Genomic DNA, 123,013 nt, shown 5'->3' on the forward strand with positions numbered 1-123,013 from the left:
TCCCCTTCCTAAAGCCTTGTTAACCACCACTGTACTTTCTTCTCTAGTGATAAGAGTTTCTTTCCAGTGGCTTTATAAATCAAAATCTAAATTTCTTGATGTAGGCTTAGATAGTGGTTCTCAGTGTGTGGTTTCTGGACCAGCAGTGTGAGTGTCAGCACCACGGGGAACTTGTTAGAAATGGAGTTCTCAGACTCCATCCTAGATCTTCTGGAATCAGGAACACTCAGAGTGGGACTTGGCAGTCTGCCGAGCCTGAGAACGTCTGGCCTATGAAGTCTGGTGTGATCTGACTTGCTCATTGAATTACCCCTGTAAGCCTTTCCTCGTGCTCCCTCTGAGTGACCCTCCTCTTGCACAGCCTTTAGAGTTCTGCCTGCTGGGCACTCTTCTCCCAGACCTTAGCTGGGCTTGTGCTCCGTTCCATTCAGGTGGCTGCACGTCGCTCAGGAGCCCTCTCTGCATACATAGTGTGGAGAGCAGGGCTTTGGTGCAGGGTACTTTATTTTTGCCCCTGCAGATTCACTTTTCCCTCCCTTGCCTTGTGTTGCAGAAGAGTGACTTCTATAAACTGCATCGGTTCCTCCCTTACCATCTGGCTTCTCCTTGGGTTTGCGCGGTGGGGAGTGTAGGAGGACAGGAGAGCGAGGCAGCCAGGTTGGGTGTTGATTCCCCTGGCTCCTCCCTGTCCCTCTCCACATACCTCTTTCTCTGTCTTTTAATTTTGTTCTGAACACTGAACAGTGTCAGCTATTTAAGCAAGAATTATGTCTTTGTTAGAGCCTAGAGTGTGTAATAGATAATCTATAAATATAGAATGAATGAAAAGATTATTGAAACAGAAGTAGAATGACTAGCAGGGTATAAGCTGAGGAAAGGAGAGAACACACTCTGATTTTAGAGTATACAGCTTTGCTGTACCCTAGGTCACTTAGCAGTGCCAAAAAAAAAAAAAAAAAAAAAGCCCTAACTAGTGATGGTGCCACATTAGGTACTGTGTAGTCAAGTTATGGAAGTCCCTGCCTGTGTGCTGTCAGCGAAGGGCCTTGACGGTGGTTGCGAACTCAGGCTAGGGGGGAATCAGGCTCTGGTTTGAATGTTGGCTTTGCTGTTTAATAGCTATGTTACTAGGCAAGTTAATTAATAGTTAATCTCTTTGTTCTTCAGTGTTCTCATCAGTAAAATGCAACACTGTCTATAGGATTTAGCACATACTGCTTGTTTGTTATGTATCAGGCATGTTTCTATTCTAGGTGCCAGAGACACAGCACTGAGAGAAGAAACCCTTGGCTTTTTTTTTTGTGTGTGTGGGTATGGGGATGGAACCCAGGGCCATTCTATCTCTGAGCTACACTCCCAGCCCTATTTTTTATTCTCTATTTTGAAACAGGATCTCATTGAATTGCAAAGAGCCTCACTAAGTAGCTGAGGCTGTCTGCGAACCACGATCCTCCTGTCTCAGCCTCCTGAATGCTGGGATTACAAGCATGCGCCACCACGCCTGGCTCATTACAGGCGTGTGCCACCACGCCTGGCTCACATATTGCATGTTTGTTACCTATCAGGCATGGTTCTAGGTACCAGAGACACAGCACTGAGCAAAGAAACCCTTGACTTTTCTATGCACTTTACCTCCTAGTTAGAGGAGTCAGATTATAAAAATGAGTTGAGTGACTATAATATATGGTATATTTGTGACTATGTCTAGTAGAGAAACATAGTCTCAGCTGAGTGAGCTAGAGAGAGAGAGAGAGAGAGAGAGAGAGAGAGTGTGTGTGTGTGTGTGTAAGAGAGAGAGGGAGGGGTGTGTGTGTGTGTGTGTGTGTGTGTGTTTGGTGTTGGAATTTTAGGTTGGGTACTCAGGGGAGACTTAACTGAGAGAATGACAGTTGTTTAAAGGCATGAGGAAATGAGGATGTGAGCTGTGTGGCATCCAGGGACACGCACTCCAAACAGGAACAGCAGGTAGAGCGCTTGAGGTGGGTGGGTGACTGGCCAGGACACTGGTAGAGGGTTGCGGAGTTGGAGGAGATGAGGTTGTGGGCACATCGCATGATCCTGTGGGACCTTGTAGGCTGTTGTCACAGTGTTGGCTTTTACCCTGGCACGTAGCAGACTTACTACATGGTAGCTACTAAGGATCTTAAGGACTCTCATTTTGAAAGGGAGGCTGTTTCCAAAAGGTGACCTTACTTCCCTAAGACATCTAATTATGAACAAGTCTGGGCTTCAAATCACATCGGCCTGCAAATCCACAGTAATGTCACAGTGCTGCCCAGCATTAAGGACTCTAGTGCCATGACTAAAATCCCTGCAGAGTGATTATCATATAGGAAAGAAGAAATGGGGTCAGCTCCTGTACTTACTGTTCATGCCAGCACCAGTACAATGGGAGAGCATCCTTTCGTAGGAACACAGGTATCCTCATTCTTATTTGCAGTTATGTCTTAAAATGAGTGAAGCTATTGGGTTTTCAAAAAGTAAAAGGCTAGTTTGGGTTATTGTGATTAATGTTCTTAGTGTTTTTTGCTATAAGGACAGCTTGAGAGAAGAACAAACAGAAAAACAGAGTGGTACTCTAGGAACTTCTCATTTCAGTACCCAAGGAGATTACTTCTCTGACTCTTTTTTTTTTTTTTTTTTTTTTTTTTTTGGTGGTACTAGGGATGGAACCCAGGGGCATTCTACCTCCGAGCCCTAGTTTTGTTTTGTTTTGTTTTTTTAATTTCAAAACAGGGTCTTTCCTGAGTTCTAGAGCCTCACTAAGTAGCTGAGGCTGTCTGCAAACCAAGATCCTCCTGTCAGCCTACTGAGTGGTGGGATTACAAGCATGTATCACCATGCCCAGCTTCTTTTTCTTTATTTATAAAGAGAAAATAATACCTGCTATGTTTATATCTGAGAGTTGGTATAGGTTTGTGAGATGTGTGTCTAGACTGGTTCTGAAAGATGAAGTATATGAAGATAAGGGGCAATTATGTTACACAGTAGCCTTTTCTTTGTTGATATGGCATGTGCTTAGTAAATGTACTGTTTGTCCAGTATTTCTGTAATTTTTAATTTTTTGTTTTGTGTGTGTGATACTAGGGATGGAACCCAGAGGCTTTCTGCCTCCAGGCTACATTCCTGGGCCTATTCTGTGTCTATTTTTTTTGGAAACAGTCTCACTAAGTTGCTGAGAGCCTCACTAAGTAGCTGAGGCTGGTTTCAAACCTGCATGATCCTCCTGTCTCAGCCTCCCAAGTACTGAAGCCTGGCATATTTCTGTAATTTAATAAAAATCTTAAAGTTTCATATTTACAGTGAAAAGTTAGTATTTTTGAAGTGATAAGCTTCAAAGAAAGTTTTGGTGTGGGTAGAGAGTATGGAGAAGTGCTGTTTAATACTACAGTGTAATACATTTGTCCCCATTAAGTATGTCATATATATTGGCCGGAGCAGCAGCAGGGTAGAATTCTGAGAGCTTAGTTAATCTTTATTTTTTCAAGGGAGGTTGCCACGGCTTTATGATTTTTCTGTTACATTATTGAGTGTTGCCTTGTTAGCTAAGCTGAGGCCTTAGGACTATGTATCTTTATGAATACAGTTATCAGAGTATAAAAAACCTGAGATAATTGGTTTGAATGCTTCTCAGCTCATAATGGGAAAGAAACCCCACAGCTTTTTTTTCTTTCATGTTTCTTCTTGGGAGGCTGAGATGGGAGAATTGCAGATTTGAGGCAAGCCTCAGCAACTTAGACCCTGTTTCAAAATAAAAAAATAAAATTGGGCTGGGGAATGGATAGCTCAGAGGTAGAATGCCCCTGGGTTCAGTACCCAGTACCGTACACATACACTCAAAAATGATTTTGAATAGGTAATTCATGTACATGATATAAAGATTAGATGTCCTCTGAATTCTCATTTCCTACCCCCTCTTTCAGAAGCAGCATATACCATATATATATATATATATATATATATATATATATATATGCTGAGTTACACCCCTTACCCTATTTTTTATTCTTTATTTTGAAACAGAATCTCACTAAGTTGCAGAGGGCCTCACTAAGTAGCTGAGGCTGTCCGTGAACCCGATCCTCCTGTCTCAGCCTCCTGAATGCTAGGATTATAAGTGTGTGCTACCACACCTGGCTCACATACTATATTTTTTAGGCATCCTTCCATGATATTTTCTAACCACCCCTGAAAGGATTGGTGGAAATGTTTATTTGTAATATGAATCTGGTGCACACCCAAACTAAGTATTGGGAAACAAATAGTATAAATAAAACTGGTGGAAAAAGTTTTGATGTGAACTTTTGTGTGAGCTGGTTTGACTATACCTTGGGTTCTTAGGGGCTCTGCAGCACTGCCCAGAAATAGGCAGGGTTCCAGTTGGCTGGTATGCCCAGTCCCCCTACCTCTCTGGCCAGAGGCAGCCAGACTGCCGTGTTGCACATTTGGACTTCCACCTGAGGTTTGTTTGGAGAAAGGAATCTAAAGTGAGTACTAGAACCCATGTGGATGGTAATGGTGACTTCTGTGTCTCTGTTTTCAGATGTTTTTGACGGTGTACCTCAGTAACAATGAGCAGCACTTCACAGAAGTTCCAGTCACTCCAGAGACAACCTGCCGGGACGTGGTGGATCTGTGCAAAGAGCCCGGAGAGGGCGATTGCCATTTGGCTGAAGTGTGGTGTGGCTCTGGTATGAGACCCAACCTTGTGCTTTAGTTTTACTGTCTTCTGTACTTCTGATTTCTAGGAGTGGCACTGTGTGAATATTCACATTTACCAACAGAAAAACTATGTCCAGTAGGATGTAGTGTTCTCCATCCAGCTTTGTTGTAGCCTGTGGTATTTTTGCTGTTTTCTTTTTCTGCAGCGAATGAAGGCATTGCAGTATAAAATTAACAGTTCATAGGACAAGTGGCTGATGTACCGGGTGGAAGCTTCCCAGGTGTTCTAGTCAAATGTATGGTGTTCAAAAGTTGTATTCTTTTTCTTTTTTTTTTTTTTTTTTTTTTTTTTTTCTGTGTGTGTTACTGGGGATTGAACCCAGGGGCATTCTGTTTCCGAGTTATAACTTCGTCCCTTTTTATTTTTTGTTTTTGTAACGGTCTTGCAAGGTCGCTGATAGTCTCACTAAATCTGCTGAGACTGTATCTCAAACCTGCAATCTTCCTGCCTCAGCCTCCCAAGTACTGGGATTACAGGTGTGCATCACCACATTCGATTTAAGTTATATTTTTTTGTGTTAAAGCTTTACTTAGATATTTGAGGCATCCTAATTTTCTTGCTCTCCATTTCAGTTTTTGTAGATTTCTAGGGAAAGCTGTTCAGTGCTGAGAACTCTAGAGCAGGAGGCAGTGGTGGTCTCAGGCATTTTATAAGCCTTGATATCCCTCCCTCAAGATAGTCTTTTGGATCTCTAAGATGTGGTAGCCTTCTTTCTTATGGCCTTACAGGAGTCCGTAAATGGGGCGTAATTTTTAATCTCTGCCTTGTTCTTACACAGCGTGGCTCAACCCCACTGTTTTCTTTTCCTCCTCTGGAGAGAGACAGATATCCTTAGAGCAGGCTGCACACCTAACTGATTGGGCACATTTTGTGATATGCTGTAACTCCAGCCATGCCCTCACTTCTCACAAGGAAGGATATTTTTATTCATCTCTGGTTGGCTTTCCCACCGTTGGATGTTCTAGGTCTTCTGCCTTCTTTTGAATACTTACTTTCCCCTTTACTTAGGAGCCAGATAGGCTATTTGCGTAAAGACACCCAAGTGATCGCTTCAAAATCATGGACTAGGGGCTGGGGATGTGGCTCAGTGGAAGACTGTTTACCTAGTGACCAGGAAGCTCTGGGTTTGATCCCCAGCAGTGCCCCCCCCCCAAAAAAAAATAATTACATTTTTCTGCCTAAAAGTCCTCAGTGGCTTCTCTTCCACCAGGATAAAATCCAAATTCTTCATCTAGTGTGTAAAGCCTGTGGATTTGTTGTCTTTGCTGTCATCCCATGCCATTTCCCTCTCTGCCCCTCCTGTGACTGCAGATTTCCTTTGGAAATGCCACTCTTTCCCACGTGCCAGCCACTGGTACTAGGCGCCAAGTGCCTGTATTGCTTTTCCTCCACATTTTGCCATCTCTGGTTCTTTCTGGTAATTCAGATTTCAGCTAAAATGTTACCTCCTCAGAGAAGCTTTTTATCAGTACCCCACTTAAACTAGCCATGAAGTTAGTTCTCCATTATAGCATCCTGATTTAATTTCAAGGATATTTATCCTTTCCCATTTCTTTACTATCCACTCAGAGACTTTGTGTGTATTTATTGGTTCATGTCCTCAGTTCCAGTAGCCCCAAATACCTTGCTTTATATTTTACTGAAATTATTGGAGCCATGCACTGTGAGCTTTTTGAATCTTCTTTCTCTATACTTTAGATTCTCTCTCAATGCATACCTGTCTTTTCTTTTCATCTTAGGAGAAGAAGTGTTCTCTCTCTTTGCCAGAGTTTATTCTCTTCCTTGAAACTCTCAATTCCACCGCTTCCTTTCTTCTCTGGTATCTTGCCCAGTAACCCTTACTTATGAGATAATGATGTGTAAAGGTTCTTCTCGCCCCCACCCCCCAGTACTGGGGATGGAACCCAGGGGCATTCATTCTACCTCCAAGCTACACCCCAGCCCTATATTTTGTTCTTTACTTTTTAGTCCTTTTTTTCATTTTTTGAAACAGGATCTTACTGAGTTGTGAAGGGCCTCACTAAGTAGCTGAGACTGTCCAGAGTTCTTGATCCTCTTGTCTCCGCCTCCAGAATGCTGGGATTACAAACCTGCACTACCACGCCCGGCCCTTTTGTTCTTTATTTTGAAACAGTTCTCACTGAGTTGCAAAGGGCCTCACTAAGTAGCTGAGGGTGTCTGTGAACCACAATCCTCCTGTCTCAGCTTCCCAAATGCTGGGATCAAAAGCATGTGCCACCATGCTTGGCAAAGGTTCTTCTTTCTTTTATTTTTTTAATTAAACAAAAATTTTAGGGGGCTGCTCACCATGCTAGGAAAGTGCCCTACCACTGAGCTATAGCCCCAGCCCTGCCTTAGTGAGGTTCTGTTTCAAAATAAAAAATAAAATTTGGCTAGGGACGTAGCTCAGAGTTACAGTATCTCTGAGTTCAATCCCTAGTACTGTAAACAACAACAAAACAAAAACACCTGGATGTGCTCTTATTCATAAAAAAAAAAGGAAAAAAAACAACCTTTTTTTTTTTTTTGGGCCATATTGGGGATTGAACCCAGAGGCATTCTACCTCCAAGCTACACTCACAGCCCTATTTTTTATTATTATTTTTTATTTTGAAACAGGGTTTTACTAAGTTGTAGTGGGCATCACTAAGTAGCTGAGGATGACCTCAAAACTGCAATCCTCCTGTTGCAGCCTCCCAAGTACTGGGATTACAAGCATGCGCCCGACTCCCCTTTCCTTTTTTTTCAGTGATACTGGGGATGGAACCCAGGGTCATTCTACCTCTGAGCTACATCCAGGCCCAATTTTATTATTTTATTTTGAAAAAGGTCCAAGTTGCAGAGGACCTCATCAAGTTGCGGAGGCTCTCCTCGAACCTGCAACTATCTCAGCCTCCCAAGTACTGGGATTATGATTGTGTGCCACCACACCTGGTCAAGAAAAAGAAAAAAGAAATATGTTTCTTCCCCCAAGCCTACCTCTTGATTTCTTTTTTTTTTTTTTTTTTTTTTTGGCGGGTCTGGCGATGGAACCCAGGGACATTCTGCCTCTGAGCTACGCCCTCTGCCCTATTTTTTTTTTTTTTTCTTTATTTTGAAACAGGGTCTCATTGAGTTGCAGAGGGTCTCACTAAGTAGCTGAGGCTGTCCGCGAACCGTGATCCTCCGTTCTCAGCCTCCCAAATGCTGGGATTACAAGCGTGCGCCACCACAACCGGCTCCCTTTTGATTTCTTGATGTAATCACTTTTGATTTTAGTAGATAACCTTTTAGACCTTTTTTTCTATATTTAAAAGTAACTATAGAAATAATTTTGTATGTTTCTATTTTTATTTAAGTATATGCATTTATACTAATATCCTAGTTTTTTATTTTACCTTATATCATAGCTTGTAAATCTTTTCATATTAGTATGTGTAAATCTACATCATTTAAAAAATATGTAGCCGGGCGTAGTGGCTCACGCTTGTAATCCCAGCGCTTGGGAGGCTGAGACAGAAGGATTGCACAGGTTCGAAGCCAGCCTCAGCTACTTAGTGAGGCTCTCAGCAACTTAGTGAGATCCTGTTTCCAAATAAAGTATAATATAGGTCTGGGAGTATAGCCTGGAGGTAGAAAAATCCCTGGGTTCCACCCCCAGTACTACAAAAAAAAAAAAAAAAAGAAAAAGAAAAGAAAAAAAGGATATCTGACATTTAAACATTGTTTATAAAATTATAGTGTAGAAATAGCTTAGCAGCTATAATTTTAAAAATAAGACCTAAAATTTTATTTTGTATATTTGGGGAATCATATAATATTAGAATTGGGAAGTACTCTTTGGTCTGATTACTAAAACTTTTGAAACTCACAAGAAGTTGATTGTCATGCCTGTGAGAGTAAGTAGCCCACTGGGTTAGACTAGAGCCCAGATCACTTCTCTTTCTGTCACCCCACCCTGGCTTGATACTAATTATATGCGTGGAAACTTCATTTTACTAAAAATGCCTTTAATGAAAGAAAAAAAATTGTCTAAGATGCTAAGTAGCTGGGTGTGGTGGTACACACTTGTAATTCCAGTACTTGAGAGGCTAAGACCTGAGAATCATAGTTTCAAGGCCAGCCTCAGCAACTGAGACTCTTGTTTCAAAATAAAAAATAAAAAAGGCTGAGGGTATAGCTCAGAGGTAGAATGCTTCTGGGTTCAGTCAGTCCCCAGTACCAAAAAAAAAAAAAAAAAAGAAAGAAAGAAAGAAAGAAAAAGAAAAGGAAGGAAAGAAAAGGATGTTAAGGGCTGAGAATGGTGATGCACACCTGTAATCTCAGTATTTTTGAGGCTGATTCAGGAGGATCATAGGTTCAAAGATACCTCAGCAATGAAGCAAGATTCTTAGCAACCTAGTATTTTCAAAACAAAATAAAAATGGGGCTGGGGTGTAACTTAAAGGTAGAGAGTCCCTGAGTTCAATCCATAGTACAAAAAAAAAAAAATGCTAAGTATTTCTTTCTTTTTTCCAGTACTGGGGATGGAACCCAGGGCATTCTACCTCTGAGCTATACCTCCAGCCCTATTTTTTATTCTTTATTTTGAAACAGAGTTTCACTGACTTGCAAAGGGCCTCACTAAGTAGCTGAGGGTGTCTGTGAACCACAATCCTCCTGTCTCAGCCTCCCAAATGCTGGGAATATGCATGTGCCACCACACCCGGCGGATGCTAAGTATTTCTACATCCATAATGTATAATTTGCATCAACAATAGATCCTCCTGTCTCAGCCTCCCAAATGCTGGGAATAATAATGCGCCACCACACATGGTGGGTGCTAAATACATCCATATGCATATCAACAATATATGTTATGTTTTATGTCTCTTTTACCTGCAAAGAGGTTATTTCTTATTTCTTTTAGAACGTCCAGTTGCTGATAATGAACAGATGTTTGATGTTCTTCAAAGATTTGGAAGTCAGAGGAATGAAGTTCGTTTCTTCCTTCGTCATGAACGCCCCCCTAGCAGAGATGTGGGTAGGTTGTATTCTGTGAATTATAGCAAGATGTTGGAGCCTTGGTTTTCCACATTGGAGTAGTTGGGGAAGAGATGGCTGGTGATAGCCAGGTAATTTGAAAGGTGAAAGAAAGATTAGAAAGTTGAAACAGTGGGCACAGATCACCCTTTAAGACTTGTCAGTGGGGGAGAGAAAAGACTATCGTTTTGTCTGAAGATGAGAGAAATGTGTGCTACTGGGGATTGAACCCAAGGGCATTCTACCTCTGAGCTATATTCCCACCCAGAACTATTTTATTTTTTATTTTGAAACAGTATCTTGCTAAGTTGCTAAAGCTGGCCTGGAACCTCCCATCCTCCTGTATCAGCTTCCCTAATGCTGAGATTACAGGTGTGTGCCACCATGCCCAGCATGAAAATGGAAGCTTCGCCATAGTTTTTTAGATGAAGGAACCATGTTAAGAGAGCAGAGGTTGAAGCTCTGAGAGAGATGGAATGCCTGGTGGGACAAGATCCCTGAGAAGGTGCTTCCATAGCCCTCCTGGAAAGACTCCTCTTATACAAGAGGTGGGATGTGTGTATATACAGCTAAATTTTTACATTTGTGGGAACAAGTGGAGAAATTTCTTACCTGTAAACATGTTTTCTCTGAGGATGAAGGTAAAATCTTCTGACTGAGAGGATTATAGAAGTGGAGTGGCAGGTTGAGCTCTGGAGAAGAGGAGAGAGTGTGCTTACTAGGAAAGCCAGGTTGCTGGAGGCACTGAGGCAGCTGAGATGAGAGACCTGGAGACCTGCGTGGCTTGTCTCCAGTCGTGCTCTGCAGCCAGTGGGCTGTGGGAAGACAGTTGAATTGACCCAAAGTTGGGCTTTTGCCAGACAGACTTGGTGAAGGTCGTGGAACAAGAAGATATTGGCTAGATGAGTTATGAGCTGGGTGAGCAAGAGGTGAAGATAGGAGGAGGTGGTAGGAAAAGAGACAGGGTACAGACTGCAAGTCTCAAGTACATTAATGAACTGGTGTAGTGAGAGGGACTGAGACAGGTAGATTGAAAGAAATTGTGGTCCAAAAGTAGGATGCTTAAATTCAACATTTTAGAGATAGAGCATTCCTAGATGAAGTGGTCTCAGGTTGGATCCTGAAATGAGCCCGAATTACAGTGGGGACACTTGGCTGCAGAACCAAGAGGCCAACTTTAGGGGAGTAACGTCGTCCAGAATGAAGGCAAGACTTGGAGCTGCAGAGACTGGGGAGTCAGGTGGTCCATCTTAGCGAATGCAGGTTGTGACCAGAGTATAGATGACATTAGGGGGAGGTGGAAGGTCATACATTTGGTGGAGTCAGGTGGACTAGAAGCAGCAGTAGATGTTGAGAATGCAGCCAGCCATTCCTGTGAACCTGCAGGGTCTTATAGAATACAGGAGCAGCTTCTGAAATGTGTGAGGCAGCACTGTTCTCAGTGGGAAGCCTCAGGTTGAAGCAGGATTACCGTGTGTTTCTTTTCTTTCTTTCTTTCTTTCTTTCTTTTTTTTTTTTTTTTTGGTGGTACTGGGGTTCCTGGAAGTCCTTCTATCTCCGGGCTACACTCCCAGACCTATTTTTACATTTTTATTTGGAAACAGGGTCTCCTAAGCCAGCGCGCGTGGCTGGCTTCGAACCTGCGCGATCCTCCTGTCTCTGCCTCCCAAGCGCGGGGATTACAAGCGTGCGCCACCACGCCCGGCCCTTACCATGTGTTTCTAAAAATGTTGGAGTTTAAAATGCAGAGAGAAGAGCAATTTTCTGCAAGGATGTAGGTAACAGCTGTTAATTAGTGGATGTTATAAATCCTCTTTTACTGTTAACTTGTTTTTATGTAGGTGTTTATAAGGACCCTGACTAATATTATGAATGTTTAGAGGGGTATAGAGCTGACTCTTTTGGGCCTCTTTTTTGCAGATGAGAAGTGCTGGCACGTAGGGGTTAGGTGGCTTGTCAGAGGCCACACACCTAGAGTAGAGCCAGATGTGGAACCCGAGACACCCAGCCAGGCTGGCTTCTGTGCCTTTCAGTATCACTGGTGTCTCTAATTTTAAGTGTGCATGTATTTTTTTTCCTAAGCCTTCTTTTTTATACTTCTAATTTTGAATATATATTTGTTCTTTATCTACATTATTTTATATATATCCCTTTCTAATTAATAAGTTGACTTTTTCCTACTCATTGTTCAGTTCAAATATCTTGCTGTGTTACTGAGTAAATTATTAAATAGTCTCCCAGTAGTACAATATGCAGTTTCAATGTGTCTGTAACGTGAGAAATACGATCTGAAGATAAAGGAAATGTTTTCACATTGCTGAAAAACACCAGTGCTGCACAGTGTTTAGACTGGGATAACACAGGATTGCTTTTCAGTCTCCTGGAGGGAGGTGTCAATTTACCCTGTTAGTCCAGGCCTCTAGACTAAGAATTAGGAAGCTGTTACCCTTTTTCCAATTTAACTCAGACTTAACGATGGAGATTATGAATGAAATACGTAAGTCTCTTGCTTTTTTCTTAGATGATATGTTAAAGAGAAATTAAGTACTCTCAAAGGCAGTAAAGAAAGCAATTATTTTTAAATGATAGAAGGGTTTTTTTTGGCTTAAGTATTATGAGAGATTACATGAACCATATAGTAGAGAATTAAGCAGTATCTTTAAAATCTTAACACATTAGTTATGTGTAAATATGATACCTGGCGCTGAAAATAGATATTGTTAATTTATTTATTGACAGAGGATTTGTGCTAAGCTTCCTATTAGGTATAATTGACATTTGTTCAAAGAAATTAAAATTTGCTAGGAGATAATTTTTCTAAGTTCTGAGAATTACAGGTATCACTTAATGTGTGTGTGTGTGTGTGTGTGTGTGTGTGTGTGTGTGTGTACAGTCTTTTTTTGTGGTACTGAGGATTGAATCCAAGGGCATTGTACCTCTGAGCTATACCCCTAGCCCTATTTTGTATTTTTTATTTTGAAACTGGTTCTAAGTTGTAGAGGGTCTCACTAAGTAGCTAAGGCTGGCCATGAACCTGTGATCCTTCTCTCTCAGCTTCCCAAGTACTGGGATTGCAAACATACACTGCCATGCCCAGTTCAGTGTAATATATTTGAAGGTTATCTTTGTTGGTATTATTTATTATAATCAATTAGTTTAATACTTCTTTTATAATACACTAAGTGATACTGAGAAACTCATATATTTCAGCTTGAAAAATTCTTCCTAGCAGAAAAAGCAAGCTGAACATGATGGTGCATGCCTGTAATCCTAGTACTTGGTAGACTGTGACAGGAGGTCGTAGGTTCACAGCCAGCCTCAGCAACTTAGCGAGACCCTGTTTCAAAAGTATGCCTGGGAGTATAGCTCAGAGGTAGAATGCCTCTGAGTTCAATTCCCAGTGCCACACTAGAGGTGGGGTGGGGGGGAGCAGAATGCTTTGTATGTTTCACTTAGTGCAAGAAAAATAGAAAAATCTCATTTGTTATAAATTACCATAAAATGCACTCAGTAAACCAAATAATTAAAATATTGCTTGTCCTGTTCTTAGTTGCTTCTTTTTCTTGTAAGTTACAGACATTGGTAATGAGAAGGGATTGATTTCATTTTCAGTTATTTCTTTCAGTGGAGCTCTTTTTTATTTCAGTACTGAGTAGCTAAATAACAAACTAGAAAGAGCAGCTATAAACAAGTAGCATCAAGTACCCACGGTCAGAAGCACATTAATGTTTTCAATTTTCCCACCTCTGTTATGTGAACCAGGAAGCTTTCCTAATGAATAGGTGGCACATGATATTCCTTAGTGCTTCCTAGACACTGTTCCACACAACTGGTTTTCTTACAAAGTCTCCATTGCTGTTAGAAAATATTTTGTCTTAAAGCCAGGCGTGGTGGCACATGCTTGTAATCCCAGCATTTGGGAGGCTGAGACTAGAAGATCACGGTTCAAAGACAGCCTGAGCTACTTAGTGAGGCCCTTTGCAACTCAGTGAGACCCTGTTTCAAAATAAAGAATAAAAAATAGGATGAGGAGGGGGTGTAGCTCAGAGGTAGAATGCCCCTAGTGCAAAAAAAAAAAAGATAGAAAATATTTTAAGTATACATTCAACTTAAGTATTAAACAGCAATCCCAACACAACTAACAAATGAAATGATAACTTACAATGTTGTTAATGCAATTTTTGAATTTTGTGTTTAGTGAGTGGACCAAGGTCTCAGGATCTAAATCTAAAAAGAAACGGTGTGAAAGTTCCTGGTGAACATCGAAGAAAGGAGAATGGCGTAAGTTATTTTAAACTTAATTCAATATGTCTATTGTAAAAAGTTAGATACTAAATATACCATAAATTTATAACAAAATTAATGTAGCACAAGTTCAAGAAAATATTTGGGTTTTTTTGGGGGTGATTTTATTTGTTGCTATAATCACTTTTAGAAAAGTAGAGGCTGTATGTGAATGTTCTTGCTATTGCATATGAATTTAAGCAAGTGTCTTGGTATACCTTAAAGACATTTCTTTTCAGAACTCAGAATTTTTTATAGTATTAGAGTTTAGCTAAAGTTTGTCTTTCTTCACTATGCAGCAAATTTATGTTTGAATACAGATGATTTAAACTACCATTTTCTCTCACTCTGCTTTTTCTAGGATTCTTCCATTTTTTATTCTTTGGTCTTATAGTTATTGTACAGTGACAAAAGGATATAGTGATGGAATCAAAGATGACAATAATAGGCTTAGCCATTAGCAGGATTTTTTAGTTCATCTTGACACAATGTATTTTTCTTTCCCACTGAGGTTTAATTTTTTTAAAAAAGAAAGCTTTATGAAACTATAGTTCACATACAATAAAATCCACATATTTAAAGTATACAATTTGACATGAAAGGCCCTGGATTCAATCCCCAGTACTCTTTCCAGAAAAGCATAATTTGACAAGTTTTGACCTATGTATATACTTGTTAAACCATTGCTGTAATGATGTAATGATGATAAAGTATCTATCACTCTCTGTGTTCTTTTGCGGTTCATCTCTCTCACCTCCTTAGGAAATCATTTAAAGAATCAGCTTTTTGTCACTACAAATTAATTAATTGCATTTTCCAAATCTTAAAAGAACTGCATTATCCAATATGCACACTTTTTTGGTCTGTTTTTACTCAATATAATTGAAGTTTTACCCATGAGCTATATCCCTAGCCCTGTTTTACTTTTAATTTTAAAACGAAAGTAGCTGAGGTGGCTGTGAACCTGTGCTCTTCTGTCTTAGCTTCCCAAGTCTGGGACTCCAGGTGTGTGGCACCGGGCCCAGTTTAGAGCTAGTGTATTTTTAGATGATGTTCTGATGACTGTATTCTTAGTTGTTGCCAGTATGCCAGTACTGAGTCATCACTAAACACCTTATTTATTTATTTATTTATTTATTTATTTATTTATTTATTTATTTTTGCAGTACTAGGGATTGAACTCAGGGGCAGTCGACCTCCAAGATACACCCAACCCCTAAGCCCTATTTTATTCTTTATTTTGAAACAGAATCTCACTAAATTGTGGAGGGCCTCAGTGAGTATTTGAGGCTGGCCATGAACCTACAATCCTCCAGTCTCACCCTCCCAAGTACTGGAATTACAAGTGTATGCAACCACGCATGGCCATATTAAACACTTTAGCAAGCTTTAATACCAAATACTACTATCCTAATATAAATTAACTGTGGAACAAAGTCATTCTAAATTTTTTCACTTATTTCCCTGACTATTGAAGCTATTTAAAATTTACAATGTAAAATATAAGCTATTGGTCTGTATATGAGTATGTTTTACATCTTAAGTTAATATAGTAAATCTTAATGTAAAAATGAATGGTCTCAAAAGAGCAGATGGGAAATCTTAGTAAGACTTAAAAGCTCATCTCCCAAAAATTTCGGAGGTGACTCTCTCTTACAGACTCTGCCCTTGTGTGTGTGTTGGGGGTGGTGGTGGTTGTTCTTGTTAAAATAAACCTCCATATTTCTATTAAAAAAATAATAGCTAAATAATTGTTATGAATTGTTATTTTTGTTTGTTTTTTGCAGTACTGGGGATTAAACCCAGAGGCATTCATTCTACCTCCAGGCTACACCCCTAGCCCTATTTTTTATTCTTTATTTTTTGAAACAGGATCTCACTGAGTTGCAAAGGGCCTCACTAAGTAGATTAGGCTAAACAGGAACCACGATCCTCCTGTCTCAGCCTCCGGAATGCTGGAATTACAAGCGTGTGCCACCACACCCAGCATGAATTGTTCTAATGAAGCTTACAAATAGACCTTTGAAGGAGGACTCTGTTCATTTTGCAGTAAGTTGGATTTTGTGTGTTTGTGTTTTTCTTGTAGGTTAACAGTCCTAGGATGGATCTGACTCTTGCTGAGCTTCAGGAAATGGCATCTCGCCAGCAGCAGCAGATTGAGGCACAGCAACAAATGCTAGCTACCAAGGTAATGTCTTGTTCTCAAAGACCTAATAAGTCACCATTGTTAAAGTATGTGTAAAGCTCTTACAGCCCCAGGCGTTCCCAAATTCATTTGGCTTACTGCCCTTCTTTCCGGAAAATTACTAGTCAGTGCTCCTCCCCCCAAATCTACCTTCTTAAAACAAAACAAAACAAAACAAAACAGAAAGATGCAGTGACCAGTTGACATTCTTTTACTTATCTGTATTTTGTTCCAGTGGTATTGCCTACTTTGGGAACCTGTGGACTAACTAACCTCCTTCTATAAAGGAGTTGATATTATCAGATCCACAGTCATCTGCCATGTGATTTTTCTGCTCTGTTTGCATTTTGAAGGAATCCTTGTGTCATCCTTGTTCAAGATCTTACTAATCCCTGATTTTGATCACAATTTAACCATCTTATAGTGGGTTTCAGTAACATAGGAAAGTCATAAAGAGCCCTTCACCTTGCTACTAGGATCTGCCTTGAGTTACAGCTGGAAATGTTATAGAATACATTTCTAACCTCAGTATCCTTATTTTGAAATAATTTTCATATTATATATGTTTAGGTATATTGATCTGAGAAATTTACCTTTGACTATAGTCAGTGTGACTTTGTTATTCAGTTTTAGTTAAAATATTTAATATAATAAAAATAAAAATTTAAATTGCACAGCTTCAGTTTTTCTAAAGATGTTATTTCTTTGGTTCTTTTCAGTTACCATTTAATTGAGTATATGCTATATAAGATTCTTTTAGGAGAGATTTACATTATTTCCTATTTCATTTAATACTCATTAGAGTAATAAGTAGTTATGATTAATCATCCCTACTTAATAGATGAAGAAAAAAAATTGTCCAAGGTCTCATAGGTAATACACGGCAGAACTGGGTTTGGATCTGAGTTTGTACCCACATCCTATTCATCTAACTATTCTGCCTCCCAGCTCCATATGAACTCCTTTTTTCTTTTCGTGTGTGTGTGGGGGGAGGGGGGTAAGGGGATGGAATCCCCATGCCTTCTACTTCCAGGCCGCTACACCCCAGACCTATTTTATTTCTTATTTGGAAACATGGTCTCGCTGAGTTGTTGAGGCTGACTTCAAACCTGCAATGCTCCAGTCTCAGCCTTTCAAGTACGGGGATTACAAGTGTGCTCCACCATGCCTGGCAAGCTCCTTCTTAAGATTGTAGGAGCCCTTTATAAAAACTAATTGAAGATCACTTCTTGTTTGCTGTATAAGAACCACTGGTTAAAAATAATATTTGTAGAGACTCTAGGGTTGCTTTAGGTGTGTCTGTCTTGCCCACATTTGCAGTGTGATTGTGATGCAGCATGTAGGAAATGTGTTGAGAGCAGGACAGTGTTACAGGTGCCCTGGACTCTGCTTTCTAGGGGTTGTGGTTAGGTTATTTTGAAGTTAGTGGCATTCCTATTTAAAACGATACACCTCATAATTGTTTTGTTTTTTCATCTTTAGGAACAGCGCTTAAAATTTTTGAAACAACAAGATCAGCGTCAACAGCAACAAGCTGCTGAACAGGAGAAGCTTAAGAGGCTGAAGGAAATAGCAGAAAATCAGGAAGCTAAACTAAAAAAAGTGAGAGCACTTAAAGGTCATGTGGAACAGAAGAGGCTAAGCAATGGGAAACTTGGTAAGATGTTCCCAATGGATTTGCATTAATACCAAAGGCCACACATTAAGCTGTTTTGCAGTAAGAAATAAAATTGGTGTAGGAGGTTTATATAAGATTATAGTAAGTAAGAATATGTCTTTGTAAATGATCTTAAAAAAGATTTTTTTGAAAAAGCATAATTCAGTATAGTATTGACATGTTACTTTCAAATGAATTCAGTATTAAATGTTCTAGACAAGGTTTTAAAATTACCTCTGGAAATGTAGTATTATTTTTTCTATAACTCTTGACTAAGAATGTCAAGAAGCTTAGGAATTTTATGTAATAACTCCATTTATTATATTTTAATTAAAACGTTAGTGATCCAATAGCTCCACCTACTGTTATAAAACTGAGAATACAATTTCTTTTGAAAGTTCATCATTTCCAAAATTTGAAGTTTAATGTTTAGTAACATTTGTTATATAAATAATGCAGAGTCTACAAATGATTGCGTTGAGAAAGAGCACAGACACTTAGAGATGTCTGTTGATTTTATTTGCTCTTTAAAGAAATAAATTGGTTAGAGGATATTCTGAAAGATGTCTCTAATTTTCATTAGAAAATTATTGTAAAGGCTGTTTGTGCGGGAAGTAGTCTTTTCTTACTTTGTTTTCAATTGTGGTTGCTGTTCTCGCTTTCTAGTGGAAGAAATTGAGCAGATGAACAGTTTGTTCCAGCAGAAGCAGAGGGAGCTGGTTCTAGCTGTGTCAAAAGTAGAAGAGCTTACGAGGCAGCTAGAGATGCTCAAGAACGGCAGGATTGAAGGCCACCACGACAGCCAGTCAGCGGTGGCCGAGCTCGACCGTCTCTACAAGGAACTGCAGGTACACTTAGCCGCTGCAAGATGCACTGCAAGACAGTTGGGCTTGGCGCCACACACTTACAAGCCCAGCACGTGGGAGGCTGAGACAGGAGGATTGTAGGTTTAAAGCCAGCCGTAGCAACTTAATGAGGTCCTGTTTACAAATAAGAAATAAAATCAGACTGAGGGTGTAGCTCAGAGGTAGAATGCCCTTGCATGTGCTGCATGCACTGTGTGTGTGTGTGTGTGTGTGTGTGTGTATATAAGAACTCCAAAACAGAGTTGTCTGGAGAAATGGCAGGAAGTGCTAGATTTCAGCTGCTTTTCCTTAAGATGGGGGAGGAGAGGCAACCTAACTCCCAAGAATCCAGAATAAACTTTATGCTACCTCAGACAGGAAACTTGAGGAGTAACCACAGTCAGTGGTCTAGCATAAATGTCACTTAATTTTAAAACAGGGGATGGGAAGTGTGGAGAGACTTTATATTTTTAGAAATTATATAATAGTTAACCATGTGATTACCTGTTGGAGGAATTTTTCTTCCTACTCCTTGGCTGTCTTTATTTTTCCTCTGTATTCAGTTAAGAAACAAATTGAATCAAGAACAGAGTGCCAAGTTGCAGCAACAGAGGGAGTGTTTGAATAAGCGCAATTCAGAAGTGGCAGTCATGGATAAGCGTGTTAATGAGCTGAGGGACCGGCTGTGGAAGAAGAAGGCGGCGCTACAGCAAAAAGAAAATCTCCCGGTGAGTGGACCGTTTGGGCATGGGCTGAGGGAGGAGGAGGGAAACAGACGAGGAACCCAGTGAGGTCAGATTTTTCAAGAGTAACGTCTTCAGAATCATTTTGTGGTGTGTCATCAGGAAAGAGATGTGGTACTCTTGGATCCTTAAAAGGTATCCCACTACTCTTTTACCTTTTATGTTACTACCTGTGTTTCTCTGCTTCCTTGCTAATATTTGTCATAAAGTGTGGGTGAGAGTTCACTGTAAACAGTTTTTGGTTTGTAATATTTTTTGTGGACTCTATGGCTAGACTGTGGTAAAAACTAGGAAAATTTCCCTGCTTTTTCTGAGTTTGATCATCCAATATAATACTACTACTGAAGAATTTGTGCTTTTTTTTTTCTTAAGGTTTCATCTGATGGAAATCTTCCTCAGCAAGCGGTGTCAGCCCCAAGCCGTGTGGCTGCAGTAGGCCCCTACATCCAATCTTCTACTATGCCACGGATGCCCTCAAGACCGGAGCTCCTTGTGAAGCCCGCCTTGCCAGATGGCTCATCTGTCATACAGTCTTCAGAGGGGCCAGTGAAAATCCATACACTGCCCAACATGCGATCTGCAACCACATCACAGACTAAAGGTAAAAACGAATCGTTCCAGGTTCTGCCGCAGTTCATATATTCACAGTTCATGTCTTTGTTCATGTTTAAGTCTTTTCCTAATGCAATGGTAAGGGGTATGTGTGTGTGTGTGTCTCCTAAGCAGTAAGATTCAGGAAATAAAATCTAAAAAATTATTTTAAAAAGTTTCTTCTTGTTACTAAGAAAAAAATTTTAATAATACCATGTATATAGAGCCAGGCATGGTGGTGCATGTTTGTAATCCCAGCATTTGGGAGGCTGAAACAGGAGGATCTGGGTTCACAAACAACCTCAGCTACTTAGTGAGGCCCTTTGCAACTCAGTGAGACCCTATTTCAAACTAAAGAATTAAAAAATAGGTCTGGGAGTGTAGCTCAGAGGTCGAATGCCTCTAGCATTAGTACTGGGTTCTACCCTAGTACCTAAAAGAAAAAAAAAAGTATATAAATGTTGGTGTCATCATTATAGAATGTGAGGTTGTGAATTTATTTTATTAATGAATAGTGTTAAAGATTCATATGTGCTTATACATGAGGAGAGAATTTGCCTGTTGATAGTCTTTAGAAGGTAAACATATTGGGAGAATAAAAGCAAAAGTAACAATACTCCTTGCATTAGTAATCTTTGTGTAGTCCTCAGATACATGGGGAGGTACAATCCCGAGTTTGTAATGAAAGGAGAAAATAAACAGAGTTGTAGGAAGAGTAAGATAAACACATTCGACTTTATTATTCAGCCTTCCAGAAGGAAAAAGTAATAGCCAAGTGTTGTCTCTTTGCTCTAACCATAATTACGTGCCAAGAGTAGCTAATTTAAAAATATTTGCTATTCACCATAATTACTGCTATGAAGCAACCATGTCATGTAGTTTGAATCTTATTGCAGAAAGATTTACATTTGCTTCTGTAAGAAGGGACAAAGCCCATGGCGTGTGAAATTTAAGTATCACCGGGCGTGGTGGCGCACGCTTATAATCCCCTTGCTTGGGAGGCGGAGACAGGAGTATGGCGCAGGTTCGAAGCCAGTCGCACTGGCTTAAGAGACCCTGTTTCCAAATAAAAATATAAAAATATAAAAATAGGTCTGGGAGTGTAGCCCATAGGTAGAAGGGTTTCTAGGAACCCCAGTACCACCAAAAAAAAAAAAAAAGGAAAAAGAAAAAGAAATTTAAATATCAATGTAGAAAAACCCTGAATTTACTGATTTATCATGGGTTAAAATTCATATTTTTGCTTTTATGTCGTGCATGAATTACTTAAGAAATTGTTTATAAGGTATATCTTAGATGCTTAGATTTGTTGGATTGGAAATAGTTGTCTAGGTAATGGTGATGTTTTCTTACACAGTGAAAAGAAATGGGTATTCACTGGTTCAAGATTATTTGCTATGAATAATTTTATTTGCTTGAGTAAGATGGGAATATCTTAAATTAGAAACAAAGTCTAATGTAGTATTTTCTTTTTTTTTTTTTATCCCCCTAGTACTGAGGCTGGAACCCAAAGGCATTCTGCCTTTGAGCTACATCCCCAGACCTATTTTTTATTCTTTATTTTGAAACAGGGTCTCACTGAGTCACAAAGGGCCTCACTAAGTAGCTGAGGCTGTCCGTGAACTGCAGTCCTCCTGTCTCAGCCTCCCAAATGCTGGGATTACAAGTATGTGCTACCACGCCCAGCTAATGCAGTACTTTCTGAACAAACTCACAGGGATGTTGTAAGCCTGGAATTTAAAACTGTTTTTAGCCGGGCATGGTTGCGAACGCTTGTAATCCCCACACTTGGGAGGCGGAGACAGGAGGATTTCTCAGGTTCCAAGCCAGCCACACTGGCTTAAGAGACCCTGTTTCCAAAAAAAAAAAAAAAAAAAAAAAAAGTATAAGAAATAGGTCTGCGTGTGTAGCCCGGAGGTAGAAGGGTTTCCAGGAACCCCAGTACCACCAAAAAACAAAATAAAACAAAACCTTTTTAGGGATTAAAGTCTGAACAGTAATGTGAATGTTGAAAGTGTCTTTCAAATGCTGAGTTATTTGTAGCTGCTTTTCTGCACTCTAGGCTCTAAAGTTCATCCAGCTGGCCCGGATTGGACCCCTTCAAATGCAGACCTCTTCTTAAGCCAAGGCTCTTCGGTACCTCAGAATGCTGGGAATGTCCTGGACCAAGGTGAGATTTGTTTGTGTTACTCTTGAACGTTATGTTTTAGTCATCTAAACGGTTCTGTATATTCTTTTCTAGATCATTTTCTATGTTATAGAACTAGGGACAATTAATAGTACTTAATAAACTTTCAGAATACCACCACCATTTAGCCGAGAAACTGGAATACTGTTATTGTAGTATTTGGATTATTCTTTTATCAATTTGCCTTAAAAATAAGAAAGCAAAGCCAGGCGTGGTGGCACATGCCTATCATTCCAGCACTTGGGAGGCTGAGACAGGAGGATTGCAAGTTCTAGGCCAGTCCCAGCAACTTAGCAAGACCTGTTTCAAAATAAAAAGCATTAGAAGTATATTTCATAGTCAAAACAGCCCTGGATTCAATCTTCAGGACCAGAAAAAAGTAGGAAAATACTTTGAAAATAGTTTGAATATCAGTGGGTTTTTTTGTTTTTCCTTTTTCTGTCCTCAGTTGATGATGGGGAGATTCCACTGAGGGAGAAAGAGAAGAAAGTACGTCCCTTTTCTATGTTTGACACAGTGGACCAGTGTGCTGCTCCATCCTCCTTTGGCACGCTGAGGAAAAACCAAAGCAGTGAGGATATCTTGCGGGATGCTCAGGTACTTAGGAACGTTCTGGCTTTTAAAATGTGATGGTAATTCTGTAATACATTACTTGCTTCTGGGTCATATTTTGTGTCTGTACAAAAAAAGGTATAAGTGCATTAAAGAGCACCATATTCATGTTGCTCAAGTATTTCATGTCTTCAAAATTTGGAGCTGAGGCTATGTCAAATTATTGGTTGGTGAATCTTTTATAACCCCTTTAGGATTTTAACCTTGGATAGCAGGTATTTGGCAAATGCTGTGAGTTATGTGTTGTTTAACCATGGATTGCATGAAGTTCTGATGGACAAGAATGGTTTTTACCCATCGGTGCCTTCTGTGAATATGAAAGTTGGCAGTTAAAAGCTTTTAGGAGGGCATTTAGGAATAGGAATAGGAAACAAGGGGCAGTCATATGAAAACAACTGTATTGCATTGCTGAAGTGTCCCATATGAGATCAAATTCAGAGATTTAAAACTTTTTTTTTTTGGCAGTACTGGAGATGGAACCCAGGGGCATTCTACATCTGAGCTATATCCCCAGTCCTATTTTTTAGTCCTTTTTATGTTTGAAACAGGGTCTTGTTGAGTTGCTAAGGGCATCACTAAGTAGTAGCTGAGGCTGTCCCCGAACTGTGATCCTCATCTCTGCCTCCCGAATGCTGAGATTACGAGTGTGTGCCACCATACCTGTCTGATTTAAAACTTTTATTATTTAAAAATGTAGAATTGAGCAAGGTGTGGTGGCACACGCTTATAATCCCAGCATTCGAGAGGCTCAGACAGGAGGATCCCAGTTCACGGACAGCCTCAGCTACTAAGTGAGGTTCTTCTCAACTCAGTGAGACCCTGTTTCAAAAAATAGAAAATAAAAATAGGGCTGGAGTGTAGCTTGAAGGTAGAATGCCCCTGGGTTCCATCCCTAGTACCGCAAAAAAAAAAAAAAAAAAAAAGTAGAGTTAATATTTTTATATGTATACTTTGTGAAAGTAGGTTATCTAGAAGGCCCTGTATACCCTGTTATACAGTATTTTACCTGGCTTTGTGTGTTTGTGTGTTACAGGCTGCAAATAAAAATGTGATTAAAGTACCACCTCCTGTTCCTACAAAACCCAAACAGATTAATTTGCCTTATTTTGGACAATCCAATCAATTACCTTCTGATGTTAAATCAGATGGAAATCCTCAGCAAATGTCAATGGCTATTTCATCCATGGGAAATAAATCCAAACCAGCTGGGCAGCAGCCAAGGGTGTTACTGTCTCCCGGTGTACCTTCAGTTGGTCAAGACCAAACCCTTTCTCCAGGATCAAAGCAAGAAAGTCCACCTGCTGCTGCAGTTCGGCCCTTTACTCCCCAGCCTTCCAAAGACACCCTTCTTCCAGCCTTCAGGAAACCCCAGACTGTGGCAGCAAGCTCAATATATTCCATGTATACACAGCATCAGGCTCCGGGAAAAAACTTCCAGCAGGCCGTGCAGAGTGCCTTGACCAAGACGCATCCCAGAGGCCCACACTTTGCAAGTGGTAAGGATCTCGGTCTCATTTTCACCCTCATAGCTGTTGTGTTTATGTCCTGTAGCAGAACCGCCTGCTAACAGCTGGCCTCTATTTTGACTGATGCCATTGTTCTGAGTCTTCATTGTGATTCTTGCTGTTAATTGGGAGTATAACAGAGTGCCTGCTATGTGTCAGCTACTGTATGTAGCAGATGTTGGAGATGATAGGTGAGCAGAATGCTGTCTCAGTTCTGAAGGAGCTCGCAGGTGAGTGGGAAACATGCACACAGAAGGCTTTGTCTTTACTGTGGCTTTGACTAGATGTTATTGGTGCACTGAGGGTGAGACAAATATCCTGTCTACATGGTTTGGTGGGGTTTTTTTGGGGGGAGGAGGAGTACTAGGGATTGAACCTGGGGCATTCTGTCTATGAGCTACACCTCTAGCTTTACTTTATTATTTTGAAACAGGGTCTCACTAAGTTGTGGAGGGTCTCAGTAAGTTGCTGAGTCTGGCTGTGAACCTGTGATCTTCCTGTCTCAGCCTCCCAAGTACTGAGATACAGGTGTATGCTACCACACCAGCTTGTCTGTATGTTTTTAAAAAAGCAATACTCTGCTGTAAATTGTTTTCATGAGGACAAAACCATTCATTAAATATAAAAATAATAAGAGTTGAGAGTGTAGATCAGTGGTAGAGTACTTGCCAACATGCACAAGGCCTTGGGTTCCATCTCCAGCACCAAAAAAGAAAATAAACATATAAATAAATGTTTGTATTTTACATATATAATCTGAACATTTGTTGAGCTCTTTTTTTGTTGTTGTTGAGCTCTTTCTAAATCATTAGATAGAATACAAGGTAAAAATAAAATTGACCATGTTTTAATTGATTGAAAATGACTTTCAAGTCTTGACCTAAGCATGTAATTGTGGCCTAAGATGTCACAACAGAAATTAGACAGCAAAGACTCAAAATATATGCTCTTATTCTTTTTTTTTTTTTTTTTTTTTTTTTTTCGGTACTGGGGATGGAACCCAGGGGCATTTTACCTTTAAGCCGCACCCTCAGCCCTATTTTTATTATTATTATTATTATTGTTATTTATTTTGTGTGGGGAACCATTAAGGTCTTCCCCTTATCTTTACTAAAAGTATACTTCTGACTGTCCTTCCGTCCAGAGTCAACAAGGTTTGGAGTCATGGAGGTTTCAAAGTAATTAAGACTATCTCAGAACTAATGAGGCTATTGTTCTGTCTGAGATTTGAATTTAATTCCTAGAGTTATATTATTTCATCCTCACTCCTCTCTTTGGAACCCGTACTTTTGCCGGCTGGCTCCGGCACTGACCTTGAGCCAGAGTCGGTCAGGGGGCCCGCAAGAGCCTAAGCCCCCCATGAAGTATGAATAGCATCTCCTTCTTAAAAAATTTTTTTGATTATTTGGATCAATATGTGTAATTGGAATTTTTATGTATAAACATTATAACTAAGACAGGTGTGTGATGGCTTGTGAGAGACTCAGTCAGCAAATAATTTTTTCCAAGGACAAAGTCTGGGCCAAAAGATTAAGTTCAAACTGACCTTAGTTTGAGCCAACATGTAAGATTAGGTTCAAGCTAGCCGGGTGTGAGCCAACATGTAAGATTAGGTTCAAGCTAGCCGGGTGTGGTGGCGCACACTTGTAATCTCCGCGCTTGGGAGGCTGAGACAGGAGGATCGCACGGGTTCGAAGCCAGCCTCAGCTACTTAGTGAGGCTTTCAGCATCTTAGTGAGACCCTGTTTCCAAATAAAAACATATTAACAAAAAAGGTCTGGGAGTATAGCCCGGAGATAGAAAGCCTCTGGGTTCCACCCCCAGTACCACCAAAAAGATTAGGTTCAAGCTGACCTTGTGATATAAGACAAAGCTTACTTTCTATGATTCATTAAAGTCTGGCACCCTGCCCTGAGAATCTTTCTCTCTCTGAACTTTCCTGCTCACGTGAATATATATATATATTTTTTCCCTCTGTGCTGCATGAAAAAAGGTATAAAGATTGCTGTAAGTTCTGAATAAACAGAGAAGTTTGAATCTGATTCTCGTGTGGCAGATCTTCTCTCACGACCTCGGTTCTTCTATCACCAGCACACGAACCCCGACTCTTGCTAGTGCTGGACCCCGGCAGTTTTGAAACAGGGTCTCACTAAGTTGCATGCAGAAGGCCTCACTAAGTAGCTGAGGCTGTCCGCAAACTGCGATCCTCCTGTCTCAGCCTCCCAAATGCTGGGATCACAAGCGTAATCCACCATAGCTGGCTTTCAGTTTTTAGATCTTTTGTAAAGAGTACTAATATAATTTGGGAATTATCTATTTTTTATAATCAGAATGTTAAAGGAGAATATCTTTGGTAAAGACAAGTGATTCTTAATTTTATTAGCCAAATGTGATTTCTCACATTGATTCACTTCTGAACAGTATGAAAAATGGAATAGTACATGGGTAGATTTGGTTTGGGTTACTGATTTTCAGGGATTCTAACTTTCACATTTTGATGTTTTATATTTGAATGTCACGATGACTGATTTCCCATAATGGTAGCATTTTCTTACTGATCTGTAAAATAATGGTACATGTTACAATTAATGTTTGTTTGTTTGTTTGGTTGGTTGGGGTTTTTTTTAGTGGTACCTGGGAGTGGAACCCAAGGGGCTTTTCTACCTCTGGGCTATACTCCCAGACCTATTTTTATATTCTATTTAGAAACAGGGTTTCACTAAGTAGCTGAGGCTGGCTTCGAACCTGTGCAATCCTCCTGTCTCAGCTTCCTAAGCGCTGGGATTACAAGTGTGTGCCACTACACCCAGCTTATTAATGGAGATTTTTATTCTGTAATAAGTTTATATACAAAGATGAAACCCTTGCTTGTTGTTTTGTTATTTTAAGAAATTAGTCGTGCTTGAAGGATATAATGTAGTAACTATGATATTAACAGAGGCTTTATTTATCATTAGCTCTTTGGCACTTGCAAGTTTCATTTAATAGTAACCAGGGTATGTTTTTTCTTTTTCCAATTAGTATATGGCAAGCCTGTGATTACTACTGTTCAAAACCCACAGCAGCACCCAGAGAACATTTACTCCAGTAGCCAGGGCAAACCTGGCAGTCCAGAACCTGAGACAGAGCCTGTTTCTTCAGTTCAAGAGAACCATGAGAATGAAAGAATTCCTCGACCACTCAGTCCAACCAAATTACTGCCTTTCTTATCTAATCCTTACCGGAATCAGAGTGATGCTGACTTAGAAGCCCTAAGAAAGAAACTGTCGAATGCACCCAGGCCACTCAAGAAGCGCAGCTCTATTACAGAGCCTGAGGGTCCTAATGGGCCAAATATCCAGAAACTTTTGTATCAGAGGACCACCATAGCTGCCATGGAGACCATCTCTGCCCCATCATACCCATCCAAGTCGTCCACCTTGGTGACTGCCAGTTCAGAAGGCCCCGCAGAGATCCCAAATCCATATTTACATGTGGAGCCAGAGAAGGAGGTGGTCTCTCTGGTTCCTGAGCCATTGTCCCCAGAGAATGTGGGGAGTGCCAGTACAGAGAACAGTGATATGCCATCTCCTTCTCCTGGTCTTGACCATGTGCCTGAAGGAGTTCCAGACAACAGTCCAAATCTCCAGAGTAATGTAGAGGAACCAAACTTGGAGGCTCCCCATCTGCTCGAAGTGTATCTGGAGGAGTACCCCCCATACCCACCTCCACCCTACCCGTCTGGAGAGCCTGAAGGTCCTGGAGAAGACTCTGTGAGCATGCGCCCACCTGAGGTCACTGGGCAGTTCTCTCTGCCTCCGGTGAGTAGGGACTCATCTCCATGTGGGAGACATTTTACTTGTGCTCTTCTGGTGGCCGTACTCTTCTTTTCTAGTTTACCTTTTATTTTACAATCCCTTAGTATAGAATATCTTAGAAGTGCTATTAAAATGCAATATATTGGGGCCGGGATGTAGCTCAGTGGCAAAGCGCCTGCTTTGCAGGTGTGGCACTCTGGGTTTGATCCCCGGTTCCAAAAAAGACCAAAAAAAAAAAAAAAAAAACCCTTTAAAAAATACAATATATTTAGTATAAAGGGTTTTTTTTTCTATTTCAGAAAAAAACATTTCTTTGTGAAGGAAACAGTTTTTATTATCTCTACAAAGGCCATATTTGCTGTTTCTCTTTTAGTCAGTATCTGTGTTAGCAAAGTAATACTGGGTAGACAAGACTACATTTGAACTTGATCACTAGCTTGGTTCTGTGAAATCTGGCAGACAGTATAATTTTGTTCATTGATGGGGTCACTCTTTTTCAAACTTTTCTAGCAGTGAAATTTACTTTTAATGAAAAGATAGGTGAAGTTTCAAACTTAATGCAGGATTGGAAAGGCTGGATGAAGTGGGGGCATGGATAGAATGGATACTCCTTTCTCTTTTCAGTGTTGTTTGAGAATCTGGCAAACACCTGGATCCCTGGGCTTCTTTATATTCTCACATCAAGTTACTCTAAACCTCTGTACTTCCAAATGTTAAGCTTCTGTTTGGGAGTTTTATCTTGCCAATTTGAAGTGGTTGAGAGAAACAATTACAGAATGTCTAAACTGTAGTACTTTCATAGTTTAATCGGAAGTCATTTCATTCCCATACACGTAGGAAAAATAGAAAGTTGACGTGACTTTAAAATGTGGTTAAAAGCAAAGTGAAGCCGGGCGTGTTGGCGCACGCTTTTAATCCCCATGCTTGGGAGGCTGAGACAGGAGGATCGCACAGGTTTGAGGCCAGCCTCAGGTACTGAGTGAGGCTCTCAGCAACTTAGTGAGATCCTGATTCCAAATAAAGTATAAAATAGACTGGGAGTATAGTATAGCCTGGAGATAGAAAAAGCCCTAGGTTTCATCCCCAGTACCACCCCCCACCCCCCAAAAAAAGGGCAAAGTAGCTTTTTTCTTCTTCTTCTGTTTTTTTTTTTTTTTCCTTTTTTTCTTCAGAACTGAGGATTGAACCCAGGGGTATTCTCCCTCCAAGCTACACCCCCAGACCTATTTTTTATTCTTTATTTTGAAATAGGGTCTCACTAAGTTGAAGGGGGTCTCAGTATGTAGCTGAGGCCCACTGCAAGCCTGTGATCCTTCTGTCTTAGCCTTCCAAGTACTGAGATTACAAGTGTGCACCACCAAGCCCAGCTTTTTTTTCTTTTTCAGTACTGTGAATTGAAACCAGGGTATTGTACCTCCGGGATATACCTCAGCCCTTTTTGTTTTGCAACAGGACTTCACTAAGTTGCTGAGGCAGGCCTTGAATCTGCAACCTCTTGTCTCTGTCTCAGCCTTCTGGTACTGGGATTACTAGTATGAACTAGCTGGCGAAATAGCATTTTAACCAGGTGTAGTGGTGCATACTTGTAATCCCAGTACTTAGGAGGCTGAGATAGGATCTTAGGCTTGAGGACAGGCTCAGCAAGTAGGAAGATGCTCATCAACCTAGGGAGACCCTGTTTCAAAATAAAGCTAAGAGGGCTGGGGGTTTAGCTCAGAAGTATAATGCTCTGGGCTCAATCCCTAGCACCAAAAAAGAAAAAAGAAAGAACGAAAGAAGGAAACAAAGGAAGAAAGAAAAGCATTTTAAAACAATTTTTAAAATGTATTTTATATTTTTGACCACTGATTATGTCTTTTAGCTATAATATTATTCAAAGATAACGATTATCCAAAGTTATATTACTATTTACTGGTTATAATAAACATTTGCTCAGCCAGGCATGGTGGCGCACGCTTGTAATCCCAGTACTTGGGAGACTAAGACAGAATGATCCAGGGTCGTGGCCAGCCTTGGTACTTAGTGAGTCCCTTTGCAACTCAGTAAGACCCTGTTTCAGAATAAAACGCTGGGCGTGGTGGCACACTCTTGTAATCCCAACATTCCGGAGGCTGAGACCAGAGGATCGCAGTTTGCTGACAGCCATAGCTACTTAGTGAGGCCCTCTGCAACATAGTGAGACCCTGTTTCAAATAAATAATAAAATATAGTGCTGAGGGTGGTGTAGCTTGAAGGGAGAATGCCCCTGGGGGTTCCATCCCTAGTACCGCAAAAAAAAAAAAAAAAATTACATTAGGTTATAACTGGGCGTGGTGGCGCATGCTTGTAATCCCAGCGCTTGGGAGGCTGAGACAGGGATCACATAGGTTCAAAGCCAGCCTCAGCAACTTAGTGAGACCTATTTCCAAATAAAGTATAAAAAATAGGTCTGGGAGTATACCCCGGAGGTAGAAAGGCCCCTGGTTTCCACCCCCAGTACCACCAGAAAAAAAGAAAGAGAGAGAGAAAGAAGAGAAAAGAAAGAAAGAAGGAAGGAAAGAAAGAAAGAAAGAACAAAAGAGAGAAAGAAAGGAAAGGGCTGGGGTGTAGATCAGAGGTAGAATGCCCCTGGATTCCATCCTTAGTACTGTAAAACAATCAAACACCATTTTCTTAAAAGTTTTATGTAGTAAACATTAGAAACTAGAAAAATTTAAGTCTTTTTTTTTTTTTTTTTAATGGGTTTGGGGATGACCCAGAGGCATTTATCCACTGAGCTACACCCCTTGCTCTATTTTTGTATTCTTTATTTTCAAGCAGTGTCTTACTAAGTTGCAGAGTGTTCATTAAGTAGCTGAGGCTGGCCACAAACCTGTGATCCTTCAGTCTTAGCCCCCAAGTCCTGGGATTACAAGCGTGTGTAGTCACGCCCGGCTAGTTTAAGACTTTTAAACAACTCTATGCATCCTAAATTTAAGACTCAGTTCTTTTCATTTGAGTTTTGAAGGTGAAAAATGCACATTTAAACCATATTGGCCCAAATTTAAAAATATAGTTGTCATTTTCCCTCCTTTTTTGTTGCTGTGTCAAAATAATTCACACTTTGGAGAAAAAAAGCAAGCCAGGGTTTGCAAAAGGATCATACTTTATTTTGAAGATTCTCTACTTTCTTTTTGGTGGTACTGGGAATTGAACCCAGTAGTATTCCACCTCCAAGTTATACCCCTAGCCCTTTTTGTTTTTTTATTTATCTATTGTTTTTGAAACGGTCTCACTAGGTTGCTGAAAGTCTTGCTACTTTGCTGAGGCTGTCCTTGAACCTGCAGTCCTTCTGTCTCAGCCTTCCAAGTACTAGGATTACAGGCATTAGCCACCAAGCCAGGCTTACTATTTTCTTCTCAGGAAAGTGACTCACCTTTGCTTCCTGGTTTAAATGAAATAGATGCCATATCTTGTATACACTTTAAAAGTGGTTAGCCAGGCTTTGGGGCACACACTTAAAATACCAGTACTTGGAAGGCTGAGACAGGAAGATCGCAGGTTTGAGGACAGCCTCAGCAAGTAGTGAGACTCATTAACCTAGGGAGACCCTGTTTCAAAATAAAATAAAATAGGGCTGAGAGCGTAGGTTGGAGGTAGAATATGCCTGAGTTCTACCTCCAGTGCTACAAAAAAAGTAGGTGGCTAATCGCTTGTACTATGTAACTTATGAAGATTAATAACACAGTCATAGAGACACTTCCTTTTTTAAAGAACATTTTATTTTTTATTATTAATTTTTTTTTTTTTTTTTGGTGGTACTGGGGGTGGAACCCAGAGGCTTTCTACCTCTGGGCTATACTCCCAGACCTATTTTATATATATTTTTTTGGAAACAGGGTCTCACTAAGTTGCTGAGAGCCTCACTAAGTAGCTGAGGCTGGCTTTAAACCTGCATGATCCTCCTGTCTCAGCCTCCCAAGCGCGGGGATTACAAGCATGCACCATCATGCCCGGCTTTATTATTAATTTTTTAGTGGTACTTGTGATGGAACCCAGGGGCATTCTCCTTCCAAGCTATACCCCCCGCCCTATTTTTCACTTTTTATTTTGAAACAGGGGCTCACTAAGTTGCGAAGGGCCTCACTAAATACCTGAGGCTGCCCGTGAACTGCGATCCTCCTGTCTCAACCTCCCAATTGCTGGGATTAAAGAACTACATTTTAGCTATTTTGTATTTGTGAGACACACTTTTTGCCACTTAATTTTTTTAAACTCAGTGCACTGTTTTCTGCATCTGAGATAAAATGAGAGAAATTACTATAATACTATGCCATATGTGTAATACACACATACATGCACACGCACACATACATACACACCACACCTTAGGAATCATTTCCACTTTTTTGGGTGGAATTAAGAAACTGATTTTATAGAATATTAGATCTGGATTTTAAAGATGCTTTGTATTGGGTCTGGGGATAGAACCCAGGGGCATTTGACCTCCGAGCTCCACCTCCTGCCCTATTTTTTATTATTTATTTTGAAACAGGGTCTCACTAAGTAGCTGAGGTTGTCCATGAACTGTGATCCTCCGGTCTCAGAATACTGGAATTAGAAGCACCACGCCTGGCTGCTTTTGTTTTTTAAGCCTGACTTATTAAAACATTTTATGACTGATGAGATTGAACCCATGGGGATTCTATCTCCAAGTTACACCTCTGGCAGTATTTTATTTACTTATTTATGTGGTGCTATGGATGAAACCCAGGGGCATTCTACCTCCAAGCTACACTCTCAGCCCCAATTTTTTTTTTTTTTAATTGAAACAGAGTCTCTGAGTTGCAAAAGGCATTACTAAGTGGCTGAGGCTGTCCTCGAACCGTGATCCTCCTGTCTCAGCCTCCCAAATGCTGGGATTACAAGCATGCACCACCATGTCCAGCTTATTTATTATTTTGACACAGGGTCTCACCGAGTTTTGGAGGGCCTCACTAAGTAGCAGAAGCTGGCCGCAAACCTGTGATCCTCCTGTCTCAGCCTCTCAGGTAGTGGGATTACAAGTGTGGGCTTCCATGCCTGGCCTGGTGGGAATTTTCTAATAATAATTACTAATAACCTTTGTTATTTAGCTTAATTATATGCTTTTGCCGAGGCATTGTGGTTTGGAATGGTTAAGAGGAAGGGCTCAGAGAATCCCTATTACCTGGATTTGAGCCTTAGCTCCCCTGCTGGCTGGCTGCGGGCTTCGGTTTTCTTTTTGTGTGGCATGGAGATAACCAAGTTTTTGTGAGGAGTAGATGAGTCATCATTTGTATATGCTAGCTAATATAATTCTGAGCTGTGCCGTTGCCCAGTCTAAGAGTATGGGGCTTCCTATAGGTTAGATAGGTAACTCAGAGACCCCTTTTAGCTTTTTGCTTATTTCCAAATGCACTTTCACTAGGTTTTATGACGCTCCAGTGCCTCCTACTTTGCTACATGGGTGTTCTCTTTGTGAAAAAGTATCAAGCTGCATATTTTGATTTATATACTTTCTCAAATAATGCTATACTTGAATAAAATCTGCTAAATGTATCTTTTTAAAGTTCCTTTCACTAACTCTGCTGAGCTCTTCCTCCCCTTTTGTTGTAGTTGGTCTCTTGTTTAATTTTTTTTTATGCACTGCATTTACTATTTTGCAGGGCAAAAGGACAAACTTGCGTAAAACTGGCTCAGAGAGGATTGCTCATGGGATGAGAGTGAAGTTCAACCCTCTTGCTTTACTCCTGGATTCATCTTTGGAGGGAGAGTTTGACCTTGTACAGAGAATTATTTATGAGGTATGGCTATAATTAGTACTTTCTTAAATATGACTTTACATTTTGTTTTAAACCTCAAGTAGAAAGGCACTGTAGGAAAATTGTACTTTTAAGTTTTCTTTTTGGGGACTGTATTTAGGAGAGGAACTTTTGAGCGTGCTCTAAAATAGGCTATGCTATTTTGATTATAAGTGTGATTATAAAATTTTGATAATGTAGAAGTGCAATTTTCACTTAGAGTCCTCTAGAGTACTTTTCTTTCTTGGGGAGATCATTATCCTTCTTTAAAAAATTACATATGTATGGATTTGTATTGTGCAGTATTAAATTACAGATGTGGTTCTTCTCAGAAGCCTACGACTTAAAATATTTTTAGTTGATTTTTTTTTTTTTTACTTTCCTTTTCATAGCAAGTTTAACTTCTGCTTAGAAAATAATTTGTGGTGGGAAGTAGGCAGGATGAATAAACAAAAACAACTATAAGGATATAATTTCTGTTGCTTCAATTTAAAAAAAAAAGCCTTTTTATAGTGAGGGCCTATTTAATGTGGCTCTGCTGTCTTATTTCTAGAATTGTTCTTGATACAGTTTTCTTGGTCCCTGTAGGTTGTAATTACTTTAAAAATGCCCCGAAGCCTGTTCTTTTCTCTTGACCCAGTGGCGGTTCGGGTGACAAGGCACTGGAGTGATACTTGCTCCTCTTCCTGATGTTACAGGTTGATGACCCCAGCCTGCCCAATGATGAAGGCATCACAGCCCTTCACAATGCCGTGTGTGCAGGGCATACAGAAATCGTTAAGTTCCTGGTGCAGTTTGGTGTAAATGTGAATGCTGCTGATAGTGATGGATGGTAAGATGTTCCTTAAACTCCAGCTGCACTTCAGTTGTGGGTGTTTTTATATAAGCAGTGTTGTGGGGTAGTATGTATCTTCAAGCTGCTTGTAATCAATCTGGAGAATGTGCTCTTTTAGAGGAATTAACAGGTCTTCACCAGCAGTCATCTCATTCCAATTCTGGAAGTAGATGGACTTTTTAAAAAGTTTAATTAAATAATAAAGTTTAATTAAAAATTAAATTTAAAGATAATTAAATAATGCCAAGTGGCATTATTTAATAATTTAATAATGGTGGCACATGCTAGTAATCCCAGCATTTGGGAGATGGAGACTGGAGTTTCGCAGACAGCCTCAACTAGTGAGGCCCTCTGCAACTTAGTAAGACCCTGTTTCGAAATAAATAACAAAATAAATAGGGAAGGGGGTGTAGCTCAGAGGTCTAATGCCCCTGGGTTTCATCCTTAGACCCAACAAAAAATAATAATAGTAATGAAGATAAATACGGAGAAGTGGTATGTAGTTAAATTAGCATGCTTAAACAAATTTGAGAAGTGCTGATTTAAGCAAGATCTTCCCAACCCTCTGAAACCTCTGAGGCTTTAAGAAGGAAGTATAATTTTGTGAAATTTCAATCAGTTTTTCACAGAACAATTTGTGGAACTAGTGTGCGCATAAAATATGGGAAATATAGGATATATATTGTTTGTAGGATAATGTAGGAAATGTTACTCTACATCAGATAAAAGGTCCTAATAAGGTATTGTTACCCCCTAATAACTGTAGTACAATAGATAGTAAATTGTATAATTTGTTTTTTAAAAAGAAGAAAAGAATTTTTAATATATATTTTTATTATTTTTTGTAATAATATATCACTTTGGAATACAAGACTTGAGAGGATATACAAGCATATATCATCCAATAAGCCCTCATCCAATCCTCATCCCATTCCCTTCCCCTCTTTCCATCCCATACTTAATTGGTGATTATCTTTGATATATTTGTTTATGCACCTCATGAGTTTTAAAGAGATCCCATCCTCTCCCATCCCCTCCCCTCTGATTGGTCACCTTAATTGCTTCTCAAAAGGGCCTTTTCTACGACTCCACCTCCTCCTGTTACCCCTTTCCTCCTAGTTCTTGCTAATTAGGGGAAGCATCTAGATTTTATTTTCTGTGCTGTTTCTCTGTGCATGCTACATTGCAAGTTCCAATCCCAAGAAGAAAAATTTAAATCATAAGAGTAGTTCACCTTTACTTGTAAGGGACACATTCCAAGACTCCTAATGGCTGCCTAGAATTGAGGATAGTTCTGAACTTTGTATATATTAGTTTTTCCTATACATAGATGCCTATGACAAAGTTTAATTTATATTGGGCACAGTGAGAGATTAACAACAAATGAGAGATTAATAACAAAATTGAATAGCTATAACAATATACTATAATACGTTTGCCAGCATCTCTATTTCTGTGCCTTGAGGCCATTATTAAGTAAGATGAGAGTTACTTGAACGCAAGCTCTGTGGTGTGGTGACAGATGATCCTGTCATTGAGCAGGCAGCTAAGTGACTGACAGGCAGGTAGCATATACAGGGTGGACACACCACACAAAGGGGGGATTCGCATCTCAAGCAGCGCAGATTAGCCAGTGCAAGATTTTATCCTACTGCTCAGAAACAGGCACAAATTAAAATTTAAGTATTATTTCTTTTTGGAATTTTCTATTTAATATTTTTGGGCTGCAGGTAATCTTGGGTAACTGAAATCATGAAAAGTAAAACTGGATAAGGAGGAACCACTATACATTCTTTTTGTGGATGGATAAAAAAAACTTGTGGATGAATACAAAAACTTCTACAAAAACTTATAAAAGATTTTAAAAAGTTATATTTACTGAAGTATTTTAATTTTCTAGACTGGTTTTCCTTTAATATAAGAAGTTATATACATCAATTCTCATATATACATATATAAATATACAGAGAATATATGTACAAATTTGAATTAGCTTCATATCATTCTACTGACTATATACTCATTTAGAGTGACTGTTTTCCTATTGTTAGGTATTAGATTGTTTTACAGGGTGTGTGTGTATGTGGTTGTTATAAACAATACTTGGAAGGTCATTTTGGTGGAATTTTTAAAAATTTATGTTTACAAAAGTAAAACGTAGCTAGGCATGGTTGCATATGCCTGGAATCCCCAAACTTGTGAGGCTGAGACAGAAAGCTTGCAGGTTTGGGGCTAAACTCAGCAACCTAACAAGGACCTCAGTAACGTAGTGAGCCCTGTGTCAAGATAAGAATAAAAATGGTCTGGGGTGTATATCAGAGGTAAAATGTCCCCGGATTCAATCCCCCAGTGACAGACAGACACACGCACGCGTGTGTGCGCACACCCATACACACACACACACAAACTAATGTAAAGAATGTAAGGGAGCCAGAAGCCATCTGTACCTCCACAATCTATAAGTAAACACCATTAATATCTTAATGTTTTTCTCTTCAGGCTCTTTTTGTTGTTTTGGTGTTGGTGCTGTGGATTGACCCCCTGTCCTTGTTAATGCTAAGTGCACACTCTACCTAGCTTTCCCAGCTCTTTTATATGCTTTGAAAAGTGTAAAGATCATATAATAATATATATGTAATATTTTAGCTAAAATTTTGATTTAGCACTGTAGCATAAGGAAACCAAATTCTTACTGCATTGTAATATATCTTCTTCTTTCCTAACACTAGGAGTTTAGATCCTTGTGGATATAATTCTTTTTTTGTTTTTGGTTGGTGGTACTGGTGTTAAAAATAGTGTAGTGAAAAATCTGTGGTAGCCAGTTGTGGTGGCACACACTTGTAATCCCAGTACTTGGAAGGCTGTGACAGGAGTATCACAGGTTTGAGGTTAGTTTCCACAACTTAGTGAGACTCTGGTTCAAACCGAAAAATAAAATAGGGCTGGGGGTGTAGCTCAGGTAGAATGCCCCTGGTTCAGTCACCAGTATCACAAAAATGTGATACCACACACACACACATCTGGAAATACTCACTGAACTGCTGGATTAGGTGATGGGACATACTTTTTTTCCTTATAAAACTCATGTACCCAAGGAAACTAAAATAGAAGAGAGGAAAGCCTAAAGAAACTAAATCTTATCATAGTTCAGAGCCCTATCAACATTTTCAAACTTATTTTTACTAATCATCAGGGTAACTTATAAAACATTTGAGATGCTGGGGAAGATTCTCTTTAATGGCATTGGTAAGTTTTTGCTAAAACACTTAAAATAGGTCAGACTATTATGTTTTATAGTTACTTTCTTAATCTGAATTGAGTTGACAAATAGTTTTTATTAAAATTTGAGTTTTTTAAAGTATTAAAATGGTTATCTTATGTACAAAGTATTAAAATGGTATCTTACGGCCGGGTGTGGTGGCACACGCTTGTAATCCCCGCGCTTGGGAGGCTGAGACAGGAGGATCACGCAGGTTCGAAGCCAGCCTCAGCTACTTAAGTGAGGCTCTCAGCAACTTAGTGAGACCCTGTTTCCAAATAAAATATAAAATAGGTCTGGGAGTACAGCCCGGAGGTAGAAAGCCTCTTGGTTCCACCCCCAGTACCACCAAAAAAAAAAAAAAAAAAAAAAAAAAAAGGTATCTTACGTACAATTCAAAATTGGTGATGATAAAAAAGTGATATTTTAAAGCACATGGTTTGCTTGAAGGCCTTGTGTGTGTGCGTGCGTGCGTGTGTGTGTGTGTGTGTGTGTGTTACTGAGAATTGAACCCAGGAGCAATCTGCCTCTGACTTACACCCCCAGCCCTATTTTTAGTTGGAATCTAGGTCTCATTAAGTTGATGAGGGCCTAAGTTGCTGACGCTGGCCATGAACCTGCAGTCCTTCTGTCTTAGCCTTCCATGTACTGGATTATAAGCATGTGCCACAATTAGCATGTGCTAATGCCTATAGTTTAAAAACTGGTAGGTCCTCTACTTTGGCAGAAATAACAAGGGTAAAGGAATCAAAGAATCATAGGCTGCAGGGTCATAGAGTGAAATTAATTTTATCCTGTTCTTTTCAGATTATTGTACACACTTCATTTCCTTGATTTTTCTTGCCCTTTGTTCATCTCCTAGCTCCAATGTGGTCCATTGTTCTATGATATTTTCCCTTGTGGATATTTTTTTTTTTTTTTTGGTTGGTGGTACTTGGGTTCCTGGAAACCCTTCTACCTCTGGGCTACATTCCCAGACCTATTTTATATTTTTATTTGGAAACAGGGTCTTGTAAGCCGGCTGAGGCTGGGTTTGATCCTCCTGTCTCTGCCTCCTAAGCGCGGGGATTACAAGCGTGCACCACCACGCCCAGCGGATATAATTCTTTGATGGCTTTGGTCATCTTTGTTGGACTGTTTTTTGTTTGTTTGTTTTGTTTTATTGCGGTACTGGGGATGGAACCGAGGGGCATTGTACCTCTGAGCTATACCCCTACCCCAGCCCTGTTTTAGTCTTTTTTTTTTTTTAAATGGTCTCACTGAGTTGCAAAGGGCCTCGCTAAGTAGCTGAGGCTGTCCACAAACGGCAATCCTCTGCTCTACGTCTCCCAAATGCTGGGATTACAAGTGTGCACCACCACGCTCCGCTGTGCTTTTTTTGTTGTTGTTTGTTTTTTTTTTTAACTCTTACCACAGCAGGTGGATTCAGTTAGGAAACACATTGATAGCCCTTGCTGTGTCTTACTTCACAGGACGCCACTACACTGCGCTGCCTCCTGTAACAATGTTCAGGTGTGTAAGTTTTTGGTGGAGTCAGGAGCGGCTGTGTTCGCCATGACCTACAGTGACATGCAGACTGCTGCAGATAAGTGTGAAGAGATGGAGGAAGGTTACACACAGTGCTCTCAGTTTCTCTATGGTATGTAGCCACTGGAATAACTATGTGAATTGCTGCATTCAATTACCCCTCTTGTCTCTTGGGTATAATTCAATACTCTCATTATTTGAAAAAATCTTTTGTGCTGTAGATAGTACTGGGTGCTGAGAATAGGACCGCTTAAATCACAAATAATATAGCTTCTGTGTGCACCCTCGAGACAGCTCCTGTCAAGCACACATCTTCAGCTACAAAAAACAGTGCAGCTTCTGGCCAGTACTATACTATTAAGGGCTTTAGTACTTAGGGAGTGGTGCTGTATCTTGGGAAATGATGGAGGAGAATCCCATTCTTCCAAGATGATCAAGAAAAATACAACATTGATACAAGGATCAAAGTGTCCCAAGTCTAATGCAAATCAAATGTGTCATTAAATAAAATTAAATAAAGGCAACACTTTGAGAGTGTGTGTGCGTTTCTGGGTATTGAGCCCAGGGGTGTTCTACCTCTGAGATATACCCGCAGGCCCTATTTATTTATTTATTTATTTATTTATTTATTTTTGCAGGTCTAGGGATGGAACCCAGGGGCACTTTACCTCCGATCTATACCCACAGCCCTTCCTTTCTTCCTTCCTTCCTTTCTTTCTGTCTTTCTTTCTCTTTTTTTCTTTCTTTTGTGTGGTACTGGGGGTGGAACCCAGGGGCTTTCTACCTCCAGGCTATACTCCCAGACCTATTTTATACTGTATTTGAAAACAGGGTCTCACTAAGTTGCTGAGAGCCTCACTAAGTAGCTGAGGCTGGCTTCGAACCTGTGCTTCGAACCTGTGCATATCCTCCTGATATGTCTTTTTGTTATGATTATAGGCGTGCAGGAGAAAATGGGCATAATGAATAAAGGAGTCATTTACGCACTTTGGGATTATGAGGCTCAGAATGACGATGAGCTGCCCATGAAAGAAGGCGACTGCATGACAATCATCCGCAGGGAAGACGAAGATGAGATTGAATGGTGGTGGGCACGCCTTAATGACAAGGAGGGATATGTTCCTCGCAACTTGCTTGGAGTGAGTTTTTATGTGTGTCAAAGAGGGGCTTTCAAAGCCGCCGTGTGTTGTGGATGTAGTACATACAGCTTTCTTGGCCTTTGCTAATAAGACATGTAATTTTAAATTTTTTGGAGTCTTAGATTTAGACTTAAAGCCATATTTTCTGTGATTCCTGTTATGTCAGAAGCATATTTATGTTTTCCAGAGAAAGTGAGATTAACATGTTTCAGCACTGAGTTGAACTCTTTCTTGATTCAGGTATTCCCTCACGTAGCTGCATGTGTGGGGGTGTGGGTATATGAAACCGAGAGAGAAATGATGGGGATAATTCAGAGAAAGGTAGAGTGCTGGCAAACTGCTGTTGGTCAGGAAGTAGGAGAAGCTTGAGGGAAGGAAGGGCATTGGTGTTATACCAATGTGGCATGGAGGTCACGGCGTTGGTTTGAACATTGCTCCAGACCCTTCTGCAGTACTTGTTATCTGGGTTAGCTGGTGTGGAAGGAAAACAGGAAGGGAGAGGGACGCCTCTCCTCAGACTGTTGTAAGGATCATGCAGGAATCTAGTAGAGAGCTTGGGAGATAGCTGGACAGACGAGCTTCCAGGCCACTGAAAGTGCTGCTTCTGGGGAGTTCTTGAAATGACTCTACTCTGGACCCAGCCGTCCGGATTCTGACTATGGGCCCTCTCCTGACTCTTCTTCCCCATGGCTGCTTGTCTATAAATACAGATGACTTGACATACCTGGACTGCAGCTTTTCTGAGGGCCACATTTATTATGAAATAAACATTACATAACCATGATGTAAATTATAAGGAAAAAGGGAAGTAGAAGAGTTGTTCTCCCCTAAGCACCTGATTTGCTTTTATGATCTTTAGTACCAGGGAAACCACGCTCTTGCGTGCAGCCACTTTGCCTTGTTAGCTGTTGCGAGCATCTTCACATTCTTCATTTCTTAACTGGGAAAGATGATATCGCTTGTTTGAGTTTAATTTTAATTTTCTTTAAACTGACAAATAACTATGTTTGTGATGTGTAACGTGGTCTTTAATATATATACTTAAATATTTAAAAATATATATTGTGGACTGGCTAAATCAAGTTAAGTAACATGCATTATCTCACACAGTTAACTTATTTTGTGGTGAGAATAAAATCTTTTTTTTTTTTTTTTTTTTTTTTTTTTTTTGGTGGTACTGGGGTTCCTGGAAGCCCTTCTACCTCCGGGCTACACTCCCAGACCTATTTTTACATTTTTATTTGGAAACAGGGTCTCCTAAGCCAGCGCGCAGGGCTGACTTCGAACCTGCGCGATCCTCCTGTTTCTGCCTCCCAAGTGCGGGGATTACAAGCGTGCGCCACCACGCCCGGCTAAAATCTTTTTTTAAAAGCAGTTTTCAAGTATACTATATGTTGTTGTTAACTGTAGTCACCGTGTTGTGTTACAGAGCTCTTGAATTTAATTTTCTAGCACGGAGGTCCTGTGTGGTGGTAGAATTTGTTCTCAAGTGAGAAGCAGTTAAGGACTCTTTGGTTGTGTCTTGTGCATGTAGCTTTCAGAAGGTCCTTGACTGGACTCAATTTTAATTTTATTTATAAATTTTAGATATACCTTTGGAAAATTTTTATGATTAGAAGTGTTTTCTACACAATTTTGTTGGTTTCTTTTGATGTTAAAAAAAGTGCATAGGTGTTGAACTTTTAGTCAAAGGCTCATCAGTGAGTCTAGAAAACTATATTGGCTATCTTTGTTCAGATAAAAATATTTCTTATATGACTGATCCACCAGTAAGATTTTTAGTTAGGGCCAAATGTGATTCATTCTTTCTAAGCAGACCTGTTTTTTTTTTTCTCTGTTGTCTTTGGGAGAAGGATTTTTGTTTAGTGTCAGTTGAATTACTAGTTTGACTTGCTCTGGGCTCCTAGACTAGAGCTTGCAGCCTTCACATTCTCTCAGCCCTTGTTTTAGAAAACACAAAACCACAGATTTCTACAACAAAACACTCCACCAAGCCTTCCTTATGTTTAGTCTGTGGCATTTTGTTCTTGATAGTCTTAGATCCTATCAGTGTTGCATTCACTGTGAGTAAAGATAAAGGGACTTTGATTGCTCTTCTTTCTTCCTTAGTAATGGAAGCTCCAGACGCTGGAGTGTGTCCACGTACTGCAAACCATCTTCGGGAGTTTGCCTTCCTGAGACTTATTTTGCAGTTCAGCAGACTGCATATGGAGTTAATGCCAAGAGCTGGCGTGGGTTTTTATGTTTCTGTGGTACTGTCACAGTTGATGGAGCCTTGAGTCTTTTATGGAGTGGCTGATGAGAACATTGCTAAGTGTGAATCTTTGTGGGCTCAGTCAGCGCCGCCTGCTTCACACAGCAGAGTCGTTTTCTTAGTTTGATTTCCTTCCTGTCATATTGTTCACCTCTCCCCAGTGTTTCTTGAAATTTTATGGTACAAATCTGTTTAATATGTGAATATTTCTAAACTCTCTTACAGCTCTACCCAAGAATTAAACCAAGACAAAGGAGCTTGGCCTGAAACTTTACAGAATTTTAGATAATGAAGAATCTCTTTTCTACAGGAAGAAATAATATAGTTGTCTTTGGAAATTTTTTCACAAAACTTATTTTAATCACAACATAACTTAAAAGCAATGAAGACTGTGCTCTAGAAGAAAATGAAGGATTGATGAACTCACAACTGGTGGAGGACACTTAAAATGAAGTGATAGAGTTATAAATAAGCGGACCATGTTGTGCTGGGCAGAGCTGCTCCATGAACACTCAGGAAGATATTCAGTGACAGTCCTGTTTTCTACAAGAAATAGGACCATTGTTGGGCTGTTGAGAAGTCAGCTTCCTGACCAGCTTAGTGGTGTTTTCCGCACTGCTCTGTACCAGTCCTGCCAGAAAGGACCAGCGTCATCATGGCACCATTTCTGATCCCCAGCACCAGCAGGCCTTGGCTTGTGTGGAGGCTCGAAGGTGTTGACACTTGTGTATCATCAGTGAAGAACTGCTAGTTGGTTGTCAGCGAGCAATAACCTTTATTATATGAGTTCTTAGGTTTGAAATATTGAAACTAAGCTACACTACCTAATCTAGATTAGATACAGAATTCTGTTTTTAGGCTGAATTTGAGTCTGTATTTATTGTCTTTTGTACCTGGAAATTAGGGACTTGCTATAGTTTTACCTATAATATTTGTCAAGAAAATAGCCGACTTTAAAAACAGTTGTAATAATATTAAATTTTTTGACTCTAACCTGTTTACTGCTTTTTATTTTTGATGTCATAAACACCCTCCCTTTTTTTTCTTCTCACTTGGGGATAGATTGAACCCAAGGCCTGGCACATGCTAGGCAAGTGCTCTACCACTGAGTTAACACCTGAGCCCTTTTTATTTATGTTTTTATTTTGAGGTAGAGTCCCGCTAAGTTTTCAGGCTGGCCTCAAACTTGCAGTCCTCTGTCTCCGCCTCTCAAGTGGCTGGGATTACAGGTGTGCATCGTTATGCCCCACTAAACAGCTTTGTTAAAGATCACGAGCCGTAGGGATCTCGTACCTGGCTGAAAAGCAACCAGCTGCTTAATGCAGGTATATGCACTGTAAGATTCTTTACCAGCCATGTGATGAAATGGAGAAAATATTGTTTTGCTTCCAGAAAACTGTGTGCACTTCATGAGTCTGGGTGCTCTTTAACATAGAACTGAATTTTTTTTCTGATCTTAGAGATCATGTTGATAGATGCCGATGTGTCTCTTTTACCTGGACCTCTAATAGGCTGTTTTAGTGTCCTCACTTGTTTCACATATTTATAGAGTTATGTACATTTTATTAATATGTTACCAAATTTGTGAATTGTTTTGGGACCCATTTTGCTTAGTGAAACTAATAGACACAAATGGAAAATTAGGTTCATTTTTTTCTAATAAATTTTTATGAGTAGCTCAGTTCTAACAAGGTAAGTGAAGCACATACATAAATATACCTTTAAGAGTGATAGAGAATGACAGCATGAACCAAATGCCTGAAAATAAGCATGAAATAAAAATTTAAAGATTCTCCCACTGCCCCCCACATTATCCTAGTCCAGTGGTTATTCCATCCACACTAACCTAGGTACTATTGAAGTGAGATTCTGAGATTTTCAGACTTAATCTTCTAACCTTAAAATAGGGCTATTAGCCAGGATTATCAAGGTAGGCCGTTGTAATCACAAGACCTCATGAGGAGCAGAAGAGGAAGACCAGAGCGCTGGGGCAGAGGGGGTCAGCAACAAGTACTGGGCCTGCCCCCGCCGGAAGATGGGGTCAGCCAGCAGGGAAACAGCCCAGTACTCACCCAGGGCTAGCTCCACCTTCCCGCCCCTCCCCTGTGGCCTGGGGCGGCGGGATGAATCCTCTCGTGTCTCAAAAGAAATGCATTGGTGGGACTGATATAGGACGTCCAGTGCACAGAACTGTGAGAGGGTGTTTTTCAGAGCCACTTGGTTTGTATTACATGTAACAGCAGCAACAGGAAACAAATACAGCAGGAATTCTAGAACTGGGCTACACTTGACTCATCTCAGATGACCTTGCCCAGCACTCTGGCCTCCCTGAGCCTTGTTGTCCTTAGGTTCCTTGTTTTGTATAGTTGAGTTTAATGCCCTTGTCTTTGCGTACTTCAGAGTTGTTGAGGGAAACCATACTAAGTACTAGACACAAAGGTACTTTAAAATCCAAGAATCACACAGATGTAGAAAGAAGAAAGAAGTGAAAAGTAGGAAACCATGAAGAACTCCATCTTATATACCTTAATCCCGAACTTAGAACACCATTTGTGTTTGGGTTTTTGTTGTTGTTGTTTTATTTTGTGGTACTGAGGATTGAGCCCAGGGGCTCTACCTCCAAGCTATCCTTCCAGTCCTTTTTTTTTTTTTTTTTCCTTCTACCTCTGGCCTACACTCCCAGACCTATTTTTATTTGGAAACAGGGTCTCTTAAAGCCAGCATGGCTGGCTTCAAACCTGTGCGGTCCTCCTGTCTCTGCCTCCCAAGCGCGGGGATAACACACACGTGCCACCGCCCGGCGTTCCAGTCCTGTTTTTAATTTTAATTTTTATTGTGAAACGGTTTCACTACGTTGGTGAGAGTCTTCCTACTTGAGGCTGTCCTTGAACCTGCGATCCTTCTGTCTCAGCCTCCTAGGTACTGAGATAACAAGCATGTGCCACCATGCCCAGATTAGAACACCATTTGTTTTGTCATTTAATCCAAAGTAGCCTTTGTGTGTGTGTGTGTGTGTGTGTGTGTGTGTGTGTGTGTGTGTGTGTGGTACTGGGGTTCTGGGAAACCCTTCTACCTCTGGGCTACACTCCTACACCTATTTTTTTAAAAATATTTTATTTGGAAACAGGGTCATCTAAGCCAGCGGGGCTGGCTTCCATCCTGCGCTATCCTCCTGTCTCCGCCTCCCAAGCACAGGGATTACAAGCGTGCGCCACCACGCCCAGCCCAAAGTATCCTTATATCAAAGTTTCTTGTAGAAATATTTCAAACTAGAAAAAGGGTATGAAGGGGTGAAAAAGACTAGGGGCACTATTAACCTGTGGGTATAATATTTCTCTGTAGTCTTAGCTAGGAATTATTTCTCTTTGTATAACGGAGAGCATACTGGTTGAGCAACTCAATGTTCTGTTTTGTTCTTGACAGTCTATATAAAGTATTGGCAGCGTTTTGAATGGCTGCATAATATTCCTATTATGTAATTCTGTCATTTATTGGGTATTGGAGATGTGGCGTAACATTTTTCATTTGAGTATCATAATGTCATGTTTTTTTTGTTTTTGTTTTTTTTTTGTTTGTTTTTTTTTTTTTTTTGTAGTACTGGGGTTCCTGGAAGCCCTTCTACCTCCAGGCTACACTCCCAGACCTATTTTTGCATTTTTTATTTGGAAACGGGGTCTCCTAAGCCAGCGCGCGCGGCTGGCTTCGAACCCGCGCGATCCTCCTGTCTCTGCCTCCCAAGCGCGGGGATTACAAGCGTGCGCCACCACACCCGGCTAATGTCATGTTTTTATGATAGCGGAATTTTTAGATTTTTGCAAAGTAGTGGGGAATAAAGCAGCTGGAGAGGGGCCATACTAAGGGTGAAGTATGTAAACTTCATTATGCAGATTCTAAATGTGGTGGACCACTGAGGAATTTTAGCTGAGGTGCCACATAAAAGGAATGCGTTAGCGAAAGGAGAAGGCAGCCAAGAGGGTGCAGATCATGAGGGAATATATATATATATATATATTTTTTTTTTTTTTTTTGCGGTTCGGGGATCGAACCCAGGGGCATTCGAACTCTGAGCTACACCCCCTGCCTTATTTTTTTTTCTTTATTTTGAAACCAGGTCTCACTGAGTTGCAGAGGGTCTCACTAAGTAGCTGAGGCTGTCCGCGAACCGCGGTCCTCTGGTCTCAGCCTCCCAAATGCTGGGATTACAAGCTTGCGCCACCACGCCCGGTGACCTATTGTACTAGTGTTGGGAAGAGGTTTTAAAATGTATTAATGTACTAGTATTGGGAAAGATTTCCAATTTTGAAAATATATTGTTCATACTAAAGAAAGCCAGGACTGGTAGGGAGAAGAGACTTGTAATTAACATTTCTAAAGAGAAGGAAGAAAGCCGAGCCAGGGAAGAGTTCTCTTTACATTTCTAAGCAAAGGGATGGGAAGAAATCACAGATCCCGGAGAAGCAATTTAACACATCTTGGGGATAGAACAAAGGTGGAGAGGTCTGTGTTTGTAGACAGGGCCGCCCCAAATCCGGCTGGAGATAGCAGAAAAACTGGGCTAGAGATAGGGCAGCATATCTACACATCAAAGGACCTGCCTCAGACTTGATCAGGATAAAAACACTCAGTACACTGGAGTTTTTTGGTATATTCATTCGAATTGCCCCCTTGTGCCCCTTTCTTGGGCACAGGGCTGTAACTATCTCCTGTATTTCTATCTTTTTAATAAACTTCTTTAAATCTTCAGCAATTGTCCAAGCTATGCATATTTATTCTTAGTTTAGGACAAGAATCCAGTTTTTTTCTGTTTTTGGTCGTTTGGGGTTTTGTTGTGGGTTGAGGGAAAGTGTGTCCGGGACCCTAGCAGGGGTTCCCGGGAACAGTTTCCCCACAACCATATTCTCCCAATCCTTAACACTATTTTATACTTTTTTATTTTTGGAAACAGGGTCTCTTAAGCCAGTGCATCTGGCTTTGAACCTGCACCATCCTTCTGTCTCCTCCTCCCAAGCGCGGGGATTACAAGCGTGTGCCACCACACCTGGCCTGGTAGGTGTTTATAGGGTTTGGCATTAGGAGGTGCTGGAGATCATAAGCAGCAATTTTAGAAGACTGAAAGGCGAAGGAATCAGTGAGAAACAGAACAGAAGTCAATGTGGGCAGCTGCGCTGGAAGCCTGGCTGGAGGGCGGGGAAGGGGCTGGGATGAGAAGGGAAGTCGGGTGTGTGCTTTGGGATGTGGTGAGCATGGACATTAAATGCTATGGGGAAAGACAAAGGGAGCAGTCCTCGCTGATGGAGGGGCTGAGCTGGCAATTCACAAGAGACCTGGAGGGTTAGGTTAGGATGAGCTTGTGCAGGGTCAGAGAGTGAAAGGGTTTACTTTACCTATTTTTCCCTCTAAAATAGGCATTGACAGATTTCACATTATATGGGGAAACCTAGGATGGTTGGGCCTTTCTCTTTTATTCAGTCTTTCTAAATCGGTTATGATAAGCACATCCTCCCTCCCTCCCACCCCCTCTCTCTTTTAGCTTTGACTTTTCTATCGCAACTAAAATAGTGAAGTTCGCTGGGTTGGTTCTCTAGGTTAAAGTGCAGCAGAGTCCTGGCCCCCAGCACACCTCACAGGTCTGAAACAACCTTGGCCGCTAGGTGGGGCCTGCAGGGGCTCTGCCCTCTGCCCCTGCCCCCCTCGCTCCAGTCAGAAGCCCCTCCCTCGCCCTCAGCATCTAAAGCAGAGTCCTCCTGGCTCTGGGGTCCTGTGTGCCAACTACTCTAGTGACCGTCCTAATCCCATGTCCTGAGGCCCTTCAGCCCTTAACCTCCTGCAGTCTTGAGACAGTCCATACTGCCACTTCTATGGAAATTTGTGCTGCTGAGCAGAAAAACTGCCCACCCCAGTGGACGGGATCACTCTGTGCCCATGATCTCTGTCCTCCCTGGGCCTACAAGATTTACAGGGCAAGCAGGAAAAACCTCAGCTCACTTCCACTGAGTTGGGGAAATCCATCACTAATCTTTTCAGGAAATAGCAGATGGCACTTACCTATTGAGTCATCTCACATCTCTCTCTCCGCGGGGACCAGCAGCAGCAGATCAGTGACTTGACCTGCTGGTTTGTATTAGTTACTGGGGATTGGACACAGGGGTGTTTTACTTCTAAGCTACACTCCAAACCCTATTTTTTTTTTTTTTACTTTAAAACAGGATCTAAGTTGCTGAGGCTGGCCCCGAACCTGCAATTCTCCTGTTTCAGCCTCCCAAACACTGGGATTACGGGCATGTGGCATCACACCTAGCCCACACATTAGTTATAGGTAAGATGCCTTCTCGTGGATTTATAGAAGTAGCACACCTTTTACAGTAGAAACAGGCCAAGCCGGGCATGCTGGCACATGCCTATAATCTCAGTATTTGGGAGGCTGAGACAGGAGGTCACAGATTTGAGGACAGTCTCAACAAGTAGTGAGACACATCAGCCTAGTGAGACACTTATTTCCAAATAAAATAGGAGCCGGGCGTGGTGGTGCACACTTGTGATCCCAGTACTTGGGAGGCTGAGATGGGAAGATCACGTAGGTTTGAAGCCAGCCTCAGCTACATAGTGAGGCTCTCAGCAACTCAGACCCTGTTTTCAAATAAAATATATGTTTGGGAGTGTAGGTCTACCTTTCAGAGGTAGAAAGCCTCTGGGTTCCATCTCCAGGACCACAAAAATAAATAAATAAAAAATAAAAATAAATAAAAGAGGGCTAGAGGTGTAGCTCAGAGGGAGAATGTCCCTGGGTTTGATCCTCAGTGCCACAAAAACAAAAAAGTAGAAGCAAGCTACAATTATGTATGTTCCATAAACCATCCCGCTGGGGCCACCCTCCAGGAAAAAAAAAAAAAGCCACGGCTGCATGGGGCAACTCTTTATTTAACAGTACACGTGGAAGGCGATAAGGCAACAAGTCAATGTTTTTATACTTTTGCTAGCATTTTCCAAGGTCAGGCCAGGAAACCTGCTTGTGTCATTTACACAAGCGCTCCTCAGCAATGTCCTCCCTAACTCTACACATGCACTAGTGGTGGTGACGTCCGTATGATTTTGAGATGACCAACATCTTGCTTTGCCCTTTATCATGACAAGTTTGCAAACTGCTGGATGCTTGGTTTTGGTGGACTGTTTCAGTTGATCACAAGGAGAATCCCTTCAGTATTTTTAAGACCAAATGCTTAAGGCCAGATATGCTCAACGTCTTGCGTTTAAGAACTATTGGCTGGTACCAGTCAGTATTATATAAAGCCTGTCTCTTGTTTGATCTGAATGGTGGCGGTATGCCTTCTCTCCTGGACTCTAGAGGCCTTGACGATACCACCTCGTGCTGCAACATGCTCCCTAGATTGCTCAAGGAAGATGACAGTCCCCGGGCTGCTGCTGGGTAGATTCTGCAGCTGCACTTTTAAAACTTGAGGTTGCTACACCTATTCCCATAAGAGCCTCATGGTCTTGGAGAGTCACTTAATGTTTACTCAGCTGTTAAATACCTCCCTGTATTTCTTCCTGATTTAATATTGCTATGAACAGGACAGTTTAAAAAGTATATTCTATTTACAGATGTAAAGCTTTCCTTGAGCTTACTGAGTGTTAAGCAACTCACTTGCATTTAGTATAATATTTGCATATCTTCTACTTTGATATGTGAAAGTTTTGCTATCTGAAATAGGCAGTATTATTTTCAGCTGTAATAATCAGTTTAGGTAAATGCCCCCCTTATTTCAAGGTCCAGATACAAAGTGTTTGTCTGGAAGTTTAGTCCTTGGATGATTTTCTTTCATGAGAAGTTTTCAGGCAGATTAGTTCAGTTATGACTTCAATCTTCAAAGTACTGAAAAACAGAGCCACTGTGGGAAGGAAAAAGAAAAGTTATTTCAGTGAACATTTTTTAAAAGTAAAGGCTGAGTACCTTGGGATTACTCTGGAAGATTGATTGTTAAACCAGAAAACTCACCAAGGGCTAAGATACCAGTGCACTAATTCACATTTTTTTCTAGCTAATTTCTTGAATCTAGCTCTTTACAGGCCTGTGTTATTGGAATCAGGTGGTCACTTCAGAGTTGACTGAACAGGAAAATCTAACAATGATAAACTAGCATTTTTACATCTCTGTATCAGGGCATCACAGAAGTTTTTAATGTGGGCACCCAGAAATAAGTGTTTTTCAACATGGGATCTATATTGGAGTGATAAAATGTTAAATCATATTCTGTTTGAATTGGTCTGGGATACTCCCAGTGATGTAACCTATAGCCAAAGTTGAAAATCATTGCCAACTAAAAGGTATTCTGGACATGGCCCCTCCTTGGCAAAGACTTCTAGAGCTGGGGATCTCTGGGAGCCTCTGAAAGGTGAATCAACTCCAGTGGATAAGGTCTTTCTTAGAAGAAACGAGGAAGGAGTGACTGAGTGGGCAGGCCAGTGTTGATGGGCAGTGAGGTTAAGACAGGTTGGAAAGGATATCCATCAAGAATGAGAAGGAGGCCAGAGTCTACAGAACCTGACGTAGGGCACATTTCATGTCACAACTGTGTTACTCTCCTTTAAAGAAACTGCAGCCCCAGGGTTGGGATATTTCCTAGGTAACGTAGTTTTAAGCAAGGTAGTGTTGCTTATAACAACTAAACTGTATTTTCAGTTGGATAAAACTATAATGCATAATAGAGTTGCTGGCTTCATCCAGAGTTCAGAATCCAAGGACAAGAGTTGCCAACCTCTTATACCTGTCCTCCTTACAACTCTGCTCCTCTGCCACCTGGGGACAGGCCTGATGGCTGTGCCATTCCCACCCAACAGTGGCCATCTCACCACACCTTTAGTGGCCTGTAGTGTACCAGGTTCTGTTCCCCTAAGTACAGGGAATTGTAGTCTGGAAAGATGTGATCATGGATTTGTGCCCTACCTGGCTTCTTTGAATGAGAGAACCTGTCATCAGGATGATGAGGACATTTTGCCCTTTGCTTTTTGTGAAACTGACACAGCAACTTAATTGGGATTGTTGACCATTTCAGAGGTAAACACTGCTGGAGTTTCAGATACATAAGTATACAATCATCCATGGCAAACCTATTTACTAGTGTTAGTTTTATTTTAAAGGGTGGGAGAAGTATTGATGGTCACAGTTGATGCAATCAGGACTGTAAGCTCATCAGTGCATAAATCCATTGTAACGGACTTATTGGGTGATAACCTAGGCAGGTGGGGTATGGCTGCAGGTCCTGGGCGTGTGGCCATAGGAACTGTGCTTGTGTCTTTGAAGCCTTTTGCTCTTTCTTGCTTCCGGCCTCCATGATGTGAGGCAGGAGACTTGCTCTCTTCCTCTTTCTGCCTCCCACTGCCATGCCCTAAGCTCTGCTGACATAACCAGCCTAACATGGACTGAACCCCAAAATCTCTAGAACTGTGAGCAAATAAGTCTTCCTTCCTCTAAGTTGTGCATTCGCTTTTTTGGAGTCACAGCAATGAGTTTGGAGTCACAGCAGTGAGAATGCTGACTAAAATAGTAATTTTCTTAGGAAGTATTTTTGTGCTGGGGATTGAACCCAGGGGCATTCTACCTCCTAGCTACACTCCCAGCCTGATTTTTTTTTTTAATACTTTATTTTGGTTTTTGTGTTTTGGGGGGAGCAGTACTGGGGTTGGAACCCGAGGGCATTCATTCTACCTCCGAGCTATACCCCAGCCCTATTTTTAATTCTTTACTTTGAAACAGGCTCTCATTGAGTTGCAAAGGGTTTCACTACATAGCTGAGGCTGTCTGCGAACCCGTATCCTCCTGTCTCAGTCTCCCAAGTACTGGGATTACAAGTGTGCGCCACCATGCCCAGCTTATTCTTTATTTTGAAACAGGGTCCCACTAAGTTGCGGAAGGCCTCATTAAGTAGCTGAGGCTATCCACGAACCTGGATCCTCCTGTTTCAGCCTCCCAAATGCTGGGATTGCAAGTGTGTGCCACCATGCCCGGCTCTCTTAGGAAGTTTTTTTTTTTTTTTTTTTTTTAGTGATTGTAGGTTTTTTTTAATTTAATTTAATTTATTTTTTTATTTTTTGGTGGTACTGGGGGTGGAACCCAGAGGCTTTCTACTTCTGGGCTATACTCCCAGACCTATTTTATATTTTATTTGGAAATGGGGTCTCACTAAGTTGCTGAGAGCCTCACTAAGTAGCTGAGGCTGGCTTTGAACCTGTGCGATCCTCCTGTCTCAGCCTCCCAAGTGCGGGGATTACAAGTGTGCGCCACCACGCCCGGCTTAAGACGTATTTTAAGTAGATCTGTTCTGAGAATGACAGGTCTGTCCCAAACCCAACTTAAATTTCCTCCAAAGTGTAGGCATGCTGATTAGCAGTTCCTTGTTCTAAGAGGGATCTGGCAGCCACCCTTTTCTTAGTTTAACCTGTACTATACTCAAATCAAAACTCATGCTAAGAGGGAGCCACGCATGTTTTCATGACTTTTTAACTCAAGAGTTAATAGGGATTTGAAAAACAACAGCAAGTAAAGGCACATTGTGGGATTTTAGAGCCACTTACAGGCCTATCCCCAAAAGACCGGAAAATGTTTAAAGTGAAACCTTACACTAAGAAACAGCCTGTTCTACCCCTGTCTTCCCCTAGTCCCCTCAGTAGTGGGTAGTTGGTATGAGATGCTTGCTGACTTACAGAGATAAGGTCAAGCTGTATCGTCCCAGTATTTTCAGGATCCAGCTGCTTAAATATCTCTGTGGAGGAGGAAAAGGAGATGTCATACATGAATGAGCTGAGAACAGAGATTGCATTAGCACCTTCCCCAACTGGGCAGCTGATTTCATAGATGGCCACAGCAATTATTTCTCCCCTCTTTCCCCAAATTAATAAAGAAGGAATTTCATTCTCAGTCCCTTGAGAGACATTTGTCTGGGTCAGGTGACTGCGCCATGGTGAGAGGTAGGCTGCCTCTCACCATGAACCCAGAGAACTGAAATGAGGCCTTCCCCAGCGTCCACGTACTGAATAGCGTTTCCAGTCGCACCAAACACCGAACAAAATTGTCAAAATCAATGATGAGCTGATCATCTGCAAAACGAGCGACGATGACCTGGTGCATTTGACAGGGAAGCTTGAAACCTGGAAAGAGCAAACAGGCACAAGACGATACCATTTAGCACTGTACATGAGTTTTGGAACTGATGTGACACTTTATAATTGCAATTGCTTTTGTCCCTAGGATGCGTTTGTTTTTTGTTTTGTTTTCTCTCTCTCTCTCTCTCTCTCTGTGTGTGTGTGTGTGTGTGTGTGTATTTCTGGGAATGGAACCTAAGTGCTCTACTACTGAGCCAAATTCCTGGCTGGAGACTTGTTTTATTTTGCAAAACCAGTACCTCCTGGGTTTTTTTCTCTCCACACTTTACTGTCACTCTGCCTGTTTCTTTACTGGTTGTAACCCTTTTCTGGCCTCTTCTTTTTCCATGGTCAGGCTGCTTCAAGCTATTGGTCATACTTCCTCATTATGTTTGTGTAGTTAGCTCTTAATTATCTGAGAGATCTGTTTCTTCTGAATGTAGGTGTCAGGAACTGTCTGTGGTAAGCTAATATTAAGTTTCCCTTTTTCCACAGCAAAGGATTTTTTTTTTCAGTGCTGGGGATTGAACCCAGGGGTGTTCTACCTCTGAGCTATACCCCCAGCCCTATTTTTAGTCTTTATTTTGAAACAGGGTCTCACTAAATTGTAGAGGACCTCACTAAGTAGCTGAGGCTGGCTGCAAAACTTGCGATCCTCTTGTCTCAGGCTCCTACTGAGATTGTAAGCATACACCACCACACCCAGCTCAGCAAAGGCATTTTTAAGGAGCCCCTGGCTGCCTCACATGAACACTGCATTTCCCAGCTTCTGAGACTTGCAGCCATCTGAGACTTGTGAGCCAGGTCTATCCAATAGAAGTGTGAGCAGAAGCATGGGTGTGCCTGTACAGGCAAGGAGCCCTTGTGCAAACCTGGTGGCAGCTTGTGGTTGTGGTGGCAAGTTGTCCTGGGTCCCTAATAGCTAGTGAAACAACATGGTAGGCGAAGCCTGGGGCCCTGACAGTAGAAGGCACCATCCCAGCCTTGGGCTGCTCTAAAGAAAGATCATTCCTGTTAAACCACTGATATTTGGGGTCTCTGCTGCAGCATTAAGTCCCAACTAATAGAATGAACGACCTCATGCTATTATATCTGTCCCCAAAACATGTGAGTTCCCTACTTCCGGGTCTGTTCCAAGTTTGTGTCCTATTTACTATTTATTGACATCTAGTTCTGCTAGGGACTTCCTGAAGCATTAAACTGCAACATTCTGCTTCTGCCTAACCCACTCTGCTCCAGAAAGAAGGGTGTGGTGGGGAGTGTATGAGAACTGGCTGTGTGCTCACCCTCCCAGGCTGCTCTAGAAACTAGGATTCAAGAAGTTGTCGGGAGCAGAGCCTCCAGGACACACTTAATTTGACCAGTTAGTCTTTAAGAGGAGAGAAGGAAACGGATGTGTTTGTATTAGAGCAGCACCTGCTTTGTGTCATAACTCATCAACCAAGCTTTATATTGTATAGAATAACTGTCCAACAATCTACAGACAGAGAAAATAAGAAAGGAGATACAGCTATGAGGTGTTACCTGCTTCTTCTAGTGCTTTCCTCATCTCATAGGAATTCATGGTACCAGACCTGTCAACGTCGATTTCCCGGTAAATTTTCTGAAACATGTAAAATTGTCATTAAAAACCATGACCCGGGGCAAACTGGTGGCAGTCCCCATTCAGTTCATACCACAGAGTATGTACTGACCACAGAGTAAGCACTGAGAGGGGACGAAGTTCCTCCAACTTCATGCCTCTAGTTTGGCCTTGCTAGGATCACCCATGTTACCTTGAATAGCTAATGCTGTTGTCCCTTTCTGTGAGCTGGTTTGTAAATATCAAGTCAACTAGCCAACTCCCAGGAGCCCTTGTTATTGTCTCTTGTAAGGATTTTTTTTTTTTTTTTTTTTTTTTGCGGTACTGGGGATGAAACCCAGAGACATTCTATCTCTGAGCTACACTCCCAGCCCTATTTTTTATTCTTTATTTTGAAACTAGCTCTCACCCAGTTGCAAAGGGCCTCACTAAGTAGTTGAGGCTAGCCGTGAACCACAATTCTCCTGTCTCAGCCTTCTAAATGCTGGGATTACAAGTGTGTGCCACCATGCTTGGCTGTCTCTTGTAATTTTGAACTTAAGATGTCACAGATCTTAACTATACAGGGCCGCATAGCCTTTTTAGAAAACTCTTGATGGTGCCTTTTAGCTGACCCCTTTCCCAGTCTAATCAGGTAAAGGCAGGATAGACTTCTTAACTTGCAAAGTCCTTGTTTGTTTCTGCATTTTCCCAGCTCAATCTGGGCTCCATTTTGGATAAGGTCCCCAATCCCCTTGGGAATGTTCCTCTACCATCCAAAGGAGTTGCTACAACTTAGAGAATATGCCTAGGATGCTCCCCGACACAGACCCGCCTCCCGCCCCAGGGCCCTCTTGGGATCTTACTTGGTATCTCTGGATCTTTGTCCAGAGGATGTAGAACTCCTTCAGCCCCAGCTTGCCGCTCCCATCTGACTGCCCTCTGTCAAGGAAAACTCCTGAGTCTGGTCATTCAGACAGTGTCTCCTGGTTTGCCCTCTCATCCGACTCTTCTGGCCATCACAGCACGTGCACAGGATGTTTGGCAGAAGGAGCTTTCTGCATTTTACCTTACCAAACCTCCATTAAAGGGTTGGAGAATGGGCAAGATAGAGACCTGAGGCTCCTGCTGTTTCTGGTTGCTGTTTTAACCTGGGGGTGCTATGGGACCCCAGATCCTGCTAAAAATGAGCCATAAGTGATGGGTTCAGATGGCTGGGCCCTTGCCATCTCTCGAGTGTCCTTTGGAGCACTTCTAGGAGGCCCTGCGAGGGGATCTGCACAGCGAGTGCGCACCAGGAGCCCCCTGGGTGAAACGTCACAGACCGTGGCCTCAGGAACAAGGGGCAGCTGTGGTTAGTCTGAGACAGGAGGGCGGCCTGGAAGGAATGCTCATGAGGGTGGGCCCTTGTCTCCAGATCTAGCATAGAGTCTTAACCGAGAAAACAAATTCCTATCAGAAACACTGTGGTTAGGGAATACTTTCCTAGGTGAAGTAGTGGGGGCACTGTCACTCAGGAAACAAACCCAGGCTACCCCGGGCAGAGTGGTGGGGCGCTGTCAGGAATTCCCAGCAGCCCGAGGGACAGCTGGCTGACTGTGGTCTGGAGAGGAAGCATCTCACTTTCCTTTAGTTGAGGAGTCACATTTCCCCAGGAGGGGAGTTCAGGACTAAGGCTGTCCCACAGCATCCGTACAGCCATTCTGAGGGAGGAAGAAGGCAATTGGAGCCTTTCTAGAGTGATTTTGTGATTTTTTTTTTTTTTTTGTAGTGGTACTGGGGATTGAACCAATTGGCACTGTACCTACATGCCACACCTCAAGCCCTATTTTTTCTTTTTTGGAGGTCTGGGGATGGAACCCAGGGACATTCAACCTCCAAGATACACCCCCTGCCCTATTTTTTTATTCTTTATTTTGAAACAGGGTCTCACTAAGTTGCGGAGGGTCTCACTAAGTAGCCGAGGCTATCCATGAACTGCGATCCTCAGGTCTCAGCCTCCCAAATGCTGGGAATACAAGCGTGTGCCACCACGCCCGGCTTCATTTCTTTTAAAATTGTGAAACAGAATCTCACTAAGTTGCCACGACTGGCCTCAAACTTGCAATATTCCCGACTCAGCCTTCCAAGTACTGGGATTACAGGTGTGCACTGCCCAGGCCAGTTTGGAGTGAGGTTTTAAATGCCCAGTCTGTTCTCTGTTAAAGGATACATCTAGCATGTCCACCATGATTTTGCAGGTCTCTATGCTGAAGCCATCCGACTTGATATCTTGGCCTAAAAGACAAAGCGAGTGTGACAGGAAAATCTTCTGCCCAACTGGACTTTCCAAGGTTCTGGACATGTCATTTTTGTCTCTGCCCTCCACAAAGCCACTTAGATTGTTTTAAATAGCCACACGTATCGACTCGGAGAGTGCAGAGGGTTTTACACTTGTCTGCAGACTTCTCTTGAGTATTTGCTGTGGATAAGTGGAATTTCAATAAGTGCTTTTTTATTTTTATTTAGCTGTTTGTTTTGAGATGGGGTCTTGTTGTGTTGGCCAGACTGGCCCAGACTGAACTCCTGGACTCAAGTGACCCACCTCAGCCTCTCAAGTAGCTGGGGCCACAGGTGCGCCCGCCATGCCCAGCTCAGGTGCTTTTGAAATACACAAGTAGAAGAAGCATAAATGGTGGGTCCTCTCGGTGCTCAGGGGCTGGGAAACCACCTGTGGCTGCTGGGCAAGGACGAAGATACAGCCCAGAGCACGCGTGGGCTCGGCCTGGGCTGTGGCCTGTGAGGGGAAGAGGGTTCCTCCAGCTGTCCACCTGTAGGCATTTATGCAGGTCTGTGTCTTCAGCTGACTGAGAAGCCTGCGGACCGTCCAGGGGCTACTGTGTCCCACTGGGGGAATTCTATCTCAGTGACCATCAGGTGGTACGAAAGCCTTGTCCCAAATGTGACTCTAGCTTCTCACATACTTTATGAAGAGCCTTTGGGTTAGGTCCTTGTAAAATGGTCAAACATAGCCTGTCTCGAAGCTGCCGCTCTGAGCACCAGGCCCTTCTTGGCTGTGGGCCCCAGGCTTGGGCAGAGGCTGGAGCCACCAGGCAGGCTGGGGGAGGGGCCTGAGTCAGAGGCAGGAAGCAAATGCTGCTCCTGGCTCCTGGCGGAGTCCAGCCTGGCCTGAGTCCTGCCTGCCTCCATCTGTGCATAAACAATGAGCCTTTGGTCTGCTCGGGCTCATGACAGCCACACATCTGAAGGCCCTGTGACCTCACTTGTGCCTGACAGCCTCCAGGGTAAACACCAGCCTCTTGTCCTCCCTCCAAATCAGAGGAGGGTGGGTGAGGCTGGGGCCAGCCTTGGGAGCCCTGCACTGGACTGGCAGCGCTCAGGTCACCCCACCTTTCCTGGGCGAGCATCCTGAACCACAGGTGCCCTAAGATGGCCATTCAGAGGCCACAGGACTGGGACCTGTTTCTGTGTTTCTGTGTTTCTTTTTTTTTTTTTTTTGTGGTACTGGGGTTCCTGGAAGCCGGTCTATCTCCGGACTACACTCCCAGACCTATTTTATTTTTGGAAACAGGGTCTCCTAAGCCAGCACGGCTGGCTTCGAACCTGCGCGATCCTCCTGTCTCTGCCTCCCAAGCGCGGGGATTACAAGCGTGCGCCACCACGCCCGGCTGTTTCTGTGTTTCTATGAGGTGCACGTACTGGGACAGAAGACCCAGCTGCCCCTGAACTTTTCTTTGGCTCTAAAGGGAAATCTGCTTTGGTCTCTTGGGGTTAGGCAAGAGGCGGTCTGGTCTGTCTTTAGAGAGAATGTCAACCCTGCAAGTTGGTGAGACATCTCCATGTGACCCACAGGCTGGTGTTCAGGATATGATGTCACATGCATTTGTTTTGACCTGTATTTATAACTGCTGGTATTGTACAAAACCCTGCTCTCATACTGAATCTAAAGCAGCATGAGTCATAATAATTTCCAGATGGGGGAATGTGTCTTTTTTTTTTTTTCCTAAGAAATAGTTATATAAGCTGAAAAGAGTTGTAAGGTTGTAAAAACTATGGAGCTGCCTCATTCTCAAGTCTCCCAGTTCTATTCTTTTGTTTGTTTGTTTGTTTATTTGTTTGTTTGTTTTTGGTTGGGGGGAAGCCCTAAACCTGGGCTGAAAGGAGATATCCCCAGAGTACTTTGCTTGGCTCTGACTTCAGTGGAGTGGCATTTTTCCAAGTCCAGCTGGTGTCAAGCTGGGTGTGACGGCACACACATACAATCTCAGTATTTGGGAGGCTGAGACAAGAGGATCACAGGTTCGTGGCCAGCCTCGGCAATTTAGTAAGACCCTGTTTCGAAAATAAAATGGACTGCGGGTGTAGCTTGGAGGTAGAAAGCCCCTGGCTTCAATCCCCCATACCTTAAAACAAAAAACAAAACAGAAAAAAAAGGTTCAGATGTGGGTCATTTACATACAGAATGGGGAGATGAGACTGTAACCCACTTCCCTTAGCTTGAGTATAAGATGCCCATTTATTTTTCCATTCTTGCCAGTCAATGAGATAGCACTACATCAGTGATTCCTCAGTACAGGCAGAGAATCCCAGAACTCAGGAATGCTTTCTGGCTCCAGTTATCTGGGCTCACAGTGCTTTTTCTTCTCAATCAGTTATGGTAGCTACCCAGTAGGGAGTGTGGGCTCTGTACTACGCTATTTCCACATGTTGCTTCCTATAAGGCATTCAACCACTTGAGCGACGTCATAGCGTATCTATTTTACAGACAAGGAAGCAGGAATCCGAGAGGTGCTGTAAGTTTTTTAGATCACAGAGCTGGTAATAGATGGAATCTGGGCTTGATCTTTGATCTCTAGACCCTGGACAGCTTTGTTCTTTTTTTTTTTCTTATCATATCACCAGATCTCCCTCCACGCTGCTCTTCAAAGGTCAGCATATGCAAGGGAAGGAACTCCTGTGCTCCCTCCTGTCCACAAGGGAAGAAACAAGAGCAGGGGTTTGCGGAGAGGAGGACACTTACGCTTTGCCAGAACTCTTCTCAAGATGGTCTGCAACTCAAAGGCGGAGATCTCTGCATCCTGTGGATGTGAGACCAGAGCATCATTTCTGGGGGAAGCTGGGGAAGCTCAGTAAAGCGGACATGTATGGGGCACGTGCATCAGCTGCGTGTGCATTTCTGACAGCCCGAGGCGATGCTGGCGCTGCCGTCCCCAGCCCACACTCAGTAGCTGCCTGGCCCACGTGGATGATGTCTGACTGTGCAGCGTGCTCCAGGTGGAGAGGAGCCACCATTTCTTTGCTGTAGGGAACATGTTCATGGTCCCTCTCAGCCTAGTTCTTGTACACTGTTCCTCCTTTCTGCACGCCTTCTATCCCTTAAAACTCAGCTCTTGAGCTGGGTATGGTGGTATATACTCATAATCCCAGTACTTGGGAGCCTGAGACAGGGGGATCACAGGTTCAAAGCCAGCCTCTGCAACATAACAAGGCTCTCAGAAACCTAGTGAGGCTTTGTTTCCAAATACAGAAATAAAATAAGGCTAGGGGTGTAGCTTGGAGGTAGAATGCCTCTGAGTTCAATCCCCAGTACAAAAAAAAAAAAAAAAAAAAAAAAATCCTCCGATCTTAGGCTTCCTGAAACATTGGTTAAAATCAGCTGTTGCTAAGAACTGGCCCAGCATCTCCTCTAGAGCCCATTATGCCTGGGCTCCCAGAAGTGATTCAGGTGCCCCTATTCACTTAGGCAAATTTGTGTGAGGGACAAGCCCAGTGTTGAAAACCAAGATGGCCTGTAGTCATTTCTGCTCTCCTGGGGTGTGTGTGATTCAATCAGTTGGGGAATAAAACCCTCTGATGCCCCTTCCCTTGGAGGAAGGGGTGGGAGTGGGGCACGGGGCAGATGGCACCCTTTAGGACTTTGAGGAGTCCTTGGCTAAGCCGAGGGGCCCAGGTGAGCTTGATGGTGGATGCTGGAGAGCTAACACATAATGAAGAAGGATGGATTTGGTTTGAGAGTTGTGGGAAAGAAGGAAGGCTGAGTGACTTTGCAGCAGGCTCACATGGCAGAGTGGTTATTTTAAGAACAGAAAGTCTAATATTCTTTTGGAAGTTGTTTGCATTTTTGAGACTTGAAAGCCTTCAAAAATGCTTTTTGTGGAAATCAAGGATAAAGGGCCGTACTCCAGAAAATAAAACAACCTCAAGGTGAGTGCAAGAATCCTAATGAAAAGCCTAGGGGAGACATGACCGTGGGAATGGAGGCCCGGCGTGTGCGGAGGTCTCGGGGGACAGAGCGGGCAAGAGACCTGAGCTGCGGCCCGCGTCACAGCTGCGGCCCTTCACTTTTGTTTGGTTTGCTTCCTTTCCCCCTTTAAACTAAAATCTTGAGGACGAATTCTGTCTTTTGCTTTATGCCAACAAAGGGTTTTGGGGGAACACCTACCTCCCCTGCCAACTGGGCAAACAGCCTCCTGAATCCATCATCGATGTCCTCCTCATTGGCGTCGATCTGGAAGGTGAGGCCCAGGATCAGAGCGAGGATGACGGCAAGGCGCCCGCCCACCCCTCTGGGTCCTCCAGCCCTTTCTCTACCTCTCTCATGGCCCAGAGCCCAAGGGTGTTGAGATTACAATAAAGGAACTAATGAAACATTTTTTCTCTAGATGAAATGCATGAGAAATAGATACTGTACAAAAGGAGTTATGCCTTGATTTCTATACAGGGGTCTCATACGTACAGGCCAACCAAAGTGACCTATAAGATCTATTCTAAGACTGACTAGAATGTTCTGGAAGGATTTCAGCAGTGACCACAGTCCATGAGGCTCTAGAAATCGTCCAGTTGGCCCATGGATGCACATGACAAGCGCTGACCTTCAGCAACGAATGAGTGGATAATGGAGCCACCTCGGGTGCCTGAAGAGAGCAGGGAGGACCCCTTTCTCTGTTTGTGGTACTCTCCTTCCTCCACTTGGATTTGTTTATTAAAATTGGCCTTGTTTGAATTTCCTGAATTATATCCTAAAGCTCTCCAGCATTTAAAGTGCACTTTTGGGACTCTAGGGAAATCCTGTCATCCCGTGTATTCATTTTATAGAGGAGGCCCAGCCAGGGGAGCGAGGAGAGCCCGGCCTGCTGGGTGCAGTGCTGGTGCTCTGCTCTCCTGCTCTCTGCTGTCCAGGACAGGGTAGGTGGAACTCAGGAGTTACAAGTACCTCTTCAAGGTTGGCCTCGATTTCATCGTCCACAGCTCTGGAAATAGAAGGAAAGTATGTTAGTGAAAGGCAGGTGAGGGTGACCTGGCAGTGCCATGGGAATCACGCTGAATTGGGAGTGCACTGTTTAACGCCAGCACGAGGTGGGCAGGGGGATATCTGTGATAACGTGTCCCCTAAGCAGTAGGCATCGAGGCAGTAACAACCCATGAGGTTTTTGGTCTTTGTCTAGTGCACAGGCTTCCCAGGTGGCGGGGAGCAAGCAGCTCACCCGGCTCCCCGCCTGAGGGACAGCTTCATGTTCCAGCTGAAGCACTCTGCCATTTCCAGGCCTTATTCCTGTGGCACCTGGGCTCAGCCACTGTCTAGGTGCTCTGTGCTCAGCCAGGGAGGCAGCAGAGAGGGGGCCCCCTGTAATTTCAGCTGTACCTTGGGCAATGCTTATTTTATCCTGTGCACAGTCCCCCTTCAGAGGGCTGAGTCCTTCTGCTCCACAGTGAGGGCAATGAAGCGCAGAGGTCTTGCCCTGGGATCTTAGACTGGCCAAGAGTCCTGCCTGCAGGGCAGATGCTCACAGAAGAAAGGACATGGGCTTCCTGGTGCTGATGGCTAGAGTCTGGAATGAGGCCTGAAATCCTGGGACAGGGAATTGGGCAGCTCTGAGGGCCAGGGAACACCTTGGCGAGAGTGAGGGGACTGAGGCTCTCCTGGGGCAGTGGCTTGTGGCTGGCAGGGAGGACAGGGTTTGACAAACATTAGTGTCATTCCGACGACCGTGAGTCATGCCAGCTGAGCACACCGGGCCTCCTCCAGTGAGCTGAGGAAAGTCCCTTCCCTGGGGCAGCTTTAGCAAAGGAAGAGCCCATCAACAGCAGGGGCCTGCAGCCACACTCTTGGCATTTGTTGGTTTGCTGCTCTCCCTTCTCCATAGGAAATGATTTCTCTGTCTCCTCTTGGAGCAAAGGCATTCCCTGTACTCCTCCCCACTGCCCTCTACAGGCCACCAGGCCACGCCTGCTGGACACACTCTAGGGGACTGTGGACTTCTGGCCCGAGGTCCGGGGGTGCCCCATACCCTGTTGTCCATCTATCCTTGGCTCCTACTCTCCCCATCCTGTCCCCAGCCTCCCATCAGTGCCTTTCAACGAACTTCCCTTTGCTTAAATGCTCAAGGTTGTTTCTGTCCCTAGCAATCAAGTACCCAACTGAATATCCATGTCTAAGACACTCATAACTGAGACCAGGTAGACAGTGGCAGGCAACTGGGCTTCAGCCATAAAGGGTTTCCAAAGAACTAAGGTCCAAAGAGGAAGGGGGAGGACTGAAGACCTTGTATCTATCGAGGAGAGATGGGACCATGGAGACAATCACTTATACCAGGCATGGGGGCTTCCCAGTACTTGGAAGGCTGAGTCAAGAGGATCACAGGTTCAAGGCCAGCCTTAGCAACTCAGGCCTCCAGCAACTTAGTGAGACCTTGTTTCTAAATAATTAAATAAGGGCTGGGGGTGTGTGACTTGGAGGTGCAATGCCCCTGGGTTCAATCCCCAGTACAGCAAATAAATAAATAAATAAATAAATAAATAAATAAGAAAGAGATTCTCTCTTATACCCTGATGGATTGCCTGGTCCCATGGCTTGGGAAGACAGGGGTTGTGCCAGCACTACCTGGCTTTCTCCAAATGAAGGGTGTGGGTTCATGGATAGTTTAACATAGGCCATTAAAATGAAAGCACTGACTAGAGCATTCAGAAATGCAATTGTGAAATTAGATTCTTCAAGGCTCCCCTACCCCAGCCACCTCTTTCCAATGCAGAATATCCTAAGTATCTCTTTCCTTTGCTTACCTGATTTTATTTAATTAATTAATTTATTTATTTATTTATTATTTTTGCAGTACTGGGATGGAACCCAGGGGCATTCTACCTTTGAGCTATACCCCCAGCCCTATTTTTTATTCTTTAATTTTTGAAAGAGGGTCTCACTGAGTTGCAAAGGGCCTCATTAAGTAGTAGTTGAGGCTGTCCTTGAACCACGATCCTCCTGTCTTAGCCTTCCAAATGCTGGGATTATAAGCATGTGCCACCACACCTGACTCTTTGCTTACCTGATTTTAACACTAAAAATTCTTCAATACATCAACCCCCACGTGTACGTTCAAAGCAGGCAGGTGTAGAAAAAGAAACCTGCATTCAAACAGTGAAGGACAGACCAGCAGCTGGGAACAGAGAAGGGTGGGCAGAAGGCCAGGTTTGAAGCCAGCCTCAGCTACTTAGTGAGGCTCTCAGCAACTTAGTGAGACCCTGTTCCCAAATAAAATATAAAATGGGTCTGGGAGTACAGCCTGGTGGTAGAAAACCCCTAGGTTCCACCCCCAGTACCATGAAGAAGAAGAAAGAAGAAAGAAGAAAGAAGGAAGGAGGAGGAGGAGGAGGAGGAAGAGGAGGAGGAGGAGGAGGAGGAGGAGGAGAAGTAGGAGGAGGAAGAGGAAAGGGGGCAGAGGAAGGCACTAAGCCACCTACTGGTAGTCCGCTTTCTTCTCTGAGAAGACCCGGACGCAGAAATCTCCGTCCTTGTTGGGTTCGAAAGTGGAGGGCACGAGAATGTACTCCCCGGGGGGCAGCTTGAAGCGGTTGAGCACCTCCCGGAGGTTGATGAAGGTGTCTGAGCGCTCCCGGGCCCGGGTGTTCAGGAAGAAGTTTCTGCTGAGGTGAATGTTGGTCTGCCCAATTAGCTGGTGGGTAAACAGAAAAATGGGGAGGAATATCAAGTAAATGTCATTTTCAGCCCTCGAGATAGAGGGATGACAGCAATGATGTTTTCTTCCCTTTAGAGAAGACACAAACTTAGCCAGGCATGGTGGCCCATGTGTATAATCCCAGGACTTGGGAGACTGAGACAGCAGGTTAGAGGCTAGCCTCAGCAATTTAGTGAGATCCACAGCAGCCTATTAAGACTCTATTTCAAAAATAAAGGGGGTGAGGGGGGCTTGGAATATAGCCCAGACGTAGAATGCCTCTGGGTTCAATCTCTAGTACAAAAAAAAAAAAAAAAAAAAAAAAGAGCAAACTTGGCACTAGACAGTGGGGCTGCAGGAGCTCCACGTCTGCCTACTGTGCAGAGACCCCATCCTTCCACGTGGAGCTCCTAGCCTCTCTCTAGGTGACTCTCAGAGGGGTCAGAGTCCCCACTGGGGAATCGGGTTCAGTTCTGTGTGGCAAAGGATATGCTAATAAAAGCAAAGACAACACATGGGGGCGCATGCGAAGCTGAGACAGGAGGATTGTAGGTTCAAGACCAGTATGCAGTAACTTTGTGAGATCCTGTTTCAAATAAAGAAAAAAGGACTGTGAGTGTAGCTCAGAGGTTCAATCCCCAGTACCTAAATAAATAAATAAATAAGTGAATAAAGAATAAAAGCAATAAGGTAATACTGAGGGCCAAGCAGGTCTCACACACAGCACCAGGAGCTTCTGCTGCACTGTCCTTCCAAGGGGAAGACAGGCATGGGTGGCGGGGGCGCCCTGTGCACCCGCTTTAATAACTGTGGCCTCTGAAGCCACACTGCCACCATATGACCAGCTAGTTCGGTTAATGCTAATTGTGGCCCCACTAAGCGCTCTGGCATAATTTAAGTTATGCCCACAGTAGCCCCGTGAGGCAGAGAACTTTTACTGTAAAAGAAACTACAGTTCAGAGATCTGTCACATGCTTGAGGCCGTGTGAATCCAGTCCTGGTCTCCTTCCTGTGCTCCTACTGGGTCTTACAGTGCAGTCTGCAGGGGTCACCTTGCCCCTTCCTACGTGTTCTTAGAGCCAGCCCCCTGGTCTCAGGACTGTTCACCTAGAACCAAACCCTGCAGTCTCTGCATGTTACAGGGAGGCAGAAAGCCCTGCAGCAACCTCCTGGGCCACCTTGCCTGAGCTTAGACCAGAGGGACCCAGAACCCAGCAACCTCAGCAGGGCACTCATCCTCCGAGCCACTGCTGCCCCCAGGCCTCAGGACACTCCTGGAGCCCAAGCCTCACGCAGGCCGTGGAGCTGAGGCCCGGGATGGGGCTGACGCGTGCCGGACGTACCTCCTCCGGAACCTGCAAAGTAAAAGAAGCCCAATTCAGGCTGTGAGGAAGCATCGCGCCGCAATGCCAGCACTGGGACTGTCATCCTTGCCACCTGCTGCCCTGGAGCCCTTACCACCATTCCCAGTACACAGAGTATAAAGCAGGCGTGAGTCTCCAGCCTTGGAGACGAAGCTAACAGCCTGCCCCCTAGCAGGGAAACCGTCAGGTCCTGGAAGAGGAAGGACAGGTATGGCAGGGCCTCTGTGAGTCACACCCGGTCTGTATTTTCTAAAGCAAATAATTTCTCCTTTGGCCTCAGTTTCCTTATCTCTAAAATGGGACTCAATGGTCAAAGCTCTTCTCAACTCTGAAAGCCCATGATGTGATTTCCAAGGGCATGAGGGCAGGGTGGTGGCCATGGGTCTCAATTCCGTTCTCATAGAGTATGCTGGAAACTGGGCTCTGAGGGCAGATGGAAACCCCTCTTTTTAGCACTTGCTATTTCTCAGGCTGTGAAGGTGACCTTGCTGGAGCTCAGGGCTGAGATCAGCAGCAGGCTCTAAGGCTGGGGAACTGGTGTCAGCGCCACTGGTTCCAGCATTAAATCCAAACGTACCCTCTCCAGCTGCCTGAAAGGCTTCCCAGCTCCACCCTCCCAGGCTGTGAAAGCTCTCCTCTGTGCTGCAGGCCGGTCAGTTCTCTCTGGCCAGCGGGCCTGGCGGGGCTGCCCTCTGGCTGTGCCCAGCAGGGCTTTTCTCTAACTTGGCTCGGAATGAAAGAAGGACCTGTGTGCAGTGAGGGTGCCATGGGGAGCAGGGCTCCGGTGGTGCAGCCCTGGGGGAGCCGATGGCCTGAGGCCTACACGGTCCAGGCCAACAACTTCGCTGGGCCCTGACCAGCTGGACTTGCCCTTACGACCTTTCCTGATATGTTTCAGAATATCCTGTTCTCAAGTCTCCTCTGTACTTTGGAGCTTGGAGGGCCAACCAGAATGGCAGGCCTGGGAGATGTGAGAAGGGCCATTCCGTGAGGCTGGCTGTGGGGGTCCAGGAAGGGCTGGGGAGGCCCTGGTGACACTGCAGCACAGACACTTCCATGTGAGCCTCTGCAGAGCCTGGCTCAGCTTTGACTTGGCCAAGCTCCCTATTCACTGTCCACCCTAGTTCTGCCTCTGGGGTCAGCCTTCCATGCCCATGGGGCTGAGGTCAGCCAGGGTTGGGCGGGAGGGCAGGTGCCTGCCCCTGTCCGCCCGCACCTCGTAGATGCCGAAGCCAATGGTGTGCATGTCCTCGCCCATCTTCCTCTGCCGCCGCCGGTGCTTCTGGATGAGGCCTACCAGGAAGGTGCAGCCGCTCTCGCCATCCTCCTCATCCTCATCCTCCTCCTCCAGCTTGATCAGGTACTGAGGGTTCATCCAGAAAGTGTCTGCAGCAGAGGGGGAGAGGAGCCTGGCCCTGAGCAGATGTGCAAGGGGTCTGGGGCAGCTCTGGGGTGGACCCTGGGGAGAGGAACCGAGGAGCCAGGTGCACCCAGCAGGGCGGGGTCGGGCGGAGGTGGCCTTGCAGGAAGGATGGCCTCTCTGCTCTGAATCTCCCTGGCAGTTCTCTGTCCTGCCCCAGCGGCTGTCTTGGGGACTCTTGTCACTCTGGAAGGCAGGCTGGTTGGAGCTGCAGCTCCATCTAGTGGTGCCTTCCACATGCAGGGCTCTACACCCCAAGCAGGGCTCTACAGAATGGGCCTGGGGGCCTGGCTGAGGAATCCCCTGCCCCTGGTGCACACAGAGCCAGGATCACCTGGACAGTTTCAGCCCCCCTGTCCCTTTTCTCGGGCCTGTTCTCTGACCCACCCCACGGTGTCTCCAACTTCTCCACTTAAAATCCCATTTACAGGAAGGATCCAAGAGTCATCCTTGTTTAAGGTCCTGATGCTGATTACTGCCCCACACCTGATGGAATAAACCTGGAAAGGTGGGCTCGAAGCCATTGTCTATGTGGAAGCAGGCAGCCAAAGCCCCACAGCTGCCACCAGCTTTTGTGAATTAAATTTCACTGGCACGCAGCCACGCTGAGCAGATACAGGAGAGACTGAATGGCCCAGAATCCAGAGTGTTCTCTGGGGTCCTTTGGAGGGGCTGCCAGCCCCTGCTGTAATGGTGTGGGGCATTTTTGTGGGTGGCAGAGGGCCTTCCCAGTGCTGGCCTCTGAGGCTGCCACCTGGGGGCTGCACACTTGAGCTGGATACTGGTCAGCCAGTCCCAGGCTGACTACTTTCTCTGTGGGCACCACTCAGAGCCTCAGTTCCTTGACAGCAATGACCAGGGCCTGCTACCAGAGTCCTTAAAGAGTGACTCCGCTGTCAGAACACCTGGGTTCATATCCCAGCAAGCTGTGTGGCTTTGGCAAAGGCACTTGACATCTCTAAGCCTCGTTTCCTTCATCTTAGAGATGGAGACGGTGATTAAAAAAAAGTCTGTTAGGAAGATTAGTTGCAACACTATAATACACTTTGGGACTGTCCCAGCACCCACTGTATGCTCCATAATTGGTAGGTGGTGTCAGGGTTAAACAGTTTCTAAGTGGGGAGAAGGAGAGTGTGGCCCTCAAGTCGAGGGGATCAACAAGCGCTGGACCAGGGGAGAAACCCACACCCCACGGGAGGGGGAGCCAGTCACCATTCGCCAAGGACACTGAGCACAGGAGAGGGACGTGGGCCACAAGGACCTGATGCCCAGCAGCCCCGGTGGGTGCAGAGGAAGAGGGTTCCCTCGGGGGCTGGCCACCTGGGCTTACGGGGTAAAGTGAGGTTGAGCCTGGCAGAAGGTCACGGGTGCCAGAGAATCTATGCCTGGAGGGGATGTCATGGAGATGCTTGTGGAGGCAAACGAAAGCAGGAGGTCATAGGGCCGAGAAAACAGAGAGGATGTTGAGGCAGAGGCTGAAGGAGAAAGACAGCGAGGGTTAAAATGAGCCGGAGCTGCCTGCCCTGAGCTGCCAGGCTGGGCAGAAGCAGTCTCTCTCAGAACAGGGTGAGGTTTCTCCAGGGGGCAGCAGCCCTTACTGGGGTAGTTCCTGCAGCCACCGGCGGTGGAGCCCCTCCTCCAGTTCCCGTCCATCTTTGTGAGCTTCCACTTCTTGTAGGTGTCGCTGGTGAGGGTGTCTGGGGTCAGGTTGCAGATCTCCAGGCGGGAATAGTGCCTCAGGAAGTCGCCAAAAGACATCCTGGAAAAGCCCGGGTCACGGGACACTCACTAGTCAGCCTGGCCCTTCTGCTCATGCCACACCAGGAGCCCGTCAAGAGTAGACACAATGGCACTTGAGGCTGAATAGTAGTTCAGAATCAGAGGGTTCAGATTCCAGTCTCAGCTCTGCCATTTTCTAACTGGGTGACTTTGAGCATTATTTAACCCATGAACATTAAACAAGACAGCATGCAGACATGGGTGAACTGCAAGTTGTGTGGCCTTCAGAGCGGCTCCAACACAGCCAGGTCCTCTGCACTCACTGAGGAACCAGTCCTGGCGAGGCTCCAGGGCCCCGTCCCTCCCCCTGTTTTCTCCTGGGATCAGAAGGAGCCTGAAGAGATTCTCAGCACTTTTGGTTTGTGAAGCTTCCCAGCTTGCAAAGCCCACTGCGGAGATGATAGACCGAAGAGGCTGACGAAGTTTGGGGTGGGGCTTACAGCGACTTTATCTATTGATTTTTTTGTGGTACTGAGAATTGAACCCAGGGGCATTCTAACTCTGAGCTATACTCCCAGCCCTACTGTATTTTTTTTTTAAACAGGGCCTTGCTAAGGGCCTTGCTGAGGGCCTTGCTAAGTTGCTGAGGCTGCCTTAATCTGCGATCCTCTTGTGGGATTGCAGGTGTGTGCCACCACACCCAGATGGCCAACACTCTTGTTAGCAATCTGCTAGGAGAGGACACGGGACAGACCCAACTTTCCCTGAAGCCCTTACTAATCTGTGTGCGTGCGTGCATCTGAGGACTGAGCCCAGGGGCATCTACCTCTGAGCTACATCATCAGTCCTTTTAATTTTTAATTTAGAAACAGGGCTCTGCTGGTTTGCTAAGCCCCTACTAATCTTACCAGAACTCCCCATCTTCATGCCGTCTGGTCAGCATTTCCCTCACCTCTGGGTCCACAGTGTTCCAGTTGGGGCAGCTAGAAAACAAAGCAATGTGAGTGGACTTAGGAATGAGAAAATGACAATTGCTTCTTTCCATAGCACCCCAAAGTAGAGAAGCAGGGACACCCACTCTCACCTGAGGGCCCAGACCCTAGGAATGAGGGAAGTAACCTATGCCTGGCTCAGAGCCACTCTTAAATACCTGTAGAGTCAGTCCTTCCTTCTCCCCTCTCTTTTCCCCTCTCCTCCTCCTTCCTATTCCTTTCTCTCTCTCCTCTCTCTCTCTCTCTCTCTCTCTCTCTCTCTATATATATATATATATATATATATATATATATATTTTTTTTTTTTTTTTGGTACTGGGGATTGAGCCCAGGGGGATTCTATCTTCAAGCTACACCCCCAGATTTATTTATTTATTTATTTATTTATTTATTTATTTAAATAAGTTGCTGAGGCTGGCCTGGAACTTGCAATCCTCCTGTCTCGGCCTCTCATGTACTGAGATTCTCAGTGTTTCCACCATGCCCGGCTTCATAGAACACTTTAAAGAGTATAGAACATTATGCAGGTACCAACAAGGAAGCAAGCCAGTTCTGGAAGAGGAAGAAGAGTCCAGAGAAGGAAACACAGCCCATTAGGTAGCGATGAAAAAGTGCTCATTGCTCTAAACAAGATGGGTCTGGCAGCTCTTGCAGGGACAGTGAAAATCCCATAAAAGGCGCCTGGTCCCGGCCCCTGAAGCCTCCTGGAAGGAGGCCTTGGCAGGTGTCTCTGCAGAGGCTGAAGTGGCCTGGGACAGGCCAAAGAAAGGGGGAAGAGCCGGGCATGGTAACACACACTTGTAATTGGCTACTTAGGGAGGTCCTTTGAGAACCTGTTTCAAAATAAATCATAAAAAAAATAGGGCTGGGGGTGTAGCCCAGAGGTAGAATGCCCCTGGGTTCCATTCCCAGTACCACCAAAAAAGTGGGGGAGAACTGGAGGTGGCGGCGGAGGAGGGGAGAGGCTCAGCAGAGTGTTTCCACATAGCTGAAGGTTTCTGTAGCCTGCCAGGAAGCCTGCAGACAACAGAGGGATGAGTCTCTGGCCTTGACACAAAGTTCATGGCCCTGGACTGGCAGTGCCAATGGGGCCAGGGCGCATTATCCCAACAGCAGGGCGAATTTGATGGGGAAGGGACGGGCACGAGGCAGGAAAGGGATGAGCCTCACAGGGCGCCCTGTGCCTGGCAAGAGCACCCACGCTGCTGGGGCGATATGCTGGTCCACAGCCTCCCAAGGCCCCGCTCAGCGCCCCCTCACTTGTCATTCCACTTCCCAGTCCACTCCACTTCTCCCCAGGGATTCCGTATCCGGATCAGTTTCTGCAGGCTTCCTGCGCTTTCCACCTGGAGGGTCAAATGAGAGAGGAGAGACTGAGCGCCTGCCAGGCCTGGGGGGCCGCACCCCCAGCCCTTGACATGAGCTGAGGGGGCTGAGTCCATGTGAGGAAGGATGGCATAGTGGGAAGGGCTTGACCCAGACCCCCACTGCTGCCCAGCCTCGGAGGGCAGGAATTACAGCTCCTATGACCCGCTCTTGGAGGACTGGGAACATTAATCTTTGTCATCAGCCTGAGGCACAGACATGCCTGTTCTGGGGTCTGGGGCAGCACATTTCTGCTAAACCTCAGTTTACCTAATTGGAATAAGATGTACATTTGTCACGGGCTCTCAGAGAAGCCCACCACTTGTTGAAGGAACGTGGATGGGAACGAGCAGATGCAGTGTGCGAATCTTCTTGGTCTGTTTTGGCTCAAGGCTCATAAATGTTCCCCAGGCTGCCCTCAAATGCCTAAGCTCAAATGATCCTCCTGCCTCAGCCTCCCAAGTAGCTGGGACCACAGGGCATAGCACTGTGCCCTCCTAGTGGCTAGTGTGTGAATCCTGAGTTGGGTACTTTGGTACCAGAAAGGGCATTTTTTTTTTTTTTTTTTTTTGGTGGTACTGAGGGCGGAACCCAGGGGCTTTTCTACCTCCGGGTTATACTCCCAGACCTATTTTTTATACTTTATTTCGAAACAGGGTCTCACTAAGTAGCTGAGGCTGGCTTTGAACCTGTGTGATCCTCCTGTCTCAGCCTCCCAAGTGCAGGGATTATAAGTGTGTGCCACCACATCCGGCTCAGAAAGGGCATTCTGGACAACTGAAAAAAATGTAACTTTGAACCACATATTAGATCTTGAATTAATGTCTCATTTTCTTGGGCATAACAGCAGTGGGTTCATGTAGGAGAATGTCCTTATAAATAGCAGAGGGACCGTCAGGACCTCTGCAGTTTACCTGAAAATGGCTCAGAAAATTTCACACACATAGATAAAGATGATGTGGCAGACGTTAGCCACTGTTGAATCTAGGTGAGTAACGTCTCAATTTTTATTACACTATTGTTTCAACTTGTATAAGTACTTAAAATTTTTGGCATAAAAATATGGGGGAGAGTTTAAAAATAGAATTTAGAGATGGCTGGGGAGTATAGCTCAGTAGTAGATCATGTGCTTGGCAGGTACAAGGCCCTAGTGCCAAATCGAATAAATAGAAGAAAGGAAATGGAAAACTTAAAGTTAAATAAAAGGCTACTGAGCCGGATGTGATGATTCACCCTGTAATATCAGTGCTTGGGAGGCTGAGACAGGAGAATGGAAGGCTGGATGACAGTCTCAGAAAATAGTGAGACTTCCAGCAATCTAGTGAAACCTTGTTTCAAAACAAAATAAACAATAAATAAATAAAAATAAAAGGACTGGGAATCTTGGAGATAGAAAGCTCCTGGCTCAGTCCCCAGTTTCCCCTTCTCCATCCAGCTCCCCCAAAGACTCCCGGACATGTAGAACCCCTGTGGGCAGGTCTATTTAACAGTGAACTAAGACTGCTTGATCACATTTATACAAAGAGTAGAAGCAAGAGCTAGGGCAACCACTACTGTATACATCCTGTCGGGCAGGTCTGAGCACCTCACACATACTGGTCGCATCGCCACAACACCTTACAATGGATGTTATTACTATTTCCACTTTAAGGATGAGAAAAGGAAGAAACAGTTCAAGCGACTTGCCCAGGCTACGCTGCTGGCAAGGGGTAGAATCACCCTTGAACATGGTCGTACGAACATGGTCATACATGCTTTTGTGAGATCAGAGGGGAAAGCATTTTGAAGGGTAGAAAACACTATACAGATGCAAAGTGCTAGTTTTGTCGGCGGATCAGAGAGGAAGGCTGTAATTCTAAGACGAAGGATGCGCGCGTGGAGCTGCGACCAGCAGGGGGCGCCCAGCGCAGCCTGAGCTTGGGGAACACCGCGGCAAAGACGCGCCTGCGGCCACCGGGTGCAGTGCAGAAACCCTGACTCTCCCGCTGCCCTTACCTCCTCGGCCCCGGTGACCGAGTACGCGTGCCCCTTCACCAGCTTCTGGTACGTGACGGCCTCCGAGTCCGCGGCGCTGGTGATCTGCAAACAGCGACTGTCAGGGGCCACCCAGGTTCCCTCCTTTCTTAATGGCGCAGGGGCGAGGCCTGGGGAGGGGGCCGCAGAGCAGCGCTGGCCCGCACCTGAAGGCCCCCACCCTAGAACCCCGGTGCGGACCCTCCCGGAGTCACCAGGGAAAAGGAACAGCCTCCACCCACGTTCACGAGTGGGTCGTGCGGCACAGATTTCTGTAGGCTAGGAGGAGGGTGCACCCTGGAGAGAGGGTCTGTGGGTGGCTTGGTGGCTCAGGACAGACACAGGCGTCCTGATCCGCACAATGCAGTTGCTTCTGGCCTAAGTTCCTCTGTGCTTCTGTTGTATTAGAACCTCCTCAAGGCCACTCTTTTCCTGATGCAGTCTGCTAATTTTGTTGTCATTCATTGGGAAGAAGGGTTCCAGTAGAAAAAGTTTTTGCCTCAAGGCAGTATGCAGGAAAAGTTTGCAAATCCCTGCCTAGGGGGTGGGACAGAGATGTTGGTCCCAAGAGCCTGGGTTTCTTATTTGTATCCCCTTAAGGGGATCAGAACCCTGGGTGGACAGGGCTTGGTGTTGGGCACAGTGTTTGTCTAGAAGCTCTTGGGGACAGGACCTCCACCGCCTCCCGTCCCCTGGGAGGTTCGCTGGCAAGGATGTTATGAGGGAATGGTTCCTTCTCCAGTCTTCCCGAAGGTGCCTCCACCCTGGGGCAGAGTGAAGGGGAAGGCACAGGCCTGCAGGTGTGTGTCGGGTGTAGAACCTGCAGCCTTATCCGGTCTCAGGGAAACCTGTGGTCTGGGGATGGAGGAGACAGGAGATGGGAAATGGGCTGCAGAGGAAAGGACCAGAGGCACCCTCACCTATCAACTGCATCTCAGCCAGCCTGGCTGTTGCCTAGCAACCCCTGGCTTCCAGGGGGACAAGCAGCATGGTGGATGAGGGATGTATTCATGTTGTAGGTTGGGCAGTGGGTTTCCTCGGGGACTGCTGGGGCCTCCTTCAGCCAGAACTGACTGGGGGTGGGTGCAGGGAGTTGGGCTTACATCGATGGAGCAGCCGAGGAGAGAGCCTTTCTGCAGAGCCTTCTGGATAATCTTGAACAGGTTGGGAGGGGGCTTCTTCAACTCGTACCACTCAGCGATGCCTCCCGTGAAGTCCTCAAAGCCTTCAGTGGTGGCCCCCCCTGAGAGTGCTTCATAGCACCCGTTGATCCTGCAGGACGGGAATGGACGCTGTCGTCCCTCAGTACTGCCCCACTCCCACTCTGGTGCCCCCATTTGATGCTCTTGGGGCCCTCTACCCTCCTCCTCTGTGGCTTGTCTCTAACTCAAGGTGTGTGGGAAAACAAGACACAGTCTCTACAGTTACCACTTCCCTGGTAAGTGTAACTTCATTTTGTGAAGTGTTTGGAAAATCCCACAGAACCCTGTTGGAAAGACCTTACTGATTATATGCTCCAACCTCTCCTATCAATTTTTTTCTATATCTTTTTGTTTTTTTGAACCCAGGGGCATTCTACCTCTGAGCAACACTCCCATGCCTATTTTTTATTCTTTATTTTGAAACAGGGTCTCACTGAGTTGCAAAGGCCTCACTAAGTACCTGAGGCTGGCTTTGAACCTGCTCGATCCTCCTGTCTCAGCCTTCTAAATGCTGGGATTACAAGCGTGTGCCACCACGCCCAGCTTTTTTGCATATCTTGACAGGAAAAGAAAGGTCTGCTAATGGGTGGTTTGGCATTTAGAGTTTAAAAAAGAGACAGTTCAATAATGAAAGTAAATACTTGGGAGGCTGAGATAGGAGGATCACAGGTTCAAGGCCAGACTCAGCAACTTAGAGAGACCCTGTTTCAAAATAAAAATAAATAAGTAAATAAGTAGAAAGAAAGAAAGAAAGAAAGAAAGAAAGAAAGAAAGAAAGAAAGAAAGAAAGAAGGAAAGCTGGGCATAGTGGCACACATCTATAATCTCAAGTGCTTGGGAAGCTGAGATAGGAGGATCATAGGTTTGAGACCAGCCTGAGCAACTTAGTGAGACTCTGTTTCAAAATAAAAAAAATAAAATAAATAGGGCTGGAGGTGTATTTTGGAGGTTCAATCTCTAGCTTGGGGTTCAATCTCTAGTACCCCCTCAAAAAATCCTAAATATATATATATATGTAAGAGCAGCTTATATATATATATTTTTTGTATATATGATATATATATATGCAGCTGGAAGTATAGCTTGGAGGTAGAATGTCCCTGGGTTAGATTCCCTGTAGCAAAAAAAAAAAAAAAAAAAAAAAAGCAGCATGGCTGAGAAACTGCCCAAGCTAGTGCTTGTGAGTGCATCCCTCCTGACTTCCCAGAGCTGGGGTGTAGCGGCTTTCTTCCTCCAGCACTTGAGCTCTGTGGAGGTGTGAGCCCTGACCCTCCTTCCCTGCATGGAGCTATGGAGCTATTTGAACAGAAACCACTTGCTGTCTTGCACTGGCTTCTTGCGTGCAGTACTTGCTTGTCCTTCATAGAGAGAGCCTGTGCAGCAGGGTGGCCCTTCAAGGAGACAGACAGACTGGACCCCAGGCCAGCTGGGAGGGAAAGCACTTTGAATCAGCCAGACCATATATTCTGAGCAAGTCTCCACACTTTTCTTGTCTCTGCAATGGGTAGTTTTGCTACTGGCAAAGACTTTGCTACTGTTAGTTAATGCATATGCAGTAGGACTTGTCAAGGAAGTAAGTAGCGTTCCTTCTCCAGCAGTGCAGGCAGCAGTGTAACTTGTTCCTGTGCATTTAGTTAAAAAGAGTAATAGCTGCCACTTAGCAGTGTACTGTGTGGCCAGGTACCCAGCATGCATCATTTCCTTGAATTTGGAGCCAAATTTGAGCCAAAGTAGTCCTTTTATAGGACTTGTACATGAAATGGTCCTTGACTGGCTCCTGTTCCTCTGGAGCTGGGGCCGGGGGACAGGCCTGGGCTGGGCGGGGGGCACTTACTTGGCGTAGGCCTTCTCTAGCAGCGCGCTCCAGAACTCGCTCCCCTCGGCTGAATGCACGAACAGCAGCTCTCCATCCTTGGTGGGCAGCCTGTCGTCCACCACCACATCCACCCACTCTCCATACTGCCAGAACTGGGGGACGAGGGAGAGGCAGGGTGGCATGGAGCGGGCTGGAGGAGGAGCTGGCAGCAGCACGGGGACCCCAGCCTCACCTCCTTCCGGGCCCCTGCTGTGGCTCCAGGAGCCCGTCCTGAAGGAGACGCCCTTTCAATCTGCTGTAGGGGTGAGGGGCCTGTCCACGTTCAAGCCCACAGAATATTTCTCACTTATGAGCATAGAATGAAAAGCCACTTTAACATTTTGTCTCATGCCTCACATAATAGACTTTGTTCTTTTTTTAAACTTGGTAATGACTCCCTGAGTGGCCTGCCCTACCTTCCTCCTAGCCATCCCTAGAGGCTCTGTGGCCATCCAGGCAGGGTCCCACATCACTGGCAGCTTGGGAACGTCCTGCTCTCTCTGTCCTCTGTCTACGGGGACTGAAGAAGCAGGTGAGCTGGGGGCTGTGCAACGCCTGCAGCCTGCCACCAGCCTACCTGGAAGTGGAAGATCCCCGCATAATTTTCCTGGAAGCTCTGGTCCAGGGGGACGACTCGGGCCAGGACTTCTTCATTCAAGGTGAGGGAGGCGATAGCTGCCAGCAGCCAGCAGTCCCCTGGAAACACAGAGCCTCCGGTCAGTAATGCTGGACTCTCCTGGGGCCCGAGAGTGGGTGCGGAGGGCACTTCTGGGACGTGGACGCCAGGCAGGGGTGGACAAGGACGGGGAATGAGGTGAGCGGCCGAGTTCCCTCTGAAGCTCAGGAAGTTCCTCTGTGAAATGAGGACAGGTGTGAGCATGTGTGTAAGGCAGGCACACTCACTGGCTCCCATGGCAGGCACTCAGCACAGCAAACACCACCAGGAGAACCGCTGCAGGAAACATCATGCGGAGCACAGAATATCAATGCGGAGCACAGAATACCAATGCAAGGGGGTTGGGAAAGGGCGAGGATGTCTACTCCACTCTTTTTTTTTTTTTTTTTTTTTTTTTGCGGTACTGGGGATGGAACCCAGGGGCATTCTACTTCTGAGCTACACCCCTAGCCCTTTTTATTCTTTATTTTGATACAGGCTCTCACTAAGTTGTTAAGGACCTCACTAAATTGCTGAGGCTGGCCATGAACCTGTGATCCTCTTGCCTCAGCCTCCCAAGTACTAGGATTACAAGCCTGTGTTAGTCACCACACCTGGCTCTGCTTCCAGTGCACATTCAGCTGATGCAGAAGCCATCTTGCTTCCGTGGAGGGGAAGCCTATCAGAAAGGGAGCCAATGCAGAAGAGGAGCTGAGAGAGAGAAAGAGAGGAGGTCCTGGCGGCACCATCTGAGCCCCTGAACCAAGTTGGACCTGCCTTGGACTTTTCAGTAATGTGAATTGATAACTTCCTGTCTCCTTGTTACACAGGGCTACAAGTTCCTGCTACTTTACAGGTAGAAGAACTGGGGCAGGAGGCATTATTTATTGAGCCCTTCCTGTGTGCAGGCTGCTGAAGCTTCAGGTTCGTGATCTGATTTCTCCCTTGCAACAGCTCTGAGGACAGACAGTATTATTACTGCCTCTGAGTTAACGCCAAGTACACCAAGGCTTAGAGAGTTTACATGCATTGCCAACAGTTAAAAAGCTACAGGTAAAACTGTAAATAATACAGCTGGGCGTGGTGGCACACACTTGTAATCTCAGCATTTGGGAGGCTGAAACAGGAGGATTGTGGTTCTCAGACAGCCCCAGCTACTTAATGAAGTCTTTTGCAACTCAGTGAGACCCTGTTTCAAAATAAAGAAAAAACATAGGGCTAAGGGTGTAGCTCATAGGTAGAATGCTCCTGGGTTCTATCCCCAGTGCTGCAAAAAATAAATAAATAAATAAATAAATAAATAAATAAAATAAAATAAAAAAATACAGTTTTACTACTGGCAGATCTCAGAAGAAACCTTTTAGGTTAGTGAGGCCTTTATATGAACCAAACTATAGACTCTCTGACATGTTAAGGACACAGAGCCTGGAGAGAAGTTTGGCAGTACTATTTTTTAGCTCTGGCTATGGTGGTAGGAACAGAAATTCACCTGGAGGGCCTTTTCCTGCCTGATTCCCCAGGGCACCTCACATGGACTGGTGATCAATAAGACCGATAGCTTTAGGCCTTCATGAGCATGCCCGCCCCCCACCTCATCATACCCTCCACCCCGAGGATGTCCACCATGTGCCGGTGTTCCTGGGCCAGGGCCCTCCTTTTCAATCCAGTCTTCCTCCTCTAACATGGGGTCTTTTCATGACTTCGGTCCTTCCCTGGGAACCTGGAGCTGCCTGTGATTCCAGTTTTCAATGGGATTATTCAAGATTTTCTAGGAATCTTGCAAACTGTTTAGATTTGACTCTGTCGATCACACGGCCTGGTGGATGAGAGAGGCCCAAGTATAGGGACTCTGGCAACAGGAGTCCTGAGCTGTTACTCTTGCAGTTCCTCACAAGGTCCCTGAGCATCCTTCCAGGGACTGCCCAGCTCTGTCTGATTCCGATGGTGGCCATTTCAACGTCTGTGGGTCAGTCAAGTGCTTTTGTAATCTTGGAGGCCACAGCTGACCATGCTGCTATTCGATGGGGAACGTGAAGGACTGGCTTTGGTAGTGGCACAATTGTGTGTGTGGATCTGTGCTCAGTGAGATCTGTGCAGTTGTGTCAGGTGACCACTTGCCACCAGACCTGGGCGCTCTCACCACCTTGCAGAAGTCAGCACCCTGCTTTGCAGCCCTGGCTTTCTTCTCCATGTCCCTGAAGCAGTTCTCCTGCCTACTTGGAGTCAGGCCTCATCTTGCCCTGCCTTTTGGAGAGGATGGCTTTCCACATCCCTCTGTAACCTGTTTCCTCTAAAAGGATTTGTCATCCTAGAACGTTCCCTAGGCGGTGGAACTACAGCTTTAGACTCCGTTACCTGCTGGAGGTCACAGTCCTGGGAGGGGCAGAGCCAGGACCAGAACCTAGACCTCCCACTTCTAGTCTTTGTTCTTCCTACTGCAGGAATTAAGATACAAAAACAAGAACAAGAACAACAACAACAACAACAACAACAACAACAACAACAGCCAAGCAGCTAATGTTGGCACAACAAAGTTGGCAAAGAACATTGTACACATCTCAGTTGGCCTTCACACAAATCTTAAGAGATGGTTATCACTATTATTATCACTTTGGGGTGGGGGGTTGAAGAAACTGAAGCTCGGGAACGCTATAGAGTAAATAATTGGCAGGTGTTACATGCAAAAGCTCTGAATCCAAAACCTGGGTTTGGTTTAAGAACAATACCTAGATGGCAATTTATTTTGGTTGAGTATCTGACTCCTTCAACTAAAGAGATGCACTAGGAACAATCAAGTCCTTCAAATTTAAAACTAAGAGTACCATGCTAGCAGCTTCTTCAAGTCCTTAAGTCTCCTAAAGGGAGACTTAGAGGCAGGCATCTTGACTTTAAGAAGGCAGAAGCAAGCGTCTCACTCCACCAATCTCTTTAAATATCTGCTCACATAAGCTTTCTCAGCTGCAAGATCTGCAGAGTGATCACAATAGTTTACATTCACAAAGACTCGTGCACACGGGCCCTGTGCTAAAATTTTCTCAGCTGCAAGATCTGCAGAGTGATCACAATAGTTTACATTCACAAAGACTCGTGCACACGGGCCCTGTGCTAAAATAAATGTTTTGCACACATTCTCCCATCATCAGCTCAGGCCACTGTCACAAAGCAGTCCCGGGTAAGTACTTCTACCATTCTGTTTCCTAGTTGAGGAGACTAAGGTTTCAGGGAGTTGAATGGCTCAGATAATGAACTAATGTCACACTGGCCTGTGCATTAAGACTTGCTTTGAAAATAGGCTGGTGTCAGTTTCAAATTCACCTAATTCAAAGGACACTGTTTTGGGACTTTTGTCCTTTAGAGGAGACCTGATTGTGTTTCAGCATCTGCTCAGTGCTCTCTCACCAGCTTCCTGATCCAGCCACCTGAAGAGCTCTGGTCACAAGAAGCCCCCCTCCCCCTCCACACCACATCATCTTAGCCTCACTCTGCCCCAGCCTTCCTGGCCAAGGGTGCAGGCCTTTGGTTTTCTCCATCAAGGTCAGAATCTACCCTAAAATCATTTATGGAACATTTCTCTTCTGGCTATTTCCACAGAGACTTGCACCTGCGGAGGTGCTGAGGTTGGAGAAGCCCAAGGAGTCCTTCTCAGGAGGGCCTGTCTGGGCAGTTATATCCAGGTCAGGATAAAACAGGCTGGGAGGGGCCTGATAGGGAATAACTTAAATACTACAAACTGCTTAGGGCTCTAACCAATTTAGAGTGGTCCTCCAGGCCTCTCTGCTGGGGTGTGCAAAAGAAAGATGAATAGGTTTTAACTTTTACTGATTTGTAAGAGATTCTGGACTTTGGCTAACAGTATCTCCCTCTTGTTCATTTGTCTCCATTCTCCAGGCACACAGAAGAAGCTATGGCAGAAAGGAGGGTGGAGGGCCACCCAGACCTTGGCCCACCTTGGGGGACCGGCTCTGAACAGCAACTCAGAGGCCCCAAAGTCCTCAGTTCTCTTGTGGTAGGCAACCTGGTTGGTACATAGGTGCAGTCTGTCCTTGCTGTGGGTAACCTTTTGATCCCTAGTTATGCCATTTATTGTACTAGTATTGGAAAGAGGTTTTAAAATATATTAATGTACCAGTATTGGGAAAGATTTCCAATTTTGATAATATATCGTTTGTACTAGAAAAAGCCAGGACTGTCAGGAAGGGGGGACTTGTAATTTACATTTCTAAAGAGCCAGAGAAGAGGTTTCTTTACATTTCTAAAGAGAGACAGCCAGGCATGGTGCCCCCCCCCCCTGCTTGGGAGGCGGAGACAGGAGGACCATGCTGGTTAGGAGCCAGACTTGCTGGCTTAAAAAGGCCCTGTTTCAAAAAAAACCCCCCAAAACTATATATATATATATTAGGAGGTCTGGGAGTGTAGCCCGGAGGGAAAAGGGCTTCCAGGAACCCCAGTACCACCAAAAAAAAAAAAAAAAAAAAGAGAGAGCGAGAGAGACAAATGGCCTAAGGGATGGGAGGAAATCCCAGGTCCCGGAGTTCTTTGGTATATTCATTCGAATTGCCTCCCTGTGCCATTCTTCCATGGCAGAGGGCTATAACTATCTTCTGTATCTCTATCTTTTAAATAAACTTCTTTAAATCTTCAACACCTGTCCAAGCTATGCATATTTATTCTTAGCTTAGGACAAGAACCTGCGGTTTTTCTGTTTTTCTGTTTGTGTAGTTGTGTTGGGGGAATTAATTCTCCCCTCACACACCGAACACATTTCACCACAACATTTATCTCAGAACAGAAACAATTGCCTTGGGACCGGAGTGCTGGACCCTGGTGATGGAGTGCCTGGTCAGCTCCTTCTGCTCACCCCTCCGTATCCAGTCTATATCCGCCATGTTCTCTCTGCTCAGGGACTGATGGGGATTGAACCTGTATTGATTGTTAATAAGAGCTATATTAATGGCTAATAAGAATAAGCTTTCATACTTAGGCAAAACAATAAAATCCTTTTCTCTGCCTCTAAGCTGTCAGCCAAGAGCTACAGCTAATACTGACCTTGGTCAGCTAAAAGTTAGCTATTAGCACAAATAAACATGAAATGTTAAAACAAACATTGAATTCTCATAGTAGTTTAAAGTTAAGAGAACCCTATATTAATTACAAATACACAAAGAGTTATAGCCCAAAGCCTCCTTACTTTAAAGACAAGTTTTCAACATAATAAGTAACTTCTTGTTAACCAAGTAGCACATCTTGGTCATAAATCTAACAAGGAAGGTTTGCACCATGGAGATAATTGGTGGGCCTGCATCTGCATTTATAAGAAAAAATTAAACATAAAGAAGCATAGTCAGAAAAAAAAATCTAAAAAGCAAGGGAGTCAGACTATTGGCAAAGCAGGACTTAAGGAGATAATAAATCCTTATAAAACTATTCTGTGTTCAAAAACTTCAGTGTCTTACTTTTTTTTTTTTTTTTGGTGGTACTGGGGTGGAACCCAGAGGCTTTCTACTTCCAGGCTATCCTCCCAGACCTATTTTTATATTTTATTTGGAAACAGGGTCTCACTAAGTTGCTGAGAGCCTCACTCAGTAGTTGAGGCTGGCTTTGAACCTGTACAATCCTCCTGTCTCAGCCTCCCAAGCGCAGGGATTACAAGCGTGCGCCACCACGCCCGGCGTTCAGTGTCTTATTTTTAAGGAACTCCACTGTGTCCTCTCTGAGGCAGTGCTTTGAGTGTTCTGTCTCTCCTTTCTACCTTTGTAAAAATAAAATTTGCTTAAGCTTGTAGCAGTATAGTTCTATTTTTTTCTAAACTAGCTAAGAACAAGAACCCACGTTGACATCCTAAACCATTACAGGGACTTCTGCAGGCTCCAAGGGCTCTGGCTGCTGGGAGGTTAGTTAGTGGGGAGCCTGGAGGCCAGAGCAAGGAACGGTAAGGCCAGGCCGGGTTTTCCATGGCTCCTTCTGAGCTTGCCTTGGCTCAGGGCCTGTATTCCTTAACTGCAGGTCTCTCGGCACCCTCAAGGTGGCACTGTGCACAATCTACTTCGAGTCCTGGAGTCCTGACAACTGTCCCCCAACTCTCAGGTCCTGGCCCTCCCTGGGAGGGGCTCAGCCATGCCTCCTCCTCTGATTCCAGAAGCTTCCAGATCCAAACAGTTCCTTTCTAACAGTGTCCAGGGCTCCTCTGGCTACTTGGCTGGCCCTGGCCAGCTGTTTGTCCTTAATTACTAACTCTGAGGTGTGGCAAGCCTGCCTGCAAGGCCTTAGACAATCATTTATCCTATTTGAAAAAGTAGTCCATGTTCTTAGCCACAAACACTCATTAAAATGCCTTTCCCTCAAGTTAGTCTATAAATTTAATGTGATCCTAATAAAAATGCCAAGAAAAGTTTTAAAAACTTGAACTTAGAGGATTGTAAAATTTATAAGAAAAAATTAAACATGAAGAAGCAGAGTCAGAAAAAAAAATCTAAAAGGCAAGGGAGTCAAACTCTATCAGATGCTGAAACACATATAAAGAGCATAGAATTGAGCATGAGTGTTCAGATGGGCAAATGGCACAGAACAGAAGATCCAGGAACAGTTCCAGATGTTGGAGTTTAAAAAAGATAAATTATTCACACATGAAATTAGGACTGAGTGGCCATCCAGAAAATACGCAAGTTGTAGCTCATCTTTCACAGAATAAATTCTAAATGGATAGTATTTATAGGCAAACATTTAGCATTATCTATCTTAAATATATATGTATATTATTAATATACTCATAAACATGGTAAGCCTAGTCATTTGTATTATTTATATATTTATTATATACTTGTATCTTATTTGATTAATATTTTATTATACTTACGCTATTATAGTTTTAATGTAAGTACAATATTTACATAAATCAATAAAATTCTAGCAAAGACAATAGGAGAATTATTCTGTTATAATTACAGTGAGTGGAGATTAACTATCTCTGTAACTTGGAAGCCATACAATGGAAAAGTGATAAGTTGCTGGGCGTGGTGGAGCACGCTTGTAATACCTGCGCTTGGGAGGCTGAGACAGGAGGATTGCACAGGTTGGAAGCCAGCCTCAGCTACTTAGTGAGGCTCTCAGCAACTTAGTTGAAAGGACAAAGTTTGACCCTACCAGAGACCACCTTGTAGCCAAGAGATTTATTGGAGGGGCCAGCATGAAAGGAAGAAACAAAGAGAGAAAGAGAGAAAGAGAGAGGAAGAGAGCAGCAGAGTTGGGGAGAGAGAAAGAATAACAAAGGAGAGAGGGAGTGCGGGCTGGGGTCAGCGTTATATACGGGCTTGTTGTTACGTGTTGGGGGCTGATAGGCTAGGAGAAATGCCTTTTGAACTAATTGGCTGGGGTCCCATTGGGAGGGGGTCGTGCAGCCAGGTAATTGGCTCGGGTCAGTAGGGAATGTCCCTTTCACTGGCACCAGGAGAGGGCAGGTCTCCCAGGTAACTGAGCAGGTCCAGTTGGAGGGGGGATGGTAGCTTATCTGGTCAGACCAGGGCCCCCTGGGAAGCCTGCTCATGGGGGGAGGGGGCTTCTGAAGTAAGAACTTAATTCATCTAACATTAGTGAGACCCTGTTTCCAAATAAAGTACAAAATAGGAAAATAGGTCTGGGAGTATAGCCCAGAAGTAGAATGCCCCTGGGTTCCACCCCCAGTACCACAAAAAAAAAAAAAAAAAAAGAAAGTAAGAAAGAAAGAAAGAATGAATGAAAAGTGGTAAGCTAATATTTAAGACAATAAAGTAAATCTCATCAACCACATTAAAATAAAAAAAATCCCACATGGTACAACCCACAATAAACAAAATCAAAGTAAAAAGGTAACATGGAAAAATATTTGTTAGAACCTAGACCAAAGGTAAAAATTCCTGACATATAAAGAAGAAAGAGCCAAACTCAATAAAAAAATCAAACAAAGATACAAACAGAGTTAATGGGATAAGGAAAAACATTAAAAAGTACTCACCCTCATTCACCATAAAAGAGATGTAAAACTACACTGAGAGGACATTTTTTGTCTTTCATAATGAAAAGTTCAAAAAGTGTGACTTCGGGCTGGGAGCTTATGTGGTCGCCTAGCCTGTGTGACCCTGTCTTCTGGAAAACCAAAAGGGATTTGATTACCTGGAGAGGCTTGGGGAGCACACCCCCATCTCATGAGGGGGTCCAGGGGTGCTCCTGCAGAGGCCTCTGACAGCTTCTACCTCCAACCTGCCCTGCACACACCTCCAGAGCGAGATGAAGCCGGCAGTGCTGCCCTGCTTGTAACGGCAAGGCTGGGAGCAACCTGAAAGTTCATCCATGGAGGCCAGGTGGGAGGAACTGTGGCCCATCTCTACAACAAAATGCAGCCATAAAAGGGGAAAAGATGCTATTTGTTGATATGAAATGATCTCCAAGATATGTTAAGTTAAAAAAAAAAAAGATACAGAACAGTATGTATGATGTACCAGTATTGGGAAGAGGCTTCAGAATGTACTAATGTACCAGTATTGGGAAAGATTTTCAATTTTCAAAATATATCTTTGGTAGTAAAAAAAAAAAAAAAAAAAAAAAAAAAGCCAGGAGATTCAAGGAAAGGGCTGCAGATCTCCAGGCCACAAGGGTGATAAGTGAGAGAATAGAAACCTAGGGCCTTTTTACATTTCTAAAGAGAGGCAAACTTCCTCAAGGATGTGGGAAATCCCAGATTCCAGATAAGCAACTTATTTTGGAGTGTAACAAAAGGCGTGGGGGTCTGTGCCAGAGACAGAGCTGCCCCCCACCAACCCCAGAGGGGACAGATCTAGTCGGGTCAGAAGACTGGTTATAGAAATACTCTATGTCCAGGAATCTTCAGTGACTTGTTTCGGGTCATCCCACTGTGTCACTCTGTGGCGTAGTGCTTTACTCTAAGCTCTACCTTTCCCCCTTTCTAATGGTGCCATAACAGTTACAACCTGTATTTCTAATAAACTCATTTAAATCTTCAGCAAGAGTCCGGACTAGTGCATATCTATCCTAAGTCCAGGACAAGGACCTGCAGTTACAGGAACAGTTTCTGGAACAGAGGTCCCCGGTAACAGTTTCCCCCAAATGGTAACACTCCAAACCGTATCATTTTTGGCGCCCACATGGGGCACTCTATCTTTGGAGCCAGTGGCGCCTCCAGCTGACGGCCTGAAGCCACTGCATCTTGAAGGTTAGTAACCCTCCCCAAAACGTGATCAGATCCTGGCGTATGACTGGATTACTGGTGCCAACAGGCTCTCTGGAGGTGATCATGGAGACCCCCCAGCCATTGCTTAACACTTACCCCAAACCGTAACATGATATACTAAAAGAGGGGAAAATAGGGAAAATGAAAAATATGAAAAGGAAATAGATGTAATAGGAATAAGAAAATAGGAATAGGAAAAGGAAATAGATGTAAAGGAATAGGAAAAATACATGATGGGGGAACACAGTGGGTTACCCCTCTTGGTAACTTATCTCAAATCTAGTTATTCTTGGATGATCTGTTATATAGAAGAGCAGTATGTCAGCTTCATGAATAAATTACAGTTTTATCACAAATTCTAGTTATAAATTCTAGTCATCAATAGATAATTGAGATTATGTTGAGGAGATAGAAAGGAAATAGGCAGATAGGGAGAAGGCCTTGGTAGAAAAAGCTAATTTCCTGATTTTCCTGAGGGGCAACGAATATCTGAAATTCCAAAGGCTCAGAGATAAGAAGGACCTGAGCTTCCCAAAAGCCATCTGTTTATTAATCAACAAACCCAGGAGCAAGTCTGACACTCCTGAAAGGAGATTCTTCAAGGACTTGCAAATACCCTATGCAAATCCTGAGAGCTGCTTCTCAGAATTCCCCAAGTCACCCTAACCAAAAGAGGACTCGCAAATGGTCGGGCAAAGGCCCTAGTCGGCCAGCAAAGGGGGCTTTTCCCTCTCGGGACCCCCTCCCCTTTTGGGGAGCCGTTCTCTCTCTCGCAGGTCGTGTTAGCCCTGAGAGAAGGCAGAGTGCATCTGAGGACACGTGGCTCGGGCGACTCTTGAGTAGTGACCTGAAGGCCTCTGCTGGACATCAAGGCTGACCAGAGCCCCTAGGGGTGACCTGCACCTCTTTTCTGGCAGATCGCGTGGACTCTGGGAGAAAACAGTTTGCAACTGATGGCACTTGGCTCGGGCGACACTTGGGTAGTAACCTAAAGGCAGCTACTGGACGCCAAAGCCCCGACAGCCCCTTTGGGGTGTTCAGCCACTTTTCCCTATTCCCTTCTGGCAGATCGCGTGGACTCTGGAAGAAAGCAGCCTGCAACTGAAGGCAATTCGGCTTGGGCTACTCTCAAGTATTGGCCTGAAGGCAGCTGCTGGACCTCAAGAGTTCTGACCGCCCCTTTGGAGTGTTCAGTCATCTTTCCTCATTCCCTGCTGCTTCCAATAAACCTCTTACTCCCCTTCCTGAGGTCTGCAGGTGATTCTTCGCTCACCGTAGACAAGAACCCTGTACGGAGATGCCGAGTTTCTTCTCAAGGAACTCCGTTTCATCTATGATGAAACTCCAGGTTTCTTCTCAGGAAACCCCCTGTTTCATCTTGGGGGGCTCAGAAGAAACCCCCGTTTCAATGTGAGTACTTATAGTAAAAATAGCTTCATATCAGTTATTCTAAAATGAAAATTAGCTGGGCATGGTGGCGCATGCTTGTAATCCCAGTGCTTGGGAGGCTAAGACAGGAAGATCTCACAGGTTCGAAGCCAGCCTCAGCTACTTAGTGAGGCTCTCAGCAACTTAGTGAGACCCTGTTTCCAAATAAAGTATAAAATAGATCTGGGAGTATAGCCCAGAGGTAGAAAAGCTCCTGGGTTCCACCCCTAGTACCACCAAAAAAAAAAAAAAAAAAAAAAAAAAAAAATTATTTTTTGGTAGAGGTTTTCTATAATAATTGGTTTATGCTGAGATAACAACTGATAGTCAATCAATTGGCTTATTCCAGTATCCCTCCAAAGTGTGTTCTGTAGAGACTAGGTCCTCAAGAAGTTAACAGGTGGCCAGGTGGTGATACATGCCTATAATCCCAGTACTTGGGAGGCGGACACAGTAGGATCTCAGGTTGGAGAGCTGCCTCAGCAGCTTAGCAAGATTTTCAGCAACCTAGTGAGATCCTGTTTTGATGATGTAGAACAGAAGAAATAAAATTTAAGGTAGAAAAGTGATGCATTGGGAAGGAAAGAGAGATATGATTTTAAAATCTGAAATCTTCCGTTTAACAGAGCTTCGTTCTTCTTAAAAAGCCAGGCCCATACTTTTAAATTGTAATGGGCTGACTTAGGAAATTCCTGAGGCAATTCTTCACCTTTTGTCTGCCTCCAGGAAGATTCCCCCAAAGAAAGTTAAGCTCTTTTTGTTAAAGAGCCCTGGCAGCCCCAGCTTCCTGTCCCTAGGAGTCCTGTCCCAAAAGTATTTTCCAGCCGGGTGTGGAGGCGTACGCTTGTAATTCCCGCGCTTGGGAGGCAGAGACAGGAGGATCGCGCAGGTTCTAAGCCAGCCGCGCACACTGGCTTAGGAGACCCTGTTTCCAAATAAAAATGTAAAAATAGATCTGGGAGTATAGCCCGGAGGTAGAAGGGCTTCCAGGAACCCCAGTACCACCAAAAAAAAAAAAAGAAAGTATTTTCCACCTTTTGTGAACCAGAAAGCTTCAAAGAGGCCACCACCCCATGTGCCCCTGGCCACCCCTCTCCAGAGGGCTTATACTAAAACAGTATAGCTCTGAGGAGCTCTTAGCCATTTTAAGCCATTCTGGGCCATTTTGGAGCAGCTCTCGGGCAGCTTTTGTACCTTTTAGTCTCTCTCCCTGCACTGTTCTCATGCTCTGGAGATGGTTCGCATTTCCCCTGAACAGGTATCTTTAATTAAAACCTTAGCCTTTATCTCTGCCTGGTGCATTTTGATATTCTTTTTGCCATGAAAGCCAAGAATCCACAGAAATTATCGTGTTGCCCATGACAGTTTCAAAACAAAAACAAATAATTTAAAAAAAGCTTGAGGGGCCGGGTGTGGTGGCGCATGCTTGTAATCCCTGTGCTTGGGAGGTGAAGACAGGAGGATCGCGCAGGTTCGAAGCCAGCCATGCTGGCTTAAAAGACCCTGTTTCCAAATAAAAATATGAACTAGGTCTGGGAGTATAGCCCAGAGGTAGAAGGGTTTCCAGGAACCCCAGTACCAGGTCTGGGAGTGTAGCCCAGAGGTAAAAGGGTTTCCAGGAACCCCAGTACCAGGTCTGGGAGTGTAGCCCAGAGGTAGAAGGGTTTCCAGGAACCCCAGTACCAGGTCTGGGAATGTAGCCAGGAGGTAGAAGGGTTTCCAGGAACCCCAGTACCACAAAAGAAAAGAAAAAGAAAAAAGGAAAAGCTTGAGGGTATAACTTGAAGGTAGAATGCCTCTGAGTTCAATTCCCAGTAGGACCAAAAACAAACAAACAAACAAAATTAACAGGTATTGTTTGAGAAATGAATATGGTGAAACAAGTTTGAGAAAGGCAAAGCTAACCAAATTAAGTACAGAGAGGCATATTTCAATATAGTCACAAGGTGACTGTCCCGGGGTGACGGAGAGGGGCATAAAATGCATGTTTCCCAATCTTCTTTGACCCTAGATGCTCTCTTACTGCTATCTCACATGGTCAGTGCCTCCTGGAGCCCACTGGAAGTGCTGAATTATTTAGTGAGGGGATGCTGCTAAGTGATTTGCAGCTGGCCCACCTGGTGGGTTCTCCAGGAAGCTCAGCTGCTCAGCTCAGCTCAGCCAATGGGTCCCAACATGGAGTGCAGGGCTCTGTGTGCTTTTGACAACATCTGTGCCTTTAATTTTTTCTCTAGGTTGTAGGGTTCCCTTTGGAAGGAGGTGAGGCACAGGTAAATATAATTCTGCCAGAGTACAGCCCTGATATTCCATCTCTTGTCTGCCTTTCTCAGCTGGAGCCTGACACTGGGCTCCGTCTGTCAAGCGCCCTGGACATGAGCAGGACAAGGGTCAGAGAGGGGTCACTGCAGGCGCTATTAATCCATTGGATGTGCTCTTCGCCTCCCCAGTAGAGGGAGTTGGGTGGCAGTGACATCTCCTTTAGCAGGCTGCTTCTGGATAGGTACATGATTACAGGCCACAGGGTCCTGCCTGGGGGCTCCTGAGTGGCCCGTGAAGGCATGAAGTGCAGGCTAGACCACTTGGCCATTCTTCTACCAGGCTTCTCCAGCTAGCTAGGCTGTTCTGGAAAGCTCAGGCCACACAGCCCAAGAAGCTGCCTGTGGAGGAATCCCATCTGGTGCTCCACTGGCCTCATGCTTAGCCAAGCAGGGACCTGTCTGCAGGGGCCTCCCGCCTCCTCTGCAGCAAACTTCCAATACGTCTAGTCTTCACTTCTATAGCAGAAGAAAGGGCCTATGTGCCTGCATTTCGAGATCAGACTTAGGCTGCAGATATCCATGGAGAGGGAAATCTTGGGTTTAAAACCTCTAATGCAAAAATGACAGAGAGCAACTTTTGGGGTTGGTGGTGTGGGTAGGAGAAGAGGGTTCTGAGAGTGTGGCGCTATGTCACTTTCATTGTTGAAAAGAAATCTCCAATGAGAGATGGTCCAGGGTCTCAAAGCCAGGCTTGTGCTTTTATCAGAGTCTCTGCCTTCCCTGCGAAGCGCGTGCCTGGCAGAGGCTGGGTTTACTCCCTCCAAGAATGGATCCCCTCTGGCTCCTCACTCCATCTGTCACTTGCCCACACACCTGCCTGCCTCCTGGCACCAGGAGGCACCTGTCTTGACTCCACCCTCTCAAGGTTCCTCAGGTTCTGGGCTCTGGGCGGCCCTGGCACTCCCTCCCGCTGGCTGGCACTGTTCCTTGGCCCAGTCTCTGGCATCTCCCTTCCTGTACTCTCCAGGGCTTGAGCCTGCCCTCTCCACAGTGTCCCAGGTGCTTCTCTGTCGCATTGTGCTAGGAGGAGGCAAGCAAGGTCTCTTGAGCTGAGAGCCGCAGACCCTGAGCACAGAACAAGGAGTCACCCCAGGCAGGGGCACAGATCAGGCTGAGAGGCGAGCGTGCCAGGTAAGTGGGGCTGGTGTGCTCAGGTATGTTTGCTGGTCATCCCTTACTGCTAGGCACAGGGCTAATGGCTCCATGGGCACTCCACCTCCACTCTGGACCTTCAGGTGACCCCCCAAGCCAGAATGGAGTTCAGTATAAAGATCTCTGAACTATTCCCAGGATGCCTGACCAGAGGCTGGTGAGTGTGGGTGTAAATTATGTGCTTTTCTAGGGAGAGGAGTCGGATCCCATCTCAGAAGGATAAGAAACAGCACAGCCAGAACTGGAATCCAGGTCTCGGCTCCAGCTTAGGGACTACTACTCCTGCTATGCCTCAATTTCTCTCTATATAACATGGATTTGATACTAATAATCTGCCTTTCCAAGTTAAAAATAATGGAAGAAAAAATATAAAGCACTTAAAACAGTGTTTTAAAGTCCTTGCTGTTTTTTATTTTTTATTTTTTATTTTTTATTTTTTGGTGGTACTGGGGTTCCTGGGAACCCTTCTACCTCCAGGCTACACTCCCAGACCTATTTTATATTTTTATTCTTAAGGCAGCGAGGTTGGCTTTGAACCCACGCCATCCTCCTGTCTCTGCCTCCCAAGTGCGGGGATTACAAGTGTGCGCCACCACGCCCAGCAAGTCCTTACTGTTTTTATTCTCATTATGCACAAACCTTGCCATATTTGGCAGCTGTGTCCTGGAACAGGGTGAGTCTGGGGTGGGCTGGGGTTGAGGCGGGGCTGTGACTGATGGGGAGTGGGACCCCAGAGAGACCAAGTGCAGTCTAATCATCTGAAGCCTCCAAAGCTCTTCACAGGAAAGGAGCGCTGGCCACGTGATGAAATAAAGGTCAAGGAGGAGCACAGGAAGCCTGAGCGCTGATACCATGGCTGGAGACCCAAGAGCGCCAGCTACAGGAGGCGACCCCACCCCTGGGCCAGACTCTGCTACCCCAGGTGAGGCAGGTCTCTCGGTCCTTCCCAGCTTTGTCCCCTCACAAGGTGAGGGGGAAGGGCCACCTTCCTCCTGAGAGCCACAACGTGTTTCTGCCTGTGCCCTGCCTGTGGGTTCTCCCAGCACCATCTTTGTGCCCATAGGGAGCCACAGTCTGTCTGGATTTCTCCATTTACCCAACAACTACTTAGTGACCTTCGCCTGGCCCACGTACTGAGATTACTTAAAACATGGACCTCCAGGAGTCTCTTCCAAACCAAATTTCCTCTGCCTCTTCTAACTTGCTCAAAGGTTGGGGCGTCTGGGGTGTCACGTGGCCGCCTCCCCTCCAGACTCCTTAGGCTCCCTGGTGAAGGATGCACTGTCTAGGCTGGGCTCACCCAAGGGCTTGAGCCAGGAAGCCTACAAACAGGACCCTCCCCTGGGACAGGGCACTCCCCCACAGACCTGATGAATGCCTCCTTTAAGCTCAAGGTCCTCATCTGAAAAGAGAAATTCATTCGGGGCTGGTCGGTAAATTTCCAGAGCCGCGCTCTGGGCAGTCTCTTGCCCTGGAGGTTGCCTCAGCGTCCAGCTGCGGCCGGCTGGGGGTGCTGCAGGAGACAGGAGGGCTTCCCAGGGGGAAGACTCCACATTTTTCCTCTTTTTCCCTTCCTCCAAGACTGTCTTTCCTTCACTAATAGGAAAGCAACTCCGAGTTGGGAAGCCCCCAGGGAATCCAGGACATGGCTAGGCTTCTGACTCAGCTATCCTTGCTGTGGCCTGTCACCCTAGAATGCAATGGCCCAGTGAGTCCCAGCGGGAGGACAGCTGTGGGAGGGCAGGGACCCGTGGTGTCCAGCCACCCACTGCGGAGCCTGACCCGGCATGAGCAGGGTACAAGCCCTGAACCCTGAGGCCTGCACAGGGAGCTCTTGCTCAGTGAAATAAGATGCAACACACACACACACACACACACACACACACACACACACACACACCATCACATGCACATTACACTGTGCCACACACACATAACACCAGACGCACAAGCCACAAACACACCACACACAGCATACTACATGCACACCACACGCACTGTACCACACCAAACATCTACCACATATCCACCACACACATACACACCATACACACACAACACATACACTACACCATATTACATGCATATTACACACACATTCCACACAACACACACATACATACACACACGCGCGCCTCATCTTGGAGAAAGCAGATGTGCACTGAGCCCAGAGCTGGCTGCACCACTCACAGGAGCCTCCCCCTCCTCTGTGCCCCTCGCTGTTACTCCCCCCCTCTGGCCTCCACAGGTGCACCTCTGTCCTGTCCACGCAGGCATGGGCATCCTTCTTCCTCCAGGCAAGCTCTTGGTCTGCTCATGCACCCGTCACGACAGGCCTGTGCAGGCAGCTAGCCCAGCCAGTGGGGAGACGGGAGCAGGATTGCAGAGGAGGGAGAGCTGGGCTGGACCTCTCCCCTCTGCACCATGCCCTCAGACCCAGTAAGCAGGAGCACAGCTCCCCGCTGGGTCCCAGGAACACCTCAGGCCTTCCTTCCCTTGGCCCTCTCTCCTAGTTATCCCTTGGCATTCATCCTTTGGGGCCCCTCTTAACCTCCTGCTGTCCTGTGGTAAGGACCACCGTGGTGTGGTCCAGCTGACACCTACTGCAGCAGGTCAATACGCATCTAATGCACCTGTCTACTATTTGCTTCCACCCTCCCTTGATTCCCGGAGGACAGGGCCTCTGGCAGCAATAAAACTAAACATAGGCTGACACCCAGAATGGAGTCCAGGTGAGAACTAAGGCCTGTCCTGGAGTGGTGGGGGACCAGGGGGAAACGGAGGCTTAGGGACAAAACGAGGACCCAAAATAAAAAGGACTGTATGTGGGGCGGGGAGAAGGAGGCAACAGTCCTACACAGAAAGGACTGTGTTTTTATTTTCCATTCTTTTTTCCTGAAGTCCCAGTCCTCGGCTCTTCCTACAACAGGTACCCAATAAAGATGGCTGACCAGAAACTGAGGGGCAACTGCTGGACTGTGCAGTCAGAGCTCCTGGGCGCCTCAGAAATGTGTGGGTGGAGTCTGGAAGCTGGCAGGTCAGCCCCCCTATGGAGTCCCTACCACTCTGCACATTGGAAAGTCCCGGAAAAGATCCCCAGAACCACGATGCGCTAGTGTCCCAGCAGCCTTGGGTCTCCATTGGTAAAGAAAGAGATGGCCATTATTCAAAGGATCTTGCAGTTCCCATCCAGAGGTGACCTCTCTCACCTCCCCTGGAACCACACAAGCCTTTCTCTGTCTTAGTGCACAAGATACTAAAAGAGCAATCGATGCTGCGTGGCCTTCGAGGCTGGGTTGTCAAGAGCAAGGCAGCTTCCTGGGCTCTCACCTGGGGGAGGCGCTGCCCTGGCACCGCCCTGCAAGAAGTTCAGTCACCTCCAGCCCCCCCCCCCTTGGTAGAGAGATCACATGAGAGACAGAGACCCCAAAAGTCCCACCCATGGTAGAGACCACTTGAAAGACAGAGACCCCAAAACCACAGCTAACCCAGCCTCTAGCTCCCATCCAGACACGTCGGGGAGGGGCTTTCAGATGACTCTATGTCCCAGTCTGACAATGACCACCGGAGGGATCCTGAGAGTCACCCAGCTCAGCCCAGAGGTCCCTCAGAACCACCAGAGAGAGCAATCAAATGACTGTCATTGTCTCGAGCCATTTGTTCAAGTGTGGGCTGTCACATACCAAACACAGGTACAAATCCAGGAGCCTTCCAGAACTCTGTGCCTGGGGGTGTGTAGTTTTTATTTTTGGTGCTGGGATTGAACCTGGTAGGGGGAGGCATTTTGCCTCTGAGCTATACCCCCAGCCTTTTTTTAGTTTTTATTTTGAATTATAATCTCACTAAGTTGCTGAGGGTCTTGCTAAACTGTAGCTGTGAGCCTGCTGCAACCCTCCTGTCTCAGCCTCTCAAGTACTGGGATGACAGGCATGCACCGCCACCACCACTCCTGGCTGGAGTGTGAAGTTGTGAATTTAACACCCACCAGGGACAGGATGGGTCTGCTGAGCAAGTCTTCCTCTCTGACTGTGTCTGAGAGAGTATGGAGCACTGCAGAGAGATGCCATGTCAGGATACCCATGACCCTCAGCTGCCTGCAGTCCCCAGGGCACCATGGACTCACTCTCTCTGATGTGTGGCCTGGGCCAGAGGGGACAGGCGGGCTGCAAAGAAAGCCAGAGTCTCCCAGCGAGCAGGAGGGGCACTTACTCCACTGGCGGAGGCCCACATTCTACTCCCACAGGCTGGGGCATCCCAGTAATGCTGCCCACAGCAGCGCTCTCCTTCCCAACTGGGCAGGGCCAGGGGCTGAAGCCACGCTGGCAGGTGCTTTTGCTTCAGGGCCCACCAAGCCCTGCTGCCCTTCCCAACTCTCCTTCCAGGATCCTTCTGATTGGCCACTCCCGTGTGCCAGGCCCCCAAGATGTGCTCCGCTGCCCAGGGACCCCGTGGACCTTCATGTTTCCATCTGACCCTGACACCAGTGCTCCCAAGTGCAGGCATCCCATCCCTCCTCCACTGGAGCATTTGCCAGAATCTGGAGAGAGAGGAGAGAGGAGAGAGGGAGAGAGGGAGAGAGGGAGAGAGAGAGAGAGAGAGAGGGAGGGAAGGAGAGAGGAGGGGAGGGGAGGGGAGGGGAGGGGAGGGGAGGGGAGGAGAGAGAGAGAGAGAGAGAGAGAGAGAGAGAGTGTGTGTGTGTGTGTGTGTGTGTGTGTGTGTGTGTGTGTTGTGTTACTGGGGTGGAACCCAGGGGCCTTCTACAGCCCCCGTCCTGTCCGGTTCCTGCAGTGGGCACGTGCTCCTCTGCTTCCCTGACAGCATGGTGAGTGACCAGCAGAGCAAGGTATGGAAGGCTGCTCCTGGCCTTCCCCTCACACTCTGGAGATCTTACATCGCCTAGTCCTGGGCAGCCCGGGAAGGCAGGGAGCCTTGCTTGCATGCAGCTGCAGGTCTTAGCCTCAGAAGGAGAAGGAACCCCAGAAGAGCCATCTTAGGGGCCCTCCTGGGGCCTGCAGGGAGGGGCTTCTCTAGAGGAAACGCAGGGCGGCCCGGTGATAGGCCTGTGACTGATGAGACACCAGGCTGTCCCTCCTGTTACTCATCTCACAGCCTGGCAGCCACCCAGAAAAAGAACACCCCCAACCAGGGCCAGGGCCAGTGTAATCCCAGTAACTGGGAGGTTGAAACAGGAGGATTGCAGGTTTTAGGTCAGCTTCTGTAACTTACTGAGACCTTCAGCAACTTAGGGAGACCTGATTTCAAAATAAAAAATTAAAAAGGCTGGGGGTAGCCAGGTATGGTAGAGCACGCCTGTAATCTCAGTACCTGGGAGGCTGAGACAGGAGGATCTCAGGTTTGTAGCCAGTCTCATCAGTTTAGCAAGGCCCTCCACAACTTAGTGAGACCCTATTTCAAATTAAAAAAATAAACAAAACCCCCCCAAAACAAGGGTTGGGGGTATAGCTTGGGAGTAGAATGTCCCTGGGTTCCATCCCAAGTACTAAAAAAAATAAATAAAAGTAAAAAATCCCCAACTGAAATTTGGGGGCTGGGAGGAGGGGTGAAAACCCTCCACCTTACTCAGGCCCCCACCCTGGTTAAGGGGAAGCCTCCAAGCCTCCTGCAGGAACTGATCGAAACCCAGGCCCTCTGCATCTCCCTCCCTTCCTCCAGCCCTCTGGAGGAGGGGAGGCCGGCAGGACTATGGTGGCAACCACAAAGCCTGCAGAGCCCTTTCCCTTTCAGCTGTGCCCTGAGCCCGGAGAACACACCTGATCCAGGTCTCATCTTTGTGCCCCTGTTCCCTGCAATCCTGACCTGACCTCACAGTCCCTACCTGATCCCAGAGGGTTTATCTCCTAGTACCCCTGGGTTCAGTCACCAGTACCAAAAGATAAAAATTTTAAAAAAATAAATAAAAAAGAAAGGACAGAAGGAAGGAAGGAAGGAAAAAAGTATTGGGGATTTTCTCACTCATCCTGATGGCCAGGGGCACTGAGGAGCCCTGGGTCCCCGGGGCCCCTTTCAGTCATGCAGTCTTAAGAGGTACTGACTCAAAAGGCAAGGGGAGAAGGATGCTAGTGTCACCACGGTAGCCCTGTCTCCGATGTGCGTGGAAGCTGGAGGCTGGAGATGGCAGGGTGCTGGAGGCCAGCGCGTGTGCAGGCAGGGGACAGAGCCCAGGCTGCGCAGGAAGCAGTGGCCATCACAAGACCCAGTGAGGTGGAGCAGGAGTTTCTCGAGCTTTCCCCAGCACCAGCTCCTCTGATATATCCCTCTCCACAACTTCAGGGTGACCAATGCCAAGTGCTAAGGCTGGACGCAGGCAGGGGTGAAGACCTGGCACAGTTTGGCTCTGCCCCATCTTTCCAGCCTCCTGGGATGGTGCAGCCCTCGAGCCTCACTCTCCCTAAAGAGGACCTGTGGGTCGCACTTCTTAAAACATTACTACACCTCGGCCTCGTTTATGTGTGCTTACACCTCTTCCTCACAGTCTTTTGAGGCAGGTGCTATTATTATCCTCATGTCATACTTGAGGAAACTGAGGCTTGACAAGGATAGTGGTTCACCTGGAGTGGCAGAGCTCACACAAGGCAGAACTAAGAGGCCAGATCGGCCATGGTGGAGTGCTCCTGTAATTCCAATACTTGGGAGGCGGAGGCAGGAAGATCCCAGGTTTGAGGCAAGCCTCAGTAACTTAGTGAGACCCTGGGAGGGGTGTAGCGAGGGCTGAGGATGTAGCTTGGAGGTAGAATGTTCCTGGGTTCAATCCCCAATACAAAAGAACTAAGAGGCCAGCACTGCTGGACACCCGAGTTCTTGCTCTTGACCCTGATGTTTACAGATGTTTACTAATATATGTGCCTTGCTTGGCTCTGACATGAGGTCCATCCCAACCCAAAGAGTGAAGGATGGGGAGGCTGGGTCCCAAAGCCCTTGTGCCTGCTGTTGTGTCCAGCACAGCAGCAATAACACTATGCAGCTATTTACATTTAAATTAAACTGCAGATCAGTTCCTCAGCTGCATGAGTCACATTTCAATGGCTTGGAAGCCACATGTGGCTAGTGGAGACCATAGTGGGCAGTGCAGATGCACATTTCCATCACTGCTAAAAGTCCCGCTGGGCAGTGCTGGTCTAGCTTGCCTCCTGGCATGCCTGCTGGCCAGGCCACCATCTCTCAGGCCAACAGACCACCTCCCCCTGGGGCTCCCGTGTCCACTTGGTGCTGCTAGCCACGACCCCACCAGATGCCATGGAACACACGGTGCTCCATTTCTGCAAGCCCCAGGTGGGAGTCTCTCTGTGGCCAGTACTGTTGGGGATGGAGGCTGGCTCCAGAGACCTTGGAGCAGAGACATTACTGCTCACAAACATGTCAGCCTGAAGGCAGGTATGGAGACTGAGTGGAAGGTAACAGATTTTAGAGCTATAGAGTCTCAGAAGCGGGTGGAAAATCTGTTCCAACCCTTTCATCTCAGGCAAGGCGACGGGTCAGGAAGGGCTGTGGCCTGGCTCCTAGCCACCGGAGGGAGCCCCAAACATGGGAAAAGTCACTTCCTGGCCTAGAGCCACACCCTGCCACTGGCCAGGCACCCTGAGGCTTTGCAGGGGTGTTCTGATGGGTGCCCAACTGTTCCTACTCCCAAAGCCAAGGGCAGGTTTGTCCTTTAGGTGAAGATGGTGCTGCAGCCCTGCTGTCTGATGGCTAAGGCTAGAGCCAGCTAGGACAGTACCGGGGCCTCCGGGCAAAAGAGCAGGCCGAGCAGCTCAATCCTGCCCTAGCTGAGATGCGGCAGCCACGGGGAGAAAAGCTGCAAAAGAGTGTATATAACAGAAGAGAAACAAGAGGAAATGATGACTCATGGACACCTACTACTTCTGCCAGAGGGGCCTGACAGGCTGGGGCTGGTGGGCAAGCTTTTTGTGTATGTGTATGTGGTATTAAAGATTGAATGCAGGAGTATTCTACTTTTGAGCTATAATTAATTAATTAATTAATTCATTATTCATTCATTCATTCATTTTGGTACTGGCAGTTGAACCCAGGGGCATCCTATTTTGGAGCTATATTCCCAGCCCTTTTATTTTAAACTTTGAAACAGGGTCTTAAAAATGTTCTACAATTGTCTCAGCCTCCTAAATACTGAGATTATGGGCATATGCCACCATGTTAATCTCCTATTTGATTTTTTTTTTTTAATTTTGAAACAGAAACTCACTAAATTATCATGCACTGGCCTTGAACCTGGGAACTTCCTGTCTCAGCCTCTATGGTACAGGCATGCGCCACTGTGCCTGGCTGAAGCAATGTTTTTAAGAGAGGAAACAATGGACTTACTTTTTCCATCAAACCAACCAACACCTATTTTCTAGTCATATTTTTTTAATTCCATGCATTCGTTTTTTAAAATGTACCTGCAAATTTGAACAGAGGAATATCCTACAAAAATCTCTGGCCAGTACTCCTCAAAACTGTCAAGGCATCAAAACCAAGAAAAGACTTAGAAACTGTCCCAGCCAGCAGGGAAACTCGACAGTGTCATGTAACATGACATCCTGGAGGGGACAGCAAAGGGACACTGAGCGAAAACTAAGGAAATCTAAATGAAGTGTGGGATTTATTTATTTATTTATTTATTTATTTATTTATTTATTGTGTGGTGCTGGGGATGGAACCCAGCGGCTTTCTACCTCCGGGATATACTCCCAGACCTATTTTGTATTTTATTTGGAAACAGGGTCTCACTAAGTTGCTGAGAGCCTCACTAAGTAGCTGAGGCTGGCTTCAAACCTGTTTGATCCTCCTGTCTCAGCCTCCCAAGCGCGGAGATTACAAGCGTGTGCCACCATGCCCGGCTTGAAGTGTGGACTTTAATAGTAATGTATTCATAAAGGTTCATAAATTATAGCAACTGAACCACCCAAATGTAAGGTGCTAATTGGGGAAGGTGGGTATAGGCATATGGAATTCTCTGTACTATAGTCTCATGTTCTCATTTTTTTTTTTTATAAATCTAAAACTGTTCAAGAAGAAAGTCTACTAAAATTTTTTAAAGCACCTATTATACAAATAAATTTAAAATTTTTCATGTTAAATTACTTAAAACATTTGGAAGTCTGACTTCTAAAATGGAAGCGTGTTTATTTTCTCCCTCTGAGGCTTCCCCTTTTGTTATCCAAACACAGGCCCCAGGTTTGCCCTCTGCCACCTGCCACTTCCTTCCTCAGGTGGTGAGCTCTTCACAGGACAAGCCTCTGGCTCCAGCTCACCTCATTTCCTGTTTTTTCTTTTCCCTTTTCTCCCCTGCCCTCTTCTTTAACAATTTTGTGGAAGGACTTTTAACATAGCTGGACTCGGTGATGATCTACAGTCCTTGAGCTTGTTCAGGATTACATAGTACAGTGTGTTTGTCTACACCACCCTGCTTCTCTTCAGCCCTAGGCAGGGAGGCTTATCATGGCAGGCACTCCTTGGCTTTCCATGGGGTCGCCTCCCATAAGCCCATCATAAACTGAAAAGATCCTAAATCAAGATACACTTAATATAACAGTTAAAAAGTAAGTTAGAAGAAACGCATTGAATGTGTCTAACCTATTGGCCACCATGGCTTAGCCCAGCCTACTTTAAGTGTGTTCTGAGCTGCAAAATGTGCTCAGAGCCTTCAGCTGGGCAAAGTCATCTACTACCAAGCCCATTTTACAACAGAATGTTGACTAGCTCATGCATTTCCTTGAATACGGGACAGCTCACCAAGAATACTATACACAACGTCTCCCTCCTGACTGTGCCGTCCTCTGGGAGCTGTGGTCACTGTCACTGCCCAGCATCATTAGAGGATCATGGGAAGGGGAGGTACTGAGCAACACAACTGGCCAAATTATGCTATGTGCATCTATAACTAGATCACAACAAATTCCACTATTTTGTATAATTATAATGCACCAATAAGAGAGAGAGAGAATGAATGAGAATGAATCTGAATCATGCCATAGCCCAGGAAAAAAATCAAAATTCAAAGTACATTTTCTATAGAATTGCTTTCATATCATTGTGAAGTTGGAAAGTTGGAGGTCGAACCATTTTAAGTCAGAGACCATCTGTAAATCCATTTACAGAAAAGGAGGCTCATATCTGGCAGCAGGGGCAGAACTAGAAAGCTCACCTCTCCCACCTCTCTGCTGAGCTGGGCTGCAGAGAAGGGGCCCAACACCTCCCAGTGGATACCCTGGGGGTCCAGGCCGCTTGTGGGTGATGGTAGGGTGACTCGCCTCCACCACCCTTCTAGGGCCCAAAGAACATGGGCCTGTTCCCATTGCTGACAGCATTGGCAGCCTCAGGCTCTTCCCCAGGAATCCAGAAGCCTGTGGGGCAGTGACCTGTGTCTTCCAGCCAGGTGACCAGGAGTAGCCGCCTTTACCTGTGAGAGCTGTGGGGACCACTAGGAAGTCAAAGGAGTTAAACCTTGGGATTTCCTGGCCTCTGGGGACCATTCCAAGTGGCAGCCACCTGTAAGATCATGGTCACTAACAGCAATTACAGAGCTGTTTTGGCCACTGCACTTCCAGCCCGTTCTCCAGAAGGGCAGGTTTTCTTTGCTGAGCCCATTCCCAGACCAACCAAGTTCTGCATGGCTGGTGGCAAACACCATGAGAATCCTGTGGGGAAGCTCAGAAGCTGAGCCTTCTGGGCAGGCGGGTGAGAGACCCGGGGTTAACTTCTGCTAGGCGGTGGGAAGTGTACAAGTCTAAGGCTGTCGCCCACCCCAATCACTGGGTCACCTAAGTCTCTGGTGGAGGGTGAAGAGAAGATGAATTTCACCAGCATCACAGCAGCACTGCAATCCAGAGGCAGCGTGGTGTCACAAAGTGGGCAGGATGTAAAATCAGAACAGGGAGCATCCCTCTGGCAATGAGAGGTGCAGCCTACACTTCCCCCTACTCTGCCTCAGTGTCCCATTAGCAAAGTGGAGTTAAAATACTTACTGCAGACTTGGGATGATTACATGAATGGATGCAATAAAAAATGCTCCACAGAACTGTGACCAGCAAAGTTATCATTCCACATGTGAAATGAGAGAGGGTCTTGTGGTGCTTTAACCTTCTAGCACCAGGAACAGAGGACAGCTACTCAGGAACCACAGGAGTCTTTAGCACAGCTGAATGCCACATCTTAGGGCCTCTGAGGTCACTTCCTGTCCCCTCCTTCCCTCTGAGTTTCTGAAGGAAACTGAGGTTCTGAGTGACCACTTGGCCACAGTCCCCTAAGCACTGACACTGCCGAGCTTCATGTCAGTGCCACAGTCCTGTTCCTGCTGATTCTAAGCATGTTGGAACTTGGTGACACCATGCCAGAATCAGGGTGAAGGTTCAGCAAACCACATTTCACTGGGTGTGATCTAAGCAGGATCTTCCCCCAAAACAGGCTAAGAGAACAAAATGACTAATATGGCATTAAAAAAATAGAAACTAAGATGAGATACTGAGAAAATTTAAAAAGGTTTACATTTCACATCATCATCATCATCATCATCATCATCATTATTATTATAATTATTATTATTATTATTATCATCTGCTTTGGTGCCTACAGAGGGCATTTTTCCCCCCCAGGAATGTAAGCTTTTTCTGTCTCCGCTCCAAATGGCCTGGTGTTTAAACAGGATTTAAATCACACACTTGTTATTTGCAATTTGGTCTTTCAGGTGTTGTTAAGCTTTTGAAGTAGCTGTCTGGTCCAGGAATGGTGCTTAATTAGCGATCGCTGTTCTCTCTGGACTCTTCGATACCCTCAGTGTTGGGTATCGAAGTTTCCAGCAACTTCCAGCCCCATTAATTTCTATTTTCTCTAACGAATGGATGTTCCTGGAGCAGCCACTTTAGATGCCCAGGGATCCCTGGTTCTCTACCTTTTGTGGAAGAGAGATGTGGGAAATGGAGGAGGTTTTGTTTTGTTTTGCAGTGCTGGGATGGAACCCTGGGCCTCATGCATGCCAGACAAGCTCTCTACCACTGAGCTGTACCCCTGGCAATAAGTGGGAGATGGGAAGCATGTTTCCTGCAGGTAAGAATGTGCTCTGGCATCTCAGCAATTTGCACACAGGGTCTAGGGTCAGAATAGCCAGGCCCTGAGTCACATTCTCCCTGAGTCGCCTCCCCTGTCTGCACTGAGGCGCCTCCCCTGTCCTGAGCCTCACAGGGCTGATGTCTGAGTCTTGCACTCACCTGAAGGAGGCCCCCACCAGACCCCAACTTCTCCAGTCACTGGTAACATTGGCCCCACAAGTTACAGAGACCAAGAAGGGAACCCGGAATCCCTCCCCACCTTGTGTGACAGCCCCGCAGGGTGTGGCTGGGGTGGAACCACTGTTGCCAGGGATTCCAGATGATTGGAAATGGAAATCACCAATCATCTCTGGACACAGAAGCCACACACGTCCCTCACTCCTCCCAGCCTCAGCGTCACGAGAACATGGGCAGCTGGCCCCAGCGGTCACTCACCCAGGGCTCCCTGGCAGATATCTGTGCGGGTGGCTCCTCCAACGATGAACTGGGGCTCAGCACAGATCTCCTGGGAACAAGACACACAACGTGCTGTCAGCACAGCAGCAGGCGCCTCTGCTGCCAAGACGCCTCCTTCCCAGTGGGCACGGCAGGGAACCCCTTGCCCTGCTTCCCCTGGGGAAGTTTTTAGCCACAGTCAGAGCTCCGTACCTGGGTCCCCCTGACCTGAGCTCCACGGGCACAGGCAGTGGGCACAGGCAGACCCCCTTGCTGAGAAGGGCAGTCACTGGACCCCATGTATGCCCAACCACCTCATCTCTGTTTTTCAGGGCTATGGCAGTATGGAGTCCAGCCTCCACTGCCAGGCCTCCAGACCCACCTGCCATGGCGGTGCCCGCTCTCCATTCCTTCCTGCAGGTCATCTGGCTGGCTTAGAACTTCTCCCTTTCCCACCTTGCTTTCCTCCTCATTGTACCATCTTTCAAGGCTCCTTGCCACCTTCCTCTCCAGGAAGCCCCCTGCGCAGTCCAGCTCCCTCTGGACTCCCCTGGAGTGTGTCAGAGTCTGCACTCTGCAATCCACTGCTTCATTGTGTGCCGTCTGGGAAGCTCAGGGGGATCCCTGTCTTTGTAATGCATGTGCTTCTTGAGGGCAGGACACTGGATCTAGCCCCTCAAATTCTTTTCTAGGGTCAGGATATGCAGAGCATTAAAATATTTGTATCTGCTGTGTACCAGAGACCTTGCATGTAGCTTTATCTCCTACAGCCCTCTCAGGAATGCAAGGTGGTACCACCCCCATCTTACAGGCAAGGAAACAGCAGAGGAGGTAACATTGTGTCTAAAGTTACCCAGCTCACCAGTGGCAGACAGCACTCAGGTTTGAAAGTACTGGTCTCAAGCACAAACTCTTTTCTCACCTGTGAGCCTCTTCTTGTTTAGTGTTTAAACCCCAGGAGGGATTGTCACAAGTCTGATGGAAGCCACCTTTGGACAGTTCTGGTCCTCCCGGCAACCCTCTGAGCGCGCTTCCTGATTCTGAAGAGCCCCACCTCAAAGCCACAGAGGAAGTCAGGGCCCAAATCTGAGCTTCTCTTGGCTCGAGCAAACTTGGTTGGTAGGAGCTGCACATCTGCTCTGAGAGCTGCCCGTGCACACCTCACCCGACACCCCTTGGTGCCCCTCTGTCAATCACAGCTTTCCCCGTGTGAGACCTGGCTCTAGCCCCCGGCCATTCTGGCTCAGCTGCTAGACATTTCCAGAAGCACAGTCTGCGAAGAGCACATTCCTTTCATGCTTCTCCATCAGTCTGTTTGGGGATGACAGAGACAGCGAGAAAGCTCTTCTGCAGAGGCGAACAATGCCAACTTGGCCTGTGGCCCACCAGCCATGCTCTTCTCCAACAGACAGACGGACTCCATGGGCTTGGGGCTGGAAACGTCTTTATATCGAGAATCACTCTGCTCATTCTCTATGTGCCAGGCACTTATCCCAGCAGGATTTTTCCACTATATTTCAGAAACTTTCACATGCCATTGGCAGCCTCTCCAAGAAGTCAAAGTTCACACTTTTGAGCCTAGAGATGCTTCAGAAAACTGAATCCTGTGTACAGCATGCGGGACAATTAAGCATGAGATGTAACAGTCAAAGACACAGGGGAAGGGCTTCGGCTTTGGATTCTGACAACCTGGCTTTGAATCCTCCTGATTCTGCCACTTATTATATAGTAAGTTAGAGGCAAGTTACTCCAGCTCTTCTTTTGGGGTGCTGGGGATGGAATCCAAGGCTTGGTGCTTGCTAAGCACATTCTACCACAGAGCTACACCCCAGCCCAAGTTACTTAAGCCCCTCAAGCCTTAGTTTCCTCATCTGTGAAATGGGGTTGGTGATGAGAACTGCACAGCACAGTTTGCTCTGAGGGCCAAACGAGATGCGTGTAGACAAGCCTTGGCAAGCGCTCTCTCCGTGACCTGTCAGTACTGTTGTTACTGAAGAGGAAGATGATGATAACCACTGAACTTGGAGACAGAACATGCAGGTTGGAGGCTGAGTGCAGACAGCTGAACATAAGCAAGTGGTCGACCTCTCAGGGAAACTGAGGCCTAACAGCACCTGCCCATGCACCTTCCTGACTGCTGCTGGGGGAAGAGGTGTGTCGCCTTGGCTGGTGCCCATCTCTGCCTGGCGGCTTACACTGGCCCTGGGCCTCGCTGCAGCTCTAGAAATTTCCTGCTTTGTCCCCTTCCTACCTGGAGCCTCTCTCTCACTGATATTGCAAAATCCTGCCTGGGGGAGCAGTGGTCTCTCCCCTGCCACTCTCACTTCCACTTCCTCTGGGCCCTGTTCATTACCCCCTCTACCTTTCCTTTTTTTTTTTTTTTTTTTTTTTTTGGTACAAGAGATTAAACCCAGGAGTGTTCTACCTCTGAGCTACACTCCCAGACCTATTTTATTCTTTTTATTTTGAAACAGGGTCTTTCTAAGTTGCCAAGAATCTCACTAAGTTGCTGGGGCTTGCCTCAAACCTTTGATCCTCCTGTCTCAGCCTCCCAAGTACTGGGATTACAGCTGTGTACCACTGCATCTGGCTTCAAGTTAATCTTCTCAGAAAAAGCCTCTAAGATCCCAGGTTCTGCTCCACCTCCCAGTCTCTTCTCTTTTTTCCCCTCCCTCCCTCCCTTCCCTCCCTCCCCAGAGGTCCTTCTTAACTTAGTGGACCACATTCCTCACTTCCAGTCCCTTACTCTGGAGCCGGCAGCATCTCCCCCCACATTTGCATTGAAACTGCGCTGCTCTAGTCACTAGTGACTTGTGTATAGCCAAATCCAGGGGAAAAGATTCTGTTCCCTGCCCAACAATCTTTCCCAGCCTGCGCACAGGCTAGGCGAGCCCTGGCTTGGCCCTGCACACCTGTTTGACTCTGAGCTAGTGTGTCACCTTCCTGAGCCTCAGTTTCTTCAACTGCCAAACAGGAGTAATACTCGCCACTCCCCCTCTGGTTGGTGCAGTGTACATCTGCCTGGCCTAGGCAGCGGCCTGAAGTTGTTCCGGATCTCTTTCTCCCCATGCAAAAGTCCTATAAACATTTCCAGCTATCAGCGGACATGTCTCCTCTAAAAAGTCTTCAGAGACAGAAACTATATGCACTGTGCCTGGCAAAGAGGAGATGTTCAATAAATGCATATTTACCAAGTGAAAGGGTAAGTGGGGATGCGAGAACTCACCATGTAAAGTGCAAGGTAAATGCAAAGTGAACATTCTTGTGCGTGTGCCGCTTTCACAACCAGAATCTCACTGAGGCTCATCAGAGTCTTACAGTCATCCATTCTACAAATAGACACTGTCTTTTTTGTTCATTGATATATCCCAAGCATTAACAACAGTACCTGGACTATAACAGGCACTCCATAAACTGAATGAATGAGTGAGTGAATGAATGACGTGAAAGAGAACTGCCCATGCTAGGTATTCGGGGTATACTGATAGATCATATACACGCAGACCCTGCAATTCAGTAGGGGCATGCACATGTATGTCATTATATTTAGGTATTGTGAAATGCTTTGAAGGAAACCAGCAGAGGACAGTGGCAGAGAGTAACGGGGTGGGGAGGGAGCTGCTAAGAGTGGCCAGGAAAGTCCTCTTCAGGGAGGGGACGCGTGACAAAGGCCCAAAGAATGAGTGAGCCAGATTCCAGAAGCCCAGGGAAGAGTGCCTTGGAGAAGGCCTGAAGCAGGCAAGAAGTGGCCCCTGTGAGAACAGAAAGGTGGCGGCTGCGGCAGGTGAGTCAGAGGAGAGAAAACACCCGGGCATCGCCTCTTCTTTAGATGAGGAGGAAAACAAGTGAGAGAAACGCAAAGTAACTGATCACGGAGCGAGCGTGTTAGCTAGAAGGAGAGCCCGAGTACAGCACCATGCAGAGCCTGCAGGCCAGCTGCCCAGGAGGCCAGCCTGGGCATCAGAGTGAGAAAAAGAGCTGGGGTCAGGGTGGAGAGTGTTTGCTACAGCCCTTGCTGTCTAAGGGCACAATTTGAGATCATAGGAGGAGACCTGTGGGGCCCAGGGGGGTAAAGCAGGGCAGGAAGGCTTTAGTCTCCTAACAGGTATCTGAGTATTAGATTTTCCAGGAAGCCTCCTGTAGGAGTGGCGGGGGAAGTGTGGGGAAGAGTCTCCTAAGAGGCAAAGTCGCCCGGGGTTCTCCAGAAGACAGATGGAGACGCAAATTGTTCCCAGGCCTGGGAGGGCAGGAGGACAGGCCCTGAGGGGTGGGGTGAGGGGTCAGGCCTGGGAGGACAGGAGGACAGGCCCTGAGGGGTGGGGTGAGGGGTCTGGAGGGCCCCTGGGGTCCCTGGTGGGCAGTAGGCCAGTGGAATGGTGGGGAACTGGCTCCTTGGAGCGCTTCTGTCCTTTGTTAGTTTCCAGGGTAAATGTTATGGGGAGGTTTCTCTAGCTGCCTTTTGCAAGGATAAACAAAAACTCGATTGGATACATCTGACCACAGGACCGCAGGAGACCGTCCTCAGACAGGAAACGACCAGGCTCTGCGCTTTCTCCCTCCCGGAGCGGACAGGACAGAACCCGAGTTAGACACTGACTTAACCCTAGCCGGATGCTGCTCCCCTCCCTCCCCGCCCCACCGAATCCACTACAGTCCGAAGTTTCACCCCAGCCTGGGGGTGTCGCTGGTGAACCCCAGCCTCTGCAGGCGGCGCCCCTGGCCGGCTCGCTGATGCAACTGGGGGCCCCGATGCCCCCGGCCCGGGAAGGGCTGCGGGGGGGGGGGGCAGCAGCGGGCCCGGCCCGGCCTCCCCCGGCCCGCGCGTCCTACCGTGGGCCGCTTCCACTCGATGCCCCGGGTTTTGCTGGAGTGGGGCCCCAGCTCCTTGAAGCCCAGGGACGACGGCAGGGCGGGGAACGAGGGGTCCTGGAAGAGCGCGCCGGCCTCCAGGCACTGGTCGCGCAGCGCGGCGTAGTCCTGGTTCAGGTACTTGACGGCCCTCTCGTGCGAGCCCAGCCCCTCGGCCGCCTCGCGGTCCCTGGCCAGCCTGGCCGCGACGCCCGCCATGGTGGCCGAGCGAGCGCAGTGCGGAGCCGAGCCGAGCCGAGCCGAGCCGGGCGGCCGCGCACTGACTCACCGCTCGGGGTGTGGCCTCCGCCGGCGCCGGCCGCGGTGCTGCCCCCTGCGGGGCCGGGGCTCGAACCCGCAGCCCAGGGCGAGGCCGCTCCCCGCCCCGCCCCGGAGCAGCGACGCCCCGGGAGCACCGCTGAGTCAGCCCTAGAGCAGGAGCGAATCGGGCCCGAAACCGGCGGCCATGGCTTGGGCCGCGGGCCTGAGGGCTCTGCAGGAGCCCGGTGCCGCCGCCGCCGCTGCCCGCTCGGAGGAGGACACTGGGCCCAGCCCGAGGGGCGCAACTAGCGCAGGCAGAAGCGGGCTCCAAGCCCCCGAGCCGGGCTCCGATCACCGTGCGGAGGAGCTGGTGGATCACAAGAGGGTTGTGCGACTTAACAACAAAAATAAACAAACAAACAAATAAATAAATAACAAAACCCCAGTCCTCTTTGCTAAATTTGAATTTCAAGCAAAGGAGGAATTCGATTTACCCTATGTATCTTCTAAATAGAGCAGGGGGTAGACCCGTGCTAAAACCAAGGTTTGCTGTTCGCTATGAAACTCAGATTTAAAAGTGGGAGAGTGTTTAGAATAGTGGCCACTGTGGCCACTCTGTCGGGGAGATGGTATTGGATCCGCAGTTCTCACAGAGGAAATGCACTTGTCTCTATTTCCCTATGCTAGTAGGGAAGATTATGTGTTTCAGTGAAAAACTGCATTGTTGAAAGCAGAGATTCTCAACTGGGGCTAATTTTACACCCCATCCTTATCCTATCCCCGGGAACATTTTTTATTTTTATTTTTTGTTGTTACTGAGAATTGAACTCAGAGACTTTTTTTTTTTTTTTTTTTTTTTTTTTTTTTTTTTTTTGTGGTACTAGGGTTCCTGGAAGCCCTTCTACCTCCAGGCTATACTCCCACACCTATTTTTATATTTTTATTTGGAAACAGGGTCTCTGAAGCCAGCACGGCTGGCTTCGAACCTGTGAGATCCTCCTGTCTCTGCCTCCCAAGCTCCCAAGTGCTGGGATTACAAACCTGTGCCTGGCTGAACTCAGAGACATTTTAACTTCAAGTCACAGCCCCAGCTCTATTTTTTATTTTTACTTTGAAACAGTGTCTTGCTAAGTTAATGGAGTCTCACTACTTGCTGAGGCTGTCCTGGAACCTGCAATCCTCCCATCTCAGTCTCCCAAGTATTGGGTTGACACATGTGTTCACCTGGCTCTCAGTGAACAATTAGAAAGTTCTTGGAAAGAACTTTTTTTTCTTTTTTAAAAAAATGTCACAGCCGAGCCTGTCTGGTTGCTCACACCAGTAATCCCCATACTTGGGCGGCTGAGACAGGAGGATTGCTGGTTCAAGGTCAGCCTCAGCAATTTAGTGAGATTCTCAGCAACCTACTGAGACTGTTTCAAAATAAGGATCTGAGAATGTACCTCAGAGGTAGACTTCCCCCTGGGTTCAAACCCAGTCCCAATACATACATACATACATACATACACACACACACACACACACACACACACACATATACATATATACACACACACACATACACCCCTGGGTTCAATTCCCAGTACCACTAGAGGGAAAAAAATGTCACAGCTGGGGGGGGGGGTGAATACTACTGGCCTCTAATGGGTATAAACCAGGGATGCTTTAAACACCCTACCATATCCAAGACAGTTCTCTACACAAAGAATGACGTCTGAAAAGTCAATAATGCTGAGGCTGAGAAATCCTAGTTTGGAACTTTCCTCTGAGGTATCTGGTTCCAGCCTCAGCCTGTCATTGATTTTGAGTTATTTTGTAACTTTTTTTTTGTTTTGTTTTGTTTTGGTAGTACTAGGGATTGAACACTGGGGCATTCTACTTCTGAGCTACACCCTCAGTCCCATTTTATTTTTATTTTGAAACAAGGTCTCAGTATGTTGTTGCGAATCTCACTATTTGCTGAGGCTGTCCTTGAACCTAAAATCCTCCCATTTAGCCTTGCAAGTACTGGGTGACAGGCATGACCACACCCTGCTATTTTGTAACTCTTGTAGGTAACTATAGCAATGCAAAATAATTTTATAGAAATATTCAAATGAGCTGTGTGCAATGAAAGGACTACTCCCCCGAGCCAGGTTCTGTCTATTTGAACATTCATTTCAATATTCTTTACTCTGTATAAATTTATGCTTATTTGATCTCTCCTTTGGGCCAGTTTTCAATCTGAGTAAAACATCTTCCTGGTTGCCTCATTTAATTGTATCAAATAAAAAATTTAAAATGTGTTTGTTTGTGCACAGGTAGAGGGTACTGGAAATTGAACCCAGGGGAATTCTATCTCTGCGCTATACCTCCAGCTTTATTTATTTTTATTTATTTATTTTTATTTTGAAACAGGGTCTCACTAAGTTGTTGAGGCTGGCCGTGAACCATTTATTCTCCTGTCTCAGCCTCCAGTATTGGGATGACACATGTGCCTCACGATTCTCAACTAGGTGTTCAATTTATTGAATTTACTTTTTAGTTTTGTGTGTGTGGTACTGGGGATGAAACCCAGGGGCATTCTACCTCTGAGCTACACCCCTAGCCCTATTTTTTTATTCTTTATTTTGAAACAGGGTCTCACTCAGTTGCAAAGGGCCTCGCTTAGTAGCTGAGGCTGTCCGAAAACCGTGATCTTCCGGTCTTAGCTTCCCAAATGCTAGGATTATAAGCATGTACCACCACACCCGGCTAGGTGTTCATTTTATATGAGGATCATGATTTTATCTTTTTTTTTTTAATTATCTGAGCCAGGCAAGGTGGCACACGTTTGTAATACCAAACTGAGACAAGAGGATCTCAGGTTTGCAGCAAGCAAGCCTCAGCTATTTTGTGAGGCCCTCTGTAACTTAGTGAGACCGTTTCAAAATAAAAAGAATAAAATTTAGAGTTGGGGTATAGCTCAGAGGTAGAATGCCCCAGTACTGCAAAAATAAAAAGAAAAAAAAAAGAAAAAAAAAAGAAAGAAAAGAAAAAAAGAAAAAGAAAACTTTGCCGGTATTAACCCTCTGTCTCTTTCTATTCTTGTGTTTAACCAGGTGTTTGCAGTGGGCCAAACTCTACTCAGGTTTCTTGAACTCTGCTTGCCCCAAGCCTGGGCATGTGCAAAAACCATAGAGCACACCCCCACCTCCTTTCAGCCCCTCCTGGGAATTGCTGAACACAGCCAGGCCTTTTTCCTGTCCGGCCCCCTTGGTCATTTCCACAGTTTGTCCAGCTTCCCCTCCAAAGACTCTGCTTATCTCTGCTTGCCCCTCCTCTGCCATACAAAAGAAAACACTGTCTGTTTGATGTTGAGCTGCTTATAGATTCCTGAGTTGGAATGTTCTCACTATAAATGCTCATTCTAACGGATGGAGCTCCCTATTTTAGAGTTTTTGTTTGACATCCTCTGTCTTCAGTTTGTAAATCTGGGCACGCTGCCTGGTGGACAGGTTCCCTGTCTGCCACCAGGATCTACCTTCTGAACCCCTGCATGAGATGGGGCATAGACGGTCACTTCTAGTTCATGGGTATCTGGCACAAGTTTTTGAAACCACTGAAATTGAGACCAGAGGAAAGAAGCCGCCCTTTACTAGAAGCTGTTCATTTGTTCCATGGACTGATTTCCTTTGGCCCCACCCAGATTTCTTCTGTGCTCTGGACTCTTGGGAGAAAACTTGTCCACAGATCCAGTGTGACAGAGCTCAGACTTCTCCTGCCCATTTCTTCAGCAACAGCTCAATTACCTCTCCCGCCTTGGGAGGTGGTCCCCTCCCTGCACCCTTTGGCAACAAATAACTGGGCAGACTAGACACAACATTATAGTCAAGCCTGACGCTTCGAGCAGCCTGGGGCAGAAGAGCCTCCTGGCTCACCCCAACTTCCTCTTCCCGCCTGGGACCACACCCTCCTGGGTGCAGGCCTGGCCACAGACCTTGCCAGCTCATCTCCCCAAGGCCTCAGGGCCTCCAAAGCTGCTACAATTGATTTGCAAACACAGGCAATGAGCACTGTCCTCAGCCTCTGGACAGTGAACAGCTCCCAACCTACTAAACACTGATCTTTATGTCACCCACTCTTCTCTCTCTCTCTTGTGACGGACCTCCTGCCATCTTTCTAGAGCAGGCACACAGCAGGCAGGCAGGCACTCTCCCTCAGTGGTGACCACATGCGGAAAACCCTCTCAGGCTGAGTCATCCAGCCCAATGGGCAGTGGACCAGTTGGAAGAGCTGGGAGTATCCAAAACTGCCTGCGGCTGGGCGGGGCAGGGTTGGGGAGGGGGAGAGAGGGAGGGAGGGAGGGAGGGAGGGAGGGAGGGAGGGAGAGAGAGAGAGAGAGAGAGAGAGAGAGAGAGAGAGAGAGAGAGAGAGAGAAAAGAATGAATGTGTGTGCTGCTGAGGGAACAGGGAGGCCATACCAGCCTGGGTTTGCGAGGTATCAGAGACATGCTTTGCAGATCTGCAGCTCCTGGAAGTACTCATGGAAACTTCTGTTTTAGAACGAGCACCACTGCAGCCGGGCGTGGTGGCACACGCTTGTAATCCCCACGCTTGGGAGGTGGAGACAGGAGGATCGCACAGGTTCGAAGCTAGCCACACTGGCTTAAGAGACCCTGTTTCCAAAAAAAAAAAAAAAAAAAAAAGGTCTGGGAGTGTAGCCCGGAAGTAGAAGGGTTTCCAGGAACCCCAGCACCACACACACACACACACACACACACACACACACACACACACAAAAAGGATGAGCATTGCTGTTGTGCACCTGCAGATGCCAGGCAGGCATGGAACTGAGTGCTTTATACACACTGGCAAACTTAACCCTTGCAGCTGGCCAAGGGAGGCCTGATCTCATTTTAGGATGACAAAAAAGGGGCCCCGAGGTATGGCAGCTAATGTGATGGAGAGGGGAGCCTGGCTCAGAACCCTAGACCATGGTCCCTGGAGCCACTTTCTCCCCATCTTAGGAGTGCAAAGGAAGTGGCTGGTGGGGCGGAGGAAAGCCTGTGGCTTTTTCCCTCCCTCTCAGATTTGTGATCCAAAGGAGATCAGAGAACAGGAATTCCACAGTCATAAAAATGGCTTTGAAATCGGGTGCTGTGACTCACGCCTGTAATCCTAGTACTTGGGAGTCTGAGACAGGAGGATCACAGGTTTGAGGTCAGCCTCAGCAACTTAGCAACTTAGTGAGACCCTATTTTAAAACAAAACAAAACAAAACAATAAAAGGGCTGTAGCCTGTCCCTGGGTTCAATCTCCAGTACCCCCCAAAAAAAAAAAAAAAAGATTTGGGGATGTGGCTCCATGGTGGAACATTTGCCTAACATGTGCAAGCCTTGGGTTTGGTCAGCAATAGGAAAAAATAAATACAGTTTTATTTGCAAGGAGACTTTTTTCATTTGGAGCACTTAAAGGGTTTATTCTTTCCATCTGTCATAGTGTGTAATATTAGACTTTTAGATACCAATAAGCAGAGAGAGGGCTTTTGGAGGTAGTCCAAGGACTGAGAAGATGAGATGGGCTTGTCCCTGGTGTCGCAAAACCTGGGAGGTTCTGGGAGTGGGAGAGAGGAAAGATCCAGAAGGAAAGCTTCCAGCAGGCCCTTCCTGCTCCCGCTCAGCTGGAGCTCAGGGGGTTACAGCCCAAGGGGCCCCGAGCTGCTGCCCCACCCCACCCCGCCCACTCTTTCTGGCTGGGATTTTCATAGCATCAGGGTTTTCATTTGAGTAACAAACAAGGACTTGCTGATGATACATTATATCTTGTATTTGTGGGGTCCCTTACCATTTTCAAATGCCGACCATCAGCAGTCCACTTACCTCCTCCAAGGAGGAATCCTGTCTACTTTGCAGAGTTCATGGAGCAGCGTAGCGCCTCCGCTATTAGTTCAGTGTTTGTGAAATTGGGGAAGCGGCGACCCTTCCCCAAAAGCTGCCGTTGTCACCACGCTCAGCTTTGCTTGTCTTCTCGGGGCGCGTGTGTTCTTAACTTGTGGCAGTAAACCCTCTGCACATCCCTGATGACAAATAGAAGTGCTCTTGTCTGCACTCCAGGGTAAATGTGAACGTCAGTACAACAGGGCCCTAGAAGAGGGGTCGTCCCCTCTCCCCTCATTTCCTCGAGTAGCATCTCCAAGCTCCCTAACTAAAGAAGTTTTGAAGCCAGAACAAGTGCTTACTAAGTCAAAATAGCTACAGAACAAGCCCCAAAGCTACCTCCCAATTCTATCTACCATCTCCATTTTTTTGCCCCTAAGTCCCTCCCATGTAGAATTTCTAGAACTATCCAGCTACATGCCCAACCTCATGGCTAAGTAGGCCACAGGGGCGCCCGCCGCTCAGCCCCCGCGCCTGCAGCCTCAGAGGTCAGAGTGTCATTTCCCTCAGCACCAGCGGGGTGCCCAGCACTGGCCAGCAGCCCTCCTCTAAGTGGATGTAAGACCATGATGTGGGTAAATACTTTTTGAGAAGCATGGCTCTACCTTGTCTCTTTTTTGTTGTTGTTTTTCTTCACCTGATTCCATTCCTTTTCTCAATCGATCATTGAGTAAACTTGTTTACTCACAATATCACTCACAGGGAGTGATATTGAAAATATTTAGTAGCTGCTGTGGCATCAGACACTGACCACTGAAATGGAGATTAGTCCATGCTGGGCAAGGAGTCTGTGCCTATTAATCGTTTGGTGGATGGACTGGAGGGAGGGTATGGGGGTGTAGAGAAAGGCCTGAGGGGCCAGGGTTCTGGAACAGTGAGGGGCGGGGAGGGACCCTCTACCCCCAACATGGCTTGCAGAGCAGATGGAGACAAGGAGCATGCCCACAAGCTCTTACTTGTCAGCACGCTGCAAACCTCAGGGGTCTCGGGCGTCCCTGATGGTCGGCTAGTCCAACTCCGGCAAAGCCCTTGGCCCCAACCCATGTCCTGTGGCCATCTCTGACACTTGCCGTCCTGGAGGACTTTCTTCCCTTGGCATGGACACCTCCCTCCCTGGGGTTTCTCTCCCTCTTCCCTTTCTGCCTTACAACCTGCCTGGCTCAACATCTCATGTACTTCTAACCTCCAATCCCAGAGCCCGCTTGTAAATGCAGCGGGAGCTTGGAGGGCAGAGCCAGGGTGCTTGGCTGGCTGAGGTCTCTTCCCCTGGCTCCCCAACCCTGGAGGGGCAGGACTTTCTTTTCCTTTCCTTTCCCCTTTCCTTCCTTTTTTTTTTCTTTTTTTTTTTTTTTTTTTTTTTTGGTGCTGAGGATTGAACTCAGGGCATTCTACAATAAGCTCTACCCCCAGCCCTATCATCCTAGTTTATTCTTTATTTTTGTGGTACTAGGAACTCAGGGGCTTTCTACCTCTGGGCTACACCCCCAGTCTTATTTTATAATTTATTTGGAAACAGGGCCTCACTAAGTTGCTGAGAGCCTCACTAAGGAGCTGAGGCTGGCTTTGAACCTGTGTGATCCTCCTGTCTCAGCCGCCCAGCTTATTTTATTCTTTATTTTGAACCAGGGTCTCACTAAATTGCAGAGGGCCTTGTTAAGTTGCTGAGGCTGGTCAGGAACCTCCAATCCTCCTGTCTCAGCCTCCAGAGTACTGGGATTATGAGCATGCGTCACCACACCCAACTTTTTTCTTTAATATGTATAAATACATACATGGAAACTTCCTGTGGGTTTAGGGATCTTCATTTTATAGGATATTAATTTAGTCTTTCAGGCACAGTGGTGGAAGTTTGATGGTATCCAAGTTATTTCCCCCCATGGCTTAAAATCCTAGAAAGACATCTTCCACATGAGCCTTCCCCAAGGCGGGGCCTGTCAGCTCTGACGCATTAGGCTCCCTGAGCTCCTCCTTGGCCCAGACACATGCTCTGTCTATTCCCTCCCAAGACAGAGGATGAAAATTCTGCCTGGGGCCAAAAAAGGGAATATTCTAAGGAAAGCGTCAGAGTCAGAGTCAGGGGCTGAGTCACATCTCAGCAATGTGGCTGCACAACTTCTGACTCAGAGTGGAGATTCTTCCACCACTCTTTTTTGGTGGGGGGAGGGTGCCGGGAATTAAACCCAGGGATTCTTTACCTCTACCTTGAGCTATATGCCCATCCATTTTTATTTTATCTTATTTTTTAGTTTGAAATAGAGTCTTGCTAAGTTGCTGAGGCTGGCCTCAAGCCTGGTATCCTTCTATTTCATCCTCCCAAGTACCAGGATTATAGGCATGCACCACCACATATTTTTCACTATATTCTTTAACTCCTTTTTTTTTTTTTTTTTTTTGTGTGTGTGTGATACTGGGGATTGAACCCAGAGGTGTTTTACCTCTGAGCTACAGCCCTAACCCTATTTTTAATTTGAAACAGGATCTCCCTAAATTGCTGAGGGCCTTGCTAAATTGCTGAGGCTAGCTTTGAACCTATTCTGTGATCCTCCTTTCTCAGCTTCCCAAGTGCTAAGATTGCAGGTGTGCAACACCATGCCTGGATGGATCCTTCAACTCTTTTTTTTTTTTTTGCGGTACTAGGATGGAACCCAGGGGCATTCTACCTTTGACCTATACTCCCAGCCCCCCCATATATATATATATATATATATATATATATATACATACATATATATAATTTTTGTGTGTGTGTGTGTGTATGTGTGTGTGTGTGGTCCTGGAGGTGGAACCCAGGGGCTTTTCTACCTCTGGGCTATACTCCCAGAAATATACTATTTTTTAAAATATATTTTTATTTGGAAACAGGGTCTCACTAAGTTGCTGAGAGCCTCACTAAGTAGCTGAGGCTGCCTTCGAACCTGTGCGATCCTCTTGTCTCAGCCTCCCAAGCTCCCAAGTGCTGGGATTACAAGCGTGTGCCACCACGCCCGGCCCCAGCCCTATATTTTATTCTTTTTTTTTGAAACAGGGTCTTACTGAGTTGCAAAGGACCTCACTAAGTAGCTGAGGCTTTCCTTGAACCACGATCCTCCTGTCTCAGCCTCCAAATGCTGGGATTACAAGTGTGTGCCACCACTCCTGGTTTTCTTTAACTCTTAATGGCAAGAGTGAGATCACAAAAATACTCAGAGGTGGAGAAAGAGGGAGGGCCATCTCTTCTCACCTAGACTAAGCACTGCAGCTGAGAAGTCCAGGCCAGACAAGGAAGAACTGTGAAATCCCAGGGTCCAGCAGCTGCAGAGAGCACTGGTGGGCTGAGGCTCCACGGCTCACAGGAGACGCCTCTGAGGCTCCACCCGGATACGATACCCGGTGTGCCAGAGGCGCTGCCCTGGCCGGGCTCTGCTGGGATGGCCTGGGCTTCCTGACTCAGGCAGAAGGGAGTGCCTTAGAACAATTTCTTTCCACCCAAGAAGTCTATGGACTGAAAAAATGCAAGTCATGTCAAGTTGTGTAATCGTGTCCTACAATATGGATTTAACAATCCATCACAAAGCACAATAGTGGGCCATTAGAGCCATTGCCTTAGCATTTCTTTTTGTGGTACTGGAGATTGACCCCAGGGACATTCCACCTCCGAGCTACTCCCCTGGCCCTTCTATTTTTTATTTTGAAACAGTGTCTTGCTAAGTTGCTGAGGCTGTCTTAGAACCTGCGATCCTCCTGTCTCAGCCTCCAAGGTACTGGGATTATAGGCTTACACCATTACTCTTGGTAATGCACTTTTTAAATAACTTATCCCTCATTTATGAACTGGATCCCTGCTAGCCTGTTAGTTCCTGAGACGAGAGACTCATCTTATTCACCTTTGTGGTCTTGGCAGGGTGCAGGCACCTGGTGGGCACTTGGCAAAGGCTTTTTGAGTGAGTAGGCACAGAGCTTCCCAGGGTAGCACTCATTGCCATCTTCAATGACTGTATCATTGATATCCGGGTGGGACGATGCTGCTTGGGCCCTGTGTCCTGCTAAAGGGGCACTAGGATTGAGAGTTTAGAGGAGCCCAGATTTAATATCCATGATTGTTCTGTGTTTAGAGTAGGGTGAGATGCACCATCCCTCTTTACAAAAGAACCAGAAGATTCCTTCCCCAGGGCTGGTCAGAAACTCTACAAACATTTCTCGCAGTCACCTCCCTTCCTCTCACTCTTTGGGGCTGGACTGGCCCATCCCTAAGGCGTGGGTGCTGGTGCTGGTGCTGGGTGGAGGGGTGAGGAGGGAGCCTGGACAATCTTCAGGGACTCTGCTTGGGAGCAGACTGGCCGTCAGCACACAGCCCAGCCTCTCCACTCCATTGCCATCCCCAGGGGCATTTGGGGCTGAGTACAAAGTCTTAGAAACTAGTTCCCTTGGCCTCTTGAGAATCCTCTGTGTGTGTGGGGGGGGTAGGAGTGGGGGTCCTTAGGGGGTGCCAGTCATGGGGTTAGGGAATGTCAAAGAAAAAATTATTCGGTGATACTTGTAAAAGTATGATAAAGACTTTATTCTGGGCAGCCCTGATAGGTATAGGGGTCATACCTGATAGGCATAGTGACCATTTGCAATGGGAAGGAAAGATTGGCTCAACTCTGAACATAGCATGGCCAAGTGGAAATTTATGGCCAAGAAGCAGGGCTGGGATCAGTGGATGGGGAATTAGTAAGAGGACACGTCAAGGGTAAGGGGGATTCTGGGTAAGCTCACCTGGCAGGATTCTACATGGAGACAGGCCAGGGTGATGTGCCGTCATCAGGGAATGACAGAGGATGAGAAACCACATTAGATACTGAGGCTGATCAGATGTGGAGGATGGAGATTTTTTTTTTTTTTTTATGGTACTGGGCATTGAACTGAGGCAGGAGCTCAGGACGGCGCCACCAAGTCCCAGTACTTGGGGCCCAATATCCAGGCCACATGAAAGCTAACACAGGGAATCTAGCTCAAGAAGCAGAAGTGAAACCTGACCCGAGCCCCGTATTGGTACTTCTGCCTGTTTTTGTCCCTGTGGGACAAAACCGGTCCCATAGGTGCTGGGCTATACAATCTGTGTGATGATGTCAATCAGAGCTCAGACTTGGAGTTTTGCCCTCTGGGCCTCATACGTGAATAAAGAGACCTGTCATATTCTACTCCGACCTCTGTCTTTCATTCTCTGTGAACCAAAGCCACCTGCAACAGAACTCAGGGTGTTTGTACCTCTGAGCTACACCCCAGCCCTATTTTATTTTTTATTTTGAGACAAGATCTTGCTAATGTCCTGAGGTTGGCTTTGGAGTTAAGATCCTTCTGTTTCAGCCTTCCAAGTACTGAGGTTACAGATGTGCACGCTGGTGTCTGGCTAAGAGATTCTTGCTAGACTGAAGTCTAGGGAGGCTTATTGCTAAAAGTGGATTTTTACAAGACAGTGCACAGATGATCCTGGGAGAAGGATTAGGAACCTCAGGAAAGTTTGGTCAAGCAGACTCTTTGTCAGGGACCAGGGGAGGCTGGGAGAGCCCTATAGGGTCATTGGGGGAGGGGAGGGTGCATGGAAGGGTTAAGGAAGTGAGTGTGGTGGCCAGCCAGGCAGGGAAGGGCAGGATCCACTCAGCTCTGGTGGAGAGGACACCTGAGCCCCATGGCAGGCATGCCAGAGACCGGGAGGCTGCTTCCAGAAAGCAGAACTCTGATTGGTCACATTAGTTGCTTCACTATAGGGCCCTTTCTATAGCTCAACCTCTTCCTGTTGCCCTTTTCCTCCTAGTTATTGCTGATTAAGAGAAGCGTCTGATTTATATTTTCTGCGATATTTCTCTGTGCATGCTGCGTTGCAAGTACCAATCTCACTCTTGATGGTCCCAGTAGTGGCCTGGCTACTCAGTGGACTGATCCAGACCTCGCTGGCTCACGCAGCGGCCTTGCCTCATGGGAGGACCCACATCAGAGGGTATGTAATACTGGAGGACGGAGCCTCTTTAAAATGCAGGAGGTACATAAACAAATGTATCAAAGTAAATCACCAAAGAAGTGTGGGATGGAGGGAGGGGGAGGGAATGGGACGGGGGCTGGAGGAGGGCTAATTGGATGATGTGTGCTTGTATATCCTCTCAAGTCTTGTACTCCAATGTGATTGATATATGACTACAATGCACCAATTTAAAAAAATAAATTAATTAAAAAAATAAATTGGCAAAAAAATTGTATGTAAAAAAAAAAAAAAAAAAAAAAAAGAAAGCAGAACTCTGGTCAGAATTGTAAACCTCCTTCCCGGCTCTCAGGGCCCAGCACCTGCCCCCACGCCTTTCAAGGCAGCCCTGGAGAAGGACCGGCCGTTTTAGAAGACAATGAAGCTCTGTGTTTTCTCCCACCCTCACTCACTGACACACAGCACGCACATTCATCTCTACCAACAGGCTCACAGGCCTCCCTGGAGATAAAGTAACGCTCTACACTTTTATGGAGCTGGGATGATGTCTTTGAGTATAGAGTTGTAAAGATCACTGAGGTTTCCTGAAAAGATACGAGCCTATGGTGAAGTCTTTACATCCCAAAGCTTCTCCACTGTGAAGAATGGTGAGCGCAGCCGTACCTGGTCAGGTGACCAGGCCAAGCTGGGCGCTGTGAGGGCCTTTTTGGTATTGCGTTGGCTCCCTCATGTGGCCAAATGCAGTACTGTTATTTCAAGTAAAGTTTCAATTTAGTAGAGGAAAAGGCTCAGCAACTTAGTCTTGGCAACTTAGTGTGAGACTGTGTTTCAAAAACACATACATACATACATACATACATACATACATACATACATACATACATACGGAAAGATCTGGGGTGTAGATCAGAGATAGAATGTCCAGTACCTCCCTGAAGAAGGCCTTTCTTACTTTTCTGCATAAGCCAGTAAAACTAGTGAAATGTATTGTTGTTTCAGAGGCAGTCATGCTCCGAATACTGAGCGCTCTGACACCAAGTCCTTCATCTACCTACCTACTTATAGATATCACTGTATCTTATCTATCTTCCATCTGCCATCTATTATCTACTTTTTAATCTATCATCCACCCATCTATCGTTTTTTTTTGTTTTTGTTTTTTTGTTTTTTGTTTTTTTTTGGTGGTACTGGGGTTCCTGGAAGCCCTTCTACCTCTGGGCTACACTCCAAGACCTTTTTTTTTTAAATACTTATTATTTGGAAACAGGGTCTCTTAAGCCAGCACAACTGGCTT

The 123,013-nt window shown here is 45.7% G+C and overlaps 2 protein-coding genes across 2 annotated transcripts; one reads left to right on the forward strand and one right to left on the reverse strand.

Annotated features, from left to right (window-relative positions):
* Nucleotides 1–16,094: 16,094 nt before the first annotated feature.
* TP53BP2 (tumor protein p53 binding protein 2) lies at nt 16,095–43,192 on the forward strand (the record flags this gene model as incomplete). The annotated part of the gene is made up of 14 exons (XM_080699576.1): nt 16,095–16,196; nt 17,676–17,850; nt 18,517–18,698; nt 19,259–19,423; nt 19,811–20,039; nt 22,092–22,199; nt 22,666–22,814; nt 23,863–24,325; nt 27,356–28,134; nt 33,777–33,914; nt 34,610–34,743; nt 39,478–39,644; nt 40,472–40,671; nt 43,151–43,192. Exons 1-14 carry the CDS (start codon nt 16,110–16,112, stop codon nt 43,190–43,192), a joined length of 3,018 nt encoding a protein of 1,005 aa, XP_080555702.1. The 5' UTR covers nt 16,095–16,109.
* Nucleotides 43,193–50,787: 7,595 nt separating this feature from the next.
* CAPN2 (calpain 2) lies at nt 50,788–109,842 on the reverse strand (the record flags this gene model as incomplete). The annotated part of the gene is made up of 21 exons (XM_080698556.1): nt 50,788–50,811; nt 53,624–53,682; nt 53,951–54,067; nt 55,586–55,664; nt 56,489–56,557; nt 57,835–57,899; nt 60,643–60,700; nt 62,065–62,130; nt 62,836–62,872; nt 65,358–65,569; nt 66,916–66,927; nt 68,153–68,322; nt 69,955–70,115; nt 70,984–71,058; nt 72,328–72,413; nt 74,428–74,511; nt 75,549–75,717; nt 77,482–77,615; nt 78,080–78,198; nt 104,776–104,845; nt 109,606–109,842. 21 exons carry the CDS (start codon nt 109,840–109,842, stop codon nt 50,788–50,790), a joined length of 2,103 nt encoding a protein of 700 aa, XP_080554682.1.
* Between the last annotated feature and the right edge of the window lie 13,171 nt (nt 109,843–123,013).

Source organism: Muscardinus avellanarius, assembly GCF_963383645.1.
Source record: "Muscardinus avellanarius genome assembly, chromosome: 7".
In the NCBI taxonomy this organism is placed as follows: domain Eukaryota; kingdom Metazoa; phylum Chordata; class Mammalia; order Rodentia; family Gliridae; genus Muscardinus; species Muscardinus avellanarius.